At 43.7% G+C, this 144,179-nt stretch overlaps 2 protein-coding genes across 3 annotated transcripts; one reads left to right on the forward strand and one right to left on the reverse strand.

Annotated features, from left to right (window-relative positions):
- Positions 1–2,703: 2,703 nt before the first annotated feature.
- Positions 2,704–88,011, forward strand: LOC121556826 (collagen alpha-6(IV) chain-like). The gene is made up of 28 exons (XM_045205190.1): positions 2,704–2,785; positions 3,104–3,193; positions 12,040–12,200; positions 16,161–16,230; positions 18,477–18,583; positions 20,362–20,545; positions 20,866–20,934; positions 24,285–24,392; positions 30,055–30,273; positions 30,536–30,697; positions 30,822–30,989; positions 31,229–31,372; positions 31,626–31,733; positions 48,415–48,596; positions 48,693–48,756; positions 48,929–49,003; positions 49,932–50,039; positions 50,248–50,355; positions 50,472–50,543; positions 50,692–50,820; positions 51,347–51,454; positions 60,539–60,694; positions 74,192–74,299; positions 74,564–74,701; positions 76,906–77,022; positions 84,598–84,795; positions 84,911–85,194; positions 85,310–88,011. Exons 1-28 carry the CDS (start codon positions 2,704–2,706, stop codon positions 85,568–85,570), a joined length of 3,780 nt encoding a protein of 1,259 aa, XP_045061125.1. The 3' UTR covers positions 85,571–88,011.
- Positions 88,012–90,367: 2,356 nt separating this feature from the next.
- Positions 90,368–104,980, reverse strand: LOC121560211 (rhomboid-related protein 4). Of its 2 annotated transcripts, XM_041873244.2 has the most exons (8): positions 104,749–104,980; positions 103,712–103,748; positions 100,883–101,346; positions 100,475–100,607; positions 95,969–96,057; positions 93,319–93,372; positions 92,023–92,142; positions 90,368–91,339 (listed from the first exon to the last, which is right to left on the reverse strand). In XM_041873244.2, the coding sequence occupies exons 3-8, from the start codon at positions 101,316–101,318 to the stop codon at positions 91,230–91,232; spliced, it is 942 nt and encodes a 313-aa protein (XP_041729178.1). In that variant the 5' UTR covers positions 101,319–101,346; positions 103,712–103,748; positions 104,749–104,980; the 3' UTR covers positions 90,368–91,229. The 2 variants fall into 2 exon arrangements, with proteins under 2 accessions (XP_041729178.1, XP_041729176.1); XM_041873242.2 differs by lacking the exon at positions 103,712–103,748 and having other exon boundaries at positions 104,749–104,979.
- Between the last annotated feature and the right edge of the window lie 39,199 nt (positions 104,981–144,179).

Raw genomic sequence — 144,179 nt, forward strand, 5'->3', positions numbered from 1 at the left:
ACATGCTGACACTCACTTAAAGTTCCAGAACAACCACCCCAAAATAACCATGCACATAAACACAGAGGAAATACAGTTACCTGCACAGTATCTGTGAGCTATTGGCTAGAGGGCATGTGCTAAGACCAGAGTAGGCACATTTACTATTTAACGCAACAGTTTTTGTGACAAAACTATCGGTAGAGTTGAAAGTGCGATGGAAACACATTGAAATTTAGATTTTTATTCGCTACATGAAAATGTAAGGAAAAAAGTAAATTTTGTGTGCACTACGTCATCACACACTGATTTTATCTGCAACAAGTCAGTTTGGTGGAAACACACCACTGATTGGAAAATGGGCATATGCTTTATGCAGATTTTAGAATATTCACATGAAAATATGTCGCCAATTGGATGGAAACCTATATAGCTAGTGAAGAGTTACAACTACTATTCCATTTAATTCAGTAATTGTGACTCCCATGTAACCTGTTGTTTCAGGGATGCGGGGGGAGTCGGGGCTGCCTGGAAGACCAGGACCCCCTGGAGATGTTGGGGAGATGGGGATGCACGGCCCCCCAGGACTGCCTGGGGTATCAATACCAGGTCAGTGACCCAAAAGTCCCCTGGCCAGTACTGATACCCCTTATCTCAAAATACAGTTCAGCCCCAGTGTGAGCGTGCTTGTTTATGTCTAAGAAAGTCTTTGTACTGTAACTCTACCTTACCATGCCATGCCATGCTGCATCTCCTCAGGTCCCAATGGTGAGCTTGGCCCAGTAGGGATCACTGGCACCAAGGGGTTTAAAGGAGAGCCAGGGAGGTACTACCAGAACGGGCCTACACCCGGAGAGCCTGGTAAACAGGGCGCAGCAGGCCTCAATGGTCTGAAAGGAGAGCGCGGCCCCCCAGGTCTGTCACCTCAAGTGCATTTTGTCCCCATCTCCTGCACTTCTCTCATAGAACATGGCCTGTCTTCTACTAATCTCTTGATGTTTGAAGCATTCATTGTCATAGCATCTGAATATGGATTTAAACCCTCAACACTTAGACTCTCAATTATGGCTTGTACATGCAGAAATGGTGTTGGTGCTGTAGATAATGTTATTAAGTTCTGTATAGCTTGTATTGCAATGTTGTTGTGTGTACACTCTTAGAAGTAAAGGACCCTGTGGGGGGGAAAGGGTCTTAGAGGAACCCCTGTGTAATGGTTGAAACCGGAACCTTTTTGTGATGGGAGGGGTTCCATTTTGAACCTTTTTAATAATATATTGTAGACGTGGCAGCCTATCAGAAGATTGGAGGCATTGCTAATTGTAGGTGTGGCTTTCAGGTAGTTATTTTTGGCCACCCATTAGAGTAAATGCCATAGAGTACACAGTATGAGTCATAATACCCATAAAACCTAGCAGTCAAACAGGGAAATGGTTCCAATCGTTTTTCCACCATTCGTTTTTCCCATAGGGGATTTTAGAAACACTTAAAATAAGGTCTGTGTTTTGTGTTGGCTTAGCCTGGCGTGACATTCTGATAAACTGAAATCCTTCTCAGACAAGGTGACTTTTGTCAATATATTCGCCTGTGTTTAACCCCAACAAATGAAATGCTAATTACCTGCTAATGTGGCTATCATAAAGAACTACAAATGCCATGATGATCTAGACGAGACTGCCGAATCGAGGCAAAGGTAAGAATCTCTGGATTAACTATCTAATGTTAGCTAAATGTAGTAATGCATAAATTGGCTACATTTCTTTCAATGTACCTGTTAGCAAAGGTGCCAGCTAGAGATGACGTGCAGGAGCTTGCAGGGATTTGTAGTTTTGCATGATATCTACTTTGATGCTAATTAGCATTTTTGAATGTGAGAGTAAATAAAGCTGAATATATTGATAAAAGTCACCTTGTCCGGGAGAGATTTACATAGTTATCAAAACGTCACGCCAGGGTAAGCCTAAACAAAACACAGCCCTTATTTTACATTTTTCTAAAATCCCCTATAGAAAAAATGCATGTTGGAAAACGATTGAAACCATGCCCCTATTTGACCGCTAGGTTTTATGGGTATTATGACACCTCCACTGTGGGTCTCTATTCCTGTTCATCATGTTAAGTTTGTACACTGCAAATGTATATTTTCCTTGAATATTTAGGCATATTCTAATATAATATTCATAATACTAACATTACTGATTATATATAGTAATACAGTAGTAACTATTACATCTATAGGATTTGCGTAAGCTCTTGAGGAACTCATACACCTCAGTAAGCCTCATTGAAGCTACAAAACTGTCAGTGTTCAACATTTATATGTGAAGACAATACAAAAGAACAGATGAACAGGAATGACATTTATGCCCACGGGTGGCATTAAAATAGCTATCTGAAAGCCACGCCCCTATTAAGCCATGTCTCCAGTCCAGGGTTCTTCCAGGAACCCTTTGCTACATTGAATCGTTATAGGTTCCTCCAAGAAACCCTCAACTAACCAAAGGTGCAAATATAGCAATGGTTGCTTGAGGAACTCCAGGGGTTCCTTGAGGATCTCCAGGATTCCTCGAGTCACCACTGATTCTGTGAATGTAGTTTGCTTCCATTTTTCCTCATCTTGTCAGCTAATATTTCACTTGTGTTTGTCTTGCTAAACATGTTCCCTGTCTGATCTGCATGCCTTTGTGTCTCCTGCAATGATGTCATCATTGTGTGTGTCCCGGGATGATGTCATCATTCTGTGTGTGCCCCTCGTATGACATCATCGTGTGTCTTGTGATGTGTGTTGGGTGGGCCATAGGTTGTGGAGGTAAGCACTCCTGTTTCACTGGTTTGAATTAATAGTAAAAACACCATAATTTAGACATGCACTTTATTCGATCCTGGAATTCCTGTGAGGGGATTCTGCATTGTAGTAGCAGTCATTTTTACAGTAACAAAACCATTACCATTAATTACCAAAACCATTAATTGATTTCATTCGACCATGGGATAAAAATATACTGTATGAATAGTGCACTGTGGATTTGATTGAATTGATCTCTCAATGTATTCTGTATATTTGTGGACCCCTTCACTCAGCCATTGGGATATTGGGTTAAGGTGTGTGATCGTGGTTGTGCTGCAGGTACGTACTGCATCCCAGGTGCACCAGGAGAGCCTGGAGCGGATGGAGATCAAGGTCCTCCTGGATCTGCAGGGTTCCCAGGTAGCAAAGGTGAGTCATTATGTTACATGGATTTATTTATGTGGAATTATTAGTACATGTGTCTAGAGCTGTTGCGGTGACCATATTACCACCACACCGGCAGTCATGAGTCATGACCGCGGTAAAATTCCACATGACCGTTGAGTCATGGTAATCTCCTTTTATGCACTCTGGACATGCTTTGGTAGTACCCAACTTGCTAACTACCATCAGGTTCTAATGGCCTGGTACTCAGGGCTGTATTGTTCCTCTAACCACTCTGACATCAATGCAAATGCGATCAAAAATGACATCAAACACATATCATCAAAACAGTATCGTTCTTTTAAAACTCACTGTGATAATCAATTTGAAGAAAGAAGTTCAAGAGCAGGTTGAAACTGAATGTAAAACACGGTCGATGTGAATGTTGTTTCAAAGCCTAACACAATGAAATGGACAGCGCTTTCTAAGGTGATGATTCATTCAAAACACCCATAAACAGATTAGAGCTTATGCATGTGCATAGGCCTATGAGCCCAAGCCTCCCCAAAAAACGAAATAAAAATGATGATTGTGCCGTTATACAATACATAGCCTACCGCATATTGCTCATGGCAGAATAACAAAACTGATTCATAATTGGTCTAGACTATAATCCAAAATTAAATACATTTGAGTAATCGCCTTCGAGTGTGGACTGTATTATTATGCATACTGGATGGACTGGTTACCTTATGCTATGTTCCAATAGCCCTAGGCCAGGGTTTCCCAAACTCGGTCCTCGGGACCCCAAGCGTTATGTTACTATCGATGTTCCCGAACAGATTTCACTTGGTTTCCCAAATGAGGCACTGGGTAGCTGCAACAGAGTTGGAGAGCCCATGGCATAGAGAGTTTGGGCAGAATGTCACCTGTTGCGCAGCAAGAGCATGCATCTCAAACAGTGGTTGATGCGTGGAGTGAAATATGTGTTCTTATATTTATTTCTCAGCTGCTCATATTAAGCACATGCTCCACTATAAAATCGAAGTAGCTTACCTGGCATCATTGACAAACGGACCGGCGGGAAAGCGCGCGCTCATTCGCTATTCGAGTGCGTACAGATAACGTGTGTTTTCCCCTGCCTCTGTTTCTGCCCATTTGATAATGGGCCATTATAAATCAAAACTAATTTTACTTTAATATGTAAAGACAGTATTACATTGAGAATAGTCTGATGGGTGAAAATATGATCACTTCGATGAGAGAACTAGCCTGAGGGAAGGAACAGAGCGCAATTTATTTTTAATTTTTTTACTTTCTCAAATCATCAATAACCTATAGTCACATCATGCAGCCCATAAATGTTTTGATTTCTAAGACATTCTAAGATTTGTATCATTCACAACTAAAGTTGCCAAATAACTTTAAATCTAGCGTATAGGACCAAATGTTTCAAATTATCACTTTTGGCTCAACATAGCCACTTCATATGCGCACTTGCTCTGGAACGGTAAAAATATCCTTTCTATTTTATTCAGCTAAGTTCAAAAATATAAACGCAACATGTAAAGTGTTGGTCCCATGTTTCAAGAACTGAAATTAAAGATCCTAGAAATGTTCTATACACACAAAAAGCTTATTTCTCTAAAAATGTGCACAAATTTGTTTACATCCCTGTTGGTGAGAATGTACAGTGGCTTGCGAAACTATTCACCCCCCTTGGCATTTTTCCTATTTTGTTGCCTTACAACCTGGAATTAAAATAGATTTTGGGGGGGGTTGTATCATTTGATTTACACAACATGCCTACCACTCTGAAGATGGGGTGAAACAAACAAGAAATAAGACAAAAAAAAACAGAAAACTTGAGCGTGCATAACTATTCACCCCCCCAAAGTCAATACTACGATGGTGTTCTCGGGGTGATGAGAGGTGTTGGGTTTGCGCCAGACATAGCGTTTTCCTTGATGGCCAAAAAGCTCAATTTTAGTCTCATCTGACCAGAGTACCTTCTTCCATGTGTTGGGGGAGTCTCCCACATGGCTTTTGGCAAACACCAAATGTGTTTGCTTATTTTTTTCTTTAAGCAATGGCTTTTTTCTGGCCGCTCTTCCATAAAGCCAAGCTCTGTGGAGTGTACGGCTTAAATTGGTCCTATGGACAGATACTCCAATCTTCGCTGTGGAGATTTGCAGCTCCTTCAGGGTTATCTTTGGTCTCTTTGTTGCCTCTCTGATTACTCTGATTAATGCCCTCCTTGCATGGTCCGTGAGTTTTGGTGGGCAGCCCTCTCTTGGCAGGTTTGTTGTGGTGCCATATTCTTTCCATTTTTTAATAATGGATTTAATGGTGCTCCATGGGATGTTCAAAGTTTCTGATATTTTTTTATAAACCATCCCTGATCTGTACTTCTCCACAACTTTGTCCCTGACCTGTTTGGAGAGCTCCTTGGTCTTCATGGTTCCGCTTGCTTGGTGGTGCCCCTGGCTTAGTGGTGTTGTAGACTCTGGGGCCTTTCAGAACAGGTGTACTGTATATATACTGAGATCATGTGACAGATCATGTGACACTTAGATTGCACACAGGTGGACTTTATTTAACTAATTATGTGACTTCTGAAGGTAATTGGTTGCACCAGATGTTATTTAGGGGCTTCATAGCAAAGGGGTGAATACATATGCATGCATCACTTTTCCGTTATTTATTGTGTAGAATCTTTTGAAACAAGTTCTTTTTTTCATTTCACTTTACCAATTTTGACTATTTTGTGTATGTCCATTGCATGAAATCCAAATAAAAATCAATTTAAATTGCAGGTTGTAATGCAACAAAATAAGAAAAACGCCAAGGGAGATGAATACTTTTGCAAGGCGCTGTATACTTTGCCAAGATTATCCATCCACCTGACAGGTGTGGTATGTCAAGAAGCTGATTAAACAGCATGATAATTACACAGGATTACCTTGTGCTGGGGACAATAAAAGGCCACTCTAAAATGTGCAGTTTTGTCACACAACACAATGTGACAGATGTCTCAAGTTTTGAGGGAGTGTGCAATTGGCATGCTGACTGCAGGAATGTCCACCAAACCTTTTCCCAGAGAATTGAATGTTAATTTCAACATTGTTTTAGAGAATTTGGCAGTACGTCCAACCGGCCTCACAACCGACAACCACATGTAACCATTCCAGCCCAAGACCTCCGCATCTGGCTTCTTCACCTGCGGGATCATCTGAGACCAGCCACCCAGACAGCTGATGAAACTGTGGGATTGCACAACCGAATAATTTCTGCACAAACTGTCAGCAACTGTCTCAGGAAAGCTCATCTGCGTGCTCGTCGTCCTCACCAGGGTCTTGACCTGACTACAGTCATCGTAACCAACTTCAGTGGGCAAATGCTCACATTCGATGGCCACTTGCACGCTGGAGAAGTGTGCTCTTCACGGATTAATCCTGGTTGTAAATGTACCGAGCATGTATGGTGTCGTGTGGGCTAGCATTTTGCTGATGTCAACATTGTCAACAGAGTGCCCCATGGTAGCGGTGGGGTTATGGTATGCGCAGGCAGGCACAAGCTACGGACAACGAACACAATTGCATTTTATCGATGTCAATTTCAATGCACAGAGATACTGTGACGAGATCCTGAGGCCCATTGTCGTGCCTTTCATCCGCCGCCTTCACCTCATGTTTCAGCATGATAATGCACGGCCCCATGTCGCAAGGATCTGTACACAATTCCTGGAAGCTGAAAATGTTCCTGTTCTTCCATGGCCTGCATACTCACCAGACATGTCACCCATGAGCATGTTTGTGATGCTCTGGATCAACGTGTACGACAGTGTGTTCCAGTTCCCGCCAATATCCAGCAACTTCGCACAGCAATCGAAGAGAGTGGGACACATTCCCAGGCCACAATCAACAGCTTGATCAACTCTATGCGAAGGAGATGTGTCTTGCTGCATGAGGTAAATGGTGGTCACACCAGATACTGACTGGTTTTCTGATCCACGCATCTAGTAAAAAAAAAAAAAGTATCTGTGCCCAACAGATGCATATCTATATTCCCAGTCATGTGAAATCCATAGATTAGGCCCTTAAATAATGTATTTCAATTGACTGATTTCCGTATATGAACTGTAATCTTTGAAATTGTTGAATGTTGCATTTATATTTTTGTTCAGTGTATATTCTTCTTACTATAAAATCATATAAATAATGGCGCCGGAGAAGATGGCTGCCATTTTACAGCCCTCTAACCAATTCTACTATTATGTGTGTTTTTTGGCGTTATTTGTAATTTATTCTGTACATAATGTTTATGCCACCATCTGTTATGACCAAAAAGAGCTTCTGGATATCAGGACAGTGATTACTCACCTCGTATTGGACGAAGATTCTTTATTCAACGCGTCAGACACGAAGGATATCCTACAGACACCCGACAAGGCCCAAATCCCTGTCATTCGCATGAGAAAGAGACAGAGATATTGTGGACGTAGGTCGGGGTGCCTTGTAAGGATCCGACTGCGAGCGAGTAAACTGCCTCTTCCATCAATCCTATTAGCCAATGTTCAATCATTTGAAAACAAATTGGACGACCTAAGATTACGGTTATCCTACAAATGGGACATTAAAAACTGTAATATCTTATGTTTCACAGAGTCATGGCTGAACGACGTCATTGATAACATACAGCTGGCGGGATATACGCTATATCGTCAGGATAGAATGGCTGACTCCAGTAAGACAAGGGGTGGCGGTCTGTGTATATTTGTAAACAACAGCTGGTGCAAAAAATCTAATACTAAGGTAGTCTCAAGGTTTTGCTCGCCTGAGATAGAGTATCTCATGTTAAGCTGTAGACCACACTATTTACCAAGAGAGTTTTCTTCTATATTTTTCGTAGCTGTCTATATACCACCACAAACCAATGCTGGCACTAAGACTGCACTCAATGAGCTGTATAAGACCATAAGTGCAACCAGAGGAAAAAAAAAACTATAGACCGCCTTTACTCCACACACAGAGACGCATACAAAGCTCTCCCTCACCCTCTATTTGGCAAATCTGACCATAACTCTATCCTCCTGATTCCTGCTTATAAGCAAAAACTAAAGCAGGAAGCACCAGTGACTCGGTTAATAAAAAAGTGGTCTGATGACGCAGATGCTAAGCTACAGGACTGTTTTGCTAGCACAGACTGGAATATGTTCCGGGATTCTTCAGATGGCATTGAGGAGTACGCCACATCAGTCACTGGCTTCATCAATAAGTGCATCGATAACGTCGTCCCCACAGTGACCGTACGTACATACCCCAACCAGAAGCCATGGATTACAGGCAACATCCGTACTGAGCTAAAGGCTAGAGCTGCCGCTTTCAAGGAGCGGGACTCTAACCCGGACGCTTTTAAGAAATCCCGCTATGCCCTCTGACGAACCATCAAACAGGCAAAGAGTCAATACAGGACTAAGATTGAATCGTACTTCACCGGCTCTGACGCTCGTCGGATGTGGCAGGGCTTGAAAACCATTACAGACTACAAAGGGAAGCACAGCTGCGAGCCGCCTAGTGACACAAGCCTACCAGACGAGCTAAATCACTTCTATGCTCGCTTTGAGGCAAGCAACACTGAAGCATGCATGAGAGCACCAGCTGTTCCGGATGACTATGTGATCACGCTCTCCGTAGCCGATGTGAGTAAGACTTTTAAGCAGGTCAGCATTCACAAGGCCGTAGGGCCAGACGGATTACCAGGACATGTACTCCGAGCATGTGCTGACCAACTGGCAAGTGTCTTCACTGACATTTTCAACATGTCCCTGACTGAGTCTGTAATACCAACATGTTTCAAGCAGACCACCATAGTCCCTGTGCCCAAGGACACTGAGATAACCTGCCTAAATGACTACCGACCCGTAGCACTCATGTCTGTAGCCATGAAGTGCTTTGAAAGGCTGGTCATGGCTCACATCAACACCATTATCCCAGAAACCCTAGACCCACCCCAACAGATCTACAGATGATGCAATCTCTATTGCACTCCACACTGCCCTTTCCCACCTGAACAACAGGAACACCTACGTGAGAATGCTATTTATTGACTACAGCTCAGCGTTCAACACCATAGTGCCCTCAAAGCTCATCACTAAGCTAAGGATCCTAGGACTAAACACCTCCCTCTGCAACTGGATCCTGGACTTCCTGACGGGCCACCCCCAGGTGGTAAGGGTAGGTAACAACACATCTGCCACGCTGATCCTCAACACGGGGGCCCCTCAGGGGTGCGTGCTCAGACCCCTCCTGTACTCCCTGTTCACCCATGACTGCATGGCCAGGCACGACTCCTACACCATCATTAAGTTTGCCGACGACACAACAGTGGTACGCCTGATCACCGACAACAATGAGACAGCCTATAGGGAGGAGGTCAGAGACCTGGTCGTGTGGTGCCAGGAGAACAACCTCTCCCTCAACGTGATCAAGACAAAGGAGATGATTGTGGACTACAGGGGGAAAAAAAGAGGACTGAGCATGCCCCCATTCTAATCGACGGGGCTGTAGTGGAACAGGTTGAGAGCTTGGTGTCCACATCACCAACAAACTGTCATGGTCCAAACACACCAAGACAGTCGTGAAGAGGGCACGACAAAGCCTATTCCCCATCAGGAGACTGAAAACATTTGGCATGGGTCCTCAGATCTTCAAAAAGTTATACAGCTGCACCATCGAGAGCATCCTAACTGGTTGCATCACCGCCTGGAATTGCAACTGCTCGGCCTCCGACCGCAAGGCACTACAGAGGGTAGTGCGTACGGCCCAGTACATCACTGGGGCCAAGCTTCCTGCCATCCAGGACCTCTATACCAGGCGGTGTCAGAGGAAGGCCCTCAAAATTGTCAAAGACTCCTGCCACCCTAGTCATAGACTGTTCTCTCTGCTACCGAACGGCAAGTGGTACCGGAGCGCCAAGTCTAGGTCCAAAAGGCTTCTCAACAGCTTCTACCCCCAACCCATAAGACTCCTGAACAGCTAATCATGGCAACCCGGACAATTTGCACTGCCCCCCCACCCCCACCCCGTCCACCTTTTTTACTCTGCTGCTACTCTGTTGATTATTTATGCAGGTCACTTTAACTCTACCCACATGTACATATTACCTCAATTACCTCAACTAGCCGGTGCCCCCGCACATTGACTCTGCACAGGTACCCCCCTGTATATAGCCTCCCTACTGTTATTTTATTTTACTGCTGCTCTTTAGTTATTTGTTTTACTTTGCATTGTTGATTAAGGGCTTGTAAGTAAGCATTTCACTATCATATCTACACCTGTTTTATTCGGCGCATGTGGCAAATAAAATTTGATTTGATATAATATAAAAATAATGGCACAGGATTTATAAGCATATCTTGTCAGATAAATAAACAAGCCTACAGCCTATGGCATGGAGCATAGCCAGATAACATACAGTAGGCCAACTCCTATTCTGTTTTTCTGAAATAGATTTTCTTCACATCATAATGTTCCTTTAGACCTGACTAAAATAAATAATGGATTTATTATGATGGTGTATATTCAATTGATTTATTCAACTTTTTTTTTTATGTAGATGTTCCAAAGGCGCACATCAGCGGCTTGTATGCAGCTTGTATGCATGGAGGCCTGAAGATGCTAAACATGTTTATGTTAATTAACGGTCTTGTATATTAGAGGGTTGGTCTTCTGTGACCAATGGCACCTTATTATTCCCACCATAGTGCACTTTTGTGGCTTTGAAATTAAGTTAATGCCCTATACACTGAGTGTACAACACATTAGGAACACCTTCCTAATATTCAGTTGCACCCTTTTGCCCTCAGAACAAACTCATTTCATCGGGACATGTACTACAAGGTGTTGAAAGCGTTCCACAGGGATGCTGGCCCATGTTGATTCCAATGCTTCCCACAGTTGTGTCAAGTTGGCTGGATGTCCTTTGGGTAGTGGACCATTCTTGATACACACGGGAAACTGTTGAGCGTGAAAACCCAGCAGCATTGCAATTCTTGACACACTCAAACTGGTGCGATTGGCACCTACTACCATACCCCGTTCAAAGGCACTTAAATTGTTTGTCTTTACCATTCACCCTCTGAATGTCACACATACAGTACACAATCCATGTCTCAATTGTCTCAAGTCATGTCTCCTCCCCTTCATCTACACTGATTGAAGTGGATTTAACAGGTGACATCAATAAGGGATCATAGTTTTCACCTGGATTCACCTAGTCAGTCTATGGCATGGAAAGAGCAGGCGTTCCTAATGTTTTGTACACTCAGTAAATAGGCTGCCATTGTACACAGCTATTCTGTACCTTTCTCATACAGATGTAGGATCTTAATTCGAGCCAGTTTGCTACAGCAGGAAAACAATCCTGCAGCAACAGAAAATGTGAATTATTATGTGGATTATATAATGAATATACCTTTTTGTAGGGGTTGATACATTTTTTGTTAGGGAAAACCCAAATCAAGTCTGAAATTTCAAAGTGGAAATTACTTTAGAAGACTCAAATGCACTACACATTTGCATGTCCTGCTGTGCAGGAATATTCTCAGCCACAAAAAAAAAAGGTGATCAAATTAAGATCCTACATCTGTACACTATGCCTTTTTGTATTCCATGGGGTGCACAACAGAACATATGTCCCACCGGCCAAATGTGGCCTGCGAGCCGATTTAATGTGGCCCACCAAGGCTGTCTTAGTATACATTAAATAATTAACAATGGTGCACCATTTTCTGGCCCCTTGAATCATGTCAATATCTGAAATTGGCCCCTTTGACAAATCAGTGAAACTCTGTTTAATCCTTCTCATTCACGTTGTCTCATTGTTTTTAGGACGTGATGGTGATTGTGATTGTGAGCTCCCCCCGCCTTCAAAGGGAGACCCTGGCCCCATGGGGGTTCCGGGATTGCCAGGTTTACCAGGACTTTCTGGGGCACCAGGCCTTAGGGGCAACATTGGTTTTCCCGGAGACATGGGAAGAAGTGGGGCAGACGTGAGTATCATTGTCAGGAGCTTTTCCTGACCCTGTGAGCTGATCAGAAAAAGCTATATTTTTACATAACCTTTATTTTGACAGGGTCATGCTGAGACCAAGATCTCTTTTACAGATGAGCCCTGTATACACATCAATTCACATCAATATACACTATACACATCGATATACAGTGCAATTCGGAAAGTATTCAGACCCCTTGACTTTTTCCACATTTTGTTACATTACAGCCTTATTCTAAGATGTATTGAATAGTTTATTTTTTTCCCTCATCAATCTTTTATTTTTATTAATTTTTATTGAACCTTTATTTAACTAGGCAAGTCAGTTAAGAACAAATTCTTATTTACAATGACGGCCAACACAATCTACACAAAATACCCCATAATGACAAAGCAAAAACAGGTTTTCAGAAATGTTTGCAAATGTATATAATAAAAATAAAAAATAAACGAAAATATGACATTTACATAAGTATTCAGACCCTTTACTTTGTTGAAGCACCTTTGGCAGCGATTACAGCTTAGAGTCTTCTTGGGTATGACGCTACAAGCTTGGCACACCTGTATTTGGGGAGCTTCTCCCATTCTTCTCTGCAGATCCTCTCAAGCTCTTGTCAGGTTGGATGGGGAGCGCTGCTGCACAGCTATTTTCAGGTCTCTCCAGAGATGTTTGATCAGGTTCAAGTCCGGGCTCTGGCTGGGCCACTCAAGGACATTCAGAGACTTGTACCGAAGCCACTCCTGCGTTGTTTTGACTCTGTGCTGTTGGAAGGTGACCCGTTGCCCCAGTCTGAGGTCCTGAGCACTCTGGAGCAGGTTTTCATCAAGGATCTCTCTGTACTTTGCTCCGTTCATCTTTCCCTCGATCCTGACTAGTCTCCCAGTCCCTGCCGCTGAACAATATCCCCACAGCATGATGCTGCCACCACCATAGGGAGGGTGCCAGGTTTCCTCCAGACGTGACGGTTGGCATTCAGGCCAAAGAGTTCAATCTTTGTTTCATCAGACCAGAGAATCTTGTTTCTTATGGTCTGAGAGTCCTTTAGCTGCAATTTGGCAAACTCCAAGTGGGCTGTCATGTGCCTTTTACTGAGGAGTTGCCTCTGTCTGGCCACTCTACCATAAAGGCGTGATTGGTGGAGTGCTGCAGAGATGGCTGTCCTTCTGGTAGGTTCTCCCATCTCCACAGAGGAACTCTGGAGCTCTGCCAAAGTGACCATTGGGTTCTTGGTCACATCCCTGATCAAGGCCCTTCTGACCCGATTCCTCAGTTTGGCCGCGCGGCCAGCTCTAGGAAGAGTCTTGGTGGTTCCAAAGTTCTTCCATTTAAGAATGATGGAGGCCGCTGTGTTCTTGGGAAATTTCAATGCTGCAGAAATTTTTTGGTACCCTTTCGCAGATCTGTGCCTCGACACAATCCTGTCTCGGAGCTCTACGGACAATTAATTCGACCTCATGGCATGGTTTTTGCTCTGACATGCACTGTCAACTGTGGGACCTTTTATAGACAGGTGTGTGCCATTCCAAATCATGTCCAATCAATTGAATTTACCACAAGTGGACTCCAATCAAGTTGTAGGAACATCAAGGATGATCAATAGAAACAGGATGCACCTGAGCTGAATTTCTAGTCTCATAGCAAAGGGTCTGAATACGTATGTAAATAAGGTATTTCTGTTTTTTATTTTTAATACATTTGCATGAATATCAAAAAACCTGTTTTTGCTTTGTCTTTATGTGGTATTGTGTGTAGATTGTTGAGGACATTTTTTCATTTAATCCATTTTCGAATAAGGCTGTAACATAACAAAATGTGGAAAAAAGTCAAGGGGTTTGAATACTTTCCGAATGCACATCAATATTCACATCAATACACAAAAAGCTAAACACAATCATAGAAAACAAACACACTCTTCAGTAAAAAGGTCCTCAATCAGCCTTTTGAATTGTCCTAGAGGCACCAATTCATCCCATTTTTTAGAGCCTTGGATATTATTCCACAAGTAAAGTGCAGAAATACTAAAAGCAGATTTACCTAACTCAATGGAGATCGAAGGGATCTCCAGTGTTAGCCATCCCTGAGACTGGGTCTGCTATCTCGTACGTCTGTAAGTTAACACTGAAGAAAGGTACGGCAGAACTTTATAAACTAAAAGAGTGCAATGCATCGATCTACAAGACTTCAAAGAAGGCCAGCCTACTGATACAGAATGCAGTGATGTGTACTGAACCTATTGGCCTTAGTAAAGCTGCTTCCAATGGCTTCAATACAGTGGCAGCTGCATTCATATAGAGAATATCGCCATATTCTATTACCAGTATGAATGTTGACTGAATTATTTGTTTTCTGCTATTAAATGACTGGCATGACCTATTCCTATAAAGGAAGCCCATTTTAATTCTTAATTTCTTAACTAACTCATCAACATGCTTTTTGAAAGATATATTTTCATCAATCCAGATACCCAGATATTTATAAGTGGGGACACGATCAATGAGGGCACCATCCAATGTAAATATGCATAAATCATCAGATACATTTTTACGTGATTTGGAGAATAACATATACTTGGTTTTACCTGCATTAAATACCAATTTCATTTCAACAAAGGCTTTCCGCAAAGCAATAAAAACAGATTGAAGCTCCGAAAGAGTGAGGTCAACCGTGGGGGCAATAGCATACACAACAGTGTCATCTGGATACAGGTGTATGTTAATTTTTTTTTGCAGATAGACCAACATTGTTCATATAGACAGTAAAAAGTACAGGACCTAAAATGGATCCCCGTGGGACACCTTTCTTAATTTCAAGGAAACCTAACTTAACACCATCAGAAAAAACACATTGTGTCCTATCTGTCAAGTAATTTTCTAACGAATTAAATGACGCCTGATCTATACCGATTGCAGACAATATTTTAATCAATAAAGAGGGGTCAACTCTTCGATAAGTCAATAAAGAGGGCAGCACAGTGCCGAGTCAGCTTTTTTAGCCTTGGCCCTGATTTCTTAATCAGGTCTGAAAATTGTATGGAGAACCAAGGATTTGTTCTATTTTTAACTGTAAGGCATTTAAAGCAGGCATGTTTGTCTGCCAGAGATATAACAATAGATGAGAAAAGTTCAAGAGCCAATTCAGGCTCAGCCATGCAACTGATAGAGAAGTAAAATATTGTTTTTATCTATCTTCATAATTATATGAGGATCAATGTTTTGATGTTTGGTGTCTCTAATACATACAATAGGAAAGTGATCACTGATGTCATTAGCAAAGACACCACTCAATAAGTACTTGTGGGGGCTATTTGTCAAAATTAGGTCAATCAGATTAGTTGAGTCAGGTTAAAGTCAGAACAAATATTGTTCAAATGATCAGAGGCCAGGGTAAGCCAATTTAAAGTCAAAACCTCATAAAATAACTAATTCAAATGACAGAAAAGGTTTACAATATTCAGAAATAGTATCAACAGCATCCGTCAGTGCAGCAAGGGGGCAATAAATCCCTACTATAACCCAAACACTCAAACTTTTGGGGGATAGTGACACTTAGAGAACATGATGCCAGGAGTCGATTTCACATATGTGGCCACCCCTCCCCCCTTTTCAGTCTATTGTAATCATTTCATTGTCCTTATCCATGATTGAACCCTTGAGCCAGGTCTCCGTGAGAACCAGAATATCAGGGCTCATATCATGCACCCTAGGCCCTAGGTGCAGTACAGTAAGCAAGATTTGGTTGCATTTTAGTGGGCTCCCTCTTGACGGTGGAGAGAAAAATTGTGCAGCTTTAAAGTGAACGTCCTGCAATTCGCAGGGCCCTATAGGCAGAGGCACCTCTGGGACAACTTCTGCCCAACCATAAATGATCGTATAGTTGCAATGCTTAGCCAAGGCTATACACAACAAACAGAACCAGGCTAATGTTGAGTTGATTCAAATGATTTTTTCAATTTTATAGGGCTTCCCAGGATTTGCAGGTGTCCGGGGTCCAAAAGGTCAGAAAGGTGACTTCTATCTATGTATTAAAGGTAAGGGTGACTTTTCGTTTGTCGATGTGAACATTCTATCTTGCCATTGGATGTATTTATACTGAACCAAAATATAAACGCAACATGTAAAGTGTTGGTCCCATGTTTCATGAGCTGAAATAAAAGATCCCTGAAATTTTCCATACGCACAACAAGCTTATTTCTCTAACATTTTGTGCAGGAATTTGTTTACATCTCTGTTAGTGAGAATTTCTGTCTGTAATGAAGCCCTTTTATGGGGAAAAAATCATTCTGATTGGCTGGGCCTGGCTGCCAAGCGGGTGGGCCTATGCCCTCTCAAGCCCACCCATGGCTGCACCCCTGGCCAATAGTGAAATCCATATATTAGGGCCTAATGAATTTATTTAAATTGACTGATTTCCTTATATGAACTGTAACACAAAAATAAAAAACATAAATACCTTATTTACATAAGTATTCAGACCCTTTGTATGAGACTCGAAATTGAGCTCAGATGCTTCCTGTTTCCATTGATCATCATTCAGATGTTTCTACAACTTGATTGGAGTCCAACTGTGGTCAATTCAATTGATTGGACATGATTTGTAAAGGCACAAACCTGTCTATATAAGGTCCCACGGTTGACAGTGCATGTCAGAGCAAAAACCAAGCCAGAAGGAATTGTCCGTAGAGCTCCGAGATAGGATTGTGTCCAGGCACAGATCTGGGGAAGGTACAAAAAAAATGTCTGCAGCATTGAAGTTCCCCAAGAACACAGTGGCCTCCATTTTTCTTAAATGGAAGAACTTTGGAACCACCAAGACTCTTCCTAGAGCTGGCTGCCCAGCCAAACTGAGCAATCGGGGGAGAAGGGCCTTTATCAGGGAGGTGACCAAGAACCCAATGGTCACTCTGACAGAGCTCTAGAGTTCCTCTGTGGAGATGGGAGAAACTTCCAGAAGGACAAGCATCTCTGCAGCAATCCACCAATCACGCCTTTATGGTAGACGGAAGCCACTCCTCAGTAAAAGGCACATGACAGCCCACTTGGATATTGCCAAAAGGCAACTAAAGACTCTCAGACCATGAGAACAAGATTATCTCGTCTGATGAAACAAAGATTGAACTCTTTGGCCTGAATGCCAAGCGTCACGTCTGGAGGAAACCTGGCACCATCCTTACGGTGAACCATGGTGGTGGCAGCATCATGCTGTGGGGATGTTTTTCAGCGGCAGCGACTGTGAGACTAGTCAGGATTGAGGGAAAGATGAATGGAATTAAGTACAGAGAGATCCTTGATGAAAACCTGCTCCAGAGCACTCAGGACCTCACACTGGGGTGAAGGTTCACCTTTCAACAGGACAACGACCCTCAGCACACAGCCAAGACAACGCAGGGGTGGCTTCGGGACAAGTCTCTGAATGTCTTTGAGTGGCCCAGTCAGAGCCCGGACTTGAACCCGATCGAACATCTCTGGAGAGACCTGAAAATAGCTGTGCAGCGACGCTCCCCATCCAACCTGAGAGAGATTGAGAGGATCTGCAGAGAGGAATGGGAGAAACTCCCCAAATACAGGTGTGCCAAGCTTGTAGCATCATACCCAAGAAGACGCGATGCTGTAATCTTTGCCAAAGGTGCTTCAACAAAGTACTCAGTAAAGGTTCTGAATACTTATGTAAATGTATTATTATTATTTTTTATTTTTTTGGGGTGGGGGTTGTATATAAATTAGCAAAAATGTCATTATGGGGTATTTTGTGTAGATTGATAAGGGAAAAAAACTATTTAATCAATTTTAGAATAAGGCTGTAACGTAACAAAATGTGGAAAAAGTCAAGGGGTCTGAATACTTCCCGAAGGCACTGTATAATGAAATGAGGTGGATATAAATAGTTTCGGGGGGAGAATATTATTTTGGGACCATCAGGTGACTTCCTGATGACTGATACACTGAATGTCCTGAGAACGCCGTAAAAACATCCTGGCCTGGTCCTCAATGACAGAAGGAACTCTAGGCAAAAGACTCCTAGATCTAGAGAACGGCACGCTGGGATAATGTCTTGTCAAAACCCTAAAAGGGACCTAATGGGAAGGTCACCAAATGTCATTAGGATGTCCCCTGTCTGCTGGGAAGGCTTGTAATACTCACTATTTTATTCTATCTCTGTTGAGGTATGAATCTTTTTGTGCGCTGTTATGCAGTACAGTGCAGCGTTTTCCCGGATTTATTTTGACCACTGGATGTGAGTTACAATGTAAGCGTGTAAAGCCTGGTTGGTTTCTAGGTGTGAAGGGATACATCGGCCCCCTGGGGCCGGCTGGTCGTCCAGGCTTCACTGGGAGGAGGGGAGACGAAGGGAAGCCGGGTCCACCTGGTGACACCGGCCCAGAGGTGAGTCTACCAAGGTCATTAAGGTCACCAAAAGCCATATTCAAACTGTTACTGATTTAGTTACATACAGAAGGAACTGGAACTAGGAGTCGGGCCTTAAGCATGGATCTAATGTTTATTTAAGATGCCTAAATCCTCATCATAATGATAGTAACCTCAACATGTCGGGCCATACTTTGTTAAACTGGTAAACTTGGCCACCAGAGGGAGATTCTAAAACCTCCAACTTCAAGGTTTACTTTGTTACTCTTGGTCTGCAACAAGAAGTGAAGTGTGCCAATATTTATTGCCTGATGCATCCTTGACTAGGCTAGCCAACTAACATTAAACAAAATTCAAAAGAGACGTTTTCGCATACACATGTATGACCAGATTCCACGTTTTTGCCTGTTCGTTTCACAAACATCCATGTAATTTCACAGGAATAAAGATGTAGGAGAATTATACAACATGTAAGTTTGTATTCATACATCGTAAAAAAAAAAGTGGCAGATGCTCGTGGTCTTGTCAAATAGCTGTAATTTACCCCTTACTGCTATAACTAACTGGCGGCGGTAAGCCCAGAGATGGCAAGATACGATGACTGTGAGTTTGAAATCCACTCGGGCAAGGTTTTTCTTTGAGGAAAAAACACTCCACTGCTGGTCCTCGAGTCAAATAATGCATATGTGACAAAGTAGATGATTGTTAAAATACATATAAAATGTTGTACGCCTACATTTAGGTGTACATGTCCATGTAATATAGCCTATGCTAAATGATTATTAGGCCCTAGCAGTCTACAAGGCTGAAGGAAGACGTGGCTCCTTATTAAATTCATTTTTTGTTAACAGACACAATCATTCTGACCAGCTGGTCGTACTTAGCATAGTGGCTAATTGTGCCAGGTTTGCCTATGAGAAAATCTAGCAGCTAGCCAATTTAGACCAAAGGTCTAAACCTCCCGCCTAAGCAAAAGTTTGCGAGTATGGACTTGTCTAGTCTAAGGCTGCGTTTCAAACACATAAAAGACACACCCTCCTCCACTTACCCTCGCCTAATGCCCTTGGGGGAATACCCACGGCCATCTTTGCCGTCGGTCCAAACAATTACCCAAGCAAGGAAAGTTGGCAACGTAAGCCCCTCAGCCCTCGTTTTTGATCGAGTGTGCGAGTGTACAATTTTGTTCACTCCAGGGCCTGAAACGCCCCATAATTCAATTTGCGATGATTGTACATCCACTAAGAAAAGTCAGCCAAAACTTAAAACCAACATCAATATGGAGAAGTCAACATACAAGTGTAAGTAAAAATGAATGTAAATAAGTTAGAAATTGTGCTACTAATGCACATGACGCCACAAACACGTATCGTAAAAGTAATGATTGTTTGGTTAGCTTTTGGAAATGTTAGCTAGCGCATACAATCACACTTATACGTTGTAATTTTCGATTGACCTGATATCGTCGGATGGCTACTATTCAATGATGCGGATGTGTTGTCTTCTAGCCAGGATATGAAATATAATCATAATTGACTGTAGCGTATATAACGCACACACAACAGCTGGTTCCATGATGACTGAAAACATAACCGTGGGACGAATGAGTGACGAATATCCGGGCAAGAGCGGTCCATTTAAAATTAATTAATTATTCCCTCGCCCCTTGCCCTGCAAGAGTCAACTCATCATACGTCATGATACGTCATCAGAAGTGTCCACTTAATTTGAGGACTGAGGGGAGAGCGTGTGTCTTTACGTGTTTGGAATGCAGCCTAAGTTTGATTGGTTCCACTCAGGGTGACAGTTACTCAGGATTCCCCGGTGAGAGAGGGTATCCAGGTTATGACGGACCAAAGGGGCTTGCTGGACCCGTCGGCCCCCCAGGACCTGATGTGATTGGGGCAGTGGGGGAACGGGGACTCCCAGGCGACCAGGGACCTCCAGGATTCAGGGGACCTCTTGGGCTCAAAGGAGTAAGGGGTAAGGAGCTTGTCAGTGTGTGTGAAACACGAAGACATTATTTGGTTTCTGACTTTTGTATTGACAGGTCAGGGTTGGAAATCAGCATTTATTACTGTTAGTTATTAATTACCTATTTATTAGTTATTTGTGTGTATGTATTACTGGATGAAGAGTGGTAGATTAACAAAAGAGATGCATGCACACTCAATTACAACCTTGGAGTAAACTCAAACAACCCTTCATGACAAAAGATAACATTATTTAAGAAGCGCTTTTAAAACATAAGCCATCCTGTTTGTCCTCCTCACCCCATCCCATGCCGCCGCTCTCTTGTTCAGGTGACACCCTACCCTGCATACCCAGTAACCCTGGTGCCCCAGGACAGAAAGGCGATGCCGGAAGCCCAGGTAAAAAACGTACAGAAACTCCAGCACACTGTGAAAAGTATCACTTTCTTATTGTGCTAATGTTTCAGCATTTCGGCATGCCTACAAGCCTACTCTGTCTTTGAATAAATTAATGAATTGTATTTGACAATTTAAAAATACACAGTTGTCTCAGCCATAACAATACAGACATAAAAAAATTATCACGGGTAAACACACAACTTTTATTTAACCTTTATTTAAGCAGGGATTCATGATGAGACCACAGTGTCTTTCGCAGATGAGCCCAGCATGAACACATTAATAAACAACAATTACTCTATACATATCTACAGTGTATATACACATCAGTTACACAATACATGAAAGCAAACACAAAACACGAAAAGCAAAATTGCCCTAGAGGCACCAACTCTACCAACTTTAAGGACTTTTGGAGATCATTCCACGAGGCGCAAAAAAACTAAAAGCAGATTTACGTAACTAGGTGGACATTGAAGGAATCTCCAGGGCTAACCATCCCTGAGTCCGAATCTGGTAACGTATACATCTGAAGGTCAACAATGAAGTAAGGTATGGCAGAAGTTTATGCAAAATGACTTTATAGATAAAAAGAGTGCAATGCATCGATCCACAAGACTTACAATCTACGAGACTTTCTGATGGTGTCAAGTTACCTCGATATTACTAAAGGTGTCCCCCTGGGGTCTATTTTGGGACCTGTCCTCTTTACTATTTATATTAATTATGCAGATGACACTGTTATGTACCCTATTGCCCCTACTGCTGACTAGGCTATGTTAGAGATGCAATCTGATTTTGTTGCCTTGGAGAAAGCCCTTGTTGATTATGTTGTGGAAAATAATCACTATACTTTATTAAAAATCAAAGTTCTTCCAGAGTTTTTGTAGAATCAAGATTTGACTTTATTTACAATTCAAACAAAGCCGTGCTGATATGCAGAGTAGCCCATTTTCTCTCTCTCTCCTTCCCCTCTATATAGTCTCATTCACACACATCCTAGCTTAAAATCCCTCCCTCTTCAGTTTCCCGCTCTCTATCGCTCCACCCACTTCCTTTGTCTATGATGGCGGCTAAATTCAACTTTTATTCAGTTCAGAATCAATAGTAATACAATCAATCAATCCCTTATCTTGCAAAAACACTCATGTTTAGTTTAAACTCTGTTCAACCCGAGCTCTCCTGAGCTTAACATGAAGATTGATTGTTGGACATGGCAGGTTCACACTTAATCTTTCACACCCAAACCTACTCCTCTTCCCCTCCCACCATGCTGTAATTACTCATGACTAGTCTAAACGCTGTTCAACTTTGGCTCCGCTCTCAGAACCTTTGTTTGAGGAGAGATGCATTAGGCCACAGTCTGGTTTCAGTCTCTGATAAGGTAGGACAGCCATGGATTTAAGTAAGAGCGAGCAATTCGACCCTAGGTCAGATTCCCACTTCACCCCCCACACACACAGTGAAACGACCCAATTAAGTTCTTGCCTAGCAACAGAGAATTCTAACTATATATTCGTGATTAACTCAGTTTTATCTCATAGTCCACTAAAAAATCTCCCTCAATTTAAAATTGGTACTAAATGTGGGAAAAACAAAATGTATGTTGTTTTCTCATTCTCATATAAATATTTCAGATGGTTTACACATTTATGCATTGGATGTTACACTCATCAAGCAGGTCCCCGCCTATAAATATCTGGGCTTTTGGATTGACTAAAAAACATACGGATGAGCTAGTTAAGAAGCTGAGATTTAAAGTAGGCTTCTTCTGCCTAAACAGCAGGAAGCAGGTTATACAGCAACCTTCTTGCCAGCTCTTGATTATGGTGACACCATTTATCAGAATGCAGCAGCCACTACTACTCTAAAACCCTTGGATGCAGTGTACCATAGCGTGCTTCACAGGTGACATGTTTAATACTCATCACAGCATCCTTTATCAGAATGTCGGCTGGATCTCTTTAAATTCCCGTAGATCACTTAATTTCTCCCTTTCTGTTTACAAAGCTATGCTGCACAAGCTTCCAACATATCTCACTTCTCTGTTAACGTATAAAAATATGAGGCACCAAACCCGCTCACAGGGTTGGCTAACTCTTGAGGTCCCTCGTGTCTCTACCAAACTAGGTAAATCAGCCTTTAGTTTTGGAATATTTTACAATCATCATTACATCTTGAATCCCTGGTGCCAATAGGGCAGTTTAGAACGCTGATGAGGAATTCATTCACTGAGGTTTGTGAGTGTTTTGGTTGATTGAAATAATGTATTTATGTTGTTGAAATGTATTGTATATGTAATTGCTGCATCTTGTAGGTAATTTTTTGCTGTTTTATTGAATTATCATGTTGATTTGTGAATGGTTTGTTCTCAGGGTACCATTGAGAATGAGACCATGGTCTCAACTGGGTTCCCCTGAATAAATGAAAGTTAAATAAATTGTAAAAACGCAAGGAGGGCCAGCCTACATTCTGATACAATATACAATTATGTGTACTTAACCTATCGCCTGTAATAAAATACAATGCGTTATGATGAACTGCCTCCAATGGCTTCAATACAGTGGCAGATGCATTCATAAAGACAGTATCGCCGTAGTCAATAACTAGAATACTTGTTGACTGAATTATTAGTTTTCTGCTATTTAACAAAAGACAAGACCTGTTCCTATAGAAGAAAAGCTTTTTCCAAAGTATGTATGCATAAATAATCAGATACATTTTTTCAAGGATTTGTTCTATTTTTTTTTATCTAAGGCGTTTAAAGGGAGCGTGTTTGTCTGCCAGAGAGAGAAAAATAGATGAGAACATTCTAGAGCTAATTCAGAGTCAGGCATGCAGCTGATAGAGGACAATTCAGAGTAATCATGAAGAAAAGCTTGTAATAAATCCCTGCAACAGATAAATGTGTATTTTGGCTTATGGCCACATCTTTAACTAAAAGCTAAAACAAATGTAGGATAGTGATATTTAGAGCCACCCCTCCCTCTTTATATCAGTCTGTCACACCTGAAGATGTTGTAATCAGCAATGCCAATGTACTTATCCGGGATCTCTGTGTGAACAAAAGTATCCGGGCTCGTGTCATGCACCCAGATATCAAGAAGGTCCATCTTTGACATCAAACTTTGTATGTTTCTATGTAACAGCCCAAGCCCTCTACGTGATTTGAAAACAGCAGGGGTATCCATATTTGTGGTATTTGAAATAATAGCACTGGTTGAGCTTACCAACGTGGGCTTCCCAATTAGCCTTAACAGTAACAGAGCTAACAGTGGAATTCCAACTTTATGGTCACAAAATAGGTTGGCACTGAACATGGTGTGACATATTTCTCTTTTTTTGTCTAGGGCTGAACGGAGAGTCAGGACCCCCAGGGTATCTTGGAGCTTTGGGCCCAGACGGGATGAAGGGAGAGAAAGGAGACTTTGGGCTGTCTGGACCACCTGGACCCATAGGTAGAAATATAATCTCTTTGTTTACCATTAGAGAATATTACTGCCTGATTAAGTGCCTTCTCTCCATTATGCTTTACTCACTAGAGATTGTCCCCATTCTAAAGACTCAAACATATCACAATTAGGTGATACTTATATTTTTCCTCTTTCACTGCATGTACAAGTGTTTTTTTGCATATCCCTGAGACACCCTTGGAGGGTGGGGTCCCAGCCATTATTGACAGCAACCCTGGAGCAATTAGGGTTACGTTCCTTGCTCAAGGGCACAGCAGCAGATTCTTCACATAGTCGACTCAGGGATTCGAACTAGCGACCTTTTCGGTTACTGGCCCAACCGCTAGGTTACCCGCCGTCCTTAGACAGTGTTTTTGTATTTATATATTTTATTTTATAGGGGGTACGTCAGCTTTAAAATTCAGATAAATTGTGGCTTCCATCAATGTAATGGTCTGCATCATTTTCAATCCCCCATATACAGTGCATTCGGAAAGTATCTAGACCACTTCCCTTTTCCCACTTTTTGTTACGTTACAGCCTTATTCTAAAATGGATTAAATTAAACATTTTCCTCATCAATCTACACACAATACCCCATAATGACAAAGCTAAAACAAGTTTTTTGAAATGTTTGTACATTTCTTAATAAATAAAAAACAGAAATACCTTATTTACATAAGTATTCAGACCCTTTTCTATGAGGCTTGAAATTGAGCGCAGTTGCATCCTGTTTCCATTGATCATCCTTGATGATCTGGGTAAGGATACCAAAAAATTTCTGCAGCATTGAAGGTCCCCAAGAACACAGTGGCCTCCATCATTATTAAATTGAAGAAGTTTGGAACCATCAAGACTCTTCCTAGAGCTGGCCGCCCGGCCAAACGGAGCAATCGGGGGAGAAGGACCTTGGTCAGGGAGGTGACCAAGAACCCGATAGAGCTCTAGAGTTCCTCTGTGGAGATGGGAGAACCTTCCAGAAGGACAACCATTTCTGCAGCACTCCACAGATCAGGCCTTTATGGTAGAGTGGCCAGATGGAAGCCACTCCTCAGTAAAAGGCACATGACAGCCCGCTTGGTGTTTGCGAAAAGGCACCTAAACGTCTCTCAGACCTTGAAAAACAAGATAATCTGGTCTGATGAAAACCAAGATTAAACTCTTTGGCATGAATGCCAAGCGTCACGTCTGGAGGCAACCTGGCACCATCCCTACGGTGAAGCATGATGGTGGCAGCATCATACTGTGGGGATGTTTTTCAGCAGCAGGGACTGGGAGACTAGTCAGGATCAAGGGAAAGATGAACGGAGCAAAGTACAGAGAGATCCTTGATGAAAAGCTGCTCCAGAGCGCTCAGGACCTCAGACAGGCGAAGGTTCACCTTCCAACAGGACAATGACCCTAAGCACACAGCAAAGACAATGCAGGAGAGTCTCTGAATGTCCTTGCTTGGCCCAGCCAGAGCCTGGACATGAACCCGATCGAACATCTCTGTAGAGACCTGAAAATATCTGTGCAGCAACCTGACAGAGCTTGAGAGAATCTGCAGAGAAGAATGGGAAAAACTCCCCAAATACAGGTGTGCCTAACTTGTAGCGTCATACCCAAGAAGACTTGAGGTTGTAATCGCTGCTAAAGGTGCTTCAACAAAGTACTGAGTAAAGGTTCTGAATACTTATGTAAATGTAATATTACAGTGTTTTATTTTTAAAAAATTGCTCTGTCATTATGGGGTATTGTGTGTAGATTGATGAGGGGCAAAAACAATTTAATCTATTTTAGAATAAGGCTGTAAAGACGAGGGGTCTGAATACTTTCAGAATGCACTGTAAGTAGGCCCCTTTAATTCTGTCTGGCTAGAATTAATTGTTTTGCTAATATAATTTTAAAAACAAGTTGCTAGGTGTAGGCAAGGCCATAAGCAAATAGGTAAACTGGGATATGACTAAAGTGTTAATCAGGTTGATTTTTTCCTTTCCATGGTAGCAAGATCTTATCTACAGTGGGGGAAAAAAGTATTTAGTCAGCCACCAATTGTGCAAGTTCTCCCACTTAAAAAGATGAGAGAGGCCTGTAATTTTCATCATAGGTACACGTCAACTATGACAGACAAAATGAGGAAAAGAAATCCAGAAAATCACATTGTAGGATTTTTTATGAATTTATTTGCAAATTATGGTGGAAAATAAGTATTTGGTCAATAACAAAAGTTTCTCAATACTTTGTTATATACCCTTTGTTGGCAATGACACAGGTCAAAAGTTTTCTGTTTCGGTTTTCACACACTGTTGCTGGTATTTTGGCCCATTCCTCCATGCAGATCTCCTCTAGAGCAGTGATATTTTGGGGCTGTCGCTGGGCAACACGGACTTTCAACTCCCTCCAAAGATTTTCTATGGGGTTGAGATCTGGAGACTGGCTAGGCCACTCCAGGACCTTGAAATGCTTCTTACGAAGCCACTCCTTCGTTGCCCGGGCGGTGTGTTTGGGATCATTGTCATGTTGAAAGACCCAGCCACGTTTCATCTTCAATGCCCTTGCTGATGGAAGGAGGTTTTCACTCAAAATCTCACGATACATGGCCCCATTCATTCTTTCCTTTACACGGATCAGTCGTCCTGGTCCCTTTGCAGAAAAACAGCCCCAAAGCATGATGTTTCCACCCCCATGCTTCACAGTAGGTATGGTGTTCTTTGGATGCAACTCAGCATTCTTTGTCCTCCAAACACAACGAGTTGAGTTTTTACCAAAAAGTTCTATTTTGGTTTCATCTGACCATATGACATTCTCCCAATCCTCTTCTGGATCATCCAAATGCACTCTCGCAAACTTCAGACGGGCCTGGACATGTACTGGCTTAAGCAGGGGGACACGTCTTGCACTGCAGGATTTGAGTCCCTGGCGGCGTAGTGTGTTACTGATGGTAGGCTTTGTTACTTTGGTCCCAGCTCTCTGCAGGTCATTCACTAGGTCCCCCCGTGTGGTTCTGGGATTTTTGCTCACCGTTCTTGTGATCATTTTGACCCCACGGGGTGAGATCTTGCGTGGAGCCCCAGATCGAGGGAGATTATCAGTGGTCTTGTATGTCTTCCATTTCCTAATAATTGCTCCCACAGTTGATTTCTTCAAACCAAGCTGCTTACCTATTGCAGATTCAGTCTTCCCAGCCTGGTGCAGGTCTACAATTTTGTTTCTGGTGTCCTTTGACAGCTCTTTGGTCTTGGCCATAGTGGAGTTTGGAGTGTGACTGTTTGAGGTTGTGGACAGGTGTCTTTTATACTGATAACAAGTTCAAACAGGTGCCATTAATACAGGTAACGAGTGGAGGACAGAGGAGCCTCTTAAAGAAGAAGTTACAGGTCTGTGAGAGCCAGAAATCTTTCTTGTTTGTAGGTGACCAAATACTTATTTTCCACTATAATTTGCAAATAAATTCATTAAAAATTCTACAATGTGATTTTCTGGAAATGTTTTTCTCATTTTGTCTGTCATAGTTGACGTGTACCTATGATGAAAATTACAGGCCTCTCTCATCTTTTTAGCAAAGCTTCTCAGCTTCTTAGCAAAGAGCAATTTCTCAAGAATTTTGCTAGGACAGGTCTGAGAGTGGTCTGAGTGGAGAAAACTGAAAATTAGCTGTTATTGGCAGAGAGGTTTGGAACTATCTTTCTTATTGGTCTATTACCTAATTTACCGCCTGTTGAAGTCACCAGGCACACCAAAACTCCATCCCACCAAAACAGGCTGAAATTTCAGGCGGTCTTTTCAAACGTACACTAAAAGGGAATTGTCATAATTTTCACAACTGCACAATGTTATTCCAACCTCATGGTGTAGAAATATATATATAAAACACAGGAAAACCAAGGTACAGCTAATGTGGAATATTGCAGTTTGAAGGAAGTTGAAGGTAGTTTTGCGAGCCATTGCTGCTGTATGTGTAGACTTCCAGTCATTGTGCTAATGCTAGTTAGCAACTTCTTTCAAACTGCATGCAGAGACTTAACATTTTTATCCACGACTTCATCTGGCTGTGGGTAAATAGAAAAAGGGCTCAATTGACAATATCTCGCACTATCCCTTTAAGCTTTTTTTGGCATGTCCATGTTACTAGATAGCAAATGTTACCTAATCAGCTGTGCTAATAATCTGTAGAAAGCCCTTGATGATACTAGCTAGATGGCCACAACTAGATAACTATCAAGATGATTAAGTCACTCTCAGTTGTCCCATGCTGCCAGTGTCAGCTAGCCAAATGTCTAGCTTGCTAGCTAATGTGAGCTAAACGATTAAACCTGTTAATTACTGAGCTTTTAACACAATGCTTATTAGCTACACCTGCTGGTACGTTCTACACAGTAGCTATTAATGTTGATATACCAGGTTTTTCACAGTACCTCAGTGGCACAGTGGTTAGTCATGGGCTTGGTCAAGCTAAACTCAGATCGAAAACCAGGTTCGCATTTCATGCTTCCTAATTTTTTACCTCTAAGTTGACTCTTTTTTTAAAAATTTGGCTCTATGGCATTATTTAGACAAATCTTGTCACTAAATAAAACAAATTATTTGAACACCAATGTGCAGCTACTAGTGTTGGTTTCAAAGAAAACAATTTTCAAAACAGTACCTAGGCAGGATTCGGCCATATGTCTTATGGCGAACTCGGCTCCATGCTCACCGTCCCTACCTGTTCAAGTGCTACCATTCAAGTGCTTTGATGAGGAAAAAAAGCCTAAGTTAATTTGTTTGTAATTTGTCCAGCCGAGGTCGGTGTTTTGAAAGCAACTTGGCATTGGTGAAAGCACCGAGACAATGGCGGAATCAGTAGGATACCGCATATGAAACGCATGATTTTATGAAACACGTTTAGAAAAATCACATGATCAAACAAAGTAATTGATCACATGGCAATTTTAATGTTTTAAGGTCTTTGTTTGGATCAGACTGCTCTGAAATTTTTACACAAGCCTTGATGTGTCGATGTCTTGCATAACATTACTAGTTAGCATCGTAATTTGCTAGCTAGCACAACATATATAGCTAGCTAGCTAGTTAGCTAAATATACTGGTTTAATATTAATGTTACAGTGGCTACAGTGGCTAGATAGCTAGCTTATGGAGGAAAAATGTAGTGTTCAGCATTGTGTGCACTTGCTGCACTTAGCATCCCATTCGTTTCATATGAAGTGTGGCTGGGGATTTGTGTGCACGTATCAAACTTCCAATATAATGCTCCTTCAAGCACAAAACTCCTTAGCTAGATGTAAAAGATGCAACTAAGAAGTAATTAAGACTTTTATTTAGCAGATGTTAATGCAGATTTATTGTTTTACTTAAGATACATTCTGGCTGTTTTGCAGATGAAAGGGGGTGGATATCACTGGGAAAAGTACCCTATCTTCTTCTTCTCGTTGTTGCTCCTTTCATGCTTTCTGATTAGCTCAAAGTCAAGTTGACAGCCAGGCTGATAATACATTGAAACGGTGAGAGAAGCCGCAGTTTGTACCTGTTGTTCTAGCAAGCGAAGGAAAGGCCCTCTACTGTGCAGGCCAACAATCTTAGTGGTGTGTTCGTGCCTTAAGACACTGTGCTTTGTTTTATATACCATTCCACACAATAATTTAATTAAAGCTTACACTAGATAATGTTCTATCTTTCCCTACCCCAGGCTCGGTGGGGTGTGTTGGAGACTCTGGAGAGGATGGTGCTGAGGGTCTGAGCTACGACGGAGCTGCCGGCTCTCCTGGCTTCCGAGGGTGTCCAGGACTGAAGGGCCCATTTGGGGACTCAGTCCCCGGCGCTCCAGGACCTATGGGCCTCAAGGGGGTAGTGGGGCTGTCGGGGCCCAAAGGAGTGCCAGGTCCACCCGGTCCAATCGGATTAACAGGTACCACCAATAAGCGACATTGAAATTGATTAAAGATTTTGAAACGTCTGCTTTAGGTATGAGGTAGTGTGTACCATATTACAGCTGACAGTCTTATAATGTGTACAGTCATATGCCTCTCAACTGGTCAGAGAAACCAGAAACTACCAGAAACACCAGAAACTATCTAGAAACTACCAGAAACATTAGAAACTATCCACAAAAATGTAATAGTTTGTGTTTTTATGTGTGATCTTAGAGAGGGTTGACTTGTCTTCTCTAGGTGCTGCGGGGCTTCCTGCTACACTGGGAAGGAAGGGGGGGCAGGGAGAGAGTGGTGCCACGGGCAGATATGGGGCCCCGGGGCCCTCCCCTGTACAGTGTGAAGAGGGGGCCTCAGGCCTTCGAGGACCCATGGGGCTAATAGGGGACATAGGCCCTCCAGGTAGGTCCTACTGACAATAGCAGCTTTGAATCAGAAAGAAAATAAAAACGTGTGTGCGTAGTAGGGCATTTCTGTATAGGTCTGCCTCATTGGGTAATATAATTCTTCTGTGTGCTTTTGTCAGGTTGCTCAGGCGAGAAAGGTGATAACGGAGAGGAGGGTCTGTCCGGCACGGGTCCTAAAGGAGCTGCAGGGAAACCGGGCCCTCCAGGGTTTCCTGGGTACTGTGGAGCCCAGGGCCCCATGGGGCCATTAGGGGACCCTGGCATACCCGGGGCCCAAGGGCAGAAAGGTGAGAGAGGCACTTCCGCTGCAGCACGTCACCCTACAGAGTCTGTGATAAGTAGAATGAATGAACATGAGCATGCATTCTAAGTGGTTTGCAAGTATGGACATTGGAACGTAGTCCATGGGGACATCTGGGGTCCCAGCCAATGCAACAAACATTAGCATTAGCATCCATAATGTCCTATTTGCAGCCTTTACAAGGCCAGAGCTGTACTGATATCCAATATGGCATCCTGTGTTCAGGTCTAATAGGGGTACCTGGTAGGGATGGGTCAGTGGGTGGTCCAGGGAGTAGTGGAACACTAGGACCCCCGGGAAGGAAAGGAGAGAGGGGTTTCGACGGTCAACGAGGCTTACCAGGAGATGAGGGCCTGAAAGGAGAAAAGGGTATGTGAATAAATTCAACATGGAAATCACACTCATAACATTATTCAATGCAGTGCTCATTAAAACAATAGTTTGTAGACGCACCATTTTAGCATAATATTGGAGTGCAGTTGAGAATCTTCAATATCCCCCTAGTTGCCTTGCAGCAAGTTGTCAAAATACATTCAAACAGCATACATTTAACATTCTACTGTACACTATTTGTAGTGATGGGATTGTAAGAGAGATGGTCTAACTTTTCCATCTGTTCCAGGTAGAAAAGGTTCCCCCGGAGCCCAAGGAGTCACCAACTTCATTTCTATCAAAGGACGAACAGGAGCTCCTGGAGCCCCAGGTCCTGATGGCTTCACTGGTCCAAGAGGTGAGCGATAGGCTACAATCAACATGTAATCCCACTAGTCTTAATATACAGTTCCTTCAGAAAGTATTCATGCCCCTTTACTTATTCCACATTTCGTTGTTACAGCCTGAATTCAAAATGGATTAAATGTATTTTTTTCTCTCACCCATCTACTACACACAATACTCCATAATAACAGTGAAAACATGTTTTTAGAAATTGTGTCACATTTATTGAAAATGAAATACAGAAATGTCTAATTTACATAAATAGTCACACCCCTGAGTCAATACTTTGTAGAAGCACCTTTGGTGGCAATGAAATCTTTAAATCGTCTTGGGTATGTCTGTATCAGCTTTGCACATCTGGATTTGGGAATTTTTTCCCATTCTTCCTTGCAGATTTTCTCAAGTTCTTTTAAGTTATATGGAGAGCGGTGGTGAACAGTTAGCTTCAATTTGATTCAAGTCTGGGCTTTGGCTGGGCAACTCAAGGACTTCCACATTCTTGTTCTGAAGCCATTCCAGCGTTGCTTTGGCTCTATGCTTGGCGTCGTTGTCTTGTTGGAACGTAAATCTTCGCCCCCAGTCTAAGGTCGTTTGCACTCTGAAGCAGGTTATCATCAACGATTTGCCTGTATTTGGCTCCATTCATTGTTCCCTCTATCCTTGCCAGTCACCCAGTCCCTGCCGTTGAAAAACATCCCCATAACATGATGCTGCCACCACCATGCTTCACGGTAGGGATGGTGTTAGACGGGTGATGAGCAATGCAATTTTTTCTCCAGACATAGCGCTTTGCATTCAGGCCAAAGAGTTCAATTTTTGTTTCATCAGACCACAGAATATTTTGCGTTAGATTGATGGGGAAAAAAAGTAATTTAATTTTTACATTTACATTTACGTCATTTAGCAGACGCTCTTATCCAGAGCGATTTACAAATTGGTGCATTCAACTTATGATAGCCAGTGGGACAACCAATTTTTTTAAAAATGTTATGGGGGGTGGGGGAAGAAGGATTACTTTTATACTATAACAGGTATTCCTTAAAGAAGTAGGGTTTTAAGTGTCTCCGGAAGGTGGTCAGTGACTTCGCTGTCCTGGCGTCGTGGGGGAGCTTGTTCCACCATTGGGGTGCCAGAGCAGCGAATAGCTTTGACTGGGCTGTGCGGGAACTGTGCTTCTGTAGAGGTAGGGGAGCTAGCAGGCCAGAGGTGGATGAACGTAGTGCCCTCGTTTGGGTGTAGGGTCTGATCAGAGCCTGAAGGTAAGGAGGTGCCGTTCCCCTCACAGCTCCGTAGGCAAGCACCATGGTCTTGTAGTAGATGCGAGTAGATGCGAGCCTCAACTGGAAGCCGGTGGAGTGTGCGGAGGAGCGGGGTGACATGAGAGAACTTGGGAAGGTTGAACACCAGACGGGCTGCAGCGTTCTGGATAAGTTGTAGGGGTTTAATGGCACAGGAAGGGAGCCCAGCCAACAGCGAGTTGCAGTAATCCAGACGGGAGATTACAAGTGCCTGGATTAGGACCTGTGCCGCTTTCTGTGTAAGGTAGGGTTGTACTCTGCGAATGTTGTAGAGCATGAACCTGCAGGATCGGGTCACCGCTTTGATGTTAGCGGAGAACGACAGGGTTTTGTCCAGGGTCACGCCAAGGTTCTTTGCACTCTGGGAGGAGGACACAATGGAGTTGTCAACTGTGATGGCGAGATCATGGAGCAGGCAGTCCTTCCCCGGGAGGAAGAGCAGCTCCGTCTTGCCGAGGTTCAGCTTGAGGTGGTGATCCGACATCCACACTGATATGTCTGCCAGACATGCAGAGATGTGATTCACCACCTGGTTATCAGAAGGGGGAAAGGAGAAAATTAATTGTGTGTCGTCTGCGTAGTAATGATAGGAAAGACCATGTGAGGATATGACAGAGCCAAGTGACTTGGTGTATAGAGAGAATAGGAGAGGGCCTAGAACTGAGCCCTGGGGGACACCAGTGGTGAGAGCACGTGGTGCCGAGACAGATTCTCGCCACGCCACCTGGTAGGAGTGACCTGTCAGGTAGGACGCAATCCAAGAGTGAGCAGCGCCGGAGATGCCCAACTCGGAGAGGGTGGAGAGGAGGATCTGATGGTTCACAGTATCAAAGGCAGCGGATAGGTCTAGAAGGATAAGAGCAGAGGAGAGAGAGTTAGCTTTAGCAGTGCGGAGAGCCTCCGTGACACAGAGAAGAGTAGTCTCAGTTGAATGGCCAGTCTTGAAACCTGACTGGTTTGGATCAAGAAGGTCATTCTGAGAGAGATAGCAGGAGAGTTGGCTAGAGACTGCACGCTCAAGACTTTTGGAGAGAAAAGAAAGAAGGGATACTGGTCTGTAGTTGTTGACATCGGAGGGATCGAGTGTAGGTTTTTTGAGGAGGGGTGCAACTCTCACTCTCTTGAAGACAGAAGGAACATGGCCAGCGGTCAAGGATGAGTTGATGAGCGAGGTGAGGTAAGGGAGAAGGTCTCCGGAAATGGTCTGGAGAAGAGAGGAGGGGATAGGGTCAAGCGGGCAGGTTGTTGGGCGGCCGGCCGTCACAAGTCGCAAGATTTCATCTGGAGATAGAGGGGAGAAAGAAGTCAAAGCGTAGGGTAGGGCAGTGTGAGCAGGACCAGCGGTGTCATTTGACTTAATAAATGAGGATCGGATGTCGTCAACCTTCTTTTCGAAATGGTTGACGAAGTCATCCACAGAGAGGGAGGAGGGAGGGGGAGGAGGAGGAGGATTCAGCAGGGAGGAGAAGGTGGCAAAGAGCTTCCTAGGGTTAGAGGCAGAGGCTTGAAATTTTGAGTGGTAGAAAGTGGCTTTAGCAGCGGAAACAGGAAGAGAATGTAGATAGGAGGGAGTGAAAAGATGACAGGTCCGCATGGAGTCTAGTTTTCCTCCATTTCCGCTCGGCTGCCCGGAGCCCTGTTCTGTGAGCTCGCAATGAGTCGTAAAGCCACAGAGCAGGAGGGGAGGACCGAGCCGGCCGGGAGGATAGGGGACAGAGAGAGTCAAAAGATGCAGAAAGGGAGGAGAGGAGGGTTGAGGAGGCAGAATCAGGAGATCGGAGGGAGAAGGATTTAGCAGAGGGAAAAGTGATAGGATGGAAGAGGAGAGAGTACATTTACATTTTACATTTAAGTCATTTAGCAGACGCTCTTATCCAGAGCGACTTAGAAATTGGTGCATTCACCTTATAGCCAGTGGGATAACCACTTTACAATATGTTTTATTTAATTTTTTTGGGTGGGGTAAGGGGGGTAGAAGGATTACTTTATCCTATCCCAGGTATTCCTTAAAGAGGTGGGGTTTCAAGTGTCTCCGGAAGGTGGTGAGTGACTCCGCTGTCCTGGCGTCGTGAGGGAGCTTGTTCCACCATTGGGGTGCCAGAGCAGTGAACAGTTTTGACTGGGCTGAGCGGGAACTGTGCTTCCGCAGAGGTAGGGGGGCCAGCAGGCCAGAGGTGGATGAACGCAATGCCCTCGTTTTGGTGTAGGGACTGATCAGAGCCTGAAGGTACGCAGGTGCCGTTCCCCTCACAGCTCTGTAGGCAAGCACCATGGTCTTGTAGCAGATGTGAGCTTCAACTGGAAGCTAGTGGAGTGTGCGGAGGAGCGGGGTGACGTGAGAGAACTTGGGAAGGTTGAACACCAGACGGGCTGCCGCATTCTGGATGAGTTGTAGGGGTTTAATGGCACAGGCAGGGAGTAGCGGGAGAGAGAGAGCAAAGGTTGTGACGGCACATTACCATCTGAGTAGGGGCAGAGTGAGAAGTGTTGGAGGAGAGTGAGAGAGAAAAGGATACAAAGTTGTGGTCGGAGATTTGGAGGGGTGTTGCAGTGAGATTAGTAGAAGAACAGCATCTAGTAAAGATGACGTCAAGCGTATTGCCTGCCTTGTGAGTAGGGGGGGACGGTGAGAGGGTGAGGTCAAAAGAGGATAGGAGTGGAAAGAAGGAGGCAGAGAGAAATGAGTTAAAGGCAGACGTAGGGAGGTTAAAGTCTTTGAAGGATCTTTAGGGTTTGGCCATGTAGGCTTGGTCACCAGCACGGTTAGGTTTAGATCATTACACGTCTTCGAGATTGCCTGAAGGCTGCATTTCCCAATCATAATTCAGGTCACCCAAGATAATAACTTCTGATTTTAAGTAAAAGAAGACAACAAACTAGTTAACTCCTCAAGTGCACAAAGGTTAGCAGAGGGAGGCCCCTATAACAGTTGTGGATAAATATTGCCCCAGACAAAGGCTTAAAAATAGTAGGGGGAAAAAATTGGCAAGGGAAATAGATATCAGTAAAGAGACAGAGAAATTATTTGGCCATTCCACCACCTCTACCCTGTCTGTCAGCTCTGAACACATTATAACCCTCAATATTAATGTCAGAGGCCAGCATGTCCCCAGAGATCCAGGTTTCAGTCAATACCAGAATGTCCGGATTCGTCTGCATAGCCCAGATCTTGATGTAATCCAGTTTAGGAAGTAAGCTCCTAATGATCAGATGCATCAACCCAAGTCCTTTACGATTTTTTAAGTCACATGGCGTCTCCAACTCAAAAAAGTATGTTCAATAGGCAGTTGCAGGCCCTGTCTGATGGTTGATATTGATATAGTTGGTATGGCTATAAGATTGCATAAAACTGCACCATTTGGTCTATTCCTATTAGTAATAGAGGAAGGAGTAAAAACTGGAATTTCTTTTCCGACGTTAGCGCCATAGGGCCATAGCCAATGTCAATATGCGGAACTCACAGAGTAACCAATTATGGAATGTTATAAACTGACTTACATTGGCTTTGGTTGCTATCGTGCAACAGTTCAAGCCCTCTATGTGAATTGAAAAATGCAAATTTTAACTAAAAGCGCTGGCTTATCTTTTGAGCTAACAAAAGCAGATCTAAGAGTGGACTTCAAATGAATGGGTACAAGATTACAACTGACAACAACCCTGGCAGTATAGACAAAAGTACGATGATAACCCTTAGAAAGGATGGGAAACACTTTTCACAACACATTAATTGTGTTCCCTCAGGCCACTACTATACTATCACATATCTACAATACAAAGTCCAAGTGGACGTGTGTAGACTGCGTGTCTTATCATGTGTATGTGACACGTCGTCAGAGTGCGCAGCTGAAAATTGTATGCTGGAAAACACTTGGTTTGTTATTTTTGATTAAAACAAAACCGCTATTCATTAATTACGAATACAGAACTTGTTTTTGCGTGGATTCCACGACGCAGCTAGCTTTTAACAGCTAGGACCGCTATTTCTTGTCCCGGAATCCCGCTTAACAGAAAGGTTGAAGCCTGCTTGACAGAGACGCTAAGCTGCTAGCCATCAAGCTAATGAAGTTGGAACCAGATTAGTTTTGCAATGGAGCCCTCTTTGTCTGGAGAACTAAATGAACGGTTCCAGCGCTGTAGGAGCTGTATCTATTACGCTTTGTTTCGGGACAAACCGGATCACTCGGAGTCGCAATGCGACAATTGTTTACTTGCCGAGGATTATAGGCTTGAGGTGGCTTCCTTGATCAAGCAGGTCGCCAGCCTACGTAAGAAACTGGGGAAAACGCAGAATGGAATGTTTACATTTTCTACGCCGGTGGCTGGACGGCGTTCGCGCTTATTGGATGCATCTCCGCCTTGTCGTTTGTTGTTATCCGACTGACCGGTGTTGCCCGGAGCTCCACCATCTGATAGCGGATTCGAAGGAGCACAGCATGAGGAGAAAGGCAATCAACAATGGTCGCATGTCACGAGCCTTGGAAGCCAAAGACAGCGACCTCCCGCAAAGCAGTCTACATCCCAACGTGAGGCCCGGAGCGGATACAAACAACGAATAGTTTCACCGTCCTGTAGCCTGATCTTCCTGCTCCTTCGTCGCTGGGAGTGCCTGTGTCTGCAGCCTACTACTACGATTTCAAAGTCGATGACGGTAACCTTCTGTCCCTGCTCTGGATCGAGCAGGGCTTCTCCATCTGTCGGAGGCCTGCACAAGGTGCCGGGAGCAACGTGCTCAAGTTATCCTGCCTCTCACCCATCCATAAAGGGTTCTCCGAATGTTGTGAAGCGTGGGAGTGGGCGGATTTCCTCGTCCTTCTCGCCAGCCATGATTTTGGGCAGCTCCATGGTAAGAAATGTGACTGTTCCTGGTACAAAAACAATGTCCTATCCCAGAGCTCTAGTAAATGACATTACTAAGCTGCTCCCAAATGTACTACGTCAGGACATGGAAATCGATTCTGTTGTAGTCCATGTGGGTTTTAATGACATTATGAAGGGCAGCTCTGAACAGTTGAAACTGGATTTTAAAGAGCTGATTCACTCTCTGCTAGACACTAACAAAAAACCCATCATATCTGGCCCTGTGCCCTCTCTGAATCGTGGCATTGAACGCTTTAGCAGGATTCTTGGTCTTCACAACTGGCTACGTGATTATTGCAGCTCAATGGGTGTAACTTTTGTTGAGAATTTCGATACCTTTTGGAAACAAAAAATGTTTTATAAAGAGGATGGGATTTTTTTATTTCAACTTTATTTAACCAGGTAAGCCAGTTGAGAACAAGTTCTCATTTACAACTGCGGCCTGGCCAAGATAAAGCAAAGCAGTGCGATAAAAACAACAACATAGAGTTACATATGGGGTAAAACAAAACATAAAGTCAAAAATACAACAGAAAAGATATATATACAGTGTGTGCAAATGTAGCAAGTTATGGAGGTAAGGCAATAAATAGGCCATAGTGCAAAATAATACAATTAGTATTAACACTGGAATGATAGATGTGCAAGAGATGATGTGCAAATAGAGATACTGGGTTGCAAATGAGCAAAATAAATAACAATATGGGGATGAGGTAGTTGAGTGGGCTAATTTCAGAAGGGCTGTGTACAGGTGCAGTGATCGGTAAGGTGCTCTGACAACTGATGCTTAAAGTTAGTGAGGGAGATAAGAGTCTCCAGCTTCAAAGATTTTTGCAGTTCGTTCCAGTCATTGGCAGCAGAGAACTGGAAGGAATGGCGGCCAAAGGAGGTGTTGGCTTTGGGGATGACCATTGAGATATACCTGCTGGAGCGCATACTACGGGTGGGTGTTGCTATGGTGACCAATGAGCTAATATAAGGCGGAGATTTGCCTAGCAGTGATTTATAGATGGCCTGGAGCCAGTGGTTTTGGCGACGAATATGTAGTGAGGACCAGCCAACAAGAGCGTACAGGTCACAGTGGTGGGTAGTATATGGGGCTTTGGTGACAAAACGGATGGCACTGTGATAGACTACATCCCATTTGCTGAGTAGAGTGTTGGAGGCTATTTTGTAAATGACATCGCCGAATTCAAGGATCAGTAGGATAGTCAGTTTTACGAGGGCATGTTTGGCAGCATGAGTGAAGGAGGCTTTGTTGCGAAATAGGAAGCCGATTCTATATGTTTTTTTGGGGAGATGCTTAATATGAGTCTGGAAGGAGAATTTACAGTCTAACCAGTCACCTAGGTATTTGTAGTTGTCCACATACTCTACGTCAGACCCGTCGAGAGTAGTGATTCTAGTCGGGTGGGCGGGTGCCAGCAGCGTTCGATTGAAGAGCATGCATTTAGTTTTACTAGTGTTTAAGAGCAGTTGGAGGTGTGAGTGTTGTATGGCATTGAAGCTCGTTTGGAGGTTTGTTAACACAGTGTCTAATGAAGGGGCAGATGTACAGTGGGGAAAAAAAGTATTTAGTCAGCCACCAATTGTGCAAGTTCTCCCACTTAAAAAGATGAGAGAGGCCTGTAATTTTCATCATAGGTACACGTCAACTATGACAGACAAAATTAGAAAAGAAAATCCAGAAAATCATATTGTAGGATTTTTAATGAATTTATTTGCAAATTATGGTGGAAAATAAGTATTTGGTCAATAACAAAAGTTTCTCAATACTTTGTTATATACCCTTTGTTGGCAATGACACAGGTCAAACGTTTTCTGTAAGTCTTCACAAGGTTTTCACACACTGTTGCTGGTATTTTGGCCCATTCCTCCATGCAGATCTCCTCTAGAGCAGTGATGTTTTGGGGCTGTCGCTGGGCAACACGGACTTTCAACTCCCTCCAAAGATTTTCTATGGGGTTGAGATCTGGAGACTGGCTAGGCCACTCCAGGACCTTGAAATGCTTCTTACGAAGCCACTCCTTCGTTGCCCGGGCGGTGTGTTTGGGATCATTGTCATGCTGAAAGACCCAGCCACGTTTCATCTTCAATGCCCTTGCTGATGGAAGGAGGTTTTCACTCAAAATCTCACGATACATGGCCCCATTCATTCTTTCCTTTACACGGATCAGTCGTCCTGGTCCCTTTGCAGAAAAACAGCCCCAAAGCATGATGTTTCCACCCACATGCTTCACAGTAGGTATGGTGTTCTATGGATGCAACTCAGCATTCTTTGTCCTCCAAACACGACGAGTTTAGTTTTTACCAAAAAGTTATATTTTGGTTTCATCTGACCATATGACATTCTCCCAATCCTCTTCTGGATCATCCAAATGCACTCTTCAGCAAACTTCAGACGGGCCTGGACATGTACTGGCTTAAGCAGGGGGACACATCTTGCACTGCAGGATTTGAGTCCCTGGCGGCGTAGTGTGTTACTGATTGTAGGCTTTGTTACTTTGGTCCCAGCTCTCTGCAGGTCATTCACTAGGTCCCCCCGTGTGGTTCTGGGATTTTTGCTCACCGTTCTTGTGATCATTTTGACCCCACGGGGTGAGATCTTGCGTGGAGCCCCAGATCGAGGGAGATTATCAGTGGTCTTGTATGTCTTCCATTTCCTAATAATTCCTCCCACAGTTGATTTCTTCAAACCAAGCTGCTTACCTATTGCAGATTCAGTCTTCCCAGCCTGGTGCAGGTCTACAATTTTGTTTCTGGTGTCCTTTGACAGCTCTTTGGTCTTGGCCATAGTGGAGTTTGGAGTGTGACTGTTTGAGGTTGTGGACAGGTGTCTTTTATACTGATAACAAGTTCAAACAGGTGCCATTAATACAGGTAATGAGTGGAGGACAGAGGAGCCTCTTAAAGAAGAAGTTACAGGTCTATGAGAGCCAGAAATCTTGCTTGTTTGTAGGTGACCAAATACTTATTTTCCACCATAATTTGCAAATAAATTCATTAAAAATCCTACAATGTGATTTTCTGGATTTTTTTTCCTCAATTTGTCTGTCATAGTTGACGTGTACCTATGATGAAAATTACAGGGCTCTGTCATCTTTTTAAGTGGGAGAACTTGCACAATTGGTGGCTGACCAAATACTTTTTTCCCTCACTGTATACAAAATGGTGTCGTCTGCGTAGAGGTGGATCTGAGAGTCACCAGCATTAAGAGCGACATCATTGATATACACAGAGAAAAGAGTCGGCCCAAGAATTAAACCCTGTGGCACCCCCATAGAGACTGCAATAGGTCCAGACAACAGGCCCTCCGATTTGACACATTGAACTCTATCTGAGAAGTAGTTGGTGAACCAGGCGAGGCAGTAATTTGAGAAACCAAGGCTATTTAGTCTGCCAATAAGAATGCGGTGGTTGACAGAGTCGAAAGCCTTGGCCAGGTCGATAAAGACGGCTGCACAGTACTGTCTATTATCGATCGCGGTTATAATATCGTTTAGGACCTTGAGCGTGGCTGAGGTGCACCCATGACCAGCTCGGAAACCGGATTGCATAGCAGAGAAGGTACGGTGGAATTCGAAATGGTCGGTGATCTGTTTGTTAACTTGACTTTCAAAAACTATCGAAAGGCAGAGCATGATGGATATAGGTCTGTAACAGTTTGGATCTAGAGTGTCACCCCCTTTGAAGAGGGGGATGACCGCGACAGCTTTCCAATCTCTGGGGATCTCAGACGTTACGAAAGAGAGGTTGAACAGGCTAATAATAGGGGTTGCGACAATTTCGGCGGCTATTTTTAGAAAGAAAGGGTCCAGATTGTCTAGCCCAGATGATTTGTAGGGATCCAGATTTTGCAGCTCTTTCAGAACATCAGCTGTCTGAATTTGTGTGAAGGAGAAGCGGTGGGGGGCATGGGCAAGTTGCAGTGGAGGGTGCAGAGCTGGTGGCCGGGGTAGTGGTAGCCAGGTGGAAAGCATGACCAGCCGTAGCAAAATGCTTGTTGAAATTCTTGATTATTGTAGATTTATCGGTGGTGATAGTGTTTCCTAGCCTCAGGAGGTGCTCTTATTCTCCATAGACTTTACAGTGTCCCAAAACTTTTGGGGTTAGTGCTAAAGGATGCAAATTTCTGTTTGAAAAAGCTAGCCTTTGCTTTCCTAACTGCTTGTGTATATTGGTTCCTAACTTCCCTGAAAAGTTGCATATCGTGGGGGCTATTCGATGCTAATGCAGTACGCCACAGGATGTTTTTGTGCTGGTCAAGGGCAGTCAAGTCTGAGGAGAACCAGGGGCTATATCTGTTCTTAGTTCTGAATTTTTTGAATGGGGCATGCTTATTTAAGATTGAGAGGAAAGCACTTTTAAAGAACAACCAGGCATCCTCTACTGACGGAATGAGATCGATATCCATCCAGGATACCTGGGCCAGGTCAATTAAGAAGGCCTGCTCGCTAAAGTGTTTTAGGGAGCGTTTGACAGTGATGAGGGGTGGTTGTTTGTCCGCGGACCTGTTACGGACGCAGGCAATAAGGCAGTGATCACTGAGATCCTGGTTGAAGACAGCGGAGGTGTATTTAGAGGGTAAGTTAGTCAGGATGATATCTATGAGGGTGCCCATGTTTACGGATTTAGGGTTGTACCTGGTAGGTTCGTTGATAATTTGTGTGAGATTGAGGGCATCTAGTTTGGATTGTAGGATGGCCGGGGTGTTAAGCATATCCCAGTTTTGGTGTAATGATGGCATGTCATAGTATTGTGAGGACAGAGGTAGAGTTACTGGATAAGTGATTTGGTTCCACTGTGTCTACATTCCTTGTGTCAAAGTAGATTACTGATGTTTAGGGTAGTGTGATTGATGGACAGGATGTAGTGATCACGACGCCAGGACAGCGGAGTCACTCACCACCTTCCGGAGACATTTGAAACCCCACCTCTTTAAGGAATACCTGGGATAGGATAAAGTAATCCTTCTACCAGCTCTACAGTAGATTGCAACTCCACCCCCTTTGGCAGTTCTATCTAGACGGAAAATGTTGTAGTTGGGGATGGAAATATCTGAATTTTTGGTGGCCTTCCTAAGCCAGGATTCAGACACTGCTAGAACATCAGGGTTGGTGGAGTGTGCTAACGCAGTGAATAACTCAAACTTAGGAAGGAGGCTTCTGATGTTCACGTGCAGAAAACCAAGGCTTTTACGGTTACAGAAGTCAACAAATGATAGCTCCTGGGGAGTAGGAGTGATACTGGGGGCTGCAGGGCCTGGGGTTAGCCTCTACATCACCAGAGGAACAGAGGAGGACTAGAATAAGGATACGGCTAAAGGCTTTAAGAACTGGTCTTCTAGTGCGTTGGGTACAGAGAATAAAGGGGGGCAGATTTCCGGGCGTTGTAGAATAGATTCAGGGCATTATGTACAGACAAGGATATGGAAGGATATACAGTGGAGGTAAACCTAAGCGTTGCGTAACAATGAAAGAGATAGCATCACTGGAGGCACCGATTGAGCCGGTCTCGGCGTGTATGGGGGGTGGAACAAAGGAGCTATTTGAGGCAGTTTGAGAATGACTTGGGGTTCTATATTGAAATTGTATAATAAGAACTAACTGGAACAGCAATAGGCAAGGCATATTGACATGGGAGAGAGGCATAAAGCAATCACAGGTGTTATTAGAGAGAGGTAAGACAACTGGTAATGGCGATGAAAGTTTGGGCTGAGACTAAACAGATAAACAGGACAGGGTACCGTGTAAAGGAACAGTCCAGCAGGCATCAGCTGTGCAGCTGAGTGATCATAAGGTCCAGTGAACAGCAATATGTGATTCCGAGAGCAAATCATTTGGGTTCCCGGATCCTTTCACAGCATTATAAGGCTGTGTTGAGACAATGACTTATCAATGACCCAAGCCCAGCTCAGCTAATCCCTACCATTGTGTACGCAGAGTTGTCATAATGCTTCAGCAAATGTACATTACACCAGTGGTGTCGGTAGACACAATATAAGTAACCTAATTGATGTCCCTCTAACTGCCCTGAATGTCTCTGCTGATCCTACAGCTATTGTATGCAGTAATCATGTGCCTAAGAACCAGATGTATACTGTTAGCACTGAGCTGGTGTGCCCTAGGAGGAAGTCCACTGTGTGCAGCTCACCCTGCTCTAACATAAAGAACATGAGCACATCTACTGCTGCTAAGCTTCCCAGTAAAGCAATAAAAACAAGTAAGCATCCCAGGAGAAAAGTGTTTAAAATAGCCTACATTAACATATGTAGCTTAAGAAACAAGGTTCATGAAATCAGTAATTTGCTAGTAACAGATGACATTCTCTGAACTCACTTAGATAATACAGTCAGTATCTGAATAATGTGTGAAATGCTTGATAATGTATGTGATATCAATAGAGAGTTATACTTTCTGGGTGATTTAAATATTGACTGGCTTTCATCAGGCTGCCCACTCAAGAGAAAGCTTCAAACTGTTACCAGTGCCTGCAACCTGGTTCAGGTTATCAGTCAACCTACCAGGGTAGTTACAAACAGTACAGGAATGAAATCATCAACATGTATTGATAATATCTTTACTAATGCTGCACAGATTTGTTAGAAAGCAGTATCCAAATCCATTGGATGTATTGATCACAATATAGTAGCCATATCTAGGAGAACCAAAGTTCCAAAGGTTGGGCCTAATATTGTGTATAAGAGGTCATACAATACGTTTTGTAGTGATTCCTTTATTGTTGGTGTAAAGAATATATGTTGGTCCGTGGTGTGTAATGAGGAGGAAACAGACACTTGACACATTTATGAAATTGCTTATTCCAGTTACTAATAAGCACGCAACCATTAAAAAGTGTTAAATCCCCGTGGTTTCATGAGGCAAATGGTATGGCAAATAAGTCTTGCTGCACAATCGATTGGCAAATGTATTGCAAATTGAGAAATCATGTGACTAAACTGAATAAAAAGAAGAAGAAACTACACTATGAAACAAAGATAAATGACAAAGAATGATAGCAAGAAGCTTTGGAGCACCTTAAATGAAATGTTGGGAAAAAAGGCAAACTCAGCTCCATCATTCATTGAATCAGATGGCTCATTCATCACAAAACCCACTGATATTGCCAACTACTTTAATGATTTTTTTCATTGGCAAGATTAGCAAACTTAGGTATGCCATGCCAGCAACAATTGCTGACACTACACATCCAAGTATATCTGACCAAATTATGAAAGACAAACATTGTAATTTTGAATTCCGTAAAGTGAGTGTGGAAGAGGTGAAAAAATTACTGTTGTCTATCAACAATGACAAGCCACCGTGGTCTGACAACTTGGATGGAAAATTACTGAGAATAATAGTGGACGATATTACCACTCCTATTTGCCATATTTTCAATTTAAGCCTACTAGAATGTGTGTGCCCCCAGGCTTGGAAGGAAGCAAAAGTCAGTCCACTACCTAAGAATAGTAAAGCCCCCTTTACTGGCATCAAATAGCCAACCAATCAGCCTGTTACCAACCCTTGGTAAACTATTGGAAAAAATTGTGTTTGACCAGATACAATGCTATTTTACAGTAAACAAATTGACAACAAACTTTCAGCATGCTTATAGAGAAGGACATTCAAAAAACACAGCACTTACACAAATGGCTGATGATTGGCTGAGAGAAATTGATGATAAAAAGATTGTGGGGGATGTTTTGTTAGACTTCAGTGCGGCTTTTGACATTATCGATCATAGTCTGCTGCTGGAAAAACTGATGTGTTATGGCTTTACTCCCCCTGCTATATTGTGGATAAAGAGTTACTTGTCTAACAGAATGCAGAGGGTGTTCTTTAACGGAAGCCTCTCCAACATAATCCAGGTAGAATCAGGCATTCCCCAGGGCAGCAGTCTAGGCCCATTACTTTTTTAAATCTTTACTAATGACATTCCACTGGCTTTGAGTAAAGCCAGAGTGTCTATGTATGCGAATGACTCAACAATATACAGTGGGGAGAACAAGTATTTGATACACTGCCGATTTTGCAGGTTTTCCTACTTACAAAGCATGTAGAGGTCTGTCATTTTTATTATAGAAAATCACATTGTAAGATTTTTAAGTAATTCATTTGCATTTTATTGCATGACATAAGTATTTGATCACCTACCAACCAGTAAGAATTCCGGATCTCACAGACCTGTTAGTTTTTCTTTAAGAAGCCCTCTTGTTCTCCACTCATTACCTGTATTAACTGCACCTGTTTGAACTCGTTACCTGTATAAACGACACCTGTCCACACACTCAATCAAACAGACTGTCACGGTTCCCTAAGACAGAACCCAGAAGCAGACCAGGACAAGGAGAGTTGAACGAAGGTGAGTGTTTATACAGATTCAAAAGGTGCAGAATAATCCAGGAGACGGAGCGGGTGGCGGAGATGAGTAGGTGGAGGTGAAGTGGCAGATTAAACGATGGCACGGCAGGGGTTGGGTGAAGGTTCCGGGAGAATGATGTTCATGGCTAACGATCCGGCAGGGAATGGATGTTAGACCAGAGCCTAAGAAGGGTGATGATCAGGACCAGGTGTGCAGATTGCTGATGGGATGCAGGTGCGGAAATCAAGAGAGCTCCCCGGAGCGTTCCAGCACCCTCGGGAAACTGGAGATCACGAGCAGAACAACTAGACCACAGACAGGACCCGACTCAGACTGCCGGGATCGTTACACAGACTCCAACCTCTCCACAATGGCCAAGACCAGAGAGCTGTGTAAGGACATCAGGGATACAATTGTAGACCTGCACAAGGCTGGGATGGGCTACAGGACAATAGGCAAGCAGCTTGGTGAGAAGGCAACAAATGTTGGCGCAATTATTAGAAAATGGAAGAAGTTCAAGATGACGGTCAATCACCCTCGGTCTGGGGCTCAATGCAAGATCTCACCTCGTGGGGCATCAATGATCATGAGGAAGGTGAGGGATCAGCCCAGAACTACACGGCAGGACCTGGTCAATGACCTGAAGAGAGCTGGGACCACAGTCTCAAAGAAAACCATTAGTAACACACTACACCGTCATGGATTAAAATCCTGCAGCGCACGCAAGTTCCCCCTGCTCAAGCCAGCACATGTCCAGGCCCATCTGAAGTTTGCCAATGACCATCTGGATGATCCAGAGGAGGAATGGGAGAAGGTCATGTGGTTTGATGAGACAAAAATTTAGCTTTTTGGTCTAAACTCCACTCGCCGTGTTTGGAGGAAGAAGAAGGATGAGTACAACCCCAAGAACACCATCCCAACCATGAAGCATGGAGGTGGAAACATCATTCTTTGGGGATGCTTTTCTGCAAAGGGGACAGGACGACTGCACCGCATTGAGGGGAGGATGGATGGGGCCATGTATCGCGAGATCTTGGCCAACAACCTCCTTCCCTCAGTAAGAGCATTGAAGATGGGTCGTGGCTGGGTCTTCCAACATAACAATGACCCGAAACACAGCCAGGGCAACTAAGGAGTGGCTCCGTAAGAAGCATCTCAAGGTCCTGGAGTGGCCTAGCCAGTCTCCAGACCTGAACCCAATAGAAAATCTTTGGAGGGAGCTGAAAGTCCGTATTGCCCAGCGACAGCCCCGAAACCTGAAGGATCTTAGTCATTGTAACCTTTCAATTAAAAAAAGAGTACAGAGCCTAAACAACCAAAAATGTGTCACTGTCCCAATTCTATCTCAGGCATCTACAGACAGATCCTTGGAATTCATGGTATAGTTTCAGTAGACAGGTGTGTTTCTTTCTAAATCATGTCCAAACAATTGAATTGGCCACAGGTGGACTCCAATCAAGTTGTACTTACTAACATCTCAAGGGTGATCAAAGGAAATTGGATGCACCTGAGCTCAGTTTGGAGTCTCATAGCAAAGGGGTGTGAATACTTATATAAATTAGATATTTCTGTATTTCGTTTTCACTACATTTGCATACATTTCTAAAAACATGTTTTCACTTTGTCATTATGGGGTATTGTGTGTAGATGGGTGAGATTTAAAAAAATGTTTTAATCAATTTTGAATTCAGCCTGGAACACAACAAAATGTAGAATAAGTCAAGGGGTATGGATACTTTCTGAAGGCACTGTCGTTATGCTTTCTGAATTTACATTTAACTGAGGGTCAAGAGCAGCAGATGTAGTATCCAGAGCAAGCATCGAGTGGTGACGTCACCCTGCCTGAGACTTGAAGTAGTGTCGCCCCTTGTTCAATCAAGACCATGGTTTTGGTAGAGTGATTGGTTACACTGCTTTGTGAATGTTGTAAAGAAGGTCCGGGGTTCACGCCCAGGCAGGAGAGAGAAGGACCTACTCTGTTACACAAGCCATATAGGTCGAAACAGGTCTTTGTGTTGGCTAATGTTTGGAATATAATAAGCGTATTACATACAGATCTGCTGGTTGAAAAATAGCTTCTTTTTTTTGTTGTCGCTTTCCATGGAGAGCACTGTCTGGCAGCAAGCACAATTGCAAGTTTGACTGCAGTCTTATTTATTGTAATCTCCATCTCAGGTGACAAGGGTCCTGTGGGAGGCAGTGGTCTATCAGGGTACCCGGGGCTTGTGGGGGTGGCTGGCATAGAGGCTGGGCCTCGAGGACCACCTGGTACCTGTGGACACTCAGGTGAACCTGGACTACCTGGCCTGCCTGGACAGAGGGGTATCATAGGTTTCCCTGGAGAGATTGGTGATCAGGTATGGATGTTAAGAGTACCTAATGTACATGGTCTGATTATAGACATGGGTCAAGCACGTCAAATACTAAACATTGTTTTGTTGGTTTCTCTTTAGGGTGAATCTGGGTGTACTGGATCTCCTGGCACACCTGGCATCCCAGGGTACAGTGGTCTTAAAGGTACGGCCAATAGACACAACTTATACTCTATTTTCTCTTCTCATTGTGATGTTGTGCATATCACTAGGGAAAAGCTGCAGGGACGATGACTGATCTGTTAGGCAGAGGTCATTATTGTTGTGTGTAATTTATGCTTCGCGCTGATGAGATCTGAGTGTTGATTGGTTTACAGGTGAACGGGGCGACTCCATTGGCATCCCTGGACCGGCTGGTGATAGAGGAGCTACAGGAGACACTGGCGCATTTGGTAAGAGGATAGGAGATGTTACAGCACATATTTAAAAGGGAAGTTCAGGATTTTACAACTTGATGTTAGATTGTTCCTCAACCTGAAAGTAATCTATAGGCCAGGAGAAACTTTAAACCATGGTTCAGTTTTCTCTTAACAGTCACCACAAACTTCTGCTAACTTTAGCCAACACTAGCTAAGAATCTATGGGTGTGATAGGGGCATGCAGACAAAAAGAGCAAGGGGCATGCCTTGAAGAAGCTATTAAGGGGTTTGCCACAATAGATCAGATCTCCTGGAGACAGCTGATAACTCCAACACTGGCTCTTCACCAATGATGATACTTGAAGGTAATTGTCCACGTCCCTCATCCAAGTGCCATTATCAAAATAGCTACCTCACGGAAGATGTGTAAAGAACTTAGTTAAAATAGTATCTTTCAAATACTTTGGCTGTGCTTGATTTAACTTATTTGGCACTATGGAACTAATGGAATAGTCCCAAAAGTGCTAACCCGCCGATCTGCTAAATTCAACCTGCCAGTCTGGTAAATTCAGGCTAACTCAATCAAATGCTCGAAGTATTTGAAAGAAAATACTATTTGAGCGCAGGCCTGTTATCAACTTACCACACAATTGTGGTAAGTTGTGGTAATTGTGGCTATTGTGGTCCTCTGTAGCTCAGCTGGTAGAGCACGGCGCTTGTAACGCCAAGGTAGTGGGTTCGATCCCCGGGACCACCCATACACAGAAATGTATGCACGCATGACTGTAAGTCGCTTTGGATAAAAGCGTCTGCTAAATGGCATATTATTATTATATTATTACAATAGCAGATGTGTGCCCTGAACAAGCTAGGGGAAAAGAGGGAAGCTGTAGGTGCGCTACTAACGGTGTATGATGTCTGTGAACAACCTGTATAGTAAAAACTTGCCCCCCTCCCTCAGCCCCACCGGGTGACCAAGGTGATGTAGGTGAACCAGGATTTTCAGGAGCTCCAGGACCTAAAGGGTTAACTGGTCCGCAAGGATCCATCGGACCTCCAGGGCCTGCAGGTGAGGACTTTAACCTTCAAGACGCTTAATTGCACGCTACCCAAAACAATGCCTAATTAACGCCAACAAACTCTAACACCCAACATTGTAGGGTTGGTGGGCTTTGCTCATCTTTGTTTGTTAGTGTTGTTGATGATCTCACCAGTGTGCCTTGATTGGTTTGAGCTCATACACTGCTCTCCTCCTTACTCCTCTCTCTGCTGGGAAGGTGTGATCGGACCCACAGGCCCGAGTGGTAAACCTGGGGCTGATGGTCTCCCAGGGACCCCTGGACAGACTGGGCCCAAGGGAGACCAAGGACCCCTTGGACTCAAAGGTGGGGACGTGCTCAAGACTACACTGGAAACCAAGGACATTATTTTACATAAAATGTTTCTATCAATATGAAATTCTGGCATTGACGTATTTTCATTTCCTTATTTCGCCTCCCAGGTCCACCTGGACCACTGGGTTTGCATGGACTGGACGGACTGAAGGGTGTGAAGGGCGAGGTTGGGGCCAGAGGTTAGTAAAATGCACAATGCAGCAATATCAAGATAATCTCTCTGAAATTCTGGAAAATGTACAGTTCTCAATTTAACATGTGTGTGCATTGGGGAGGGGAGATCATGGAGAGGCAAAGACATTTTGTTTGTGTGAATGTGTTTCCCAGGCCCAGGTGTGCCCGGTCCCCCTGGTGCTCCAGGCTATACAGGAGAGAAGGGTTCCAGAGGTGGTCAAGGGGCTCAGGGGCCCTCCCAGCCAGGACCTCTGGGCCCCAAGGGCCAGTCTGGACTAACAGGTACTGTATAACCTCAGCGATACCAACCCCAGAGATATGGACACTGTATCAAACCGCGGGCCACATTTTAAATGTTTTTTCTTACGCGCAACTTTGCTCGTAAATTGTACCACAGTAATGTTGTGATTTAGGACTTGACATTAATTTATTTAGATTTTGCATGAAAATGCATGATTTATAAATGAAACATGCTCATGTGATATTTACTTAACTATAATGTGTATAGACATTTGACAAATGGTCTTTCCTCACATGTAGGGAACTGGTGGCTTGTATTAGACATTTGGTCTAAAACAAGGCAAATTTTACGAATGAGGCCCATGAACTTTTAACGCAAAAACAGTGTCTCGGAAAACTTGAATAAAAGCCTCCCAGTCGACATACAAGCGGTGCATAATGACAGGTCGTGCTGTTACATTACACATGATATTAGTGTACTGTACTCGTTATATACTGTAAGTTGTGTTTTTCAAAGAGGAGTAGGGTTCAGTAAAATGCTGTGACCAGGTATGACCTCTCTTTATAGGAAGCCCAGGAACCACAGGTGCCTCCGGTCTACCAGGCATGGACTGTAAGGAGCCCATGCCCGGCCACTGTGGGGAGACAGGCTTCCCTGGACGCGACGGACCACCAGGTCAGAATCACAGTTGTTGACACCTTTAATGACCGGTCTGTATGAGAGTAGGGTGAAGTTTAATCTGGCTAACACCTAACTCGAACTCCTCCTGACTTCAGAGTCTGGAAAGGCTCTTTTGATGTTGTCGGCATGATGCGTTGATAATGAAGGGGGCTGTGCTTTTTTACTGATTGGTTCTCCTCTGTGTATTTCTCACTCAAACACCCACATGGACAACCACACACAGCCCCCGAGTGCAGCCCACTTCCAATACAACTGTTGGATTTTCAAATCCAAACAATGTGAGGTCTCAACCTCCCAGGATAGAAACATTACATTTACATTTTAGTCATTTAGCAGACGCTCTTATCCAGAGTGACTTACAGTTAGTGAGTGCATACATTTTATATATATATATATATATATTTTTTTTTCATACTGGCTCCCCATGGGAATCGAACCCACAACCCTGGCGTTGCAAACGCCATGCTCTACAAACATCCCTGCCGGCCATTCCCTCCCCTACCCTGGACGAATTGTGCGCCGCCCCATGGGTCTCCCGGTCGCGGCCGGCTACGACAGAGCCTGGATTCGAACCAGGATCTCTAGTGGCACAGCTAGCACTGCGATGCAGTGCCTTAGACCACTGCGCCACTCAGGAGAGTGGGAATCAAACCCCAAACACTTTTGAGAGAACCCATTTCTGCGCGAATACTGCATTTACAATGGACTCCTGTCCAGACCAGTGTGTCACAGCTCTCCCTCGGCTGTGTACCACGTGATTCACGTCAGCCAGGCCAGGTGAAGTTGCCCCTAGAAGCTGATCTTCGGTCAGTTTTGCATTTTCCCCACTAATGGTTAAGGTTAAGATTGGGGTGGGGAAGCTGATCCTAGATCTGTACCTAGGGGAAACTTCTTTCTGGTGCCTCTGTGTGTCCATTAGGAATAAGGCCCGAATGGGTGTGGTGTATGGCCAATATACCACAGCTAAGGGCTGTTCTTAGGCACGACACGAAGAGGAGTTAAATTCAATATATACTATTTCATCCTTCCACCAGAGGAAATAGTCCGGACAAAAATCGAGTTGCTAATTCTATGTCCATCCTTGCTATGAATGCAAATATTCTAGCCAGCTAGCTATCGACAGAAAACAAAATCACATCCAATTCTGCTGCTGAAATTACAGCAAACTAGCTGCATTTGTTTGTTTTAGCTGTTTTCTATAATAATAATGATAATTAATCATTTAGCAGACACTCTTATCCAGAGCGATTTACAGGAGCAATTAGGGTTAAGTGACTTGCTCAAGGGCACATCGACAGATTTTTCACCTTGGGGATTAGAACCAGCGACCCTTCGGTTACTGGCACAACGCTCTTAACCACTAAGCTACCTGCCACCCCAGCAGGTAGCTTTTCTATTGACATGTTAGTCATTTAGCAGACGCTCTTATCCAGAGCGACTTACAGTTAGTGAGTGCATACATTTTCATACTGGCCCCCCATGGGAATCGAACCAACAACCTTGGCGTTGCAAGCGCAATGCTCTACCAACTGAGCTACACGGGGGGCTTATTTGGATATACTTTTTCCATAATAATTGTGATCTCACCCCATAGAGAGTGAACGGTGTCCTGATGAGACAGCAACTGTCCTGAGCCAGCCAGGCAAACTAATGCATTAGCGTAATTGTAACAACGGGTTTGTACAAACCTTGCTGTCTGCCTCTACAACCTCGACAAAAATGTTGCAAATGCAAATTATAAAATGTGTAAATTGCAATTGCAAACTTTTTGTCGAGGTCGAAGAGGTTTGTACAAACCCCTGTTGTTGCAAACCAAATGCTAGGCTAGAAGCAAGGGGAAATATACTGAACAAAAATATAAACGCAACATGTAAAGTGTTGGTCCCATATTTCATGAGCTGAAATAAAAGATCCCAGAAATGTTCCATATGCACAAAAAGCTTATTTCTCTCATATATTGTGCACAAATTTGTTTACATCCCTGTTAGTGAGCATTTATCCTTTGCCAAGATAATTCATCCACCTGCTGATTTAAACAGCATGGTCATTACACAGTTGCATCTTGTGCTGGGGACAAAAAAGGCCACTCTTATGTTTTGTCGCACTGGGGGGGCTGGTGCTGAGGAGTATTTCTGTCTGTAATAAAGCCCTTTTGTGGTGAAAAACTCATTCTGATTGGCTGGGCCTTGCTCCTCAGTGGGTGGGCCTGGCTCCCAAGTGGGCTGCGCCCATTGCCCAGTCATGTGAAATCCATAAATTAGGGCCTAATTTATTTATTTCAATTGACTGATTTTCTTCTATGAACTGAACTCACTAAAATCGTTTAAATTGTTGCATGATGCGTTTATATTTTGGTTCAGTATAATAATAAATAATAAAAATAACTATCTTGTCCTTTGCTGTGGTATATCAAGACCTGCGTAGTGATACTTCAGAACAGTAAACAAGTATTTCTGCGTCACACCTGTGGTATATCGTCTCATATACACAGGTCTGGAATGCTGTTTTAGCCAATCAGCATTCAGGAGCCAAACTACCCAGTTTATAATACTTTTTATAAAGCGGGTAATTTGGATTCTGTATGCTGATTGGTTGAAACAGCATTCCAGCCGTGTGGATATCATACCACGGGTATGACTGTTCTTTTTGAAGTATCACTAAGCTGTTCTTGATATACCACGGGAAATGACAAAAGAAAAGCAATAAGGCATTTATATACACATTATTTTTCCTTGCTTCAAGCCTAAAGCCGAAATCACACAGACGTCCATCAAACGGCGTAGAATTTGCATACAAGAGTTGCGAGCGTTAATTCACAGATTGCCTAGCGTATGCCAGCGTAATTGTGATGAAAAGCAATAATAAACAGTTGTATTATCTCTCAAGCTTTCCAGCTGTAGCCTTCAGAAAGTATTCATACCTCTTGAGTACAAAATGTTGTTGTTACAGCCTGATACCACATACACGCAATACCACTTAATGACAAAGTGAACATTGTTTTTAGATTTTTGCAAATTTATTGAAAATGAAATACAGAAATCTCATTTACATGTATTCACACCACTGAGTCAATACTTTGTAGAAGCACTTTACAGCTTTGAGTCATCTTGGAAAGGAAAGGGGATACCTAGTCAGTTGCACAACTGAATGCATTCAACCAAAATGTGTCTTCCACATTTAACCCAACCCCTCTGAATCAGAGAGGTGCGGGGGGCAGCCTTAATCGACATATGTCTGTATCAGCTTTGCACATCTGGATTTGGGAATTTTCTCCCATTCTTCCTTGCAGATTTTCTCCATCTCTGTTAAGTTAGATGGGGCGTGGCGGTGAACAGCAATCTTCAAGTCTTTCCACAGATTTTCAATGGGATTCAAGTCTGGGCTTTGGCTGGGCCACTCAAGGACTTTCACATTCTTGTTCTGAAACCATTCCAGCATTGCTTTGGTTGTATGCTTGGATCATTGTCCTGTTGGAAAGTAAATCTTCGCCCCCCCAGTCTGTCATTTGCACTCTGAAGCAGGTTCTCACCAAGTGTTTGCCTTTATTTGGCTCCATTCATTGTCCCATCTATCCTTACCAGTCTCCCAGTCCCTGCCGCTGAAAAGCATCCCCATAGCATGATGCTGCCACCACCATGCTTCATCGTAGGGATGGTGTTAAACGGGTGATGAAAATTTTAACATTTTTGTCTCATCAGACTACAGAATCTTTTGCCTTAGGATCTGTCTTTCACGTGCCTTTTTGCAAACTCCAGGCGTGATGTCATGTGCCATTTTCTCAGGAATGGCTTCCGTCTGGCCACTCGAGTGGCTTCCGGCAGGCCACTCTCCCATAAAGGCCAGATTGGTGAAGTGCTGTAGAGACTGTTGTCCTTCTGGCAGGTTCTCCCATCTCAGCCAAGGAACTCTGTAGTTCTGTCAGAGTGGTCATTGGGTTCTTGTTCACCTCCCTGACCAAGGTCCTTCTCGCCCGGTTGCTCAGTTTGGTCGGACAGCCAGCTCTAGGCAGAGTCTGGGTAGTTCCATACTTTTTCCATTTCCCAATGATGGAGACCACTGTGATCTTGGAAACGTTCAACATTCTAGAAATACCCGTCCACAGATTTATGCCTTATCACAATTCTATCTCTGAGATCTATGGACAGTTCCTTGGACTTCATGGTATAGCTTCTGCTCTGACATGCACTGTCAACTGTGGGACCTTATATAGACAGGTGTGTTTCTTTCTAAATCATGTCCAAACAATTGAATTGACCACAGGTAGACTCCAATCAACTTGAAGTGACATCTCAAGGATGATCAAATGAAATTGGATGCACCTGACCTCAATTTGGAGTGTCATAGCAAAGGGTTGTGAATACTTATGTAAATTGTATATGCATGTTTTTAATTTTCAAGAAGTTTGCCAAAACCAATTAAAAAAACGATTGAATATATTTTGAATTCAGGCTGTAACACAACAAAATGTGGAATAAGTCAAGGGGTATGAATACTTTCTGAAGGCACTGTATATGCTTATGATCGAAATCAACACAGGGAGGCTATTGTTTTCAAATACGTAGCCTATTTGTCAGATTAACCCTAGCCTACAGCGCAATACATTTGTTAACTACAACTTTAGCCTACTTATAAAGTAGGGAAGATCATACACATTTTCTAATTCCTTTCTTACAAATGACCCACTCAATCTCTAGACCAGATTTTATAAATTTTAACCAGCATTGACTAACCATGCACAATGTGTTGATCCCGTTGATGAATGTATAGAATGTTGTTGGATTCATGCATTGCTACACTGCATTCTATTTCCTGGGTGAGCACGCTAGTTAATGTGCAAAAAAAAAAAAAAAACATTCCCTGTGTGATTTGGGCTTAATATTTGGTTTACAACAGTGGGGGTTCATATGAACCTTGCTGTCTGCCACTGCGACCTCGGCAACAATGTTGCAATTTTAGAAATGTTATCTCCCCTGTACCATAGAGATTGAACAGTGTCCTGACCAGACAGCAACTTTTCTGAGCCAGGCGAAATCATGCATCAGCATCATAATTATCGATATATCCAAATGTAAATAGAAAACAGTTAAAACAGACAAATGCAGTAAGTTTGCTGTCAGTCCAGCTGCAGAGTGTGACGTACTGGTATTGTATAGCTGTGTAGTTGGCTAGCTAGCAAGGGAGAATAACTTTTGCCAGCCTGCATAGCAACCAATCGTTGTTTGCATGGCAATGATGGTGTCACGATCGTCTAAGGAAGCGGACCAAGGCGCAGCGTGTTGAGCGAACATGTTGACTTTATTAAATTAAAGCAACCACGAAACAACAAAACAAATGACGATACGTGAAGTCCTCTGTGACACTGACAGAACATGGAACAAAAACCCACAACCACAAGGTGAAAACACACAGTTTAAATATGGCTCCCAATCAGAGATAACGAGCCGACAGCTGACACTCGTTACCTCCGATTGGGAGTCATTTGAACAACCAAATACAACAACCTAGAAATAGACACAACAGAACTACCAACATAGAAATAAACACATAGAATGCACACACCCTGGCTCAACATAATGAGTCCCAGAGCCAGGGTGTGACAGTACCCTCAAAGGCGCGGACTGCGACCGCGCCTCAACTAACCAAAACAGGGGAGGGCTGGGCGGGCATACCTCCTCGGTGGCGGTTCTGGCTCCGGCCTTGACCACCACCCCACTTCACTCCCCCCGTAGTGCCCCCGGTCCGATCTGACCCAGCTTGCTGGATCAGGACCTCCGACGCGCACCCCTGGCTTGGCGCGTGAGGTAGGAATGGACCGGAACTGGCAGACGATACGCACCCTTTGCCTGGTGCGTGGAACCGGAACAGGCCTCACCAGGCTGAAGACTCGCATCCCTGGCTTGGTGCGAGTAGCAGGAATGGGCTGGATCAGGCTGACGGCTCGCACCCTTGGCTTGGGTGCGAGTAGCAGGGACGAGCTGAACCAGGCTGACGACTCGCACCCTTGGCTTGGTGCGAGTAGCAGGAACGGGCTGGACCAGGCCGACGACTCGTACCCCTGGCCCGGTGCGAGTAGCAGGAACGGGCTGGACCAGGCTGACGACTCGCACCCTTGGCTTGGTGCGAGTGGCAGGAACAGGCCGGACCGGGCTGGCGACGCGCACCGTAGGTTTGGTGCGAGTGGCAGGAACAGGCCGGGTCGGGCTGGCGACGGCGCACCGTAGACTTGGTGCGGGTGGCAGGAACAGGCCGGACCGGGCTGGCGACGCGCACCGTAGGTTTGGTGCGAGTGGCAGGAACAGGCCGGGTCGGGCTGGCGACGCGCACCGTACACTTGGTGCGGGTGGCAGGAACAGGCCGGACCGGGCTGGCGACGCGCACCGTAGGTTTGGTGCGAGTGGCAGGAACAGGCCGGGTCGGGCTGGCGACGCGCACCGTAGACTTGGTGCGGGTGGCAGGAACAGGCCGGGCTGGGCTGGCGACGCACACCGTAGGTTTAGTGCGTGGAGCAGGAACAGGCCGGGCTGGGCTGGCGACGCACACCGTAGTTTTAGTGCGTGGAGCAGGAACAGGCCTCACCGGACTGTGGAGACGAATAGGAGACCTGGAGCGAAGAGCGGCCACCACCCGTCCCGGCTGGATGCCTACCCTCACACACTCTGCGTGAGGCATCCGCACAGGACGTACAGGGCTGTGAACCCGTACCGACATGACAGCACGCGATACGGGAGCAGGATATCCGGGACCGCGGAGAGGCACTGGAGACCTCGAGCGTAGATCCGGCACACTCCGTCCTGGCTGCATCCCCCCCTTCGCACGACACGTGCGGGGTGCTTGCACAGGACGTACAGGACTGTGCCGGACCACTCGTGGCACAGTACGCTGCTCCGCATACCGCGGAACCTGCCCCGTCTCATGCTGCCATGCCTGAGTACGGGAAGTTGGTTCCGCTCTACCTCCAGGCCTCGCCAACCTGCCTTCTGCCTCCCAACACCCGGTGACCACCTCTCCAAAACGTCCTGTAGCAGCCGCCTGCTGCCCAGCCGCCCAAGCCATGTGCCCCCCAAATTTTTTTGGGGTTGCCTCTCTTCCATCCGACGATGGCCCTGCTGACGCCGTTGCTCCTCTCCTGCCAGGTTCTCCCCCTTCATCGCCCTCCGGTACCGGACGGCCTCCTCCTGCGTAATATGTCCCCAGCCGAGGAGGACATCCACCAGCGTTCTCTCCTGCGGGTGTTCCTGTATACGCTGCTTGGTCCTTTTGTGGTGGGTTTTTCTGTCACGATCGTCTAAGGAAGCGGACCAAGGCGCAGCGTGTTGAGCGAACATGTTGACTTTATTAAATTAAAGCAACCACGAAACAACAAAACAAATGACGATACGTGAAGTCCTCTGTGACACTGACAGAACATGGAACAAAAACCCACAACCACAAGGTGAAAACACACAGTTTAAATATGGCTCCCAATCAGAGATAACGAGCCGACAGCTGACACTCGTTACCTCCGATTGGGAGTCATTTGAACAACCAAATACAACAACCTAGAAATAGACACAACAGAACTACCAACATAGAAATAAACACATAGAATGCACACACCCTGGCTCAACATAATGAGTCCCAGAGCCAGGGTGTGACAGATGGAAATAGAATTAGCAACCAGATTTGTGTCCAGACTATAGCCTCTGGTGGATAAATGAAATAGTGGGATCCCTTGCTGATTTTAAAACTTGTGCTTAATACAGGCAAAACAAAATACATGTTTTTAAACTCTCGTAAAAATGTTTCAGATGAACTACATGTTCACTCATTAGATGGTTCTCCAATCGAACATGTTTCCGCATATAAATACTTAGGCATTAGGATTGATATGGATTTGACGTTTAAAAAACATATAGATGAGCTGGTTAAGAATATAAGATTTAAAGTGGCCTTTTTCTACAGAAACAGATTGTGCTTTTCTCTAAGCAGTAGGAAGCAGATTATACAGTCAACCTTTTTATCTGTTCTTGATTATGGTGATATTATTTATCAAAGTGCTGCTGCTACTACTCTTAAACCTTTGGATGCCATCGTTTTGTTACAGGTGAAAGTTTTGATACTCATCACTGCATCCTGTATCAAAAGGTTTCTGGACTACGCTACAGACCCGTAGATCTCTACATTACTGCCTTTCTGTTTACAAGGCTCTACTTTATAAACTTCCGTCTTATCTAACTTTGCTGTTGTAGTATAGACACCGAGCTAGGTGGATACATTTCATCTTGATGTTCTTGATGATCTGGTCATTCCACCTTGATGTTCTTGATGATCTGGTGCCGTTCGGGCAATTTAAAGTATTGATTGGGGACTTATTTGTGGAGGAATGTAACTTTTTCTGGGGATTTGTGATGTTTTTTCTGTGTTTCCCATGACTGTGTTTTTGTATTTTAATGTGTATATATGTGTATATTTACGTTGCAGTATACAGGGCGCATTTTAAAAAGAGCCCTAGGTCTCAATATGTCTTCCCTGTTAAAATAAAGTAAAACAATTTTGATTAAAATATGTAAATCAAATATTTTTATATGTTGGTAACCGGTTTATAAAAGCAATAAGGCACTTCAGGAGTTTGTGGCTTCGCTTAGTGCCTAAGAACAGCCATTTTAATGGACCATATACGACACCCCCTTGCGCCTTATTGCTTAAATATAGCAGACTATTTAGAAAGCATTGCTTCATACTAGCTAAGTAGTATGCATGTTTGGATGTTGGGACATAGAGGGCAACCTTTCCTTTTGCAATGACATGCAATGTGAGAAAATTAACCGTAACATTTCACAAAGATGGGAAGAGTAAAATTATAGGATACAGGGCAATTGCAAGGTTCAGTATTTGAAGCTCCTGTCTATTTAAACGTAATAGTTAGATTGCTCACAAGTGTCATTGTGAGAAGAAAAAGTTGCCACAGGTCTTTTTTTATTCGTATTTTATTATGTTGCTGCAACATTTAAAAAAAATACTACGGTAATAATCTATTCCAAAACACAGTCACTCAAAATTAAACACTTTAGTTGTGTGTGTGATGTTGTGTTGTTTCAGGGCCACGAGGTGAAATTGGGTACTCAGGCCCTGCCCTGCCCATGATCGGTGAAGAGGGGGACAACGGTGTGCCCGGCTTACCAGGGCTCAAAGGGGACAAGGGGGCTTCAGGCCCCTCCGGGCTGCCTGGCATCGCAGGGTTACCTGGGCCTAAAGGTAACAGGACAGACCTGGGTTGTGTGTTCATAAGGCGCTAAACGGAGGAAAGCGGATTGAAACTGGGAGGGACTAGCTGGATGCTCATTTTGTATTTCTGTTGCAAAAACTTTTCTAAATGTTTTTGTTGTGTGCTCTATTAAACACGACCTGCACTGTATAGTAAAGGCCTCATCATACAGCCAGATGCTACCCTTGGTAGCATAGCAAAGTAACGTAGGGTCCGCCCTCTCAAATGCTCCAATGCCTTCATTGTTTGACAACGCATTGATCTAAGTGGAAGATCCACTTAACATTTTCACGTGTACCAACAACCGGGTGTGATCATTCTACAGTGGTCCCTGCAGCGTACGCTCAAACCGGTATGATTAGAATGCTTATTTAGAACGTCCAGTTTCGATTGACGCAACAGTCAGCATTTGAGCTAGCCACACTGGTTTTTGACAGAAACATTTTGCACAAACACAGTCCTTACAAAGTTATGTCCTGAATGTGACCAGTTTATTTTTGGATGCCATGTTCAGACATTAACAGAAGTAGCGACAGCATACACAATCATCCAAACCAGAAAATGTAGGCTACATTAGTCCTAGCGCTAACTGAGGAAAGATTGACGTAACACAAGCAGTCATATTTAGAGACCTCCCGGCTGACAGAAACCACAATATGAATTAGCTAATAGCAATTACTATTTATAATTATCACATCACGGGTGAGCTCAACATTGATCGAAATGATTGAGTAAAACACTTTCTAGAAATTGAAAGTCATCCGACGATGGTTAGTTTGTGCGTACCGCCATGTTTGTTTTTTCACGTCAACCAAAGATAATAAGAGACAAGATGAGTTTGATCTGTTTGCAGTATGCATGTTGAAGGGGGTGTGTCGTCTACGATCATTCACTTCCCTTCATTCACTTCCGGAAGTTTATTTGAAAGATGAGTGAACCATTCCTTCACTTCATTATAATATAATATGCCATTTAGCAGACGCTTTTTATCCAAAGCGACTTACAGTCATGTGTGCATAAATTTTTACGTATGGGTGGTCCCGGGGATCGAACCCACTACCCTGGCGTTACAAGTGCCATGCTCTACCAATTGAGCTACAGATCTTTGGTCTGACAGATGTTTACGTGACGCCCAGAATGCATTGTAGAATGTCAACAAAAAAGGTGCCACACATAGCTGGCAAATAGCTTAGCATTAGCTCATTTTGGTTGAGGTCGGGGGATTGTGGAGGCCAGGTCATCTGATGCAGCACTCCATCACTCTCCTTCTTGGTCAAATAGCCCTTACACAGCCTGGAGGTGTGTTGGGTCATTGTCCTGTTGAAAAACAAATGATAGTCCCGCTAAGCCCAAACCAGATGGGATGGCGTATCGCTACAGAATGATGTGGTAGCCATGCTGGTAAAGTGTGCCTTGAATTCTAACTAAATCACAGACAGTGTCACCAGCAAATCCAATTTGGACTCCAGACCAAAGGACACATTTCCACCAGTCTAATGTCCATTGCTCATGTTTCTTCTTATTATTGGTGTCCTTTAGTAGTGGTTTCTTTGCAGCAATTCGACCATGAAGGCCTGATTCACACAGTCTCCTCTGAACAGTTGATGTTGAGATGTGTCTGTTACTTGAACTCAGTGAAGTGTTTATTTGGGCTGCAATTTCTGAGGCTGGTAACTCTAATGAACTTATCCTCTGCAGCAGAGGTAACTCTGGGTCTTCCAATTCCTTTTGTTGTCCTCATGAGAGCCAGTTTCATCATAGCACTTCATGGTTTTTGCGACTGCACTTGAAGAAACTTTCAAAGTTCTTGACATTTTCCGTATTGACTGACCTTCATGTCTTAAAGTAATGACGGACTGTCGTTTCTCTTTGCTTATTTGAGCTGTTCTTGCCATATGCCAATATGGACTTGGTATTTTACCAAATAGGGCTACCTTTTGTATACCCCCCAAAAAAAAGCTGTCATCAAGGCAAAGGGTGGCTATTTGAAGAATCTCAAAAATAACATATAACTACATGATTCCATATGTGTTATTTCATAGTTTTGATGTCTTCACTATTATTCTACAATGTAGAAAATAGTACAAATAAAGAAAAACCCTTGAATGAGTAGGTGTGTCCAAACCTTTAACTGGTACTGTACATACTGTATGCTACAGTAGAAACGACAACACGATATACAGAAAATAAGGCACTTACTTTGATAGGAACGCACACATCCAAAGTTATTATTTGTAAGGAAAACAACAATGCAACAATGTGAGTGCCAGCCAGAAAATGTGCCAGTTCGTGCAAGACTGCGTAAATGTCTGCGTACTTGATGTGCTGAAAAAATGGGGAAGGGCTCTCCTCGAAGAGGGAAGTTTGTCCGTCTAAGTAAAGCCTCAAATATAAATTGTCCGCAACACTGAAATGGGCTACTTCTATGTGAATTAATGAGGAGGCGGAAAACACACCAAGTCAAACTGTTGTTAGAAAATACAACTTGTTCGAAATTAATTTGACAAGTTGAAACATAGTCTATAGATAATTAGCAGGCAGCGCGTGTTAACTGTCCTGTTGCGTAAAAATCACATTTTGGAACAGTGAGTGCATTCTTACATCACGTGCATAAAACAACTCACGCTGGGGTGACCGTTTAGAGATATTTGGAACTCACGAGTGAAAAGGTTAAGCATGTACCAGTGCCAACCAGGTACATGTTTGGGGTGGAGATCACAGAAATGTACAATAGGTGTGGCAGAGGTGTGTCTATAGATATGCGTATGTGGACACCTGCTTGTCAAACATCTAATTCCAAGATCATGAGGATTAATATGGAGTTGGTCCCCCCTTTGCTGCTATAACAGCCTCCACGCTTCTGGGAAGTCTTTCCACAAGATGTTGTAACATTTTTGCGGGGACTTGCATCCATTCAGCCACGAGGTTGGGCACAGATATTGGGCGACTAGGCCTGCTCACAGTAGGCGTTCCAATTCATCCCAAAGGTGTTCGGTGGGGTTGATGTCAGGGCTCTGTGCAGGCCAGTCAAGTTCTTCCACACCGATCTTGAGAAACCAGGTAGCGTTTTCCTGGAAACCCAGATTAGTCCGTCGAACTGCCAGATGGTGAAGCGTGATTCATCATTCCAGAGAACGTGTTTCCACTGCTCCAGAGTCCAGAGTCCAATGGCGGTAAGCTTTACACCACTCCAGCCGATGCTTGGCATTGTGCATGGTGATCTTAGGCCATGGAAACCCATTTCATGTAGCTCCCGACGAACAGTTCTTGTGCTGACTTTGCTTCCAGAGGCAGTTTGGAACTCGGTAGAGAGTGTTGCAATGGAGGACAGACGATTTTCATGTTCTATGCGCTTCAGCACTCGGCGGTCCCGTTCTGTGAGCTTGTGTGGCCTACCACTTCGCAGCTGAGCCGTTGTTGCTCCTAGACGTTTCCACTTCACAATAACAGCACTTACAGTTGAAGAACTGACTTGTTGGAAAGGTGGAATCCTATGACGGTGCCACGTTGAAAGTAACCGAGCTCTTCAGTAAGGCCATTCTACTGCTAATGTTTGTCTATGGAGATTGCATGGCTGTGTGCTTGATTTTATACACCTGCTAGCAACGGGTGTGGCTGAAATAGCCGAATGCACTAATTTGAAGGGGTATCCACACACTTTTGTGTGTGTATATATAGTGTAACTAGGTGAGACAACAACACATCACAATCGTATCAGGTAAATATTCCCTCAACAAAGTATTTCTCAGTCAGTGCTAGTGGGAAAAAATGTTTTTGGGGGGTGTCATTGGAGGCGCTGTGATAGTTATTTAAGATACTCTTCAAAGCGGTAGGGTTTCAGACTTGTTTGAAAGATGGGCAGGGACTTTAGGGGGAAGCTTGTTCCACTATTGGGGTGCCAGGACAGAGAAGAGCTTTGACTGGGCTGAGCGGGAGCTGAGACGAGGCCAAGAGACGAGAGGTGGAGGAACGGAGTGCTCGGGTAGGGATGTGGGGTTTGAGCATAGCCTGAAGGTAAAGAGGTGCAGTTCCCCTTGCTGCTCTGTCGACAAGCACCAGGGTCTTGAAGATGATGCGAGCTTTGACTGGAAGCCAGTGGAGTGTGCGGAATAGCGGGGTGAAATGGGAGAACTTAAGAATGTTGAACACCAGGCGGACTGCAGCATTCTGGATAAATCGCAGGGGTTTGATGGCACAAGCAGGGAGCCCAGCCAACAGAGAGTTGCAGTAGTCTAGGTGGGAAATGACAAGTGCCTGGATTAGGACCTGCGCTGCTTCCTGTTTGAGGAAAGGTCGTACTCAATGGATGTTGTAGAGCATGAACCTGCAGCAGCGAGTCACTGCTTTGATGTTTGCAGAGAACGACAGGGTCACGCCAAGGTTCTTTGCACTCTTGGAGGGGGACACCGTAGAGTTGTCAACCGTGATGGAGAGGTCTTGAAGCAGGCAGGCCTTTCCCAAGAGGAAGAGCAGCTCTGTTTTGTTGAGGTTGAGCTTACATTTTACATTTTAGTCATTTAGCAGACGCTCTTATCCAGAGCGACTTACAGTTAGTGAATACATCTTTTTTTTATACTGGCCCCCCGTGGGAATCAAACCCTGGCGTTGCAAACGCCATGCTCTATCAACTGAGCTACATCCCTGCCGGCCATTCCCTCCCCTACCCTGGACGACGCTGGGCCAATTGTGCGCCGCCCATGAGTCTCCCGGTCGCGGCCGGCTGCGACAGAGCCTGGATTCGAACCAGGATCTCTAGTGGCACAGTTAACACTGCGATGCAGTGCCTTAGACCACTGCGCCACTCAGGAGAGTCAGCGCAGCTTGAGGTGGTGGGCCGACATCCAATCTGAGATGTCTACCAGGCCACCTAATTTATACATTGATTAGAGCTATTATAGGTAAATGAGTAGGCTTAATATGTTTGGAGAAGGGGATGATAAATACAAATATCAAGAAAGCATAGCGATTGCTTTGGATTCTTTATCCTTATGATCCCTGGAGACTAATGTGAAATCAGTCATATGGCAGCGAACTGAAAATCCAATCAACATGACAGGTATTTCAGACCCTTTTCCACAGTGAAGTAGCCTAGGCTATAAATAGCTGTTCCATTATTCAGATAATACAGTTAATTGTATGGCCTCATAACTATGTGATCATGCTCTCCGTAGTGATGTGATTAAGACTTTTAAGCAGGTCAACATTCACAAGGCCACACGGATTACCAGGACAGGTACTCCGAGCATGCGCTGACCAACTGGCAAGTGTCTTCACTGACATTTTCAACATGTCCCTGACTGAGTCTGTAATACCAACATGTTTCAAGCAGACCACCATAGTCCCTGTGCCCAAGGACACTAAGATAACCTGCCTAAATGACTACCAACCCGCAGCACTCACGTCTGTAGCCATGAAGTGCTTTGAAAGGCTGGTCATGGCTCACATCAACACCATTTTCCCAGAAACCCTAGACCCACTCCAATTTGCATACCACCCCAACAGATCCACAGATTATGCAATTTCTAATGCACTCCACACTGCCCTTTCCCACCTGGATGAGAGGAACACCTACGTGAGAATGCTATTCATTGCTCAGCGTTCAACACCATAGTGCCCTCAAAGCTCATCACTAAGCTAAGGACCCTGGGACTAAACACATCCCTCTGCAACTGGATCCTGGACTTCCTGACGGGCCACCCCCAGGTGGTAAGGGTAGGTAACAACACATCTGCCACGCTGATCCTCAACACGGGGGCACCTCAGGGGTGCGTGCTCAGTCCCCTCATGTACTCCCTGTTCACCCATGACTGCATGGCCAGGCACGACTCCAACATCATTATTACGCTTGCCAACGACACAATAGTAGTTGGCCTGATCACCGACAACGATGAGACAGCCTATAGAGAGGAGGTCAGAGACCTGGCCGTGTGGTGCCAGGATAACAACCTCTCCCTCAACGTGATCAAGACAAAGGAGATGATTGTGGACTACAGGGAAAAAAAAGAGGACTGAGCACGCCCCCATTCTCATCGACGGGCAGTAGTGGAACAGGTTGAGAGCTTCAAGTTCCTTGGTGTCCACATCATCAACAAACAATCATGGTCCAAACACACCAAGACAGTTGTGAAGAAGGCACGACAAAGCCTATTTCCCCTCAGGAGACTGAAAAGATTTGGCATGGGTCCTCAGATCCTCAAAAAGTTCTACAGCTGCACCATCGAGAGCATCCTGACTGGTTGCATCACCGCCTGGTATGGCAACTGCTCGGCCTCCGACCGCAAGGCACTACAGAGGGTAGTGCGTAAGGCCCAGTACATCACTGGGGCCAAGCTTCCTGCCATACAGGACCTCTGTACCAGGCGGTGTCAGAGGAAGGCCCTAAAAATTGTCAAAGACTCCAGCCACCCTAGTCATAGACTGTTCTCTCTGCTACCGCACAGCAAGCGGTACCGGAGTGCCAAGTCTACGTCCAAAAGTCTTCTTAACAGCTTCTACCCCCAAGCCATAAGACTCCTGAACAGCTAATCATGGCTACCCGGACTATTTGCATTGTCCCCCCCCCCCCACACCTCACCCCACCCCCTCTTTTACGCTGCTGCTACTCTGTTTATTATCAATGCGTAGTCACTTTAACTCTACCCACATGTACATATTACCTCAATTACCTCGACTAACCGGTGCCCCCGCACATTGACTCTGTACCGGTACCCCCTTTATATAGCCTCCCTACTGTTATTTTATTTGACTGCTGCTCTTTAATTATTTTTTATTTAACACAATTTTTTTACTTATCCATTTTTTATTTAACACTTTTTTACTTAAAACTGCATTGTTGGTTAAGGGCTTGTAAGTAAGCATTTTACTGTAAGGTCTACACTGGTTGTATTCGGCGCATGTGGCAAATACAATTTGATTTGATTTAGTACTATAACAAATAAATAAAAAAGTCAAGTAGAACAAAAACATACAAGAAAGAAATAAGAGAACACGAGAAAGTAAGTTTTATATATAGGTCAGTGCCAATACCATATTTACAATGTGCAAGGATACTGGAGTGGTAAGGTTAGATATGTATAGGGGTAACGTGACTAGGCATCAGGATATATGATCAACTGAATAGCAGCAGCGTACAGTGAGGGGAATAAAGTATTTGATCCCCTGCTGATTTTGTATGTTTGCTCACTGACAAAGAAATTATCAGTCTATAATTTTAATGGTAGGTTTATTTGAACAGTGAAAGACATAATAACAACAAAAAAATCCAGAAAAACGCATGTCAAAAATGTTATACATTTATTTGCATTTTAATGAGGGAAATAAGTATTTGACCCCTCTGCAAAAAATAAAGTAGTACTTGGTGGCAAAACCCTTGTTGGCAATCACAGAGGTCAGACGTTTCTTGTAATTGGCCACCAGGTTTGCACACATCTCAGGAGGGATTTTGTCCCACTTCTCTTTGCAGATATTCTCCAAGTCATTAAGGTTTCGAGGCTGACGTTTGGCAACTTGAACCTTCAGCTCCCTCCATAGATTTTCTATGGGATTAAGGTCTGGAGACTGGCTAGGCCACTCCAGGACCTTAATGTGCTTCTTCTTGAGCCAATCCTTTGTTGCCTTGGCCGTGTGTTTTGGGTCATTGTCATGCTGGAATGCCCATCCACAACCCATTTTCAATGCCCTGGCTGAGGGAAGGAGGTTCTCACCCAAGATTTGACGGTACATGGCCCCGTCCATCGTCCCTTTGATGCAGTGAAGTTGTCCTGTCCCCTTAGCAGAAAAACATCCCCAAAGCATAATGTTTCCACCTCCATGTTTGACGGTGGGGATGGTGTTCTTGGGGTCATAGGCAGCATTCCTCCTCCTCCAAACACGGCGAGTTGAGTTGATGCCAAAGAGCTCCATTTTGGTCTCATCTGACCACAACACTTTCAACCAGTTCTCCTCTGAATCATTCAGATGTTCATTGGCAAACTTCAGACGGGCATGTATATATGCTTTCTTGAGCAGGGGGACCTTACGGGCGCTGCAGGATTTCAGTCCTTCACAGCGTAGTGTGTTACCAATTGTTTTCTTGGTGACTATGGACCCAGCTGCCTTGAGATCATTGACAAGATCCTTCCGTGTAGTTCTGGGCTGATTCCTCACCGTTCTCATGATCATTGCAACTCCACGAGGTGAGATCTTGCATGGAGCCCCAGGCCAAGGGAGATTGACAGTTCTTTTGTGTTTCTTCCATTTGCGAATAATCACACCAACTGTTGTCACCTTCTCACCAAGCTGCTTGGCTCTGGTCTTGTAGCCCATTCCAGCCTTGTGTAGGTCTACAATCTTGTCCCTGGCATCCTTGGAGAGCTGTTTGGTCTTGGCCATGGTGGAGAGTTTGGAATCTGATTGATTGATTACTTCTGTGGATAGGTGTCTTTTATACAGGTAACAAGCTGAGATTAGGAGCACTCCCTTTAAGAGTGTGCTCCTAATCTCAGCTCGTTACCTGTATAAAAGACACCTGGGAGCCAGAAACCTTTCTGATTGAGAGGGGGTCAAATACTTATTTCCCTCATTAAAATTCAAATCAATTTATAAAATTTTTGACATGCGTTTTTCTTGATTTTTTTGTTGTTATTCTGTCTCTCACTGTTCAAATACACCTACCATTAAAATTATAGACTGATCATTTCTTTGTCAGTGGGCAAACGTACAAAATCAACAGGGGATCAAATACTTTTTTCCTTCACTGTATATGATGATTGTATATGAGTGCGTGTTATGTGTGTGGGTGAGCAAATGTTGTGAGTGTTTGTTGGCGTGTGAGTGTGTAGAGTTTGTGGTCTTAGCTAACAGTGCAAAAATCAAAAATCTAATAGAAGGGTCAATGCAGATAGCCATTTTGTTAGCTATTTATTAGTCTTATGGCTTGGGGATAGAAGCTGTTTAGAGGAGCCTGTTGGTGTCAGACTTGTTGCTCAGGTACCGCTTGCCGTGCAGAAGCAGAGAGAAGAGTCTATTGCTTGGGTGGCTGGAGTCTTTAACAATTTTCCGGGCCTTCCTTTTACACCGCCTGATATAAAGGTCCTGGATGGCAGGGAGCTCGGCCCCGGTGTCCGCATCACCCTCTGTAGCGCCAATGCGAGCGAGGGCTGTGCAGTTGCCATACCGAGCAGTGATGCAGCCAGTCAAGGTGCTCTCAATGGTGCAGCTGTACAACTTTTTGAGGATTTGAGGGCCCATGCCAAATCTTTTCAACCTCCTGAGGGGGAAGAGGCACTGTCGCGCCTGCTTCACGACGGTTTGCATGTGTGTGAAACATTTTAAGTCCTTAGTGGTTTGGACACTGAGGAACTTGAAGCTCTCGACCCGCTCTACTGCAGCCTCGTCGATGTGGATGGGGGTGTGCTCTTGAGGGAGAGGTGGTTGTCCTGGCACCACACCACCTTTGGAGCCTTTCATGGATACGCAGTCGTTGGTCGAACAGGGAGTACAGGAGGGGATTAAGCACACACCCCTGTAGGGCCTCTGTGTTGAGGGTCAGTGTGGCATCGGTGATGTTGCCTACCCTCACCACCAGGAGTCGGCCCGTCAGGAAGTCCAGGATCCAGTTGCAGAGGGAGGTGTTCGGTCCCAGGGTCCCAAGCTTGTTTTTATAGCTTTTAAAACCATGAGCACAGAGAGACTGTCAATGAATTAACCAAAGAGCTGCTGTTCATGTTACATGTTTTTATTCAACACTATTACAAAACATAAAACGCGCTTCTCCCTACTTCCACTCGCGCTGCAGCTGCAATTAATGAGTAGCCAAGTGTTTCGATAGCTCTGCGTTTTTATTATTATTAGCAGCTCGTCGTGTCTGTTTTAATATCGAGGAATATTTCACTTTCTCAGGTCATAGGAACAACATGAATTTGTGCATGAGGCAGATGTGGTGCAACACGAGTTTCACCATCAGGTGGAAGACTGTCCCCTCTCTCTGAAAGGAAGGAGAGAGCAGGGACCGTGAGAGGCAGACCCTCTGTTGCTCTCTCCCTCCCGCCGCTGACAATAACGCCATGTTCACAACAACTGGAAACTCTGAAATCTCAGACTTCCGACTTCAGTGCGTTCAAGACAACTGGGAACTCAGAAAAAAACTAGATCCAACAGAAAGGTCATCCAACTCAGAATTCCAAGTCGGAAACTTTGGCATCTTTCTAGACCTCCGACTTTCCAACCTGAAGATCACTGACATCATGATTTGACCTTGTTTTTTTCCGAGTTCCCAGTTGTCTTGAAAGCACCATGACCATCAGATGCATGTACCATCAGTCCAGTAAAATATAAAAAGCTAATTATTTCCATTTATGTTCAGCTGTGCCTCGCAAGTGCTACACCAGGGGTAGGCAACCCTGGTCCTGGAGTGCCGTAGGCAAGATTAGGTGTGTTGAATTTAGGCGATCACTGAACTGATCAATTACCTCCGTTGGTATTGTGTGGTTCCTAGTTGGAACAAAATCCTGCAGTACCTGTGGCACTCCAGGAACAGGGTTGCCTACCCCAGTGCTACACCATATGATCTATTTTGTAATCAAAGCTCGAGTTTTGAAATATAATATGGTCTGAGAAGAACAATATTGGCAGGCTAGGCATATAGCCTAGCTTTTTCCACATTTTGTTACGTTACAGCCTTATTCTAAAATTGATTAAATTGTTTTTTTCTCATTCATCTACACACAATACCCCATAATGACAAAGCAAAAAACGTTTTTTAGAAATGTTTGCACATTTATTAAAAAATAAATAAATAAATATCACATTTACATAAGTATTCAGACCCTTTACTCAGTACATTGTTGAAGCAGCGATTACAGCCTTGAGTCTTCTTGGGTATGACGCTACAAGCTTGGCACACCTGTATTTGGAGAGTTTCTCCCATTCTTCTCTGCAGATCCTCTCAAGTTCTGTCAGGTTGGATGGGGAGCGTTAGATTGGGTTCATGTCCGGGCTCTGGCTGGGCCACTCAAGGACATTCAGAGACTTGTCCCGAAGCCACTCTGGAGCAGGTTTTCTAAAAGGATCTCTCCATACTTTGCTCCGTTCATCTTTCCCTCGATCCGGACTAGTCTGCCAGTCCCTGCCGCTGAAAAACATCCCCACAGCATGATGCTGCCACCACGCTTCACCGTAGGGATGGTGCCAGGTTTCTTCCAGAAATGACGCTTGGCATTCAGGCCAAGGAGTTCAATCTCGGTTTCATCAGACCAGAGAATCTTGTTTGCCTTTTAGCAAACTCCAAGCGGGCTGTCATGTGCCTTTTACTCAGGAGTGGCTTCCGTCTGGCCACTCTACCATAAAGGTCTGATTGGTGGAATGCTGCAGAGATGACTGTCCTTCTGGAAGGTTCTTCCATCTCCACAGAGGAACTTAGGAGCTCTGTCAGATTGACCATCGGGTTCTTGGTCACCTCTCTGACCAAGGCCCTTCTCCCCGATTGCTCAGTTTGGCCGGGCGGCCAGCTCTAGGAAGAGTCTTGGTGGTTCCAAACTTTTTCCATTTAAGAATAATGGAGGCCATTGTGTTCTTGGGGACCTTCAATGCTGCATAAATTTTTTGGTATCCTTCCCCAGATCTGTGCCTCGACACAATCCTGTCTCGGAGCTCTGTTCAAATTTTGTATGAATTTGTTAAAATTTCTAAACCTGTTTTCGCTTTGTCATTATGGGGTATTGTGTGTAGATTGATGAGGATTTTTTTTTTTTATGTAATTTTAGAATAAGGCTGTAACGTAAAAAAAGGTGGAAAAAATACTTTCTGAATGCATTGTATATTAGGCCTACTGCACAAACCTCATTATTACAGAACTGTTTTTATTAGGTTAATGCTACGGTAGATCTCGGCTTGCTTTTTGACTACGAAAGTGACTCAGAAAAGGTTGGTGACCACTGGTATATGGAGTCTGGGATGATGGAGTTGATGTTTGATAAACACAGCCTTTCAAAGCACTTCATGATTACAGATGTGAGCGCCACAGTGTGGCAGGTATCCTTAGAGTTCTTGGGAACAGGAATGATGGTGGTCAGCTTGAGACGTGGGGATTGAAGATTGAGACAAGGAGAGGTTGAAAATGACCGTGAATATGCCTGCCAGCTGTTCTGCACATGCTCTGAGAATGCACCCTGGAATACCGTCCGGCCCCGCAGTCTTATGAGTGTTGACCTAATTAAGAGATCACCCAGTCAGTGGCAGTGATATTGAATTGTTTGCGTTCAGTGTTACTTTTTTAATACAGTAAATAGCCTAAAGTTAAGGCTATCTTACAAACTAATGTAACATACAACCTTTTAAAATTAGTAACACATCCATGGCCACATTTTGTGGTTACTGTAACTTTACATTTCTTCCTATGTATTCATATAAAGTGTGCATGTTCAAGATAGCATGCATAGGTCTTTGCAGGTCTGTGGAGATCTTCACAATTGCTATAATAATCTGTGCACAATCTCAAACGGCATTGATCACTTACACCATGTACTTTTGATGTAATCTCAACTGCAATCCAGGTCATTTGGTTCTGCTATTAGATGAAGCACAGTGATAACATGAATCTGTTGTATAAATAGCTAAACAAAATATCTGACATTGTATTCCCATTTGAACTTTGCTATGCTTTTAAAATGGTTGAAAGCGCAGTGATGGACATTTGGGTGACAACTAAACCAGTAATCAGATTGGAATTTGGTTGTGCTTTTCGATGGTTGAAAGCATAGTGATAACACATTGGAAATTCAACTAACTATTGGCTGTCTTTTTGAGTGGGAGAATATAGATTGTAATCTCATTGATCGTCTCAACCAAATATTACCCAATTACCCACTTTTAAATGACGTGGTGTGCCCAGTGGGAAATTATTCACAATATATTTTGTGCGTAAAGGCTCTCCAAACCTGTTTTTGATGAAGTAGGTAATCTACCAATTGGTGCTGAAATGGAGACGAATATGCATATACAGTATGCAAATATTTTTATGGCTTTCTGTCATTGATCCCTAATATTCTGAACCCGTTCTCTCAATATATTATAATAAGTCTGTGGAGAAAAATCTAATTCAAGGTATACTGTATTTAAAGGGATAGCTTTACATACTGTAAATGTACTGAAAACCTTATTGAGAATCTGTTGGGAGGGTTTCCAAAGGTTGAATTACATTTTATTCAGTGCGTACAAGGAAGCTACACCTGCCTAAGGTATGTCTGAATACCAACTACTGGGAAGTGCTTCAATCAAAACACATAGGAAAGGCATACATTTCCTAAATCTGAATGGGGCCCGAAGTTATTTGAATAAAACCAAAGAATTATGAATAAACATTTGAAGTGAATAGTTTCTCCTTTTCGGTTTATTGAGAAGGCACTGAAAATAAGTTATATTTGTTCATTTATTGAATTGGAATTTCACTTTACTTACTGAATTGACTGACTTCAATTCAAATTGACCCCAAAACTGGTGTTGTCGCCCAGGTGAGAGAGGAGCTTCGGGGATGATGGGGGTCCCAGGACACCCCGGTTCCACAGGAACATGTGGCCCCCCAGGACCCAAAGGAACCAAGGGACTGCAAGGAGATGCAGGTCAGTTCCTCGTGAATGTGACCATCACCAGCATAATTAACATTAATCATGAGTGATACAGATTGAAAATAATTATAAAGCAGTAGATCCAGCTTCAGTAGGGACGATGTCACTGAAACAGCCATATAAATAGAATTACTAGTATGAACATTCCTATTGCCTTGATCTGAGAGTTTTCTCCCTTCTAGTAATTTTATTTCTATTGACACAGCAGCTTAACCCACATCCCCTTCTCTCTCTGGACATTTGTTCTTTCCTCCACAGGTCCGAAAGGAGAAAAAGGGTATGTGATCAATCCATTGATAATCCCACCTCCTCCCGGACCCGTAGGCGGACCCGGTCAACCAGGCCTTCCTGGCTTCACTGGCGGCCCGGGACCCAATGGTTTTGAGGGACAGAAAGGTAGGGCCTGATATGGGTCAACGAAAGCCCCTGAAATCTCTTGATATCTTCCTGGGTAGAGTGCTCCATGTCCTCTTACAATAAGAAGATTCGTTATTCTGTTTTCTCCCAAATTGCATTTATACAGTGAGCTCCATAATTCATTGGACAGTGACCATTTTTTTGTTATTTTGGTTCTGTACTCTAGCACTTTGAGTTTGAAAGGATACAATGACAATGAGGGTGAAGTGCAGACTGTCAGCTTTAATTTGAGGGTATTTTCATAAATATCGGATGAACAGTTTAGAGATTACAGCACCTTTTGTACATGGTCCCCCCATTTTAAGGTACTACAAGTATTTGTTAAATTGGCTTCACAGATGTGTGTCGTTAGGCAGGTGTATTAATTTGTGTCGTTAGTGAATGCAGGAGAGCTGTTGATGAATAGTATTGATTCTAGACTTTGCTATTGCCTTTGGAGATTGTTGTTGGGGTGTGACAACATGAGGAAGACAGCAGTGTCGATGGAAATGAAGCTGGCCGTCATAAGGCTCAGAAATAAAAATCAATCAATCAGGAACATTGCAAAAACCCTGGCCATGCCCAAGTCAATAATTTGGTTCATCATTAACAAGAAAAAAACAACCGGTGAACTCAATTATGTCAAAAGACCCAGTAGACCGAGGAAGACCACTGTAGTGGATGACCGGAGAATATTCTCTATGGAGAAGAAAACCCCCCTGACAACAGCCCAACAGATCAAAAACACTCTCCTGGATGCAGGTGTAGATGTGTCAAAGTCTATCATACGTAGAAGACTACACCAGCAGCACTACAGAGGGTACACTACAAGATGCAAACCACTGATAAGGCTGAAGAACAGAAAGGCGAGATTACAGTTAGCTAAAAAGCACCTAAAAGAGCCCCAAGAGTTCTGGAAAAAAGTATTGTGGACAGATGAGACAAAGATTAACATGTACCAGAGTGATGGAAAGAGGAAAGTGTGGAGAAAAAAAAGAAATGCCCATGATCCAAAGCATACCACCTCCTCCGTGAAACATGGTGGAGGGGGTGTTATGGCTTGGGCCTGTATGGCTGCCAGTGGAACAGGCTCACTTGTCTTCATCGATGATGTGACTGCAGACAGAAGTTGAACAATGAATTCTGAAGTCTACAGAAATATTTTATCTGCTCAGATAAAACCAAATGCCTCCAAACTCATTGGACGGCACTTCATCATGCAACAAGACAATGACCCTAAACATACTGCTAGAGCAACAAAGGGGTTTTTGATGGCCAAAAAGTGGAAAAACCTTGACTGGCCGAGTCAATCACCAGATCTGAATCCAATTGAACATGCATTTTACATGCTGAAGAGGAGACTTAAGGCAATAAGTCCCCGAAACAAGCAGGAACTGAAGATGGCTGCAGTACAGGCCTGGCAGAGCATCACCAGGGAAGATACCCAGCGTCTGGTGATGGCGATGCATCGCAGACTTCAAGCAGTCATTGCATGCAAAGGATATGCGACCAAATATTAACAATGATTACTTTATTCTACATTATGTTAAACTGTCCAATGATTTTTGATGCCCGAAAATGGGGGGACCATGTACAAAAGCTTCTATAATTCGTAAACGGTTCATCCGATATGTATGAAAATACCCTCAAATTAAAGCTGACAGTCTGCACTTCACCCTCATTGTCATTGTATCCTTTCAAACTCAAAGTGCTAGAGTACAGAACCAAAATAACAAAAGAATGGTCACTGTCCAGTGAATTATGGAGCTCACTGTATATACATGAAAACTATCATTCAGAATTGGTGGTTGTAGTTTCTCAGAAAGACCTCGAGGTCTTTGTGATAGTAGAAATTTAAATAAGAGGATTAGTTATTTGTTGAATATTATAAACTGGGTGGTTCGAACCCTGAGTGCTGATTGGCTGACAGCCATGGTATATCAGACCGTATACCACAGGTATGACAAAACATGTATTTTTACTGCTCTAATTACATTGGTAACCAGTTTATAATAGCAATAAGGCACCTCGGGGGTTTGTGGTATATGGCCACTCTGCGTTGCGCCTAAGAACAGCCCTTAGCCGTGGTATATTGGCCATGTACCACACCCCCTCGTGCCTTATTGCTTAAATATAGCATTCATACAGTAAATACAACTTAAAGATAAGATACTATTTGATACTGTATGTGTCTGCTGTTGCAGGGAGAAGTGGCCAGATGGGGTCACCAGGATTCCCGGGGCCCGATGGCCTCCCAGGAGCAGACGGGGACCCAGGGGACAGCGGGGTACAGGGGGAGAGGGGGGCATTGGGACCACAGGGTGAGTCAAATGAACTAGGGCGTGTGGATGGACACTTCACACACCCCCACTGCTCATGAACCTGTGTCCAACTAAACATCTAGCCTGCCCCTGTCCTAAATGACATCCTCTTCATGTCATTTTAGACACAGCCCATTTTGACCATAAAAGGGCAATCTGCAATTGTTACATCCATTTTTGGACTTACATATTTTTTTTACTGATCTATGCTAGGGCTCTCCAACCCTGTTCCTGGAGAGCTACCGTCCTGTAGGTTTTCACTCCAACCACAATTGTAACTAACCTGATTCAGCTTATCAACCAGCTAATTATTAGAATCAGGTGCACTAGATGAGGGTTGGAGTGAAAACCTACAGAATGGTAGCTCTCCAGGAACAGGGTTGGAGAGCCCTGATATATACCCAAATATAACATATAAATGCCTCATGAGCTTAGTTCAACTGTCGTACCCCATCAGAACCCAAAATATAAGGCCAGGATTCAATCAGATCTGCGGTAACCCGCGTTAGCCGACATAGCTTTTCATTTATTTTGTTTAGGCGGTGTCGGAGGTGTAACTGTGTTTAAAGCTGTCAAATCGGTGAGCGGCTGCTCTTGTGTTCATTGTCACGAAACCACACCTGTGCTTATGTTCCACCCGTGTTAGAAGATCAGAACGAGAAAGTGTAGACCATATAGAAATAATAAAATCATTAAACAAAATAATAGGTGTAGATTGCATGGGATTTCTACTAATGCGACTCTGTGCATACAATGGCAATATCCGTGATTTGACAGCAGTTACACCTCCGACACCGCCTAAACAAAAGCAATGAAAAGCTATGCGGATTTTTCAGCTAACGTGGGTTGCCACTGATCTGATTGAATGCCGGTCTAAGGACTCAACTGTCAAATCCATAAGCGGCTCCCGGCATTATACCTATCGTGGACATTGCCATTGGATGCACCAAGTCGCATTAGTAGAAATCCCATTCAGCTGTGTTACAAGTTCGAACACTGGAATGTGTGATGTAATCTACAGAAGAAAAGTGCTCAGAATAGCCCAGGTTAACATATGTAGCTTAATAAAAAAGGTTAATGAAATCAATAATTTGCTAGTAACAGATAACATTCATATTCTGACTATCTCTGAAACTCACTTAGATAATATATTTGATGATACAGTGGTAGCAATACAAGGTTATAACACATTTTTTACATTTACATTTTAGTCATTTAGCAGACGCTCTTATCCAGAGCGACTTACAGTTAGTGAATACATATTTTTTTTTATACTGGCCCCCCGTGGGAATCGAACCCACAACCCTGGCGTTGCTCTATCAACTGAGCTACATCCCTGCCGGCCATTCCCTCCCCTACCCTGGACGACGCTGGGCCAATTGTGCGCCGCCCATGAGTCTCCCGGTCGCGGCCGGCTGCGACAGAGCCTGGATTCGAACCAGGATCTCTAGTGGCACAGTTAGCACTGCGATGCAGAGCCTTAGACCACTGCGCCACTCAGTGGTCTAAGGCTTTGGACACTGAAAGCAGTGTCCAAATCCGTTGGATGTAGTGATCACAATATAGTAGCCATATCTAGGAAAACTAAATGGTGGAGGTGTTGCTGTTTATATTCAGAACCACATTCCTGTGAAGATTAGAGAGGATCTCATGTTAAATATTGTTGAAGTAATATGGCTACAGGTTCATCTGCCTCACCTAAAGCCCATTCTGGTGGCAAGCTACTATAAGCCACCAAGGGCAAACAGTCAGTATCTAGATAACATGTGGGAAATGCTTGATAATGTATGTGATATCAATATAGAGGTATACTTTCTGGGTGATTTAAATATTGACTGGCTTTCATCAAGCTGCCCACTCTAGAGAAAGCTTCAAACTGTAACCAGTGCCTGCAACCTGGTTCAGGTTAACAGTCAACCTACCAGGTTGTTACAAACAGTACGGAATGAAATCATCAACATGTATTGATCATATCTTTACTAATGCTGCAGAGATTTGTTTGAAAGCAGTGTCCAAATCCGTTGGATGTAGTGATCACAATATAGTAGCCATATCTAGGAAAACTAAAGTTCCAAAGGCTGGGCCTAATATTGTGTATAAGAGGTTATACAATACGTTTTGTAGTGATTCCTATGTTGTTGATGTAAAGAATATACAGTTGAAGTCGGAGGTTTACATAAACCTTAGCCAAATACATTTAAACTCAGTTTTTCACAATTCCTGACATTTAATCAAATTAAATATTCCCTGTCTTGGGTCAGTTAGGATCACAACTTTATTTTAAGAATGTGAAATGTCAGAATAATAGTATAGAGAATGATTTATTTCAGCTTTTATTTATTTCATCACATTCCCAGTGGGTCAGAAGTTTACATACACTCAATTAGTATTTGGTAGCATTGCCTTTAAATTGTTTAACTTGGGTCAAAGTTTTCGGGTAGCCTTCCACAAGCTTCCCACAATAAGTTGGGTGAATTTTGACCCATTCCTCCCGACAGAGCTGGTGTAACTGAGTCAGGTTTGTAGGCCTCCTTGCTCGCACACGCTTTTTCAGTTCTGCCCGCACATTTTCTATAGGATTGAGGTCAGGACTTTGTGATGGCCACTCCAATACCTTGACTTCGTTGTCCTTAAGCCATTTTGCCACAATTCCTTCCTCATGATGCCATCTATTTTGTGAAGTGCACCAGTCCCTCCTGCAGCAAAGCACCCCCACAGCATGATGCTGCCACCTCTGTGCTTCACGGTTAGGATGGTGTACTTCAGCTTGCAAGCATCCCCCTTTTTCCTCCAAACATAATGATGGTCATTATGGCCAAACAGTTCTATTTTTGTTTCATCAGACCAGAGGACATTTCTCCAAAAGTACAATCTTTGTCCCCATGTGCAGTTGCAAACCGTAGTCTGGCTTTTTTTAATGGTGGTTTTGGAGCAGTGGCTTCTTCCTTGCTGAGCGGCCTTTCAGGTTATGTCAATATAGGACTTGTTTTACTGTGGATATAGATACTTTTGTACCTGTTTCCTCCAGCATCTTCACAAGGTCCTTTGCTGTTGTTCTGGGATTGATTTGCACTTTTTGCACCAAAGTACGTTCATCTCTAGGAGACAGAACACATCTCCTTCCTGAGCGGTATGACGGCTGCGTGGTCCCATGGTGTTTATACTTGCGTACTATTGTTTGTTCAGATGAACGCGGTACCTTCAGGCGTTTGGAAATTGCTCCCAATGATGAACCAGACTTGTGGAGGTCTACACATTTATTTCTGAGGTCTTGGCTGATTTATTTTGATTTTCCCATGATGTCAAGCAAAGAGGCACTGAGTTTGAAGGTAGGCCTTGAAATACATCCACAGTTACACCTCCAATTGACTCAAATTATGTCAATTAGCCTATCAGAAGCTTCTAAAGCCATGACATCATTCTCTGGAATTTTCTAAGCTGTTTAAAGGCACAGTCAACTAAGTCTATGTAAACTTCTGACCCACTGGAATTGTGATACAGTTCATTATAAGTGAAATAATATGTCTGTAAACAATTGTTGGAAAAATTACTTGTGTCATGCACAAAGTACATGTCCTAACTGACTTGCCAAAACTATAGTTTGTTAACAAGAAATTTGTGGAGTGGTTGAAAAACGAGTTTTAATGACTCCAACCTAAGTGTATGTAAACTTCCGACTTCAACTGTATTGTCACGCCCTGACACATGGGACTCTTGTATGTTGAGTCAGGGTGTGGATATTATATGTTGTATTTTCTATGTTGGCATTCTATGTTGTGTGTTTCTATGTTTGGCGGGGTGTGATTCCCAATCAGAGGCAGCTGTCGCTCGTTGTCTCTGATTGGGGATCATACTTAGGCAGCCCATTGGCAATCGCTAGTTGTGGGATCTTGTTCCGTGTGGAGGCTTGTTTTGTGTTTAGCCTTAGGACTTCACGTTTCGTTGGTTTGTTGTTTTGTTAGTGTGTTTATCGTTGTAATAAACATGTACGCATTTCACGCTGCGCCTTGGTCTGACCCGTCCTTAAACGAACATGACATGTATGTTGGTCCTTGGTGTGTAATGAGAAGCAAACAGAAACTGCACTTGACACATTTATGAAATTGCTTATTCCAGTTACTAATAAGCATGCACCCATTAAGAAAATGACTGTAAAAACGGTTAAATCCCCGTGGATTGATGAGGAATTGAAAAATTGGTTGTATGGTTGAAAGGGATGAGGCAAAAGGAATGGCAAATAAGTCTGGCAAACGCACTGCAAATTGAGAAATCATGTGACTAACCTGAATAAAAAGAAGAAGAAACTACACTATGAAACAAAGATAAATGACAAAGAATGATAGCAAGAAGCTTTGGAGCACCTTAAATGAAATGTTGGGAAAAAAGGCAAACTCAGCTCCATCATTCATTGAATCAGATGGCTCATTTATCACAAAATCAACTAATGTTGCCAACTACTTTAATGATTTTTTTCATTGGAAATATTAGCAAACTTAGGCATGACATGCCAGCAACAATTTCTGACACTACACATCCAACTGTATCTGACCAAATAATGAAAGACAAGCGTTGTAATTTTGAATTCCGTAAAGTGAGTGTGGAAAAGGTGAAAAAAGTATTGTCTATCAACAATGAAAAGCCACCGGGGTCTGACAACTTGGATAGAAAATTACTTAGGATAATAGTGGACGATATTGCCACTCCTATTTGCCATATTTTCAATTTAAGCCTGCTAGAATGTGTGTGTGCCCCCAGGCTTGGAGGGAAGAAAAAGTCATTCCGCTACCTAAGAATAGTAAAGTTCCCTTTACTGGCTCAAATAGCTGACCAATTAGCCTGTTACCAACCCTTAGTAAATTATTGGAAAAAATTGTGTTTGACCAGATACAATGCTATTTTACAGTAAAGAAAATGACAACAAACGTTCAGCATGCTTATAGAGAAGGACATTCAACAAGCAAAGCACTTACACAAATGACTGATGATTGGCTGAGAGAAATTGATGTTTTTTTTAGACTTCAGTGCGACTTTTGACATTATCGATCATAGTCTGCTGCTGGAAAAACGTACACTACCGTTCAAAAGTTTGGGGTCACTTAGAAATGTCCTTGTTTTCGAAAGAAACACATTTTTTTGTCTATTAAAATAACATCAAATTGATCAGAAATACAGTGTAGACATTGTTAATGTTGTAAATGGCTAATGTAGTTGGAAATGGCTGATTTTAAATGGAATATCTACATAGGCGTACAGAGGCCCATTATCAGCAACCATCAGTCCTGTGTTCCAATGGCACGTTGTGTTTGCTAATCCAAGTTTATCATTTTAAAAGGCTAATTGATCATTAGAAAACCCTTTTGCAATAATGTTAGCACAGCTGAAAACTGTTGTGCTGATTTAAATAATAAATACAACTGGCCTTCTTGAGACTAGTTGAGTATCTGGAGCATCAGCAATTATGGGTTCGATTACAGGCTCAAAATGGCCAGAAACAAATAACTTTCTTCTGAAACTCGTCAGTCTATTCTTGTTCTGAGAAATTAAGGCTATTCCATGCGAGAAATAGCCAAAAAACTGAAGATCTCGTACAACAATGTGTACTAGCCATATTTCAGACTGCCCATCTTAATCTTTTATTTTTATTGCCCAGTCTGAGATATGGCTTACGCTGATTTTAAATCCTTATTATTTAGTTTGATTTTCAATTTGAGTGTAATCATTTTTATATAGCTTACTATTTCAGAATTTCGTGACAATGACCACATGAGCAGCTCTGCTCACCGATTTGACAGCAGTTACACCTCCGATACCACCTAAACAAAAGCAATGATAAACTATGCGCTTGTCGGTTAACGTGGGTTACGGCTGTTTTACTTCATTGTTTGTAAATTCATTTAATTGATCGTTTTGATCACATTCTTCTAAAAAAGCACAAAACGTATTCACTATTATGCTCACTTCAAGAATAGCTACAGTGGGGAGAACAAGTATTTGATACACTGCCGATTTTGCAGGTTTTCCTACTTACAAAGCATGTAGAGGTCTGTAATTTGTATCATAGGTACACTTCAACTGTGAGAGACGGAATCAAAAATCCAGAAAATCACATTGTATGATTTTTAAGTAATTAATTTGCATTTTATTGCATGACATAAGTATTTGATCACCTACCAACCAGTAAGAATTCCGGCTCTCACAGACCTGTTTGTTTTTCTTTAAGAAGCCCTCCTGTTCTCCACTCATTACCTGTATAAAAGACACCTGTCCACACACTCAATCAAACAGACTCCAACCTCTCCACAATGGCCAAGACCAGAGAGCTGTGTAAGGACATCAGGGATAAAATTGTAGACCTGCACAAGGCTGGGATGGGCTACAGGACAATAGGCAAGCAGCTTGGTGTGAAGGCAACAACTGTTGGCGCAATTATAAGAAAATGGAAGAAGTTCAAGATGACGGTCAATCACCCTCGGTCTGGGGCTCCATGCAAGATCTCACCTCGTGGGGCATCAACGATCATGAGGAAGGTGAGGGATCAGCCCAGAACTACACGGCAGGACCTGGTCAATGACCTGAAGAGAGCTGGGACCACAGTCTCAAAGAAAACCATTAGTAACACACTACGCCGTCATAGATTCAATTCCTGCAGCGCACGCAAGGTCCCCCTGCTCAAGCCAGCGCATGTCCAGGCCCGTCTGAAGTTTGCCAATGACCATCTGGATGATCCAGAGGAGGAATGGGAGAAGGTCATGTGGTCTGATGAGACAAAAATATAGCTTTTTGGTCTAAACTCCACTCGCCGTGTTTGGAGGAAGAAGAAGGATGAGAACAACCCCAAGAACACCATCCCAACCGTGAAGCATGGAGGTGGAAACATCATTCTTTGGGGATGCTTTTCTGCAAAGGGGACAGGACTACTGCACCGTATTGAGGGGAGGATGGATGGGGCCATGTATTGCGAGATCTTGGCCAAAAACCTCCTTCCCTCAGTAAGAGCATTGAAGATGGGTCGTGGCTGGGTCTTCCAGCATGACAATGACCCGAAACACACAGCCAGGACAACTAAGGAGTGGCTCCGTAAGAAGCATCTCAAGGTCCTGGAGTTGGCTAGCCAGTCTCCAGACCTGAACCCAATAGAAAATCTTTGGAGGGAGCTGAAAGTCCGTATTGCCCAGCGACAGCCCCGAAACCTGAAGGATCTGGAGAAGGTCTGTATGGAGGAGTGGGCCAAAATCCCTGCTGCAGTGTGTGCAAACCTGGTCAAGACCTACAAGGAACGTCTGATCTCTGTAATTGCAAACAAAGGTTTCTGTACCAAATATTAAGTTCTGCTTTTCTGATGTATCAAATACTTATGTCATGCAATAAAATGCAAATTAATTACTTAAAAATCATACAATGTGATTTTCTGGATTTTTGTTTTAGATTCTGTCTCTCACAGTTGAAGTGTACCTATGATAAAAATTACAGACCTCTACATGCTTTGTAAGTAGGAAAACCTGCAAAATCGGCAGTGTATCAAATACTTGTTCTCCCCACTGTAAATATATTTGTATCTTTGTCTCTGACTGTCTGTCATCGTAGGCGCCCCAGGCCCTTCGGGAGATGCCGGCAGCCCAGGCCCCACCACCACCTTTAACTCTGGCTTCCTGTTGGTGATGCACAGCCAATCAGACACGCTCCCTTCCTGTCCAGCAGACATGACACAACTGTGGACTGGCTATAGTCTGCTGTACCTGGAGGGCCAAGAGAAAGCCCACACACAGGACCTCGGTACGTTGGTCTCCAATACTGTTTGTGTGTGTGCTCATCTGTACACCTGTGTGTATGTGTGTGTGTGTTTGAATGATTGTAACCGGTAACCTAGCATGTCTTTTTCTCCTACTAGGTCAGGCCGGGTCATGTATGCGTCTCTTCAGCACCATGCCTTTCTCCTACTGTAACATGGGCACGTGTGACTACGCCAGCCGCAATGACAAGTCCTACTGGCTGTCCACCACAGCGGCAGTGCCCATGATGCCCGTGGCGGGCCAGGACATCCAACAGCACATCAGCCGCTGCGTGGTGTGTGAGGCCCCCTCCCCTGCTGTGGCAGTTCACAACCAGGACAACAGCAACCCCTTCTGTCCCCCCAATTGGAGGAGTCTGTGGGTGGGATACTCCTTCCTCATGGTGAGTTTGTGTGTGTGTGTGTGTGTGTGTTTGCATGTCTGTGTGTGCCTGCATGTTTGTGTCTGTGTGTGAGTGTTTTGTTATAACAGTTGTAACACACGTGTGTGTATTGTAGCACACAGGGGCCGGTGATGAGGGTGGTGGCCAGTCTCTGACATCATCAGGAAGCTGCCTGAGGGACTTCCGTGCCCAGCCGTTCGTGGAATGCCAGGGCCCGCGGGGAACGTGCCACTATTTCGCCAACATCTACAGCTTCTGGTTGACCCGGGTGGACGCCGATGGACCGCTTAGCCCCTCAACTTCACAGGGCACGCTCAAAGAGGAGTGGCAACAGCGCCTCAACGTAGGCCGGTGCAACGTGTGTATGAAGAAGTGAGGCCACCCTTCTTCTGGGCCCGGCCACAAGCACCGGCGCCAAAATCTCCGACCCACCGCATCCCACGAGTGTATTGAAAATGCACACTCATTGGTTACCTGAGAGGCAGTAATGACACTCCCCATTAGTCACCAGAGAGGCTGTGACTACACTGGTTGTTTACCTGAAAGTCTGTGAATAATATTTACATTGACACGCGCTCTCTCTTAACTTGTTTTATGCAAGTTCATACCAATGAACATACAGTACTTGATCAACTATCCTTTGGATTTTTTTCAGCTGAATTATTTTCAGTTCTAGCTTTTTAGATTAGTAACTTTTTTCTCCTGAAATCTGTAACTTGGCTCAAAGCTCTTAATTTGTGTATTATGTTTCCAGGTTTGAGTACCTAATATCACGGGGCAGATTATCTTTCGCTCCAGACTCCCAAGTCAACAACAGAGTGGCTTCAAGCATCAGTGTGGCTCATCAGACACTCAGCTTCAGAAAACTAATGTCCTCAATTAGGCAATTAATTGTTACTATGTTTTTACGTACAACAGTGGTCCTCACACTCTTGGAAGCTGGGACCCTCCCAAAGCCTATGACATTTTCTTGTCATCCACCAAAGCCACAGTTGTGTTTATTAGGGCTTGCAACAGAAAACATTTTAAAGTAGAACGTTCCGTTTTCATCTCTTTGGTGCCTAATGAACACGACTCAGTTAGGCCTTGATTCAATCAGATCAAGCGCTAACCCGCATTGGTAGACATCCCCATAGTGGATGTTTTGCCGGTGTAACTGCAGTATGAGCTGACAAATCTTGTGTGTCACAACCCAATTCCTTCCTTATTATCCCTGCCGCATTAGAAGTTCAAACTGGCTAAAGTTCATTTGGATGGGGGTATTTAACCTCTCAATCTAATTGAGGTGTAGACCATAGTACGTCACGCATTCTAGTATTTGAACTAACACGGCTGCATGAATTTCTAACGCAACTGCATGGGATTTGTCGGATTATAAATTTGGGTGGTTTCATTGCATCAAATGGCACTGTCTGCGATAAGCTAATGCAAGAAGCCGCTTGTGGATTTGACAGCTTTAACTCAGTTCAGTCACAGCCAAAACAATCGCAATGCCGGTGTCCGCTAGCGCGGAGGGATCTAACAACCAAAATGAGTTATACTGACAACCTGTTAAACTGCTTTTTTAACAGACCCTATCAAAATAATGTATCCAAGCCAAAAAGGTCTGTGCACTGTTCACCAAAGCGTAATGTGTAAACATTGTTACAACCCCATTTTTTTTATCCACTTGAAGGAGAAATGAGGGGGAACACTTGAAGAATCCCATACAGATATACTGTTTGACACAGATCTGACGCTGGTGCTTTTGTTTGTTACTTACAGTAGGCTATGTGACTATCTGTAATTTTGTTATTTTGACAGTGTTGAAAGATGGTTGTATGTCTTGTTATATAGATTCTTAAGCAGACATTAAGATACAATTCGATTTTAATTATAAATGTAGAAGATAAAATATACACCATCTTAATGTCCTTCTATTTTGATATTTTATAGTACCTTGGTATCATGTCCACATCATCTGAAACACTAGCACAATACCACCTTCTTTGTAGGCTATGGACTGCAACATGTCACAGTTATCTCCCCCTCTCCTTCCCTTTGGTAGACAGCACACACTTCTATGGGTCCAGCAAGACTGTCCATTACCACTGAACCTTATTATTGTCCATCTTTATTATAAGTGCCTGTCACTCACCTGTCTGTACCACCCCCTACCGCAGTTTGTTGATAGATGGTTTATTGCTGTCTGTAGTTCACCTACTGTGTTCACCTCAAGCATGCAATTCACTCACTTAGCCATTCTCTTATACCTGAATACGCATTAATACCTTATCCAATGAATTGTTTTATTTAATTTTCTGTTGTTTAGAACTGTATAGTGCTAAAAGCAGTATAGTATCTACTTCATTATCTGTATAACTTGTTGAACCATGCTTTAGTTTAGATGGTACACGTTTATAGAAACAAGGGGTCTGTTCCTTCAGTTCAGTTCAGTCCTCTCATTATTGGGCCTCCTCGTCATTTAATTGGGCTTCCTTTCACTTGGTCTTTATAAAGAACTCTGTAAAATAACTTAAGACCCAAACATTGGTTGTCGAGGTAATGGCACCAGTCGTTAAAATGACTTCACCATTTTTAAAAGCACTGGTCTTTTCTTGCACACTGCAGGATTCCTTACACCGATCTACTACGTCATGTCTGAACATTCAGCCTCTTGAGTCTTGACTTCAACACACTACCCAAACTAACACAAGTAATTAAGCCTTGCTAACACACACACAGACAAACACACTCAGTATTCAGTACACTTCATATTAATGTGTATAACAGTGTGTAAGGCTGGAATTTGCAACAGTCTTTAAATGTTTCCCTGTACGTCTTGGCATTATTTTCTGTTGTATGTAAATATGTTTGCACTGTCGAAAGAACAGGATTGCTTTATATTTTTACTGTAAATGTCAAGAGTATTTATTTAGGTAGGAATCATTGTGGTGCTATTTTTGAAAAAATGGTGAATGCATGGTATTTCTCCAAAAAATAAGAATATTATGTTGTCAAATGTTATGACTCAGGCCACAATGTCAGGAAGTACAGTTGAAGTCGGAAGTTTACATACACTTAGGTTGGAGTCATTAAAACTCATTTTTCAACCACTCCACAAATTCCTTGTTAACAAACTATAGTTTTGGCAAGTCGGTTAGGACATCTACTTTGTGCATGACACAAGTAATTTTTCAAACAATTGTTTACAGACTGATTATTTCACATCATTCACTATCACAATTCCAGTGGGTCAGAAGTTTACATACACTAAGTTATTGAAGCAACATATCAAGACATCAGTCAGGAAGTTAAAGCTTGGTCGCAAATGGGTCTTCCAAATGGACAATGACCCCAAGCAAACTTCCAAAGTTGTGGCAAAATGGCTTAAGGACAACAAAGTCAAGCTATTGGAGTGGCCATCACAAAGCCCTGACCTCAATCCTATAGAAAATGTGTGGGCAGAACTGAAAAAGTGTGTGCGAGCAAGGAGGCCTACAAACCTGACTCAATTACACCAGCTCTGTCAGGAGGAATGGGCCAAAATTCACCCAACTTATTGTGGGAAGCTTGTGGAAGGCTACCCGAAACGTTTGACCCAAGTTAAACAATTTAAAGGCAATGCTACCAAATACTAATTGAGTGTATGTAAACTTCTGACCCACTGGGAATGTGATGAAAGAAATAAAAGCTGAAATAAATCATTCTCTCTACTATTATTATGACATTTCACATTCTTAAATTAAAATGGTGATCCTAACTGACCTAAGGCAGTGAATTTTTACTAGGATTAAATGTCAGGAATTGTGAAAAACTGAGTTTAAATGTATTTGGCTGAGGTGTACGTAAACTTCCGACTTCAACTGTATTTGTAGGCTGTGGATGAGAGAAAAACATTTGGAAAACCAAGAAGCATAGGGTCACATAACTGTGTTAAGGAGCGCTCGCAGGTATCATCGTTTCACAGATTGACAATCTTACCCTGCGAGGCCCGGTGTGGGGATTTCTGTTCCAGTCAAGCAGTAACACACCTGATTCAAGTAATCATATCAAGACTTCAATCAAGACTTTGACAAGTTGAATCAGGTGTGTTGCTGCTGGGGTGGAACAAAAACCTGTACCCCCCCGACTCTCGCAGTGTGAGATTGCCCACCCCTGGTTTAGATCAACTCTGTTTTATCTCACGATCGTTATGGTGATGAGAAAGGGTAACATGCCTTGGGATAGTTTTTTCTTCTACCATACATCTCAACATTCTCAATTTCTCGGTGCAAACATACCCTTGCTGTCTGGTTAAATTTGGACTCGAAGGTAATTTTTAGGTCAATGAGAAGATTGTGGTCACCCGAGTGTCTCTTTTTTAACTGTAATGTTTCCAAAGATAACCAATGTCAGAGGGCAACAGAACATAACTATTGTTAAAGGCCCCATATAAACAGGACTAGAGAGCTTTGCAGTGGAAGCCACACTCAGGAGGATGTAACGTCACAGAAAAGTGATTGTCTGCCAGATTGAATAGGGAGTCGTTTCAAATCCATTCATTCTATTTCTATCTGCAACATTCGAAATGTTTCACATCACGCTTCCCCTGAGTCATTCCATGTGATTAACATAATGAGGCCCTCCTCTGTCCCAATAGGAGCGTTGTGGGTGTAAATGTGTAGATGAGAAAACACTGACAGTATATGACCAGTCTGTCAGAAGTGGCTCTGAGTTGTTAACTGATTGACTGACTGACTTTGGTTCTGGAAAGGGAGGGAGCGTTCTTCTCCAAACCCCTCCCCTCTCTCAATGTGTGGTTACTCCTGTAACGTTAGAGGCATGTCAGAGGTTAAACATGGTAACTCTTCAACATTACTGACACACACACACACACAGAGGCTGAGCCACCCCCAAGACAATCCTCTTCTTAAAACATTTGGTATGATTTCTGTCAGCACACTTAATCCTTATAGGATAACCGTTTCACTAACACACATATTCCTATAAGCAACCAGTAGTCTTAAAAGCATTATATGTGGACTGTTTAAAGGTAAAATAAATGCATCTAATGTCCAAGTTTCATGTCTGTGTGATTGTCTGGCCTGATGCCAGTGTTTAGGTAATTGTAAATGGTTATTGGAGTATTATAAGCTTCATACTAGCTCAAATGTAGTCTTTAATGTACTGAACTAAGGGGGAAAATGCAATGTTTATAACACAATGTATATATTTAATATAAACGTTCCAAAAAAATATATCGTATAACAAACAAGATTATTTTAAGAAATACATCACATTACAAGTTAATTCTCAGATTCCCTCTAGAGCAAAATGTAACAAAATGTAAGACTTAGTTCCCAGATCTCTAAAATTATAAAATTGCTGTTTCATATTTGATAAAAGACAGAGTATATTTGGTAATCCTATTATTACATTCAAATACTACAGGGCTTAAAATCTTCATTGATAGTTGAAAATAATGAAATAGTAGCCCAATACATACGGTAAGAGATCAATGGCACGTTAACCGTGGGGGATAGATAGCACAAGGACGCAGTCACTGGCACCCATTCAATAAAGCTGATACTACAAAGTGAATGTCAAATCCGTCATCATTTATGTGTTCTACCAGGCTGACAGTGTGGTTACTAAAATGCGATTTGGATATATTTGGCTGTTTCCGCTGCATAATATTTATACTTTTTCAAATATTCATATTTAATATTTTTATTTATAAAATGACAAATGAAAATACACTCCCCAACAACTAAGAGCGTTGGAGCGCGAGGCTAAACTTCTCTGCTCTTTTGGTCCCGTGGCTACCACATTGTAAGAGTGTTAAGCGAACCTGTGCACATGCGCAGATACTGTGTGTGACTGCGTGAAAGCGAAGTCTTGCATCTTGCTCATCGCAATACCTGCGGTACTGCTCGTGCAACGTCATTTCACTGATTCTACTTTTAACAGTGGACTGATGGACAAAATACTAGACTTTTTCAGTGTAGTATTCCTTGAGGAAAGTGATATTTTATTCTCCAATGAACCAATAGTCCAGCTTGGTCAGTCAGTGGTCAGTCTAAGTGGTCAATCCTCTGGAGCCGCCGCCTCCTGATCTCCTCTGCTGTCAGTTCTCCTGGGATGTTGAAACCATACGAGGTTTGTCTTCTCTGAGTGGAGCCCCCTAAGGGACATAAGAAGAAATATTTATTTTCTGAATTATAATGATTGACACATGTAGGTGTTGTGACTGAGGCTGTAGGCTTGGATCGGGATGCGGGCACTCATATAGATTAGTTATTTGACCCAACATTTAGATTAAATGGAGGACTTCAAAAATCTTCAATCAAATCAAAACAGATTCAAGCACTTCCAATTAACTCTATTTACCAGCACAATTAACTCTGTTGTACCAAGGCTTCCCACATCAAAACAAGCTGAAATTAACTACTTACTTTCATCCGCTTGCTCTGCCCTCATATTTAGCCTCACATTGAAGTGTATAAACATTTTTTTTCAGGACAACCAGGGCTACAAGTACAACACAAACCCATTTGACAAAAAAATGCATTCATGAATTTTATTGACAAATGTCAAATCCAAAAATAAATTCTGCCAAGCAAAACCTGATAAAAAAAAGTATTTATAAGAATGCTGTAAGTACAGAAATGGTTTGCTTAGTGGGAAATTAATATCCAACTAGTCAGTGATAACTGTGTGGAGTTTGGAGTTTGTGACAGCAACTATGTGAGCTTATTATAGTATTATAAATGTGTGTTTCATATTTGACAAGTCCAGGTAGTCCCCGTCTTCTTCCGTTTGTTGCCTACTGCTTAATGAACACAACCCAGGCCTGTGTTGTCTCACCTCTGCCATTGAGACTGGCTCTGATGGCTGCCTCGTACTGCTCCTCCTCTGATAGACCTCCAGTGTAAGGGTGACCATTCTGGGGGTGCGTATGAGGTCCTCCACTACTGCCACTGTATCCTACAGAATCCCCCCCCACCCACACATAAACGCGCACACACACACACACACACACTACGATTACCAAATATATCAGGCTCTTGGTAAGTATGAGACCATTTTTAATTTAGAGAGCTTGGAACTATACTGAACAAAAATATAAACGCAACATGCAACAATTTCAGCGATTTTATAGAGTTACAGTTCATATGAGGAAATCAGTCAATTGAAATAAATTAATTAGGCCCTAATCTATGGATTTCACATGACTGGGAATACAGATATGCATCTGTTTGGCACAGATAGCGTAAAGAAAATTGGGCCTCAGGATCTCGTCACTGTATGTTTGTGCATTCAAATTGCCATCGATAAAATGCTATTGTGTTTGTTGTCCATAGCTTATTCCAGCCCATACCATCACCCCACCTCCACCATGGGGCACTCTGTTCACAACGTTGACATCAGCAAACTGCTCGCCCACACGATGGCATACATGTGATCTGCGGTTGTGAGGCCAGTTGGACGTACTGCCAAATTCTCTAAAACGACGTTGGAGGTGGCTTATGTTAAAGAAATGAACATTCACTTCTCTAGCAACAGCTCTGGTGGACATTCCTGCAGTCAGCATGCCAATTGCACGCATCTCAAAACTTGAGACATCTGTGGCAAGATGGCGCTGACAGACATGGCAGCAACTTTGCTGTATATATTTTTTTGTGTGTGTTATACATTTTTACAAGCATTTCACTACACCCACAATAACATCTGCTAAAAATGTTTATGTGATCAATAAAAATGTGATTTGATTTGTGTGACAAAACTGCAAGTTTTAGAGTGGCCTTTTATTGTCCCCCAACACAAGGTGCACCTGTGTAATGATCACGCTGTTTGATATACCACACCTGTCAGGTGGATGGATTATCTTGGTAAAGGTGAAATTTTCACTAACAGGGATGTAAACAAATTTGTGCACATAATTTGAGAGAAATAAGCTTTTTGTGCGTATGAAAAATGTCTGGTATCTTTTATTTCAGCTCATGAAACACGGGACCAACACTTTACATGTTGCGTTTATATTTTTGTTCAGATTATATTGCACACACAAACAAAATAATCCTTAGACTCTTTGCCCGTTGTGGAAGCGAGACATCAATAAATCAAGGTGCAAAATGAGTACTCATACACGTAGCTACATACCTGAAGAGTTATAATATGGATTTTGTCTGGCATGGTATCCATTTGTCACAAATCCTGTTGGGAGAGGAGACACCTGATCATTTAATTTGTCTAATCATGATTGTAATGTTATACTGTGGTTGAACACATAACATCATTTGTTTTGTTTCCAAATGCATTTAACCTGACATTTCTATGAAAAACAGTGCAGCTTGGAACCAACACCACATGCACGTCTTGTTTAAAGAAGGACAAAAACCACTGTGGTTTGGACAGGCAAGAAAAATCAAAAGAGAAACACATACACGCACACACAGACACAGACTAAGGGCAACTTTTCAACGATGCTGTTGTAGCCTATGTGAAATGGCTAGCTAGTTAGCATTGACGTCACCCTGCTCTGAAACATCTGAACCTTGCTTCGCAAGGGCCGCAGCTTTTGTGAAGGGACGGGTAACAATGCTTTGTGGGTGACAGTTGTCGATGTTCCGAGGGTCCCTGGTTCGAGCTCAGGATGGGGCAAGGAGAGGCATAGAAGCAACACTGCTACAATGCTTAAGAGAGTATCCTAAGATATGACTTCATAGTCTGATTTGGAAATGTATCTCAAATTGCCCGCTTGACACAAACTGCCATGAAGGTCATGGGTGTGAGGCAGCATTTGTCCCTGCAGACCATTTTTGAACAAGCCATTATCAGGCAAGCCCAGAAAATTATTTCAGACCACTCCCATGTACTCCACTCTGAGTATCAGCTCCTCCCATAAGGCAGATGCTATAGGGTTCCCCTACGTGTAAACTGAACAGGAATAAGCACACTTTCATTTCCATGTCTATCAAATACCTAAACAGCTATAAGTACTGGGTAACTTCGTTAGTAAATGGGTGGAATATTTGAAAAAATAATCTCAATGGAATAATGTAGGTCTGGAAATTACTTAAAATGTGTTAATGGTGAATACACCTGTTTATTTCAAACTGATGTTCAAATTCAAGTTTATTGACATTTATATTTATTCTTACTTTGCGAGAGCTAAAAAGACAAGAATACATTACAACATATAGACTATTTTAGGTAAATATAAAAGTTGGTATATAAGCAACAACAACACCCTCATTCATAGGCAGATTATATTATGGATTGTCACTGATAATTGTGACTTGTTTCAGGAAACTAGGCATATGTCACTACTTCACAGGATTGTATTTATATTTTTGGGGAGAAATGCCTTCTGGAACATGTGAAATTTCATGTGCCTTAATAACAAACTTGTACGCCATATGTTAATATGAATAAAATTGTTAAATTACGAGCCTAGTTGGTTTAGCCACGGAAAAAGACAGGAACCTTCCTGCTAGCCATGATTGGCTGAGATAATGGATGGGCTGGACATCCCGAGAGCTGAGTTTGGATTGGTCGATTGTAGCGCGCTTCTGTCTATAATGAGCTGCTCACTATGTGTAGGTAATCCTTTCTAACGCAGATTTTTGATTGCAGAGTATGATTGCAAATGCGGAGGGAGTCGAAAAGAGAACACTGTTGTATAAAACATGTCTCCAGATTACATCTTCAAACTAAGGGCAACCATGGCATCTGTGACAGAGAGGGAGAAGCGTTCATCCATGTATACATGTAAGAGAGTCTAGCTAGCTAGCTACATTTTCAGATATTATACGTTTAAAATTGTCAGAAATTGTCATTTTAATGGCAAATTAAAGCGTACCGTTAGCTAGCTAGCTAACGTTAGCTGGCTGGCTCGCTAGCTAACGTTACGTGTATGATCTGTGTAGTAATATTATTTGTATCTCCGAGCCATTTGCATTGCTAGTTATAGCAATCTCAGAGCCCTTTGCATTGCTAGTTATAGCCTAATGTTAGCTAGCTAGCTAACATTTAACCTAGCTAGTTGGTTAGCGTTTAGCTACCTGTAGATTCATGCAGGGTAGTAATGTTATGAGTTGGGACTATGGTTCATCGTTTAGCTAGCTTGCTAAGATGTAAATAATGATCTTGTTGTGAGTTTATTTTCCTGTAATAATGAATGACAACCTTATACAGACATGTCGATAGATGTAGTATAAACCAGCCTTTAGTCTTTAGCACATGGCCTCACATGTGAATCCTTAAAGAGATGGGTGGGGCTTAAGAGGGAGTGAACGATGCTGAATGGGTGTAGACAAAGAAGAGCTCTCCAGAACGTGTACCAAAACATTCAAGGGTCATTTTCTCAAAAGTGGGGTTACAAGTTTATCAACTTTCAAAGCAGAATTACTTTCTCACTGTTCCTCAACTGTAGTGTATGACATACAATTTTATATCTCTACTTTTATGACACTTGACACTCCCATTTTATGCTCCACCTACACAGGTCCAACGTTTTACAGGATCCGTGCAGACACAAATGCAGGTGAGACAAAAAGACAGAACTCGTCATTGCACAGGTTTTTTAACTCGTTGCGCATGTTTTAGCGAGAGGAAAATGTTGCCCACAGACATTTTACATTTTAGTCATTTAGCAGACGCTCTTATCCAGAGCGACTTACATGAGCAATTAGGGTTAAGTGCCTTGCTCAAGGGCACGTCGACAGATTTTTCACCTAGTCGGCTCGGGGATTAGAACCAGCGACCTTTCGGTTACTGGCACAACGCTCTTAACCACTAAGCTACAAACCTGCAATTGAGCTCATGATGATCTTCAGAGGACCAGCGGTGTAGAGAAGCCCCACCAGGATGCCTGCCAGGTGTCCCACAAAGGAGGTCCTGCACAGAGGAACGTGTTATGAGTTACATGACACACACGACTCCGTAATTAAACATATGCACAGCACACTACTTTAGGGAAACAAGATCTGTTCTGTCAAGATGAGCGCTGTTATTACACCACCATACGCACACTTCTCACATCACGGACACTGTATAAACACACACTTATCAGGCATTACAGACCCGCTAGTGAGGTTGTGCACTCTCAACAATCCTAGGGGACAGTGGGGTAAATTGGCAATTTTTTTACATTCAGAATCACTCCGCCAAGGGAAATATAGTATTCTTTCTAACAAAGATATCTACATACAGAGCGTTTTCGGAAAGTATTCAGACCCATTGACTTTGTTCACATTTTTTACGTTACAGCCTTATTCTAAAACAGATTTTAAAAAACATTTCCTCATCAATCTACACACAATACCCCATAATGACAAAGTGAAAACAGGTTTTTAGAAATGTTAAGAAATGTTTAGAAATAAACATAAATATAAAATTTACATAAGTATTCAGACCCTTTTCTATGAGACTCGAAATTGAGCTCCTGTTTTCATTGATCATCCTTGAGACGTTTCCACAACTTGATTGGAGTCTACCTGTGGTAAATTCAATTGATTGGACATGAGTTGGAAAGGCACATACCTGTCTATATAAGGTCCCACAGTTGACAGTGCATGTCAGAGCAAAAACCAAGCCATGGGTCGAAGGAGTTGTCCTTGGGGCTCAGAGACAGGATTGCGTCTGGGGAAGGGTACCAAAAAATGTCTGCAGCATTGAAGATCCCCAAGAACACAGTGGCCTCCATCATTCTTAAATGGAAGAAGTTTGGAACCAACAAGACTCTTCCTAGAGCTGGCCGCCCGGCCAAACAGAGCAATCGAGGGACAAAGGCCTTGGTCAGGGAGGAGACCAAGAACCCGATGGTCCCTCTGACAGAGCTCCAGAGTTCCTCTGTGGAGATGGAGAACCTTCCAGAAGGACAGCCCTCTCTACAGCACTCAACTAATCAGGCCTTTATGGTAGAGTGGCCAGGCAGAAGTCACTCCTCAGTAAAAAGGCACATGACAGCACGCTTGGAGTTTGCCAAAAGGCACCTAAAGACTCTCAGACCATGAGAAACAAGATTATTTGGTCAAATGAAACCAAGATGTAACTCTTTGGCCTGAATGCCAAGCGTGACGTCTGGAGGAAACCTGGCACCATCCCTACGGTGAAGCATGGTGGTGGCAGCATCATGCTGTGGGGATGTTTTTCAGCGGAAGGGATTGGGAGACTAGTCAGGATCGAGGGAAAGATGAACGGAGCAAAGTACAGAGAGATCCTTGACGAAAACCTGCTCCAGAGCGCTCAGGACCTCAGACTGGGGCGAAGGTTCACCTTCCAACAGGACAACGACCCTAAGCACACAGCCAAGACAACGCAGGAGTGGCTTCGGGACAAGTCTCTGAATGTCCTTGAGTGGCTCAGCCAGAGCCCGGACTTGAACCCTATAGAACATCTCTGGAGAGACCGGAAATAGCTGTGCAGCGACACTCCCCATCCAACCTGACAGAGCTTGAGAGGATCTGCAGAGAAGAATGGGAGAAACTCCCCAAATACAGGGGTGCCAAGCTTGTAGCGTTTTACACAAAAAGACACAAGGCTGTAATCGCTGCCAAAGGTGCTTCAAGAAAGTACTGAGTAAAGGGTCTGAATACTTGTTATACTGTACTTCAAGATGTTGTGGATTCCCTATAAATAAAATCGGAATTAACGCAAATATTACATACAGTGCCTTGCAAAAGTATTCATCCCCCTTGGCGTTTTCCCATTTTGTTGCATTACAACCTGTAATTTAAATTGATTTTTACATACACAAAATAGTCCAAATTGGTGAAGTGAAATGAAAAAAATAACTTGTTTCAAAAAATTCAACGGAAAAGTGGTGCGTGCATATGTATTCACCCCCCTTGCTATAAAGCCCCTAAATAAGATCTGGTGCAACCAATTATCTTCAGAAGTCACATAATTAGTTGAATAAAGTCCACCTGTGTGCAATCTAAGTTTAACATGATCAGTCACGTGATCTCAGTATATATACACCTTTTTTGAAAGGCCCCAGAATCTGCAACACCACTAAGCAAGGGGCACCACCAAGCAAGCAGCACCATGAAGACCAATGAGCTCTCCAAAAAGGTCAGGGACAAAGTTGTGGAGAAGTACAGATCAGGGTTGGGTTATAAAAAAATATCTGAAACTTTGAACATCCCACGGAGCACCATTAAATCCATTATTAAAAAATTGAAAGAAAAAATGGCACCACAACAAACCTGCCAAGAGAGGGCCGCCCTCCAAAACTCACGGACCAGGCAAGGAGGGCAATAATCAGAGAGGCAACAAAGAGACCAAAGATAACCCTGAAGGAGCTGCAAAGCTCCACAGTGGAGATTGGAGTATCTGTCCATAGGACCACTTTAAGCAATACACTCCACAGAGCTGGGATTTACGGAAGAGTGGCCAGAAAAAAGCCATTGCTTAAAGAAAAAAATAAGAAAAAACGTTTGGTGTTCGCCAAAAAGCATGTGGGAGACTCCCCAAACACATGGAAGAAGGTACTCTGGTCAGATTTTTTGGCCATCAAGGAAAACGCTATGTCTAGCGCAAACCCAACACCTCTCACCACAGTGAAGCATGGTGGTGGCAGCATCATGCTGTGGGGATGTTTTTCATTGGCAGGGACTGGGAAACTGGTCAGAATTGAAGGAATGATGGATGGCGCTAAATACAGGGAAATTCTTGAGGGAAACCTGTTTCAGTCTTCCAGAGATTTGAGACTGGGATGGAGGTTCACCTTCCAGCAGGACAATGACCCTAAACATACTGCTAAAGCAACACTTGAGTGGTTTAAGGGGAAATATTTAAATGTCTTGGAATGGCCTAGTCAAAGCCCAGACCTCAATCCAATTGAGAATCTGTGGTATGACTTAAAGATTGCTATACACCAGCGGAACCCATCCAACTTGAAGGAGCTGGAGTAGTTTTGCCTTGAAGAATGGGCAAACATCCCAGTGGCTAGATGTGCCAAGCTTATAGAGACATACCCCAAGAGACTTGCAACTGTAATTGCTGCAAAAGGTGGCTCCACAAATTATTGACTTTCTTGAGTGTGAATAGTTATCCACACTCAAGTTACGTTTTTTTGTCTTATTTCTTGTTTGTTTCACAAGAAAAAATATTTTGCATCTTCAAAGTGGTAGGCAAGATGTGTAAATCAAATGATACAAACCCCCAAAAAATAAATTTTTATTCCAGGTTGTAAGGCAACAAAATAGGAAAAATGCCTAAAGCACTTATATTACATATAAAACAAAAGATAAAACAGTACATCATATAACATTATTACACCACTACATATCTACAATACAAAATGTTTAATACCACCATACAACAATATCACAATGTGTGCATATGCATGTGTCTGTACATTTGTGTGCGTCTCTTCACAGTCCCCGTTGTTCCATTAGGTGTATTTTTACCTGTTTGTTTTTTTTAATCTGATTCTTGCATCAGTTACCTGATGTGGAATAGAGTTCCATGTAGTACTGTGCGCCTCCCAAAGTTTGTTCTGGACTTGGGGACTGTGAAGAGACCTTTGGTGGCATGTCTTGTGGGGTATGCATGGGTGTCCGAGTTGTGTACTAGTATTTTAAAATAGACAGCTCGGTACATTCAGCTTGTCAACACCTCTTACAAAAACAAGTAGTGATGAAGTCAATCTATCTTCCACTTTGAGCCATGAGAGATTGACATGCATGTCATTAATGTTAGCTTTCTGTGTACTTTTAAGGGCCAGCCGTGCTGCCCTGTTCTGAGCCAACTGTAATTTTCCCAAGTCCCTCTTTGTGGCACCTGACCACTTGACTGAACAGTAGTCTAGGTGCGACAAAACTAGGGCCTGTAGGACCTGCCTTGTTGATAGTGTTGTTAAGAAGACAGAGCAGCGCTTTATTATGGGCAAACTTCTCCCCATCTTAGCTAATGTTGTATCAATGTTTTGACCATGACAGTTTACAATCCAGGGTTACTCCACCTCACCTCAACTTGCTCAATTTCCACATTATTCCTTACGAGATGTAGTTGAGGTTTAGCGTTTAGTGAATTATTTATCCCAAATACAATGCTTTTAGTTTTAGTTATGTCTGTAAGCTTTCATTTAGAACTATTTGACACAGCCCTCTATTTGGATGATAAGAGACTGTCTAGTGAACTTACGATGAACCCTGGGTCATGTTAATTAGGGCACACAATGGTAAAAAAAAGTAATGTTTTTGCATTTCTTATTGGAAACTTGTGAGAGCTGGGCTGGGGGAAAAGTCTGTAGACATAGACCATGTGTTTACTGTGCAACTGACTACTCCTGCGACAAAGAACTCACCCCGGGGACATTACATGAATCAGCACCAGCTCGACCCAGCTGGCGTAGCGATTGGCCACTGGGACGCCCATCACATAGGAGACACCTCCCGGGTAGTAGTGGTTACTCAGCACTTTCAGAGCGAAAAGCACTCCTACAACACAGGACAGACAGTTCAGTCTCACCATGCCACTCACAGCACAGCATGATTGGGGCCAATTCAGTTTTCAATTCAGGAAGCAAATTCACAGAGTTGAAAACCTTTTTACTGACCAACAGAGGCCCATTCACATTTAGGCTAGGTCTATAACTAGGACCTCTGGTTTTCCTGGTCAAAAAACTCCCGTTACCCAAACTATTGTGAGGATGGACAGAAACCTCCCTCAGCAGCATAACAACAAACACACTGACACTGTAGCTAGCTAGTACCTGAGAAGCCGACTGCACACTGTATGTTGTAAGAGGGGTCCTGGGTGATCTCCGAGAGCCCCATCTCCAGAAGCAGATAAATCACGCCCGTCAGCAGGGAGAAAACAGCCAGAAGGCAGGCGTAGAAGCTGCTGCCCAGCCGGGGCTCCAGCTTGACGCCCTTCCACAGGAAGGATGCCATGTTGTAGTACAGGTGCCACTCGTCTAGGTGGTGCAGCGGCGACAGCACGAGTCGGCGCCAGTCCCCACCCCAGTAGGCCTGCTGGACGCTGATGCAGGCCTGGAGGATGGGTAAGGTGGGCACCAGAAAGAGGTAGACGTTAAGGCACAACACAGCCAGCGTCACAGGGGGAATGTTCTCCACCCCCACCTGGAAGACCTGGGAGGCCAGGAGGATTAGGCCCAGCTGACCTCCCCCCCTCTGTCGGGAACGCATCCTCCTCACTCAACTGCGGTAGCTCAGCCTGGAGTGAAACCCAAACAAATATGTACAATTAAATACAAAACCATACAACTTTCTTTGTCCATTGTGAAACAGAGATTTGTCATTTTTTGCATTCTTATGGGGATTTTTAAACAGTCCCATCTTCCACGCACAGACAATACCACAAACACCCACACCCAGAGAGCAAGACAAGGGCACCCACATGAAAAAAATACTATAGATGGGTTAGCTGACAACGTCACGGAAACTATGTGGATGCTTCAACGGGGCAAAAGTCTGTTTGATTGTTGGGATTCTGGATGGCCAGACAACTATCAGGGGATTCATAAGTGGCTCCTTTCAGATAGTTATATATTGTTCTTGATACATAATATATACAAAAGTATGTGGACACCCCTTCAAATTAGTGGATTCGGCTATTTCAGCCACACCCGTTGCTGACAGGTGTATAAAATCGAGCACACAGCCATGCAATCTTCATAGACAAACATTGGCAGTATAATGGCCTTACTGAAGAGCTCAATGACTTTCAACGTGGCACCGTCACAGGATGCCACCTTTCCAACAAGTCAGTTCGTCAAATTTCGTCTAGGAGCAACAACGGCTCAGCCGCAAAGTGGTAGGCCACACAAACTCACAGAACGGGACTGCCGAGTGCTGAAGCACGTAGCGCGTGAAAATCGTCTGTCCTCAGTTGCAACACTCACTACCGAGTTCCACACTGCCTCTGGATGCAACGTCAGCACAATTACTGTTCGTCGGGAGCTTCATGAAATGGGTTTCCATGGCCGAGCAGCCGCACACAAGCCTAAGATTACCATGCGCAATGCCAAGTGTCGGCTGGAGTGGTGTAAAGCTCGCTGCCATTGGACTCTGGAGCAGTGGAAACACGTTCTATGGAGTGATGAATCACACTTCACCATCTGACAGACGAATCTGGGTTTGGCGGATGCCAGGAGAACACTACCTGCCTGAATGCATAATGCCAACTGTAAAGTTTGGTGGAGGAGGAACAATGGTCTAGGGCTTTTTTTCATGGTTCGGGCTAGGCCACTTCGTTCCAGTGAAGGGAAATCTTAACGCTACAGCATACATTGACATTCTAGACGATTCTGTGCTTCCAACTTTGTGGCAACAGTTTGTGGAAGGCCCTTTCCTGTTTCAGCATGACAATGCCCCCGTAAACAAAGCGAGGTCCGTACAAAAATGGTTTGTCGAGATCGGTGTGGAAGAACTTGACTAGCCTGTACAGAGCCCTGACCTCAACCCCATCGAACACCTTTGGGATGAATTGGAATGCCTACTGCAAGCCAGGCATAATCACCCAACATCAGTGCCCGACCTCACTAATGGTCGTGGCTGAATGGAAGCAAGTCCCCGCAGCAATGTTCCAACATCTAGTGGAAAGCCTTCCCAGAAGAGTGTAGGCTGTTATAGCAGCAAAGGGGGACCAACTCCATATTAATGCCCATGATTTTGGAATGAGATGTTCGACGACCAGATGTCCACATACTTTTGGTCATGTAGTGTACCATGTCTTGTTTTGATGGGTTTTGACTGATGTCACATCTATACTAATAAGGCATACATTTGCTAGCTAGCTAACCAACAACTGTAACGATGTATTTGAGAGAAAACAAGTATTCATTGTGCAACTTTAATTATGTTTTCTATAAACATTGGAGATGAAATATAGTTTACATGTTGTCAACACTCTAAACCAACCCAGCCTGTTTTGCCCCATTGTTGCGCACGTGTCGGTTTTGTTGCTAAACAACCAACCTGTCTATGGTATAAATACTATAGTATTCACTGTAGTTTTTTTCAGACTTAACTGTAGTATTAACAGGACAAAAGTCTGCAAAAACACTACAGTGAATACTGTAGTATTTACTGTAGAGTTGCGGACATGACCGTAGTATACAGTGGTATTTATTGTTTACTATAGTATAAATACTGTAGTAAAAAACTGGAGTATATACTATAGTAATTAATGTAGTGTTTCTGCGGTCTGTAGTATACGGTTGAATTTACTGTAGTGTTTTTGCAGACTGTAGTATTTACTGTAGTGTTTTTACAGACATTACTGTAGTATTTATGATAGTGCTTTTGTTTGATTATCTTTGACATTGCAGTGGGGGCTTTCTCCTTGAGGAAACCTACTCGACAAAATACTCAAAGAGCACATTTTCCATAACCAGTAGGTAGCTAGGACTGAGGTCTGCACAGATAGCTCAAAGGTTCTGCTTTCTGTAACCTGTAGGGAACACAATATATAGTATATACTTGGCATGTAGGCTTCTCACTTATGGGTGGCACAAATTAGGGTATGAAGGAGTGGAATGGGCAGGTTATATGCAAACTAAATACTGTATTGTAAATACCAGTGGCGTAGGCATTGGTGAGCCAGGCCCACCCAATCTGATTGAGAAAAACAAAAAAATTATACATTATTACAAAAATACTCCTCAGCAAAAGCATCACTTTCCTCCTTAACTAACTATAACGGCAGAAAAAAACGAGGTAAATATGCATATGTTCTTTGTAAAACACAATTTTCACCATGATGCTAGAGTGGCTAATGCCTAGGAATGCTAGTTACTTTCTGATGATACACAAAATCTGATATTTTTACACCTTTTCCACTAAAGCTACAATTTGTAACTTTTTGGTTGACCTGCCAAAATTCAGTTATAGATCTGTCATTCTTATTGAAACCAAGTCTAAGAAGCGAAAGATCTGTTCTATTTTACATTTACATTTGAGTCATTTAGCAGAAGCTCTTATCCAGAGCGACTTACAGTAATGAGTGCATACATTTTCATGCTACTGTATGTGCACTATTTTTATGCTTCCCGTTTATAAGTGTATTATTTGCGTCTTTTACTTTCGGTTTTGTACACCAGTTTCAAACAGCTGAAAATACAATATTTTTGGTTATGGAAAATATATTTCACAGCGGTTTACACGGTACAATGTTTCTCTACATTATATTTGCTTGTTTTGTCACATAAACTGAAATTAGGCAATTTCTGCAACTTGCATCTTTAAGGAGGAAAACGATGCCTTTACATCCTGAATGGAGGATGCTTTATGTAGGAGCCGGTCCACTGGTAGACATGAGTGTATGTATTACATGGAATGCACATCGAGTTTACGACGATAGTGCATTGGCGCTAGATCTGCACTATCTGCTTCCTAGGCTAAGATTAGGCCTACATTCCTCCTTAAGACTGTCAGAAAGCAGAGCAATAAACCCAGAACACATTTCAAAATGTAAAGAATATAGCTAGTTAGCTAACTAGCTTTCACACTGGAGCGAACAAAAAACAGACCTTGACATACAATCTCAAATAACAGACACATTTGGTTATTGCTGACTGGGCTGGACGGTTGATTTTGCCCTAAAGTTGTAACTTACTTCCTGGTACCGCGCTGACAGAAGGTCTTTGATTATACCGCTGGTATTGTTGGTCTCTTCGTCTTCTGGCCGACAAAACACTTATTAAAGATCACTAAGGGATACTGGGGTTTACTTACAGTTAAGCATACACGGTAAACCTTTCATGAAATGTCATCATATCGCTGTAGTCGTCAGATTAATAGACTTGACCATGTGATCATAACAGGGTCGTATGGTGCACACCGTACAAACCGTAATAAAACTATTTGCAACGGAAAACGTTTTGCAACGAAAACAAGCATTTCTTATTGGACCAGTTCAGGTTAGTCCCTCCCCGTTTGCTTCCCTCTGATTTTTAGTGAATACACCCCCCTTATCTGTTGAAACGTTCAGGGGTATTACCATATCAAACCACAATATTGCAGTGTGATACAGCAGCGTCAAACAACTGGTTCAGACAACATTGTAATAGCACGCCACACACGCAATCACTTTTTTCCCATTATTTTCTATCTCTTTATGTGGTTCACTTTCCTGTCAAAATAAAGGTTAATTCATATTTTTTTATGTACTGAAGAAAATGTTTTTTTTAAAATTGTAAGTTGTGTATGCATTGTTTTTTGTATAGTCATCTTATGTGTTCGTTCAATAAAAGTATACAAATATATATACAGTGCCTTCGGAAAGTATACAGACCACTTTACTTTTTACACATTTTGTTATGTTACAGTCTTATTCTAAAATTGATTAAATATTTTAAAAATCTCAGCAATCTACACACAATACCCCATAATGACAAAGCGAAAACAGTTTATTTTTATTTATTTTTGCACATTTATTAAAAATAAAAAACAGAAATAACATATTTACATATGTATTCAGACCCTTTGCTATGAGACTCAAAATTGAGCTCAGGTGCATCCTGTTTCCATTGATCATCCTTGAGATGTTTCTTCAACTTGACTGGAGTCCACCTGTGGTAAATTTAATTAAATGGACATGATTTGGAAAGGCACACACCTGTCTATATAACGTCCTACAGTTGACAGTGCATGTCAGAGCAAAAACCAAGCCATGGGTCGAAATAATTGTCTGTAGAGCTCCAAAACAGGATTGTGTCGAGGCACAGATCTGGGGAAGGGTACCAAAACATTTCTGCAGCACTGAAGGTCCCCAAGAACACAATGGCCTCCATTATTCTTAATTGGAAGACGTTTGGAACCACCTAGACTCTTCCTAGAGCTGGCCGCCCAGCCAAACTGAGCAATCGGGGGAGAAGGGACTTGGTCATGGAGGTGACCAAGAACCCAATGGTCACTCTGACAGAGCTCCAGAGTTCCTCTGTGGAGATGGGAGAACCTTCCAGAAGGACAACCATCTCTGCAGCACTCCACGCCTTTGTGGTAGAGTGGGCAGATGGAAGCCACTGGAGTTCGCTAAAAGGCACCTAAAGACTTTCAGACCATGAGAAACAAGATTCTCTGGTGTTATGAAACCAAGATTGAAATCTTTGGCCTGAATGCCAAGCGTCACATCTGGAGGAAACCTGGCACCATCCCTACGGTGAAGCATAGTGGTGGCAGCATCATGCTGTGGGGATGTTTTTCAGCAGCAGGGAGACTAGTCAGGGTCGAGGGAAAGATGAACAGAGCAAAGTACAGAGAGATCTTTGATGAAAACCTGCTCCAGAGCGCTCAGGACCTCAGACTGGGGCGAAGGTTCACCTTCCAACAGGACAACGACCCTAAGCACACAGCCAAGACATCGCAGGAGTGGCTTCGGGACAAGTCTCTGAATGTCCTTGAGTGGCCCAGCCAGAGCCCGGACTTGAATCCGATCTAACATCTCTGGAGAGACCTGAAAATAGCTGTGCAGCGACACTCCCCATCTAATCTGACAGAGCTTGAGAGGATCTGCAGAGAAGAATGGGAGAAACTCCCCAAATACAGGTGTGCCAAGCTTGTAGCGTCATACCCAAGACGACTTGAGGCTGTAATCGCTGCCAAAGGTGCTTTAACAGAGTACTGAGTAAAGGGTCTGAATACTTATTGTCACGCTCGTTGATGAACGGGACGGACCAAAACGCAGCATGAAATGCCTCCATGTTTATTGAACTTAATAAACATACAAAAACAACAAAACGTGACGTCGGAAGGCTATACACACAAGCCATACTAACCGAACACAAACAAAAACCCACAACACAGGCAGGAAAACTGGCTGCCTAAGTATGATCCCCAATCAGAGACAACGAGCGACAGCTGCCTCTGATTGGGAACCACACCCGGCCAAACATAGAAATACAAACATAGATATTCACACCCTGACCAAACTAGCTAGAGTTATATAGGCCAGGGCGTGACAGTACCCCCAAAGGTGCGGACTCCGGCCGCACAAACTTGACTGAATAGGGGAGGGTCCGGGTGGGCCTCCAGCCTCGGTGGCGGCTCCGGCTCCGGAGTGGAGCCGCTGACCGGAGCTGGATCAGGCACCGGTGGAGCGGACTGCTCTGACTCCGGAATGGAGCCGCTGACCGGTGCCGATCCAGGCACCGGTGGAATGGGCACGGGCCGTGCCGGACTGGCGACGCGCCCCACTTGCTTGGTGCGACGAGCAGGAACAGGCCGGGCCGGACTGGCAACGCGCACCACTGGCTTGGTACGAGGAGCAGGAACAGGCCGGGCCGGACTGGCGACGCGCACCACTGGCTTGGTGCGAGGAGCAGGAACAGACCGGGCCAGACTGGCGACGCGCACCACTGGCTTGGTGCGAGGAGCAGGAACAGACCGGGCCGGACTGGCGACGGGCACCACTGGCTTGGTGCGGGGAGCAGGAACAGGCCGGGCCAGACTGGGAACACGCACCACTGTCTTGGCGCGGGGAGCAGGAACAGGCCGGGCCAAACTGGGGACACGCACCACTGGCTTGGTGCAGAGAGCAGGTACGGGGCGTACCGGACTGGGAACCGGCGCTGGAGGTCTATAACTGTCTCCGTCCTTTACACTCCGCGCCCCGTCCTCCTCCAGTGAGGACTCCTCTTTGAGCCCCCACGAGTGCAGTGGTCGGGGCTCCTCTCTGTCGCTCCCCGACCACCCTTTTAGCCCCCTTCAAAAAAATGTATTTGGGCTGTCTCTCCTTCTCCACCCTGATCCCTTTCAGGGCCTCCATCTTCCTTGCCAGATCCTCTCTCATCTCCCGCCAGGTCCATCCTCTCTGCTCCTCCTGGGCACGCTGCTTGGTCCATTGGTGGTGGGTTTTTCTGTCACGCTCGTTGATGAACGGGACGGACCAAAACGCAGCGTGAAATGCCTCCATGTTTATTGAACTTAATAAACATACAAAAACAACAAAACGTGACGTCGGAAGGCTATACACACAAGCCACACTAACCAAACAAAAACAAAAACCCACAACACAGGCAGGAAAACTGGCTGCCTAAGTATGATCCCCAATCAGAGACAACGAGCGACAGCTGCCTCTGATTGGGAACCACACCCGGCCAAACATAGAAATACAAACATAGATATTCACACCCTGACCAAACTAGCTAGAGTTATATAGGCCAGGGCGTGACACTTATGTAAATGTTATATTTCTTTTTTATATTTTTCATAAATTTGCAAACATTTCTAATAACCTGTTTTTGCTTAGTCAATTTGGGGTGTTGTGTGTAGATTGATGAAAAAAAAAAACATTTTAATCTATTTTATTACAAGGCTGTAACATAACAAAATGTGGAAATCTCCAGGGGTATGAATACTTTCCGAATGCACTGTAGCTAGTGTGTGTAGAAACAACCTCACCATAACCCCTCCTACCTACATGTTCTTCATTGTTCTTCATTGTCAGCTTAATTGTTCTTGTTATTTTTGGTCTTCTTCTTCTACCTGACCCTAAGCTCGAACCATCTGGTTGCTCTCTGCTTTCCATCCTTCCCTTCTCTATGTCTCAGTTTGTCTTTCTCCTATTCATCTATGTATCTGACTCTCATGGTGTGTGTGTGTCTATGTGTGTGTGTTTGTGTGCGTATGTGTATGCCTGCATGCATTTGAAAGAGAGAGCATTAGTGTGCATGTACAAGTGAGTGCATGTGTGTGTGTCTGAGTACGGCCATTGGGCACAGCAACTAGTATGCCTCGCTCCAACAGTGTCTGTCTGTCTGTCAGTCTTGCTGTCTGTCTGACTGTTTGCACACTCTTGGCATTCTCTCAACCAGCTTCATGAGGTAGTCACCTGGAATGCATTTCAATTAACAGGTGTGTCTTGTTAAAAGTTAATTTGTGGAATTTCTTTCCTTCTTAATGTGTTTGAACCAATCCGTTGAGCTGTGACAAGCTGGGGGGGTTACAGAAAATAGCCCTATTTGGTAAAGACCAAGTCCATATTATGGCCAGAACAGCTCAAATAAGCAAAGAGAAATGAAAGTCTTACTTTAAGACACAAAGGTCAGTCAATATGGAACATTTCAAGAACTTTGAAAGTTTCTTCAAGTGCAGTCTCAAAAACCATCAATCGCTATGATGAAACTGGCTCTCATGAGGACCGCCACAGGAATGGAAGACCCGAATTACCTCTGCTGCAGAGGATAAGTTCATTAGAGTTATCAGCCTCAGAAATTGCAGCCCAAATAAATGCTTCACAGTGTTCAAGTAACAGACCCATCTCAACATCAACTGTTCAGAGGAGACTGTGTGAATCAGGCCTTCATGGTCGAATTGCTGCAAATAAACCACTACTAAAGGACACCAATAAGAAGAAGAGAACTGCTTGGGCCAAGAAACAAGAGCAATGGACATTAGACCGGTGGAAATTTGTCCTTTGGTCTGGAGTCCAAATTTGAGATTTTTGGTTCCAACCGCCGTGTCTTTGTGAGATGCGGTGTGGGTGAACGGATGATCTCCGCATGTGTAGTTCCCACTGTAAAGCATGGAGGAGGAGGTGTTCTGGTTTGGGGATGCTTTGCTGGTGACACTGTCTGTGATTTATTGAGAATTCAAGGCACACTTAACCAGCATGGCTACCACAGCATCTGGTTTGGGCTTAGTGGGACTATCATTGATTTTTCTACAGGACAATGACCCAACACACCTCCAGGCTGTGTAAGGGCTATTTTACCAAGAAGCAGAGTGATGGAGTGCTGCTTCAGATGACCTGGCCTCCACAATCCCCTGACCTCAACCCAATTGAGATGGTTTGGGATGAGTCGGACGACAGAGTGAAGGAAAAGCAGCCAACAAGTGGTCAGCATGTGGGAACTTCAAAACTGTTGGAAAAGCATTGCAGGTGAAGCTGGTTGAGAGAATGACAAGAGTGTGCAAAGCTGTCATCAAGGCAAAGGGTGGCTATTTGAAGAATCTCAAATCTCAAATATATTTTGATTTGTTTAACACTTTTTTGGTTGCTACATGATTCCATATGTGTTATTTCATCATTTTGATGTGTTCATTATTATTCTACAATGTAAAAAATAGTCAAAATAAAGATAAACCGTTGAATGAGCAGATGTGGCCAATGTTTTGACTGGTACTGTGTATATATATATATATATATATACATATGTTGACATGATCAGTCCAATCAAAGTCACTGTAGATATAACGTGATTTGACTTCATTTTATCTTGTGCCAATGACCTTGAGCCTTCTTGGATGGGCACTTCTAATGTAACTCTATGGCAGCACACAAGGGGCTTGAATTTTCGAGCTCTCCCCGTAGATTTAGCAGTGATATAGTGTCCCCATGAGTGAGAGAACACAGAGCCAATCACGGCGCAAGTAGAGAACATTACCAACCCCTACGCTGCGTATTTTCCGCTGGCAGCCCCACCACCACAGAAAGCACTGAGCTAGGCTGAACACATGCATTTTGGAGCTGCCTTACTCAAGAACGCAAAAAAGGGACCATGTTTGTATGGGGCTTTATTAACTCAATGTTGTTTTTTTGTTTTTTTGTGAGGGTAGATCAGCTTTAATATTGCAGATAGATTGTAACTTCCATCAATGTAATTGTCTGCATCACTTCCAATCCCGCAAATATTAATATATATATATATATTTTTTATTATTTCACCTTTATTTAACCAGGTAAGCCAGTTGAGAACAAGTTCTCATTTAAAACTGCGACCTGGCCAAGATAAAGCAAAGCAGTGCGATAAAAACAACAACACAGAGTTACATATGGGTAAACAAAACATAAAGTCAAAAAATACAAACAGAACATATATATACGGTGTGTGCGAATGTAGTAAGTTATGGAGGTAAGGCAATAAATAGGCCATAGTGCAAAATAGTTACAATTTCGTATTAACACTGGAATGATAGATGTGCAAAAGATTATGTGCAAATAGAGATACTGGGGTGCAAATTAGCAAAATAAATAACAATATGGGGATGAGTTAGATGGGTGGGCTAATTTCAGATGGGCTGTGTACAGGTGCAGTGATCGGTAAGCTGCTCTGACAACTGACGCTTAAAGTTAGTGAGGGAGATAAGTGTCTCCAGCATCAGAGATTTTTGCAGTTCGTTCCAGTCATTGGCAGCAGTTAACTGGAAGGAATGGCGGCAAAAGGAGGTGTTGGCTTTGGGGATGACCAGTGAGATACAGCGAGGGAAAAAAGTATTTGATCCCCTGCTGATTTTGTACGTTTTCACACTGACAAAGAAATGATCAGTCTATAATTTTAATGGTAGGTGTATTTGAACAGTGAGAGACAGAATAACAACAAAAAAATCCAGAAAAACGCATGTCAAAAATGTTATAAATTGATTTGCATTTTAATGAGGGAAATAAGTATTTGACCCCCTCTCAATCAGAAAGATTTCTGGCTCCCAGGTGTCTTTTATACAGGTAACGAGCTGAGATTAGGAGCACACTCTTAAAGGGAGTGCTCCTAATCTCAGTTTGTTACCTGTATAAAAGACACCTGTCCACAGAAGCAATCAATCAATCAGATTCCAAACTCTCCACCATGGCCAAGCCCAAAGAGCTCTCCAAGGATGTCAGGGACAAGATTGTAGACCTACACAAGGCTGGAATGGGCTACAAGACCATCGCGAAGCAGCTTGGTGAGAAGGTGACAACAGTTGGTGCGATTATTCGCAAATGGAAGAAACACAAAAAACTGTCAATCTCCCTCAGCCTGGGGCTCCATGCAATATCTCACCTCGTGGAGTTGCAATGATCATGAGAACGGTGAGGAATCAGCCCAGAACTACACAGGAGGATCTTGTCAATGATCTTAAGGCAGCTGGGACCATAGTCACCAAGAAAACAATTGGTTACACACTACGCCGTGAAGGACTGAAATCGTGCAGCGCCCAAAAGTTCCCCCTGCTCAAGAAAGCACATATACTGGCCCGTCTGAAGTTTGCCAATGAACATCTGAATGATTCAGAGGAGAAATGGGTGAAAGTGTTGTGGTCAGATGAGACCAAAATCGAGCTCTTTGGCATCAACTCAACTCTTCGTGTTTGGAGGAGGAAGAATGCTGCCTATGACCCCAAGAACACCATCCCCACCGTCAAACATGGAGGTGGAAACATTATGCTTTGGGGTGTTTTTCTGCTAAGGGGACAGGACAACTTCACCGCATCAAAGGGACGATGGACAGGGCCATGTACCGTCAAATCTTGGGTGAGAACCTCCTTCCCTCAGCCAGGGCATTGAAAATGGGTTGTGAATGGGTATTCCAGCATGACAATGACTCAAAACACACGGCCAAGGCAACAAAGGAGTGGCTCAAGAAGAGGCACATTAAGGTCCTGGAGTGGCCTAGCCAGTCTCCAGACCTTAATCCCATAGAAAATCTGTGGAGGGAGCTGAAGGTTCGAGTTGCCAAACATCAACCTCAACCTTAATGACTTGGAGAAGATCTGCAAAGAGGAGTGGAACAAAATCCTTCCTGAGATGTGTGCAAACCTGGTGGCCAACTACAAGAAACGTCTGACCTCTGATTGCCAACAAGGGTTTTGCCACCAAGTACTAAGTCATGTTTTGCAGAGGGGTCAAATACTTAAATGCAAATCAATTTATAACATTTCTGACATGCGTTTTTCTGGATTTTTTTGTTGTTATTCTGTCTCTCACTGTTCAAATAAACCTACCATTAAAATGATAGACTGATCATGTCTTTGTCAGTGGGCAAACATACAAAATCAGCAGTGGATCAAATACTTTTTTCCCTCACTGTATACCCGCTGGAGCGCAGACTACGGGTGGGTGTTGCTATGGTGACCAGTGAGCTAAGATAAGACGGGAATTTGCCTAGCAGTAATTTATAGATGACCTGGAGCCAGTGGGTTTGGCGACGAATATGTAGTGAGGGCCAGCCAACCACAGCGTACAGGTCACAATGGTGGGTAGTATATGGGGCTTTGGTGACAAAACGGATGTCTCTGTGATAGACTACATCCAATTTGCTGAGTAGAGTGTTGGAGGCTAATTTGTAAATGACATCGCCGAAGTCAAGGATCGGTAGGATAGACAGTTTTACGAGGGCAATTTTTGGCAGCATGAGGGAAGGAGGCTTTGTTGCGAAATAGGAAGCCGATTCTAGATTTAACTTTGGATTGGAGATGCTTAATGTGAGTCTGGAAGGAGAGTTTACAGTCTAACCAGACACCTTGGTATTTGTAGTTGTCCACATACTCTAGGTCAGACCCGCCGAGAGTAGTGATTCTAGTCGGGTGGGCGGGTGCAAGCAGCGTTTGGTTGAAGAGCATGCATTTCGTTTTACTAGTGTTTAAGAGCAGTTGGAGGCTACGGAAGGAGTGTTGTATGGCGTTGAAGCTCGTTTGGAGGTTTGTTAACACAGTGTCCAATGAAGGGCCAGATGTATACAAAATGGTGTCGTCCGCATAGAGGTGGATCCGAGCGTCACCAGCATTGATATACACAGAGAATAGAGTCGGCCCAAGAATTGAACCCTGTGGCACCCCCATAGAGATGGCCAGAGGTCCAGACAACAGGCCCTCCAATTTGACACATTGAATTCTATCTGAGAAGTAGTTGGTGAACCAGGCAAGGCAGTCATTAGAGAAATCAAGGCTATTTAGTCTGCCAATAAGAATGCGGTGGTTGACAGAGTCGAAAGCCTTGGCCAGGTCGATGAAGACGGCTGCGCAGTACTGACTTTTATCGATCGCGTTTATAATATCGTTTAGGACCTTGAGTGTGGCTGAGGTGCACCCATGACCAGCTCGGAAACCGGATTGCAAAGCGGAGAAGGTACGGTGGGATTCGAAATGATCGGTGATCTGTTTGTTAACTTGGCTTTCAAAAACTTTCGAAAGGCAGGGCAGGATAGATATAGGTCTATAACAGTTTGGATCTAGAGTGTCACCCCCTTTGAAGACCGCGGAAGCTTTCCAATCTCTGGGGATCTTAGACGTTACGAAAGATAGGTTGAACAGGCTAGTAATAGGGGTTGCGACAAATTCGGCGGCTAATTTTAGAAAGAAAGGGTCCAGATTGTCTAGCCCAGCTGATTTGTAGGGGTCCAAATTTTTCAGCTCTTTCAGAACAGTAGCTGTCTGAATTTGTGTGAAGGAGAAGCGGGGGGGGGGGCATGGGCGAGTTGCAGCAGAGGGTGCCGAGCTGGTGGCCGGGGTAGTGGTAGCCAGGTGGAAAGCATGGCCAGCCGTAGCAAAATAATTGTTGAAATTCTCGATTATTGTAGATTTATCGGTGGTGACAGTGTTTCCTAGCCTCAGTGCAGTGGGCAGTTGGGAGGAGGTGCTCTTAATTTCCATGGACTTTACAGTGTCCCAAAACTTTTTGGAGTTAGTGCTACAGGTTGCAAATTTCTGTTTGAAAAAGCTAGCCTTTGCTTTCCTAACTGATTGTGTATATTGGTTCCTGACTTTCCTAAAAAATTGCATATCGCGGGGGCTGTTCGATGCTAATGCAGTACGCCACAGGATGTTTTTGTGCTGGTCAAGGGCATTCAAGTCTGAGGAGAACCAGGGGCTATATCTGTTCTTAGTTCTGAATTTTTTGAATGGGGCATGCTTATTTAAGATTGAGAGGAAAGCACTTTTAAAGAACAACCAGGCATCCTCTACTGACGGAATGAGGTCAATATCCATCCAGGATGCCCGGGCCAGGTCAATTAGAAAGGCCTGCTCGCTAAAGTGTTTTAGGGAGCGTTTGACAGTGATGAGGGGTGGTCGTTTGACCGCGGACCCATCACGGATGCAGGCAATAAGGCAGTGATTGCTGAGATCCTGGTTGAAGACAGCGGAGGTGTATTTAGAGGGTAAATTTGTCAGGATGATATCTATGAGGGTGCTTATAGATTTAGGGTTGTACCTGGTAGGTTCGTTGATAATTTGTGTGAGATTGAGGGCATCTAGTTTAGATTGTAGGTTGGCCGGGGTGTTAAGCATATCCCAGTTTAGGTCACCAAGCAGCAGAGGTGTGGACTCGAGTCATGTGACTTGGACTCGAGTCAGACTCGAGTCATGAATTTGATGACTTCAGACTCGACTCGACAAAATGTACAAAGACTTGCAACTCGACTTGGACTTTAACATCAATGACTCGTGACTTCACTTGGACTTGCGCCTTATGACTCGAGAAGACTTGCTACTTCCCATGAAAACTGGGGAAATTTTTTTTTTTCCATTAGCCTTCCCTTTTCATATCATGCCCAAACAGCAGACAGCGCATGGACAGAGTGCTACCGTAGTCTACAGTAGGTCTGTGAGGCAGCGCACCACTGGGATATATACAGTATATAATAAAATAAAAACGATTATAGTAGTAATGTTCAGAGATGCAATAGATTATTATAGTGCAGTTCTTAACTAATGGGAATATTGTTTAGCTTATTTTTGGTTTAATTTGGTTTACTTTAGTTATTTAATTTATTCAATTATTTTGTTTTTCTATACTTTTCATGCCAACTTGCCATGGCCCCCCTAGAACCCCCTCGCGGCACCCAAGGGTCCCCGTCCCCACTTTGAAAACCACTGCTATAAAGCATATGACTTCAGTTTCTTGAGGGAAAGGGCTTTCTTATGAATTTTGAAGCAGTGAAAATATTCTTAATATTGCATACACTGAAACTGAAATGTATTATCGTAAACCGTAGTGTACAATAGGCAATGAATATTAACACAACAACATTGATATGAGTAAAGAGTAGTTTCAAATACAACATGTGTGGCTGTAAAGGATTTTCTGACATCTGTTTCATATTCTTCTCTGTTACAGGTATGAAGAATACCAGATGAACAAAATCATCGTAGATGAACCACAACAGCCTTCAATCTCACAATTCCTTGACACTCGTGTAGGGCGTTACAGCCTGACCCACCCACAGCAGAAGGCCATCTCCAATGCGATACTGTCTGACTTGATTATTGATTGCAATTTCCCTCTGTCTATTGTGGAAAATAAGAGCTTTCGTCACTTTCTGGCTGTGCTGGACAGCAAGTATACCCCAGTATGTCGCCGAACGCTGACCACAAAAACAGAGAGCCTTGCTGAGGAGAGACGGTCAAAGTTAAAAACTCAATTGAGCAACACTGACCATGTTTCAGTCACTGTGGACATTTGGTCTGATCGAAAGATGAGGGGATTCCTTGGTGTCACTGTGCACTGGATGGAGCGAGATGCAGAGAGGGTACAGCTAAAGACTAATCTCTTGGCCTGCAACCGCTTCAAAGGCTCTCACACAGCAGAGCGAATCTGTGACCAATTTGAGGCAATATGTGATGAATACAACATCAAAGCTAAATTGGACTATATAATTAGTGACAATGCTGCTAACATGCGCAAGGCATTTACAGTCTGCTTCCCCAGCGAACAGGAGGAAGATGAAGATGCTGGAGATAATCTTGATGATCCTGAGCTATGGCATGACTTAACCCAAGAAGACCAGCAAACCGTCGATGCTGCTATGGCAAAGAAACAGCGCCTGCAGTGTTTTGCACACACATTGCAGCTGGTTGTGGGAGACGGTTTGAAAGAAACAAAAGCGGCATGTCCTTCTCTCTCCAAGTTATCAAAACTTAGCTCCCTGCTCCACACAAGCACAACGTTTAAAGACATCTTCGATGGTGAATTTGGGGAGCACAGAGGCATCCCTGCTGCAGTGAGCACGAGGTGGAATTCCACACTGCGGCAGGTAAAAGCAGTCCTTCATTGTGATCAGCAAAAGCTCTGCGCAGTTCTTGAGAAGGCCGGGCATAAAGAACTGTCATTCACACCACGAGAGTGGAATCTGCTGAAGGAGTTGGTGGACATCTTAAAACCGTTCGGAGAAGCAACTGATTTGACACAGGGGGAGAAAGTCATTACAATCAGTGCAGTTGTTCCATCCATCTTGTCCCTCAATCACCATCTTGAGAAGCTGAAGCCTCAAGTTCGTTTCCTGAGTGGCCTGGTCAGAGGTCTGCAGGCATCCCTGAAAAAAGATTTCTTGGGATCTTCATTAATGTAAAAATGGCCCAGTCTCAAGAAGGGATCACTGCCCCCTTTTCAGACACAGTCTACCTGAAAGCAGCTGCCTTGGATCCAGCCTTTTGTCTGCTGTGGATTGAGCCCCATGTGCTGGTCAACCGTGACATCAAGGCAGAGGTGGCACAACGAGTTAAAGGTAAATATTATTGACTTGCAATGCAACTTAAATGCAACGTACAATAATTTGATCTTAATCTGATATAGGATCTAATGTGATATTAATCTGACTTTAACAATAATAAAAAATTTCAGTCTTGAACAGTATCATCAACATCAGAAATAAGGGCTCTTTTGTTTCTGCTGTTGTGACACGTTTTTATTTTTATTTTTAGAATTGATCCTGCAAGATGCTGCAGAGACAGAGCAGCCTGTGCCGGTGCCTGCTGAAGAAGAACTAGAGGACATGGAAGGAGAAGGGCTGTTTGCTGCATACCATAAGAGGCAGAAAAGGGATGTTGGGACCCCACCAGCAGTACAGCTAAGTCACTACATTGACATGGCAGAAGGACAGAATGCCCTTTTGTTCTGGGCACTGAACAGTAAGACTCTTCCTTCACTCTTTCAAGTAGCCATCCGAGTCTTGGCAGTGCCTGCTTCTAGTGCTCCAGTGGAGCGAGTTTTCAGCCATGGTGGCATCATTCTGCGTCCCCATCGTGCACAAATGACTGACAGACTTTTGGCCAATTTGATCTTTTGCAAATGCAATGCAGTATAGGGGCCTCCCTCCACCTGTCCACAGCACGCATGCGCGCACACACACTCACTCTCTGCTCATCACCTGTCCACACAGCTCTCTCTCTCCTGTGGTAGGAGTTTCACATGGAGTAAGATCTGTTCATTTGCAGTGCAGGTTCCCACACTGTTTTTACTTCCAGAGCTTTGGTGTTTGTCCTTCCCCGTAAACCATTTCTCTCTCTCTCTCTCTCTCTCTCTCTCTCTCTCTCTCTCTCTCTCTCTCTCTCTCTCTCTCTCTCTCTCTCTCTCTCTCTCTCTCTCTCTCTCTCTCTCTCTCTGCATTGTTCTAGTGCAATATGCTGTTCAAATACAAGCATTTTTTTTGTGAAAATTAAATGTTATGTTTTTTGCTGTATTTGATTAATGTTATTGTATAAAAAGGTTTAAATAAATACAAATCTTACAGACATACATGATTTGTATACATTTTATTTCTGTGGTAAGAGGACTTGAAATGACTCGAAACTAAAATGGTAGGACTTTGGACTCGACTTGAGACTTGATGGCTTTGACTTTTGACTCGACTTGGGACTTGCCTCATCTTTGACTCGACTTGACTCGGGACTCGAGGGCAAAGACTTGAGACTTACTTGTGACTTGCATAACAATGACTTTGTCCCACCTCTGCCAAGCAGTACGAACTCTGAAGCTAGATGGGGGGCAATCAGTTCACATATGGTGTCCAGGGCACAGCTCGGGGCTGAGGGGGGTCTGTTGCAAGCGGCAACAATGACCAGACATATTTCTGGAAAGGTGGTTTTTTAGAAGTTAAAAAAAGGGGCAGGTTTCCGGGCGTTGTAGAAAAGATTCAGGGCATTATGTACAGAAAAAGGATATGGAAGGATATGAGTACAGTGGAGGTAAACCTAAGCGTTGGGTAACGATGAAAGAGATAGAATCACTGGAGGCGGTCTCCGCATGTATGGGGGGTGGGACAAAGGAGCTATCTAAGGCAGGTTTATCTGAGCTGGGGGATCTACAGTGAAATATTACAATAAGAAATAACCGAAACAGCAATAAGCAAGGCATATTGACATGGGAGAGAGGCATAAAGCAATCACAGGTGTAATTCGAGAGAGCTAAGACAACAGCTGGTAATGGCGACAAAGTTTTGGCTGAGGCTAAACATAAACAGGATAAGGTACCGTAAAAAGGAACAGTCCAGCAGGCATCAGCTGTATAGCTGAATTATCATAAGGTCCGGTGAGCAGCAATAGGATAGTTCGGAGGTAGTTTGGGGGTTGCTATAGCACTAGCGAGCAATAGGCCACGGCTAGCGTGTGCTAGCGGGCCGGGCTAGCAGATGGATCTTCGTGGTCGACGTCGTAACGGGAAGCCTGTTGTAACCACATCAGACGATTTCGTCGGCAGACCAGTCGTGTTGGATCGGCGGGGCTCCGTGTCAAGACTAGGAGGTCCCGTCCGGTTGACAGAGAGGTAGATAGCCGGGAGATGGGCCTGGCTCAAGGCTAGCTCAGGGCTGATTAGCCAACCACGACGTCCGGTGTTAAAGGTCCAGTGTTTCAGTGATTCCGGCAGAAAAACCGATATGTTCTCGTCGATAATGCGCTGGGCAGACAGTGCAGACTGGCCGAATAATAGTCCAGGCTAGAGCTGGCTGGTAGGTAGGTAGTGCAGGCCACGGCCACAGACAATGGTGAAGACCGCTAACGGTCTATATAAACTCTGCAAAAAAGAAACGCCCCTTTTTCAGGACCCTGTCTTTCAAAGATAATTAGTAAAAATCCAAATAACTTCACAGATCTTCATTGTTAAGGGTTTAAACACTGTTTCCCATGCTTGTTCAATGAACCATAAACAATTAATGAACATGCACCTGTGGAACGGTCGTTAAGACACTAACAGCTTACAGACGGTAGGCAATTAAGGTCACAGTTATGAAAACTTAGGACACTAAAGAGGCCTTTCTACTGACTCTGAAAAACACCAAAAGAAAGATGCCCAGGGTCCCTGCTCATCTGCGTGAACGTGCCTTAGGCATGCTGCAAGGAGGCATGAGGACTGCAGATGTGGACAGGGCAATAAATTGCAATATCCGTACTGTGAGACGCCTAAGACAGTGGGTACAGGGAGACAGGATGGACAGCTGATCGTCCTCGCAGTGGCAGACCATGTGTAACAACACCTGCACAGGATCAGTACATCCAAACATCACACCTGCGGGAGAGGTACAGGATGGCAACAACAACTGCCCAAGTTACACCAGGAACACACAATCCCTCCATCAGTGCTCAGACTGTCCGCAATAGGCTGACAGAGGCTGGACTGAGGGCTTGTAGGCCTGTTGTAAGGCAGGTCCTCACCAGACATCACCAGCAACAACGTCGCCTATGGGCACAAACCCACCGTCGATGGACCAGACAGGCTGGCAAAAAGTGCTCTTAACTGATGAGTCGCGGTTTTGTCTCACCAGGGGTGATGGTCAGATTCGCGTTTATCGTCGAAGGAATGAGTGTTACACCGAGGCCTGTACTCTGGAGCGGTCCGTCACGGTCTGGGGCAGTGTGTCACAGCATAATCGGACTGAGCTTGTTGTCATTGCAGGCAATCTCAACGCTGTGCGTTACAGGGAAGACATCCTCCTCCCTCATGTGGTAACCTTTCTGCAGGCTCATCCTGACATGACCCTGCAGCATGACAATGCCACCAGCCATACTGCTCGTTCTGTGCGTAATTTCCTGCAAGACAGGAATGTCAGTGTTCTGCCATGGCCAGCGAAGAGCCCGGATCTCAATCCCATTGACCACATCTGGGACCTGTTGGATCGGAGGGTGAGGGCTAGGGCCATTCCCCCCAGAAATGTCCGGGAACATGCAGGTGACTTGGTGGAAGACTGGGGTAACATCTCAAAGCAAGAACTGGCAAATCTGGTGCAGTCCATGAGGAGGAGATGCACTGCAGTACTTAATGCAGCTGGTGGCCACACCAGATACTGACTGTTACTTTTGATTTTGACCCCCCTTTTGTTCAGGGACACATTATTCAATTTATGTTAGTCACATGTCTGTGGAAGTTCTTCAGTTTATGTCTCAGTTGTTGAATCTTGTTATGTTCATACAAATATGTTAAGTTTGCTGAAAATAAACGCAGTTGAAAGTGAGAGGACGTTTCTTTTTTTGCTGAGTTTACATACATATACATGTAAATACATATACATACATATATATACCCTTTATTACATTCCTACCCCACCACCCCTTCCCTTATTGGAGTACACTGCTAAACAACATCGCTTAGGCCTCTGCTTCCAGCTTATACATACTATATACCTTTTATGGACACAGTCAATTTGACAATAATTCTATTTTGTTTGTTTTTACTCCTGAACTTCCTCTACCCTCAACCTCTCCAATCATTTTTATGATGTCCATCCGGTTTGCTTCTATATGCCATATCTTTCTAACTGTGCTCTTTCACAAAAGCTCTCAACCTATAAACTATATAATTATTATGGACACATATGCTTTACATTACTTATCTTGTTGTTATTAGTTGTTGTTGTTAGTTGTTTGTAATGATGTCATTTCATAGTGTTGTGTGACCAGGGGAGAGTTAGTAGATAAGTGGTTTGGTGCCACAGAGTCTGCATTCCTTATGTCAAAGGAGATTACTGATCTTAGAATAATTGATGGACAGGATATATGACTTGGGGTAAAGAGTAATAACATCAAAGAAGGTAGTGCCCCCATGAGAGTTAACAGATGTTCGTGAAGAAACGTGTAACAGAGGGTATATAAGGTTAGGGATCTCTTTGTTCAAATCAGTTCGTAATACCAAGAGGCAAAGCTCTGTCCTTTGTTGTAACGAACCTGGTACCGATCATTAAACATTTGCATAAACTTTCTACAAAGTGTCTAAGTATATCCTTGCATCCTTGATTCTTTGATACCCGAGAAACTCATCATAACAGATTATTAGTCCCAACCTTCAGCTCCATTCAACACCTCCCATCTATCTCTTAACACCATCCATATTGGATTTCTATTTGCCATATATTTCTCAACTGTACTGTGATGTTTCACAAAAGTTCTGAACCCTTCTATTCTCATTGTTTCTACATATTGTAAATTGACAAAAAAAAATTGTTGCTAAAAGTATTATTATATTATTGATCGATTGACTGTGACTTTTCAGATCACCCAGTAGTGCTATCTGCAGGGTTAGCTCTAGGTAAATATTGCAATCCTTCAGCCATTCCTGGACCTGTGTCCAAAAACAAGCTACAAATGGACAGTACCAAAACAAATGATCTAATGATTCTGTCTCTTCGCAGCAAAATCTGCAGAGCTGGGAAGATTGTATCCCCCATATAAATAACATTATATTGGTAGCAAGAATTTTGTATAATAATTTAAATAGAAAAATTCTAAATTTTGAATCTGGCGTCGTTTTGCGTATCAGTTCATAAACACTATGCCATGGAATCGGTATGTCAAAAATCTCTTCCAACTATTTTGGAGTCTATATGGGATGGCTGTCAATCCTTTAGTTCTTAAATTAAACTGGTATATTTTTTTATTCATCACAATATTCTTTAACCAATGATGTTCTTTAATGCTGGGCTGACAGACAAGTTCCTTACTTTTTCCCCCTTCCACTTTCCTCTTCCATTTTTGTGGTAATGCTGCAATTATTTGGTTGTAATTTTGGGTAATAATAATAATAATAATATGCCATTTAGCAGACGAGAGCAGACATTTCCATATGTTTTTGTTAGCTGCATGTGCGACATAACTCCACCAGTCCTACCTATGATATAATTTACAAAGATTATACCTTTTTTTTTTTTTATTATTATTCAAAATGTATTTTTTTTTAAATCAATTAGTATATTTGAGTTTAACCACAATATTTGTTGCATTATTTGTTTTGTCGTTTCTGGAGGATTGAATCGTAATAGCAAACCAAGTGTCTATCGCTTGTTTTAGAAATAGTGATATTTGGGAGATGATTTCCTTTTCAAATAATTTAAAGTGAGAGGTTGTAATCTGAATAAAGGGAAAAAGGCCATTCTTGAACATGGGGTGAGACAATCTTACTAATTCGCTAGAGAACCAGTTTTAAGTATAACTTTTGTATGACTGAAGCTTTTACTGATACGGGCCTATTTATATAATGAATGTGAATTCGGAGGACATAAATTATTAAATATTAAAGCATTAGAGCTTTAATATTTAATAATTTCTGTCCTCCGAATTCATATTAATTATATAAATAGGCCTGTTTAATTTTGTCTGGCTTGCCGTTCCAAATAAAATATTTATATAATTTAAAAAAATGTTCGCTAGGCTTAGGCAAGACCATAAGCAAATAGGTAACCTGGGATAATACTAAAGAGTTAATCAGGGTGATTATTCCACAAATAAACAGGTATTTACCTTTCCATGGTAGCAAGATCTGATCTATTTTTGCTAACTTTCTATTAAAATGTATTGGAGTGAGATCATATAGTATATTAACTCAATGTTGTTGTTGTTGTTTTTTCATTGTCATATGTGACATGTATTAAGGCCAAAATAACATGCAAAACAGGCCCACATTCTTTGTTATTTTTATTTTTTTGCTAAACAGTTGCGGCTCAAAACAGGTGGGGCTCTGATGGTGGGACAAAGTGGCTCCACTGGGAGGTCAGGGAAGGGTTCAGTAGGCTGGCTGGCTGCTGTTGGTATTGGGCCTAGAAACGGGAGTGGAATGTTGTTCCTGGTGGGGCCAACACAGAGAGCAGGGCTTGTGGGTGATCTGCAGTGAGGAGGGGCTCAGGATGGGGGCCAGGAACCGCACATGTCTGGCGGTCGTCCTGGTAACAATGCCTACCACCCTGAACGGCCAGTTGGTCGGAGTGTGTGGCGTGAACACACACACACACACACTCAAAATCTGACTCACACTCAACCACACCAACAAGGTAAACACACGAGAACTAACTTAGTCATTGACTGATATTCACACAAACCTTTCTTGTGTAAAAATACAAGTATGAATGTTAACTGAACAGTTTATAGATTAAAAAGAGCAAACACATTGATACTCCAACAGCTATCACACCCCCAAACATGGTCAAATTTAATCCATACAAAGAGCTTCAATCAAACTTTGCACAATTTCATTGCTTATAAATACATATTTTCCCCCTTGGTGTACGAGCCCTTTTTGTGTGCATTTTGTAGTAAAAATTTGGTTTTCAGTTACATTTAAATTGCATTTTGTGTGTCTTAGTACTTTGGCAAGATTTTGCTGTGCCTCTCCCTCCTTTTTTGTTTTCTAATTGATTTATTATAGACTCCTCCATGTGAATGAGAATTGCTCAGGGCCGCCACACCTGGGCCTGATTGAGTAATGAGCTACATGCACCACATGAAAAGGAGTTTCCCGCTCACTTCAGGGCCTGCAAAGCACTTTGCCTTGAACCATATGCCCAGCAGGAAAGCGATGGGGGTTGAGCTGTGGTTGAGCTGTATACCAAGAGAGAGCTGAAGGTTTTCCGTTGTGACGGGAGTAGAACAGAGTCGAGTTTGGGGGTCATTTTTCTGTGTCTGGCCACTGCTCATGCTCTCAAAATGTTGTCGCGTGGAGATTACACGTTTCCGAGGTGAGCAGGACAATTATGAGATGGAGTTACGTTGGGATGCCACCGGGCTGCAAGCGAAGTTGGGAGAAGATGAGTATTGGGACAGGGACACAGAAAGGTGAATTTCTGAGGAGGAATGAAAAAAGAGGAAGAAGAGGGGAAAAAAGAGGAAGAAGAGGTTGAAGAGAATGAGGAAAGCAGAGGCTGGATTTGAATTTGAGGAAGATGGCGATAAAAGTGGAGATGGGGTGTCGAAGAAGATTGGTGTCAAGTGCAAACAGAGTGAGCTGTGCGCCAGTCCGAGTTCAGGAGGTGAAATGGAAGTGAATGAGGGCGAGTTAAGTGAGGTGGAAGGTGTGGTGAAGACCTCAGAACCCGAGCCTAGCATCAATGGACATGATCAAGAAGAATCTGGTCCAGTAGGAGTGACATTTTTGGAGAAAGTGGATCCTTGCTTTTTAGTGGTTCCATTTGTGGTTTCAGGGTGGGTGGGAAAGGAGTTGGGTGCAGTTGAATCAGTGAAGTTAAGCTGTAGTGGACTTGTGATATTTGTTTGTGATGCCCGGTGTTCGGTGGGGAGCTGTTATGTGGGCAGCTTGTCTCTCCCTTTTCTGTTTCCCTTCCTCCTTGTTTTGTCCCCTCTTTGTCTGTTGTATCTGTATGTGTGTTTGTCCCCTTTATGTGGGTGTGTCTGGAGTGGATCAGGGGGCGTGCTCAGGATCTGCCTCTCCTGTGCAGCTGCGGGTTGTTTCCAGTGATTCCTGCCTACGCAGCTGCATCCTATTCTCTCATCAACCTGCACTACTAATTCCTGGGCATGGCTCTCCACCGGCGCCAGATCGTTGTTCTTACCAGAGCGTTCAGACATACCTCCCAACCTGCCTGCCTGCCTGCCTTCCTGCCTGCCGGTCTGCCTGCCTGCCTGCCTGCCTGCCTCAGCCTCTCCTTCCTCCGGAGCCGACTAGCCCACTCTGTTCCTTTACTTCAGTTCTTTTTGGACTAAGACAATTTGAACTTTTATTAAAAAGAATTTTTGTTTCTTCCACTCCCTTAGTCGTGTTTGTTTCTCTGAGTGCTGGGTTGAACCATAGCCTAACAGAACGATCTGGCCATGGACCCAACAGAGAAACAGCACGGGGCAAACGAAGACAGCTTCCAACAAGCTATCCAGGCTCAAGGAACGTTGCTAGGACAGCATGACCAATTGATTCGGACTCTTTTGGAAGATAATCATCAACTGCTGAACCAGGTGACTCAGTTAACTACACAAGTCTCTAAATTGTCTGTTATCAGTTCTCCATCTCTCTCTGACCCCCAGTTTGATGCACCCCAAGTTTTTCCTCGGACATTATGCAGGCTTCGTTCCATCGGGAACCCCCTGTCACGTCGCCTGAACCGTTCAATGGAGAATTGGACAAGTGCCGGGGATTTTTGCTTCAGTGTGACTTGATTTTTCGGCAGAGGCCACTGTCATTTTCTACTGATTCCTCTAAGGTACATTATGTTCTGGGGCTGTTAAGAGGGAGAGCTCTGGTTTGGGCGGAGGCTGTATGCTCAAATCAAACTTTGACTGGATTGACTTTTACTGATTTTTCTGCTAAATTGAAGACTGTTTTTGACCATCCTGACCATGTGGGTAATTCCTCCAAGATACTTTTTAATTTGAGGCAGGGTTCTAACAGTGTGGCTGAGTACTCTATTGAGTTCTGGACGTTGGCAGCGGACTCCAAGTGGAACAATGTGGCACTTCAAGGAGCATTTCTAAACGGTTTGAATGACGCGATTAAGGATGAACTGGCTGCTCGTGATGAGCCACATGATTTACATTCTCTCATTTCCCTGTCCATTAAGCTAGACAACCGGTTGCGGGAGAGGCGTCGGGAGAGAGGCGGTCGGCCACATCTAGGAGGACGAGTTCCCCAGCCTTCAACCACTCGAGTCTCGCCTCCCCGGAGCCGGCAGCTTCTTGTTCCGGATCCCATCCCGAGCACAGAGGAGGAACCTATGCAAGTGGGTCGAGCTCGACTACCTCCAGCAGAGCGGCAACGGCGTCTCCAGGCGGGTGAGTGCCTGTACTGTGGAGACGCCACACACATTCTGACTACATGCCCTAAGCGACCAAAAGACAAGGCTCGCTCGTAACGGTGGGTCTACTTGCGAGCCCAGAGTTAGATCCTGAACCCATCATTCCCCGATTACAAGTACCTGTAACCTTACGTTTCCAGAGTCATTCCCTGCCACTCTCAGCTCTCATAGACTCAGGTGCAGAAGACAACTTTATTAGCCACCAGTTCGTTACACAAGCTCGTATCCCCATGGAGCCACTACCTACCCCCATTCGGGTCACAGCCCTGGATGGGCGCCTCCGCGGAGATAACTCATCAAACCACCCCCGTTTCCCTAGTGATTTCTGGCAATCATTGTGAAAGCATTCAGTTAAGAGTTATGTCTGGCTCAGCTACCTCCCTAATCCTTGGCTTCCCCTGGTTGGCTCTTCACAACCCACAAATTGATTGGACACGTCACACCATTCTCAGTTGGAGCACTAACTGCCATTCAGAGTGCCTTAGGTCAGCGGTTCCCCCCACTAAGTGTAACCCAACTCATCCCTCAGCTCCTCTCGATCTGTCATCGGTCCCCAAAGAATACCATGACTTAGCGGAGGTTTTCAGTAAGGACAAGGCTCTGTCTCTACCACCACATAGGCCTTATGATTGCCCTATTGAACTGCTTCCTGGTGCTCCCTTGCCCTCTAGTCGCTTATACAATCTGTCCCGACCGGAAAGAGAGGCAATGGAGCAGTATATTGGGGATTCTCTGGCCTCGGGCATAATCCGTCCCTCGTCGTCTCCTTTGGGTGCAGGGTTCTTTTTCGTGGAAAAGAAAGACAAGTCGCTACGCCCCTGTATCGATTTCAGGGGTTTAAACAACATAACTGTTAAAAACAAGTATCCCCTTCCACTCATCAACTCAGCTTTTGAACCTCTGCATGGCGCCACAGTTTTTTCCAAGCTCGACCTCAGGAACGCTTATCACCTTGTCCGAATCCGAAAGGGAGATGAGTGGAAAACCGCTTTCAACACTCCACTGGGACATTTTGAGTATTTGGTCATGCCCTTTGGGCTCTCAAACGCCCCTGCTGTTTTCCAAGCCATGGTGAACGATGTTCTTAGGGATTTTTTGAACCGTTTTGTCTTTGTATACCTGGATGATATTCTTGTTTTTTCCAAGTCACCCGAGGAGCATGAGTCACACGTCCGTCAAGTCCTTCAACGGCTCTTGGAGAACAAGCTGTACGTCAAAGCAGAAAAGTGTGAGTTCCACAAACAGTCTACATCGTTCCTTGGTTTCATAATTGAGAGCGGGCAGGTGAAGGCGGACCCCGAGAAGATCCGGGCAGTGACGGAATGGCCCACACCCACCACCCGTAAGCAACTTCAACGATTTTTGGGCTTTGCTAACTTCTACCGTAGATTCATTAAGGGTTTTAGTAAAGTGGTGGCACCCCTTACTAGACTCACATCCCCAAAAGTCCCTTTTCTGTGGTCCCCTGAGGCGGAGCAGGCGGTAGGGGTTTTGAAGGAACTGTTTTCCACCTCCCCCGTGTTGATACACCCCAATACCTCTCTGCAGTTTGTTGTGGAGGTGGACCGTGCGGACTCAGGTGTGGGAGCAGTCCTCTCCCAGCGCTCCCCCACTGACCAAAAAGCTTCACCCCTGTGCTTTTTTCTCCAAGAAATTGTCACCCACAGAACGGAATTACGACGTTGGAAACCGGGAACTGCTGGCGGTCAAGCTAGCACTGGAAGAATGGCGGCACTGGCTGGATGGAGCTGAACTGCCGTTTGTGGTCTGGACAGACCACAAAAACTTGGCTTACATCCAAGCCACTAAGAGACTCAACTCACGCCAAGCCAGATGGGCCCTGTTTTTTAGTAGGTTTAACTTTATTCTTACATACAGACCGGGGTCAAGAAATGTTAAACCAGATGCTTTGTCCCGCCAGTTTGCTGACCCTTCGGAGACCAGCGAGCCTGAGGCAGTCCTGCCTTCCTCATGCGTCGTGGCGGCAGTACAGTGGGAGATCGAGTCTCTTGTGAAGACTGCACTTGCCACGGACCCGGGACCGGGTGATGGACCTCCCAACCTACTCTTTGTTCCCGAGACGGTCCGGTCTCAGGTGTTGCAGTGGATTCACACCTCCCGTTTTGCTGGTCACCCTGGGATGAGACGCACGTTGACGCTGCTTAGGAGACATTTTTGGTGGCCTTCAATGGAAACTGACGTTCGGGCTTTTGTGGCAGCCTGTTCAACCTGTGCTCGGGGCAAAGCCTCCCATCAGTCCCCTTCGGGGCTGCTGCTACCCCTCCCAGTTCCCAGCCGTCCCTGGTCCCACATTGCCATGGATTTTGTCACCGGCCTACCCAAGTCTGAAGGTAATGATACTATACTTACCATTGTGGACAGATTCTCTAAATCTGTCCACTATATAGCATTACCAAAATTACCATCTGCCAGTGAGACAGCGGACCTCCTAGTCCAACATGTATTCCGTCCCCATGGAATACCTGTGGACATCGTATCTGATAGAGGCCCACAGTTTACTTCCCGTGTTTGGAAGGTTTTCTGTTCTGCTTTGGGTGCTTCCGTTAGTCTGTCCTCAGGGTTTCATCCCCAGACCAACGGTCAAACAGAAAGAGCCAATCAAAACCTCGAAGCAACCCTTCGTTGTGTGGCTGCTCAACATCCATCATCCTGGGCCAAACATCTGCCTTGGATAGAGTACGCCCACAACTCCCTCACCACCTCTGCCACCGGTCTTTCACCCTTCGAGGTTACCATGGGTTATCAACCCCCTCTGTTTCCTGCTCAGGAGAAGGAATTGGCTGTTCCTTCGGTTCAGGAGAACCTTCGCCGCTGCCAGAGAGTGTGGAGCGACGCTCGGGAAGCATTGCTTCGGACCACCGACAGGAACAAGACGACAGCGGATAGGAGCAGGACTCCCGCACCTGTGTTTCATCCTGGTCAAGAGGTTTGGCTGTCATCAAAGAACGTACCTCTTCGTACCAAATCACGCAAGCTGTCTCCCTCGGTACCTGGGTCCGTTTGTGGTGGAGTCCATCATTAACCCCGCTGCGGTTCGTTTGAAGTTGCCTTCAGCCATGAAGATACACCCTACTTTCCACGTCTCCCAACTGAAACCTGTGTCCTCCAGCCTTTTGTGTCCGCCGGCTGATCCACCTCCACCTGTTCGCCTCATTGACGACCATCCGGCCTACACCGTCAGTAGGCTCCTGGACTCTCGGAGGCGGGGTAGGGGTCTCCAATACCTAGTCGATTGGGAAGGTTATGGACCAGAGGAGAGGTCTTGGGTCCCTAAGCGTTTTGTGTTGGATCCTCAGCTGATCACGGACTTCCATCACGACAACCCTGACAGGCCTGGTGGGTCGCCAGGTGGCGACCATTGAGGGGGGGGTACTGTTATGTGGGCAGCTTGTCTCTCCCTTTTCTGTTTCCCTTCCTCCTTGTTTTGTCCCCTCTTTGTCTGTTGTATCTGTATGTGTGTTTGTCCCCTTTATGTGGGTGTGTCTGGAGTGGATCAGGGGGCGTGCTCAGGATCTGCCTCTCCTGTGCAGCTGCGGGTTGTTTCCAGTGATTCCTGCCTACGCAGCTGCATCCTATTCTCTCATCAACCTGCACTACTAATTCCTGGGCATGGCCCTCCACCGGCGCCAGATCGTTGTTCTTACCAGAGCGTTCAGACATACCTCCCAACCTGCCTGCCTGCCTGCCTTCCTGCCTGCCGGTCTGCCTGCCTGCCTGCCTGCCTCAGCCTCTCCTTCCTCCGGAGCCGACTAGCCCACTCTGTTCCTTTACTTCAGTTGTTTTTGGACTAAGACAATTTGAACTTTTATTAAAAAGAATTTTTGTTTCTTCCACTCCCTTAGTCGTGTTTGTTTCTCTGAGTGCTGGGTTGAACCATAGCCTAACAGGAGCATGGTGTAACAAAGGAGTCACTGTCAGTCCTTTTGAGTTTTGAGTCAGAGTCTTTACCCGACAAAGTCATATTAGGATATATCAGTTATCCTGTTAGAGCTTTTGTGCCAAATCCGTTGCGCTGTTTCAGATGCAACGTTTATGGTCATGTCGCAGCAGTTTGTAGAAGTGAGATTCCAAGATGTGGGAAGTGTGCAGGAGGGCATGGGATAGAGGATTGTGTCGTTTCGGTGGATAAAGTTGTGTGTGTCAACTGTATTGGTGCCCATGTTGCTGGGGATCAGAAGTGTCCGGTGTGAGAGAGGCCGGTTGAGGTGGCTAGAGTCAGAGTAGTGCAGAATGTGTTGTATGCTGAGGCAGTGAAGAAAGTAGAGGAGGATGGGTCAACGGTGAGGGATCCTGAGAGGCCAACAAGTGATATATGCTTCAATAAGGTTGGCTTCTTAGCGTTCATAGCAATAGTTATCAACTGTACTGAAAAAATGGAACGTAAATCACAGAAAATAGATGTTGTGGTGGCAGCTGCAGAGAAGCATTTGGATATAAAAGATTTCACTTCAGAAGAGTTACAGGGTGTGTTGGGTGGTGGTGTCTCATCCTCCCAGGTCGTTGGCATGGTGCAGGAGCAGATAGGGTCAAAGTAGTGGAATGGGTTAATGGGTTTTTAATTATTTGGAAGGGTGTTTTTATCACAAAGTATAATGGATTTATATTATGGTCCAGTTGTGGGCGGTAATGCAATATATTGGATGCCAACCGAAGAAGAAGAACAAGAAGAAGACTTCAGGGCCTGCTGTTGGAAGAAGACCTGCACGACTACCCGTACTGCTGCTGCCACTCCCATGTGCGACCACTAGTGATGGGGAAACACAGCTTCCTGAAGCATTGAGGCTCTCCAGCCAATTGTGTTGAAAATAGGTTCATTACTTGAGGCTTTGATCAGCGGTGTACGCTAGTGGCACCTGCTGGTCAAAATAATTTAGAGCAGCCAAATTATTATAGATGATGTCCCACATGCCAAAACGTGTGCACAGTGTAGCCTTTTTTTCTTCTACCCGAAACCAATACCAAACCAATCAGGTGGTTGTTTGACGAAAACAAAGATTCGGACGTCATTGATCACGTGTTTTGGCACACTGCTTTGAAGTACACTGCTTAGCGATTTTGACGCATGCCTTGGAGTTCCGGTATCAAACCTAACATCACTAGCGACCACCATTACACCCCCACCGACTACCTGAAGCCAGAGGAGGAGCTATGTCTATAATGTTCTCTAATCCCCAGATAAGGGACAGTTGACTCCCTAGCATTGAATGAGTGTGGTTAAATCATTATTTCAGAACGCTCCCTCCTTCCCCTTGCTTTCTTCTCGCCTCTGTGTGGCCAGCGTTGGAACGGCGTTGTCACGAGTTGCTAAGCCAGAACCCAGAAGCAGACCAGGACAAGGTAAGTTGAAACGAAGGTGAGTGTTTATTACAAATTCAAGAGTGATGCTGAATAATCCAGGGAACAGAGCGGGCGGCGTTGATTAGTTGTTGGGGGTGCAGTGGTTGATCCCATCCTGGGTCGGCAGCCGCCGACCACCAGGCAGAGGTTGGATGAAGGTTCCGGACGGGTGACTGCAGATGGAACAAAACGGGGGTAAGTAAGCAACAAACCAACAAGGTGCAAAAACAACAAAACTAACGCTAGGCTCTAAGACTGATACTCTGGTAAACCTACTGTTCATGGCTAACGATCCGGCAGGGAATGGAGGTTAGGCCAGAGCCTAAGAAGGGTGATGATCAGGACCAGGTGTGCAGATTGCTGATGGGATGCAGGTGCGGAAATCAAGAGAGCTCCCCGGAGCGTTCCCGAACCCTCGGGAAACTGGAGATCACGAACAGAAAAACTAGTCACCAGACAGGACCCGACTCAGACTGCCGGGATCGTTACAGGCGTGGGTGCAACCAATGGGCGACGAGAGACGATGACTGGCAACCATTGTACGATGAGCAACGAGTGACTAATGAGAGAATGACAGGTGGTGGCCATTTTGTGACGCCCTCCAGCAGGAAGGACAGTATCAGTGCGAATGGTGTAAACCCTGAGACTGATCATGCATTCTGTTGTTTGCATTTAGATTCTCCACTCAACATATTTACCTAGGTTTGATAATGTGATGAATGTTATCAATCTATACATGAGCCCCTGTCCTTGCCCTTGATGACAGTAATGGTTTAATCAACCCACACATTTGTCATTTTCACTTTTTATTCATGCACTCTGTTGCACCCTGCATATTTTGGGTGAGCATCTGAGCCTCCAAATTTTCAAATGTGTGGTAATCTAACCGTTCTATAACACTGAGATTTAGAAATTAAAAACCTTAAACTTTCACTTTGTCTGTGTGGTGGCCTGGGAAGTAGAAGCCTGTTTGTGACATACACACACACACACAGCACATTGTACATTCCTCATGCTCCTCCTGTTTCTTTCTCCAGAACATTGAAAACATACATTCACTGTTTCCACATCACTTCATTACAGCAAAATGTCTCTTCCCATTCGGCCACTTTCCCCTTCTTCTTCTCCACACACGTTCTCTCTCTCTCTCTCTGAATTTATTTGCACAGTCCAGGACAGAGCACCCAGCCCAGCAGGCCATGTAGAAAAGAGCAGGTCAGCATGGGCCTATCTAGGATATCTCCGGATAACCCGGGTTAATATGAACCAAAAGAAACCAATATGAGCCAATACTGGGCACCAAGGTTTAAACACAGAGCAACATCTGCCATCCACTGGCAAGTGGGTTAATGTTTGGCTTGGAATGTTTATTCCTTATTTTACCAGGTGAGTTGACTGAGAATACAGTGGGGAGAACAACTATTTGATACACCTCCGATTTTGCAGGTTTTCCTACTTACAAAGCATGTAGAGGTCTGTAATTTTTATCATAGGTACACTTCAACTGTGAGAGACGGAATCTAAAACAAAAATCCAGAAAATCGCATTGTATGATTTTTAAGTAATTAATTTGCATTTTATTGCATGACATAAGTATTTGATACATCAGAAAAGCAGAACTTAATATTTGGTACAAAAACCTTTGTTTGCAATTACAGAGATCATACGTTTCCTGTAGGTCTTGACCAGGTTTGCACACACTGCAGCAGGGATTTTGGCCCACTCCTCCATACAGACCTTCTCCAGATCCTTCAGGTTTCGGGGGTGTCACTGGGCAATACGGACTTTTAGCTCCCTCCAAAGATTTTCTATTGGGTTCAAGTCTGGAGACTGGCTAGGCCACTCCAGGACCTTGAGATGCTTCTTATGGAGCCACTCCTTAGTTGCCATGGCTGTGTGTTTCGGGTTGTTGTCATGCTGGAAGACCCAGCCACGACCCATCTTCAATGCTCTTATTGAGGGAAGGAGGTTGTTGGCCAAGATCTCGCGATACATGGCCCCATCCATCCTCCCCTCAATACGTACAGTCGTCCTGTCCCCTTTGCAGAAAAGCATCCCCAAATAATGATGTTTCCACCTCTATGCTTCACGGTTGGGATGGTGTTCTTGGGGTTGTACTCATCCTTCTTCTTCCTCCAAACATGGCGAGTGGAGTTTAGACCAAAAAGCTATATTTTTGTCTCATCAGACCACATTACCTTCTCCCATTCCTCCTCTGGATCATCCAGATGGTCATTGGCAAACTTCAGATGGGCCTGGACATGCGCTGGCTTGAGCAGGGGAACCTTGCGTGAGCTGCAGGATTTTAATCCATGATGGCGTAGTGTGTTACTAATGGTTTTCTTTGAGACTGTGGTCCCAGCTCTCTTCAGGTCATTGACCAGGTCCTGCCGTGTAGTTCTGGGCTGATCCCTCACCTTCCTCATGATCATTGATGCCCCATGAGGTGAGATCTTGCATGGAGCCCCAGACCGAGGGTGATTGACCGTCATCTTGAACTTCTTCCATTTTATAATAATTGCGCCAACAGTTGTTGCCTTCTCACCAAGCAGTGTATCAAATACTTGTTCTCCCCACTGTACATTCTCATTTACAGCAACGATCTGGGGAAAGTTACAAAACATATTAAAATACATAGTTAACATACAAAATATATAAGCAAGCAAACACACAAAAAAAACAAAAAACAAGATCAAGCATAGAATCATTAAAAAAACGCATTCTTCATTAAAAAGGTCCTCACCAGTTCATCCAATTTCAGCGAACTCTGTAGACCATTTCACAAGCAAGGTGCAAAATAGTTAGCCATCCCTGAGACCGTGTCTGATATATTGTATTTCTGTAGGATAACAGAAGTGAGTTTAAGCAAGAGGGCTTTATAAACAAAAAGTGTGCAATGCATCAATCTACAGTGCTTATCATAAGTATTCACCCCCCTTGGATTTCTTCACATTCTATTGTGTTACTGCATCTACTTTATTTTTTCCGATATAAATAACATTTTCCATGCACTATAATTTAAGAGCTATTGATAAGAGCTAGGTAAATGAGTAATCCGTTTGGAGAAGGGGATTGTAAATACACATGACAATGGTTTTAGATGATTTTTCCTTACGATCCCTGGAGAAGAGTGTAAAACCAGCCACATGGACGCAAATTGAAAATCATATCAACATGACCTGTATTGTAGCCCATTTTCCACAGTGAAGTAGGCTATAAATGCCGTTATTCAGAATTGTTATTGTTTGCCCTCATAATTTGCGTGGATGAAATTTGGAGATCCAAGCTATAGGCTTCTGTAGGGACGAACCTGCCAAGTTGATGTATGCGCTTTAGAATATTTTAATTATATGCCCGGGGTTTCTCTGTTTTATTTGACAATTTGTGTCATGTTAAATATTAGCCACTATCGGGAGCCACCGTAAGGAATACCCACATACATTTATAACTGTCACTTCAGTGTTAGTTTCCTTTAATTTGTAGCCTACATTTTGCATCATGCGATTCCATTCTGTTTATCTTTCTTTCCTCTGTCATGTCTGTGTAGTTGTTCCTGAGGGTCGCTAGCATTAGTGGATCATATTAGGCTAAGGTTGTGCAATAATTTGGGACATGTAGCCTATTTGTATCATTATGGAACTGAGACCACAAGTAGCAGTTTAAACCTGGAGCCTGGGGCGTGGTTCTCAATGAATGGACGTTGTCATACAGTTCCATGAAAAGTGAGGATTAGAGTAGATGTATAGGACTATTGTTCAATCCCTATTTTCCACCTTCTGAAATTTCATGGGTTGAACTTGAATATGGCAACTTTCAGGATGAATCAAACCACTATATGTTTTATTCATCAGGGATGTAGCTCAGTTGGTAGTGCATGGCGTTTGCAACGCCAGGGTTGTGGGTTAGATTCACATGTATGAAAAAAAAAAAAAATGTATGCACTAACTGTAAGTCGCTCTGGATAAGAGCGTCTGCTAAATGACTAAAATGTAAATGTAATATATTTCGTGCGTAAAGGCTCACCAAACCAGTTTTGTATGATTCATACACACTTTCCTAAACCAAAAATGTGGCTAAATAAGTATTTTTCAATTTACCAGTTGGTGCTGAAACAGAGACGAATATCTCGGCGCTGAACATTTCTCTCGCCCAGGGGGGTGGAGAGTTGGGAAAAGCCGATCTGTCCCACTTCTCGGAGCAGGTGGCTTGTTCAACACTTCACCACAGAGACTGGGCCAAGGTGGTTAGGCGAAAGGGCCTGAAGGAGCTGTGACCTGGGCGGTTCTTTCCCACCTTGGAGGATCCGCTCCGCCTGGCAAATAGCATTGCACTGCTTAAAGTGGACTGTCCGCCCCCAGGAGCCCGCTCTGGTCCTGGACACCCTGACGCCAGGCAAGTGATCGCCAACATCAAACAGCAGGGGCGACAACATCAGTCCCTCAACCCATGTCCACCCGTCTGGTCCACCTTCAGCTGGCAGCCAGACCGTGCCCTCGTCACCCCCCGCAACACCCCCTTTATCCAAGGCACCCCCCCACCCCCCCTCGCTGCACCATGCACCTGGAAATCCACGGCCTCCACCTCCCAAGTTAGCCATCGTAGGGACTTCCATTGTAAGGGATTTTACACTTATCCAGAGCGATTTACAGGAGCAATTAGGGTTAAGTGCCTTGCTCAAGGGCACACCGGCAGATTTTTCATCTAGGCGGCTCAGGGATTGAATCACTCTTAACCACTAGGCTACCTGCCACCCATGTGGTGTTTGTGGTGGTTGATGGTGCAAAGACATTCTGCTTCACTGGTGTTGCAGACTCTGGGGCCTTTCAGAACAGGTGTACAGTGTGGGAAAAAAGTATTTGATCCCCTGCTGATTTTATACGTTTTCCCACTGACAAAGAAATGATCAGTCTATAATTTGAATGGTAGGTTTATTTGAACAGTGAGAGACAGAATAACAACAAAAAAATCCAGAAAAATTGATTTGCATTTTAATGAGGGAAATACGTATTTGACCCCCTCTCAATCAGAAAGATTTCTGGCTCCCAGGTGTCTTTTATACAGGTAACGAGCTGAGATTAGGAGCACACTCTTAAAGGGAGTGCTCCTAATCTCAGTTTGTTACCTGTATAAAAGACACCTTTCCACAGAAGCAATCAATCAATCAGATTCCAAACTCTCCACCATGGCCAAGACCAAAGAGCTCTCCAAGGATGTCAGGGACAAGATTGTAGACCTACACAAGGCTGGAATGGGCTACAAGACCATCGCCAAGCAGCTTGGTGAGAAGGTGACAACAGTTGGTGCGATTATTCGCAAATGGAAGAAACACAAAATAACTGTCAATCTCCCTCGGGCTGGGGCTCCATGCAAGATCTCACCTTGTGGAGTTGCAATTACATTTTACATTTTAGTCATTTAGCAGACGCTCTTATCCAGAGCGACTTACAGTTAGTTCATACATTCTTTTTTCATACCCCCTGTGGGAATCGAACCCACAACCCTGGCGTTGCAAACGCCATGCTCTATCAACTGAGCTACATCCCTGCAATGATCATGAGAACGGTGAGAAATCAGCCCAGAACTACACGGGAGGATCTTGTCAATGATCTCAAGGCAGCTGGGACCATAGTCACCAAGAAAACAATTGGTAACACACTACGCCGTGAAGGACTGAAATCCTGCAGCGCCCACAAGGTCCCCCTGCTCAAGAAAGCACATATACAGGCCTGTCTGAAGTTTGCCAATGAACATCTGAATGATTCAGAGGAGAACTGGGTGAAAGTGTTGTGGTCAGATGAGACCAAAATCGAGCTCTTTGGCATCAACTCAACTCGCCGTGTTTGGAGGAGGAGGAATGCTGCCTATGACCCCAAGAACACCATCCCCACTGTCAAACATGGAGGTGGAAACATTATGCTTTAGGGGTGATTTTCTGCTAAGAATACAGGACAACTACACTGCATCAAAGGGACGATGGACGAGGCCATGTACCGTCAAATCTTGGGTGAGAACCTCCTTCCCTCAGCCAGGGCATTGAAAATGGGTCGTGGATGGGTATTCCAGCATGACAATGACCCAAAACACACGGCCAAGGCAACAAAGGAGTGGCTCAAAAAGAAGCACATTAAGGTCCTGGAGTGGCCTAGCCAGTCTCCAGACCTTAATCCCATAGAAAATCTGTGGAGGGAGCTGAAGGTTCGAGTTGCCAAACGTCAGCCTCGAAACCTTAATGAGTTGGAGAAGATCTGCAAAGGGGAGTGGGACAAAATCCCTCCTGAGATGTGTGCAAACCTGGTGGCCAACTACAAGAAACGTCTGACCTCTGTGATTGCCAACAAGGGTTTTGCCACCAAGTACTAAGTCATGTTTTGCAGAGGGGTCAAATACTTATTTCCCTCATTAAAATGTAAATCAATTTATAACATTTTTGACATGCGTTTTTCTGGATTTTTTTGTTGTTATTCTGTCTCTCACTGTTCAAATAAGCCTACCATTTAAAATGATAGACTGATCATGTCTTTGTCAGTGGGCAAACGTACAAAATCAGCAGGGGATCAAATACTTTTTTCCCTCACTGTATAAACCGGATTGCCATTGTATTACATTACATTTTTGTCAAGCAATTATTATTTTATCAAACAATTATTGTGGTTCATCCTATATTCTCCCTAACATCCTTACCCCCCTTGCAACAGATGTGGGATAAACACACACACACACAATGTCTTTCCTCCACAATCAACCATAAAATCAGATGCTCAACGGTTGTTACATCCCAGAGCCCAACTCAAGAAAGGATCTGATTCACGAATGCATATACGAATGCATATACAGTTACAGCTGTTTGAGAAAGCATTCAAGATTGAGCAAAAATTGACAACAATTAGAGATTTGATTAACCTATTTAATCTATGTCAAGTCAAGGTGATGGAGATCAGATCCACCCTCTTCACCTGAGACACAAACACTCTGGTCACCCGTTGTAACCATTTTTCCCAAGCATCTCCGTGCAGTCAGACCTTTGATTATTTTGTGCCACCTGGGCCACAATGATAAACCCTGTCTCCCGAGTGGCGCAGTGGTCTAAGGCACTGCATCACAGTGCTAGCTGTGCCACTAGAGATCCTGGTCTGAATCCAGGCTCTGTCGTAGCCGGCCACGACTGGGAGACCCATGGGGCGGCGCACAATTGGCCCAGCATCGTCCAGGGTAGGGGAGGGAATGGCCGGCAGGGATGTAGCTCAGTTGGTAGAGCATGGTGTTTGCAACGCCAGGGTTGTGTGTTTGATTCCCAAGGGGGGCCGATATAAATAATGTATGCACTCACTAACTGTAAGTCGCTCTGGATAAGAGCGTCTGCTAAATGACGTAAATGTAAATGATTGTCCGAGTGTGACCCCCTCCCCATGGGTTACTGCAGCCAGTGTTGCCAGCACTGCCACTACCTGGGTGGGGGTACCCCACCGGAATCCCCACCGGCTAGGTACAAGGTCGTCAAGGTTCTCATTAGCATCTTTGAGAATTTCCTTGTATATTATGCTCTCCCATCAGGGGGCTCTGGCTTTGTAGGACCAACCCTGCCAGGCAGGCTCAGAATCTTAAAGGGGGCGGTGCTGCTCAAGTAGGTCTCTGACCGCATTTATTTTTCTGTTTTGGCTGCATATAGTCAACTCACAGCAGGTCCATAAAACAGATGGGGATTCTCTTTGGTGTATGGGTCGCTCAGGTGGGTGTCTAGGATATAAGGTTGGGGATCGTTCCATCATGATGGGACAATAACATTTTTTTTATTAGATGTATACTATATTTTTAAATGTATGTCCCTCATCTGCACAAAATTGAAAGCTCTCTCTCACAACCCGTGCTCACAGACACATGTTGGTTCTGGGATATGCAACCATTTTCTTTCTCAATCACTTAAAGCCACACTTATTCAAACACAAAAACGCACACCACACCTTCCATCACAATTCATCCACACATACCCACATACTGTGCCTTCTATGTCTTCTGTTTGCTATGTTTTTATCTCCACTATGTTGATTGAGTACTTGTGTTCTAATTAGTTGTATTTGAAGATGTATTATTTTGCTTGTTATCTTTTCTTGTAATACCGTCTTTTCCCTTTATAAAATACTATACCTACTATAAATGTGCTTTATTATTACAATCCCTACTATGGCTAGTATTGGGTGTTCCATTATTCACTCTATTAGAACTTTCAGAATAGCCATGGAGTAGTCTTTGTGTCGCGGAACATTTGGTTGTCAATATACAGTTTATTGACAACAAGAGCAACACGCTTCCCTTTTGATCTATTTTCCTTGAAGATTGGGTACAGAACTTTGCGCCGTTCTGCAATCTCCCTCGGACTGATCATTCATGCCTATTTTCGTGCCAGGAAGTCTTTTACCTAGGCTTTTAACCATTACTTTATCCTTAAAAAAAGCAAATTTGGCAACGATTGGACGCTCATATCTCTGTCCTCTTTGTCCGAAATTGTGTACACGTTCGAGTTGGATTTTGTCGACAGCCTCGAGTGGAATTTGATGCGCTGTAAAAAAGACGTCCTTCACAATTTTTCTGTAATCTCTCCCTCGTTTACCTGGATACCCGTAAGTACTAGATTTTCTCTCATCGATCTAGTTTGTATGTCTAGTAAGGCTTCTCTCAGAAAGTTGTTCTCCTCTTTAAGTTCCTTAACGTCCGTTTCCATCCTAGTGACTGTCCCTTTTAGTTTTTTTGTATCGTTCTCCATTATCGCAGCTTTTCCGTCACTCATTTCAAGACTCGCCTTCAACTCTTTTACATCATTACTGACCAACTCTAGTATGCCCAGTTTGTCATTTATCAACTTCAACAAGTCACTTACCAGTCCCAGTGGTGAAAAGCATAAATCATCTGTATCAGTCGAGGAGTTGCGTTTTCTCTTGGAGATTGATTCTCCTCGTTTATCTTCCGTCATGTTTGGGTGTTGCGTGTTGTAATATTTGTCGATAAATGTCTCTAGCCTTATAATTTGTTATAATTTGTTTTGTGTTATTTTCCAGATTGAATGTTGTTACCCTCGAATATATTAAATGTTAATATTTAGTATAACTTACTGCTATTGAATATTATTAGTCGGTCAAACGTTTTGGGTAGCCTTCCACAAGCTTCCCACAATAAATTGGGTGAATTTTGGCCCATTCCTCCTGACAGAGCTGGTGTAACTGAGTCAGGTTTGTAGGCCTCCTTGCTCGCACACACTTTTTCAGTTCTGCCCACAAATGTTATATAGGATTGAGGTCAGGGCTTTGTGATGGCCACTCCAATACCTTGACTTTGTTATCCTTAAGCCTTTTTGCCACAACTTTGGAAATGTGCTTGGGGTCATTGTCCATTTGGAAGACCCATTTGCGACCAAGCTTTAACTTCCTGACTGATGTCTTGAGATGTTGCGTCAATATATCCACATAATTTTCCTTCCTCATGATGCCATCTATTTTGTGAAGTGCACCAGTTCCTCCTGCAGCAAAGCACCCCCAGAGCATGATGCTGCCACCCCTGTACTTACAAAAAACAAATATATATTTCACCTTTATTTAACCAGGTAAGCCAGTTGAGAACAAGTTCTCTTTTACAACTGCGACCTGGCCAAGATAAAGCAAAGCAATGCGATAAAAACAACTTCCTGACTGATGTCTTGAGATGTTGCGTCAATATATCCACATAATTTTCCTTCCTCATGATGCCATCTATTTTGTGAAGTGCACCAGTCCCTCCTGCAGCAAAGCACACCCACAGCATGATGCTGCCCCCCGTGCTTCACGGTTGGGATGGTGTTCTTCAGCTTGCAAGTCTTCCCTTTTTTCCTCCAAACATAATGATGGTCATTATGGCCAAAGAGTTCTATTTTTGTTTAATCAGACCAGAGGACATTTCTCCAAAAAGTACCATCTTTGGCCCCATGTCCAGTTGCAAACCGTTGTCTGGCTTTTTTATGGCGGTTTTGAAGCAGTGGCCTCTTCCTTGCTGAGCGGCCTTTCAGGTTATGTCGATATAGGACTCGTTTTACTGTGGATATAGATACTTTTGTACCTGTTTCCTCCAGCATTTTCACAGGGTCCTTTGCTGTTGTTCTGGGATTGATTTGCACTTTTTGCACCAAAGTACGTTCATCTCTAGGAGACAGAACGCGTTTCCTTCATGAGCGGTATGATGACTGTGTGGTCCCATGGTGTTTATACTTGTGTACTATTGTTTGTACAGATGAACGTGGTACCTTCAGGCATTTGGAAATTGCTCCCAAGGATGAACCAGACTTGTTTAGGTCTAAAATTATTTTTCTGTGGTCTTGTCTGATTTCTTTTGATTTTACCATGATGTCAAGCAAAGAGGCACTGAGTTTGAAGGTAGGCCTTGAAATACATCCACAGGTACACCTCCAATTGACTCAAATGATGTCAATTAGCCTATCAGAATCTTCTAAAGCCATGACATCATTTTCTGGAATTTTCCAAGCTGTTTAAAGGCACAGTCAACTTAGTGTATGTAAACTTCTGACCCACTGGAATTGTGATACAGTGAATTATAATTTAAATAATCTGTCTGTAAACAATTGTTGGAAAAATGACTTGTGTCACGCACAAAGTAGATGTCCAAACCGACTTGCCAAAACTATAGTTTGTTAAAAATAAATTGTGGAGTGGTTTAAAAAACGAGTTTTAATGACTCCAACCTAAGTGTATGTCAACTTCCGACTTCAACTGTACATGGCAGACCAATCCGAACTCATCTCTCGCATGTCGAGCCCCTACTTTCAAATGTCTCTCCGGTGAAGTAGTGACGCGCGACATTCACCTAGTTTCCTGAAACGAGTCACATATTGTCACCCATCAGATTGTTCTTGATTTAATCTTGTCTTTACATACGGTTTACTAAATAATATATGTGTGAAATTTGTTTGGAATTAAAATGGATCATTATCATGCACCTGTCTCGAAACAGGAGCAGGGGGAAAAAATACTGACATGTTGCGCAACATGAACTCATGGGCTCTCATTAAGTGTTTGATTAGATTTTCGAATAGCATTTACATTGTCAGAGTTATTAGCGGGACAATAGAGTGCTGAATACCAGGCAATTAGCAGGTTTGGTAGGCTACTAATGATCATCAGCAGCATCAGAGCTTGGAGAAGCCTAATTACCGTGACTAAACAGTCACGTGGAATTTGACTGCTATCATGACTCGCACCGTAACAGCCCTAAGGTCAGGTCCAATATTGTCTGGGCACCCAAGAGGGAAAGAGGATGGGCCATCCTAGAAAGGGTTTAGAGTAATATAATGTATGCCATTTATCCAAAGCGACTTACAGTCATGCGTGCATACATTTTTACGTATGGGTGGTCCCGGGAATCTAACCCACTATCCTGGTGTTGCAATGCTCTAGCAAGATGCATGACAAGGTTATAAATGCTTTGTGAAGCCTCAATTTAATATGATTTATAAAGCCTTTATTAAGCTGTGCTTACGCCACCTTTTATAAATAACAGGTTTATGTCATATTTAACATAGTGGGTTATGTCACATTTATGAACCCTTTATAGAGCATGACATAAAGTTATAGATGCTTTGTTACACATTGATGTAGCGCTTATGAAAGCATTATGAACGCTTTATGAAGCCTTTATAAGCTGAATGTCATTTAAAGGTTGATGTGGTGTTTTGTTAAACGCATGCAAGTTCTTCGGGTGTTATAGAAACGATGCATCGTTAAAACACTTGTAAACTTAAGTTCCATCGCTATCGGGAAACCGGGCCCTGGTTATTACTTCATAGGCAAGGCTATTTGCATTCATGCAAAACATATGGATTCTGCCTTTAAAGAGGAGTGGGGCGGGGGGGGTGAATTTCAACAAATAAGCACATACCAGTTCCTGTAAGTGACTCTCAAAGTACTGAATAAGTTGGCTGAGGGAGAATTTGTAAAGAAATCCCCCCCAAAATCCAGGGGAGTCACCCGAGACCCCCCTTCAGTTTTTTACTTGTTTTTACTTTTGGACGTCTTTTTTTGTTCCTTTCCGGACTGGATGTCTTTTTTTGGAGCGGTCCAGACTAGCCTTGATTTCAGCGTCCACGGATAGGACTCCCTAAAAACACATCACTTCGATACAAGTTACTTTTCGTAGCAGGTTAGGAGAGCATTTTCACTAAGCCTAACCCATTTCCCAACCT

Source organism: Coregonus clupeaformis, chromosome 19 (assembly GCF_020615455.1).
Source record: "Coregonus clupeaformis isolate EN_2021a chromosome 19, ASM2061545v1, whole genome shotgun sequence".
NCBI lineage: Eukaryota > Metazoa > Chordata > Actinopteri > Salmoniformes > Salmonidae > Coregonus > Coregonus clupeaformis.

Excerpts from the sequence above, each read along its gene's own strand:
- LOC121556826 (XM_045205190.1), top strand. The coding sequence starts at position 2,704 with ATGTCATCATTCTGTGTGTGCCCCTCGTATGACATCATCGTGTGTCTT. Across the intron at positions 74,300-74,563 it reads GGGACTGCAAGGAGATGCAG|GTCCGAAAGGAGAAAAAGGG; the intron begins GTCAGTTCCTCG and ends TTTCCTCCACAG. Across the intron at positions 84,796-84,910 it reads AGCCCACACACAGGACCTCG|GTCAGGCCGGGTCATGTATG; the intron begins GTACGTTGGTCT and ends TTCTCCTACTAG.
- LOC121560211 (XM_041873244.2), bottom strand. The coding sequence starts at position 101,318 with ATGCGTTCCCGACAGAGGGGGGGAGGTCAGCTGGGCCTAATCCTCCTG. Across the intron at positions 96,058-100,474 it reads ATTCATGTAATGTCCCCGGG|GACCTCCTTTGTGGGACACC; the intron begins GTGAGTTCTTTG and ends TCCTCTGTGCAG. Across the intron at positions 91,340-92,022 it reads AGCCAGTCTCAATGGCAGAG|GGGGCTCCACTCAGAGAAGA; the intron begins GTGAGACAACAC and ends TATGTCCCTTAG.